Below are 115,537 nucleotides of genomic sequence, written 5' to 3'. Positions count from 1 at the left end.
AGGTGAAGTCCCTTTCCCTGCCTCTGCCTGTCTCAGCTGATTGCACTTAGGTGGGAGACACAGCCACATCTGACCAGGATGGAGTATGTGTGTGTGTTTCTAGTTTTGATATCCAGTATAGATTTCAGGATACTGCTGGGAGCCCCAATGACCAGTGTTTGGACACAGCTTGTTCAGGGTCTGCACTCATGTGTGTGTGGGGAGTCGTGGGTCGTGTCAGGCCTGGAGCCCTTGAGGTGCTTTGTCCTGGGCTGTATGCCTCACCACCCCACAACCAAACTTGCCCTTTGAGGAGCATAAGAGACACGTGCAGTCTGACAGTTGAAGCTGGGGCCTGGGATGACAGGAGAGTGGAACCAGCTTGCCTGGCCCAGGCCAGTTTGGGGCCAGCTCAGCTGCTCAGGGCTTCTGGGATGGAAGGTTGGAGCTGGCCACAGACTTGGCTAATCTTGCAGCTTGATTTTGGGCAGCCTGGGGTTGGAGGGTGTCTGCTTTTGCCCTCCCTCCAGATCACAGCTGGGAGAGAAATATAGGCCACATTCCTCTTTCTGACTTGGGCACAGGGGCTCCTGTGGTTGATATCCCCTGTTATCTCCTTGCCTGAAAGAAAGACAGAAGGAGGGTCTCTGACCCACTAATCGGAAGCCCCACACGGGCTCTGTCCTGTCCTGAGGGCTGACCCATCTTCTGGAGGAGCAGGCTGAAGGCAGGGCGCCACGTACTTCCCTGTGCATGGGGAGAAAAGGAAACAAGAACTGTTCTTCCCCTAGGCTGGAGTCTTGGGGAAGGCCCATGTTGAGTGGCTCTGGGACTGTTCCGGCCACATCCAGGAGCAGGAGCAGGAAGCAGGGCGCTGCACTTTGCATGTGAGAAGCACTATTTGCCTATCTATCCAGACAACCAAGTCTGCCCTCGGGCAGTTCCCACACACCCACCCACCACACCACCTACCCACCCACACACTCATGCTCACAGTCCTTGTTCTTTGGGGGCTGTGGATTCAGAAGAAGAGCATTTCGCAGATGAAACACGGAGGCTGCTGGAGGAGGACTGTTGTGCTCAGCTTAAGTGAGCCTGGAGGTCCACAGCACTTTGTTTGACCTTCAAGGAAGAGCTCTGTTGCCATCTGCAGGATCAGAAGGGACAGAGCTCCACCATCCCAGGTCCTGCAGGAGGCAGTAGGAGCTGAGCTCAGGAGGGGCTGGGTGGGAGGTGGCTCCCACTGCACTGTGGTCAGGAAGGGTGCTCATGGTTGGCTCCAGGCCCTCTTCTCCACACTGCAGCACATCCTCGACCATTAACACTGCCCGCAACATGGCTCTGCAAGGCCGGGAAAGAGATGGAACTCAAGTCAGATTACCTCTGGTAATGACCAGCTCTGCCGTTTGGGTTATCTTGGGCAAGTGACCACCCCTTTGGAGCCTTAGTTTGCTCATCTGTAAATGGGGATGGCCAGGTTCCTCTGCAGGCTGTTATAAGGATTTGTGATAATGTGAGTAAAGGCCTGAGAAAGCTAGCAGGACCCCGGTCATCGTTATTAGGTAAGGGGCTTATGCTGAGGGCAACCAGCGGATGTGGCTTCGATATTTTTCTCTCTTCACCCAGATATTGATCCTCCCGAGCCAGGGACCCCGCCCAGAGCACTGAATAGGGTTCAGAGGCAGACGGCAGACGTGGTGCAGCCAGAGGCACATGGAGCTGGGAGCAGGACCAGGGCACCTGGGAGAGTCTGCAGACCCTGGTGTTGCCTCCTGTGCTCTTTGCTGTTGGGGAGCAGTGAGTAGGAGACAAGCAGAGGTCTGGGCCCAAGACTTAGGAAAACCTGATGAGAGGAAAACTTCAATGTAAGGAAGTTCTACCTGCTAAGATTTTAAAAAACCCTTTTCCCTTTAGGACACTTTATTTAATGCCTTAGGCTTCTCAATATTCTCAGAAAACTTCCATGACATCATACATTTTCACACTTGAGTTCTTATTAGAAGCCAAGCTTCTCATTTTTAAGCAAGCAGTTCACACATCCCATCCACTTCCTGCAGATCATTCCATCATCCTTTGTTCTCATAACCCCAAGCAGCAGTGAGGAGGAAGGTGGAGCCAATGACCTTGTTGACCCTGCTGGCTCTGAGTCATATGAGAAGGAAGGCGGGTCCTCCTAAGCATTCCCAGAGAAACATTACCCTTGCTGGAAGGAAAAAAAACACACTGGGAGGAAAAGAGGTGGAGGGAGTTCCAGGCGTGGGAACATGAGGGACAATGGAAATCCCTGAAAGCTTACAGGAGAGAACAGAGCTGGGAAAGCTGAGGGAGGCTTGTTTCCTGGGCAGAAAGGAACTGTGTGGTGGTTTCCAGGTGACATGACTTCCACCATGCCCAGTGGCCTGCCTAGATGTGTGGTTTTATCTGATGGGATCAAGACTCAGCACTGGTCCTGATAAGGGTGCGTGTGCCCACTCCCAGCCTCTCTGAAAGGGGTGCCAGCGCAACTCTGTCCAGAGAGGAGACAGCACAGCTGCCCCTTCTAGAGCTAAGAGAGGGGAGCAAGGCCGAGAGGTTCTCTTTGTCTTGCAGCTGCTTGGTTGTTCTTCAGCTCATCTATTCTTTCTGGTAAAGTAGACTTGGCTATTATCATTGGTCCCTGTTATGGGCTGAATGTTTGTGTCCCCCCAGAATTCATATGTTGAAGCCCTAACCCCAGTGTGGGGGCATTTGGAAGTGCGGCCTTTGGAAGGTAATTAGATTTAGATTAGGTCACAAGTGGCTTTGTAGGAAGAGGAAGGAGGAGATCTCTCTCCACCTGCAGAGGAAAGGTCACGTGAATTTGTAGCAAGAAGTCAGCTGTCCTCAGGCCAGGAAGCGAATCTGCCGGCACCTTGATCTTGGACTTCCCAGCCTTTAGAACTGTGAGAAATCAGTCTGTTGTTTAAGCCACCCCGTCTATGGTGTTTTGTTTTAGCAGCCCAAGCTAAAACAGTCTCCTTTCATTCATTCAACACACATTTATTTGCTTAGTGCCTATGTGTGTTAGGTACTGTGCTGAGCACTGGGGATTCAGAACTGAGGAGAAAGACAGGGCAAGTGATCAACAGGGGAAAAGGCATTGTGGGTGGTGACCAGCTTTTGAAAGGCAGCACAGTAGGAGGTCAAGTGATGGTGAGAACACGAAGGGCTGCCTTGGCCTGGGGGCTCAAGGAGGGTTTCAAGCAGGTCTGCCCTGCATGAGGAGAGGCAGCTCCCCACGCCCCAAGGTAGAAAGCCCCAGGCAGAGAAACAATGGCTAACACCAAGACCTGGATGCCAGTGAGAACCTGGGGTATTTGAGGCCCAGGAGTGCACGCCAACATATGAGAGTGAACAAATGAGGGTCGGATGGGATCCTGATCCCCGAGAATGTCGTCAGCCTGCATGAGGAATCCAGAATTTAATCTGACTGCCAATAGAGGACCCAGGAAAGTTTTCTGCAGGAGAGGGACACAATCTGATTTATATTTTTAAAAGCTCTCTCAGGCTCCTCTGTGGGGTTGAGGCTGGGGCAGATGCTGAAATGATGGTGGCATGATCGGGATGGTAGCAGTGGAGGGGACGGGAACTGGCCTGGCCTGAGATGTATTTTAGAAGTGGAACTTAAAAGACTTAACAGGCTCATGGAGGGAAAGACAGCCTCCTTCCACAGCAAGAGGACAGTGATGGTGTGACAAGGGAAGAGGAGGTAGGGGAGGAGTGGGCAGACCCCAGGTGCCCTCTGGACCTGTGTGGTTCAAGGCAGTTAGTGATGTATAGCGAGAACTGAAAACCCAGGGCTGGGAGAGGTCACGTGGTGGGGAGGGGAAATGGTTAGTGCAATTAGAGATGAACCTGGGGGGCGTTCAATATTCAAAGGACCCTGCCAACTAGACCAAGAAGGACAAGCTCATGAAGTAGGAGGAAAATAATCAGGAAAAGTTACAGGCACGGAAGCTTACAGGAGAAAGCTGTAAAAAGGACCAAGATAACCACCTCAACCCCGCCACTGGGAGATCCAATGAAAGGAAAACAGAACCGGTTACTAGATTTGGCAAGATAGAAGCAAGATACAGCAAGAAAAGAGCAGCCTCCATAGAGAACAGGATGAAGGACCAAGTGGGGAGGGCTAAGCAGAAAAGAGGCAGAAGAGAGGGACTGTGGCAGCAGCTAGAAGGGGGTCTGGACTGAGGCAAAGCTTGTTTGTTTTTAGGATAGATGACAAAGCCTCCTGCAGGCCACTGGGGAGAAATTCATGACATAGAAAAGATGGTTGCAAGGATGTGCAAGCAGCAATGGGACCCAGAATACAAGTGGAAGGAGTCAGGGTGAGGAGCATAAATACCTCCACTGTTACTGGAGGGGACGCAATACAGGTGCAGGGGGCAGACGGCTGGAGGACTTGGTGGGGACAGACAAATCAGTCCGCTCCTGCCTCCTCGACTTTCACAGGGAAGTGAGGTCAAAGCAGTAATTGAAAAGGGAAAGGGTGGGGGTTTGAGGGAACAGCTGTAGCAGGACTGCTGGGTAGGGCTGAGGGCCCATTTAAGATTTGAGGTGAGAAATTTAAAGTGACACCGGCTGCCACTGTGGTAGGACTTCTTTCAGAACTGTGTAGGTGCTGGGGTGTGGCTGGGTCAGCCACTGGATGCAGCAGGCATTAAAGAGGTAGTTGGGTTCAAGCAGAGTGGGAGGTTCTGCCATTCCAGCAGGGTCTGAAGCCACTACCCAAGGACTGGTACACTTTTATACATCTCAACAACACAGACCAAATTTAAACGGATGAAGGAAAAGGATTTTTTGATTCAGTAGCCAATAACAGGAGGATCCATCACTTAAACAAGAATTTATTTTTCAGGACTAACCTTTTACTAGAGATTTAAATTTAATATAATTTAATTCACATATAAAGACAACTCTGGAGACTATCTGGCTATGATACGGCCTGTGGTTAGGTGGACTAACTGAGGTCACAACACACTCAGGCCTGAGCAGAGACCAACTTGCTCATGCCAGAGAAGTAGGATTTCTCTCTTTCACTCATCACTTCAAAATGCAGGGGCCTCCTGCAGAAGTTGCACTCAGCTGAGGAATGTGGCTTGAGTTCCAGCCCAACTCGCTTCCACGTGGCCAGCAGATTCTCTGTAAGGAGAAACAGTTTTACAAAATTAAAGGGAGTATCTACCCAAGAGAAATGAAAATATATGCCCACACAAAAACTTGAACACAAATATTCATAGCAGCATTATTTTCATAATAGTCAAAAAGTGGAAATAACCTAAATGTCCATCAATTGATGGATAAACAAAACGTGGTATATCTGTACCAAGGAAGATTATTTGGTAATAAAAAGAAATAAAGTGCTAATTCATGCGACAACAGGGATGAACTTTGAAAACACTGTGCTGTGAAAGAAGCCAGGCATAAATGACCAGATATTGTATGATTCCACTTACATGAAATGTTAGGTATAAGCAAATCCACAGAGACAGAAAGTGGATTGGTGGTTGAGAGGGACTGGGGAAGGGGTAACGGAGCATGGCTGCTAACAGGTATGGGGTTTCTCTTTGGGGTGATGAAAATGTTCAGGAATCAGATAGTGCTGATGGTTGCACAACATTATGATGTCCCTAAAAACCAGTGAATTATATACTTTAAAAGGGTGAAATTTGTGGTATGTGAATTATATCTCAATAAGGCTGTTATAAAAATAAATAAAAATGGAGAAACAAAACCCAACTCTAGCTTTATTTTACACACCTTCAGGGAAGAAGTTGCTCCAATATCGCTCCACTACGTTGAAACTGAGCATTCCTAGCAGAACAGCCCTAAAGCCTGTAAGGCAGCAGAACCACCTCAGGGGGCTCAGGAAGGCAATGCACCTTTGAGGCAGAGGCAACCTGTGGTTGAAAGCAGCCCCTCGGTCTCTGCCTTTAGGTTGGACGTGGGGAATGGTGGATTGGGTTGTACAGAACCGTAAGCAGTCTAAAATACTGAACAATTACTCTTATCAGAAGGGGTCAGGTGTGGGGTTGGTTCAGGACCACACAACGTCAGGGAGTAGAGAGAAGTGCAAAGCCAGACTCTGGAGGGCCAGGGCAGAGTCAAGCCTTTGGAGGCCTCTCTTTTCTTCTGCAACAACCATTACTGTGCATCCTTAAGTCACCCCGACAAGGGGGCACTGGAAACAACGGGTGGATTAGCAGCCTTACTCACAGCTTCCAAAATGACTCTGTGCCCTCTTAAAGCGAGTCAAACAACTAAATGTCTGTTACAGTTTTGTAACACCAGAGAGCAATCTTAATTACTTGGAAAAAGAAGAAACAAATCAGAACGCCTCTGAAGGGCTTCAATTATAAACACGGCAAAGACAGCTTTATGCAACTCTCCAGTGGGGCACTGGTAGCTCTCCAGGACTCACCAAGGAAGTAGTTCATCATCTGCGGTGTGTGGTGAGGGGTGGGAGCAATCCGAAGGAGCTCTTCTCCCCGGGGCACTGTGGGGTAATTGATTGCTTGGACGTAGATGTTATGTCTGCTCATGAGTTCATCACAGATTTCCGTGTTTTTAGCAGCATCGGCAACCTGAGTTTGATGATCATAGAAGGTAAGGTCAGAACAAGATGGACTATCTCTTAGTAGAGACTCTAATGAACACAGCGCCCACGAAGCTGGGCCTGAGGCTGAGGGTCAAGCAGCATATGCAAGCCTCGGGGAGAGGTAAAGCACTGCCCACACACCTGCAATTTAAAGGGTCCAGTATTGTTCAGTACAGACCAGAGAAGTGAAACCACATTAGAAGTGAATTTCACATTGATCTCCCTCTCCGGTGGTGGTTGTGTGACCCCAGCTGACATCAGCTGGTTCCCATACCCTGGGGTGCATACACCCTGAGGATGAAGGCAGCTTTGGTTATACAAGCTCTATTAATCATACAATTCAACTGGGACACCAACAAGGCTACTGTTTGTAGTGGGAAGGGCAAGACCTATTTCGAAATTAACTGAGTAGAAAGCCATATTTCAAAGCTAGCCAAGCTTAGGCTTCCAGAGCTTTCCAAATACAAGCTCTGTGTTTACCCTGTTAAGGCCAGTGCTTTGGAGAAGGAACCTCTGCTCCAGCCTGCTGGGTTCAAAGGCTTCATTTCTCATTGTGAAGTCAGCCAAAGGTGGAAATACAGCAGAGGGCCAGTGGCTACAGACCACTTGCCCCAGCAGTCACCCTGTCCCAGCCCAACTTCAGGAAGGCGTGAACAAGAATATCTCACATCACATGTGGAGGCACAGCCCCCAGCAAGTCCAATCACAGACAGGTCATTACCCGGACAGGGATGATGTGACTGGGGCAGTGGACGACTGGGAGGCCGGCATCCATCAGCATCTGTCTCATGAGCTTGACATTGCGCTGGTGCTGGCGGCGAAGCGCCCGCCCCTCGGCACTCTTCAGGATCCGCACAGACTCCAGGGCTCCAGCCAGTAGCATGGGTGGCAGGGAGGTGGTGAAGATGAAGCCAGCCGCATAGGACCGTACAGTGTCGATTAGAGAACTCGTGCTGGCGATGTACCCTCCTACACAGCCAAAGGCTTTGCCTGGGAGGAGAAAGCCTCATTTATTACAGCAATAGCCCCTAAACGTACCCAGCAAGGTGCTGCAGAGTCTGAGAGCTTTTACTTTTCGCTTTATCGTCCTAATTTGCCCTAAGACTGAATGAAGTAAAGGGATGTCCACCCATTTCTGAAAGGGAAAAAGGTGAGGAGGTATGAAAGGGTCTTGCCCAAAGCCACATGGCCAAGCTGGTGTCTGACTAGGATCAAATGCAGGTCTCCAGGACAGGCCCGGCACAGAGTGACTGGTCCCGGGGTGCCTGAACATCTAGCTGCTGCCTCTCTTCTTACCTGCCTCTCCTACCCAGGCTGGCTGCTTTGCCAGCGGGCAAGGCGCCACCTCCCAAGTTCTGCGCTGTGCGTGCTCTCTGGGACAGGATCTGAGCTGTGATGCTGGCATTGTCCTCTCACTGTGAGCATTACCCTCGAAGCTGGAATGTAACCCAGCTAAGACATGACCTGTTTTGGTCTGACTGGTATTATTTCCTATTTAAGTAAACACAAAACTCTGACAAGTAGCATTTGCCAGATAAATATGAAAACTCAGAACCTGTTAGGGTTGATTTAGGGCCAGCCTTGTTTTTCAATTCTCCTTAAGTCCCTTTGTATACTCTGTATCTCAAGTTTCAGGATTAATGACTCCAGGAGAGTCCTCCTAGATCTTAACACTATGTTCTGTAATGACCATTCTTGCTTGAACCCCATGCAGCGCTGGGTTGGTATAAGCTCTTACAGTGGAAAATTCCTGTCCCCAGCTGTTTCCATCTCACAATGACTGTGCCTTCAAAGAGCCCACGTCATAAGCGCTCTTTAAACGAAAAGGGTGGCTGGAATCAGGACACATGGACAAGTGCCTTTCTCCTGGAGGGCTCTGCCCGGTGAACCCCCAGGCTCTCCTGGTCTGCATGAGGCTCTCACGCCCCTCAACAGTGCTGAAGGACACTCTTTTTTGCCTTCCCTTTGCTTACCAAGTGCAGGCTGTAAAGCGGCATTTTTAGCTAACTGCTACTTGGGTCTCCAACTGCCTAACTTTTGAAATCCTAAAATTTGTACAATCTACATTTTCATCTTTAGAGTCCTCATAGGCAAAGAGAATGTCTATAGTAATTGTTTGCATACAATTCATTTATCTTCTCCATAAAAAGTGAGGCAGGTCCTACTGTAATCTCCATTATACTCGTGAGGAAACTGAGATGCAGAGAGGTTAACTACCAGCCCAAGGTCACGCAGCTTATGCAGGTAGGATTTACATCCAGCAGGCAGCATAGCTTCAGAGCTGGGCTCCAGGACACAGTGCCTCTCCCCTAGGAGGAGCAGAGGAAATACAAAGTAGCCGTGGTGAACAGGAACGTGGTAGGCACAGAGCTCAGTGCATCACAATGCCTGGACCTGCACGTCCTAACAACTGCTCTAGGAGAACAGCACTAGAATTCTTTTTTTTACTCTAAGGGAACAATCTGAGGCAGAGAGAGTAAGGGCTGTTGTGATAGCATGGAGATAGAGCCACAACTATGTTTGGAATGAGCTCAGAGGGCAACAAATGGTATTTCTGTCATGTTAGGTTGCGAGATTTACTTTGATCTGGGCCACGCTTCCATAACTGAAGGTATTCTGCTAAGCTGGGCCACCACTCACTGAGAAAACAAAAATGCACCAAAAAAAGTGGCCCAGGCTTTATACGCTACCATACCGTTTTCGCACCTGATCCCAGAAAGACCCATTGGTCCTTGGCCTTGTTAGGATAATGTAATTTTAAGGTAGGTTACAGAATGTGCAGCGTATACATACCAAGGGTTCCAGAAATGATGTCCATTTTCGGCATAACTCCATCCCGATCGCCAATCCCTCCACCTCGAGCCCCGTACAGCCCCACTGCGTGGACCTCATCCACGAAGGTGATTGCTCCAAACTCATGGGCCACGTCACACAGCTCTTCCAGTGGGCACACTGCCCCTGAGGAAAGACCCCCAACTGCTCTGAGGAGCTTGCCATTTCATGTATTTCTGTCTTGTTAAGAGTCAGTCAAAACAAAATAACTTCTTTTCTAAGGTATCATTTTTAATATTAGAAAAACAACGAACTTCTCCCAATTTCTAGTTATCTTGGGGTCTTAGAGCCTACTAAAAGTCAGAGTAGAAAATCTACATTGACCCAAATCTATACAATGTCCACCAATTACAATATCCTGGCAGAGTGTGGAAAGAAAAGAAATTGCAAAAACAAAATAAACACCACACTTTTAAAGAGTTCAGGCCTAGTTTTCATTTAAGGTTTCAGATTGGCCTCTATTTGGACTTACCATCCATCGAGTGGACAGTTTCGAACGCAACAATCTTGGGGACCGAGGGATCGGACCTCCGCAACAGTTCCCGAAGGTGGCTGACATTATTGTGGCGGAAGATGTACTTTGGCACACGGCTATTCCGAATTCCTTGGATCATGGAGGCATGGTTCCCAGAATCAGAGTAAATCTCACAGCCTAACATGACAAAAACGTTGTTTTTTGCCAACTGCACCAAAGACAAATTACCTAGACAGTCGACACAACAGACTTTGCCCTGAAAATGCTGCTTTTGCCCAGTAGGAAGAAGACACTGCGTGGCAGTTTCTTCCTGGTAAAATAACTAACTAGTGCTTCTCCTTTGACAAGACTCATAGGTGTAGAATAACCCTGTGGCAGGCAACTAATCTACTTTTAAATCTGGCTGTCTCACTCCAAACTCAATCAAGACAATTACCAATGATTAAAGATTTCTCCAAAGGATTTTCTTAGAATACAAAGCACATTTGAAGCATTTAGCTCAAGGACAAGCCCTCCATGTCTGATTCTTCATCGGTATCATGTTCTAACGGAAGTTATGTGCAGTTAGCACCTCCTGCTCAGTTCAAGAACAAATGTTCCCAGATATTATCATAACTCTTAATTGAGTGTTTCTGGTGAGCCTTCTTTGTTGCTGATATTCCTGTTATTACCGAGAAACTCAAAAAACTCTAAGACACCCACCATAGGCTTCCTTACCTGGCATCATCTTGGCCAGAGTGAAGAGGGTCGAGTCGTTGGCCACAAAGCATGAGGAAAACAGGAGTGCCGCATCTTTCCCATGGAGGTCAGCCAGCTCTCGCTCCAGGTCCACATGGAACTTACTAGTCCCAGAGATATTTCTAGTGCCACCTGCTCCAGCACCATGTTGTTTCAAAGTGTCCCTTTAAAAAAAAACGGCAGGCAGAAAATAAATCTCATGGTTCAGAACACTGTGAATCATTCCTCTCTCCAGGTTCTAGGAAACTAAAACTTATGTTGATCTAGCAACTCTCTGGGGCCACAAGTTTCAACCAGCTTCATCTTCAGACTAGGGAGGAGAAGGTCTCAACACTAGGGGGATGATACTTCTAGGGATCATCAAAACCAAGCGTTCATTTAAAAGTCAGCAACTACTAAGTATTAGCTGAGTTAATTTACTAAGGCTTCTTTCCTCTGATAAACATCATTCTCTCCAATAACACGACAACCATCTCTAGACGGACATCCTGGATGGTGGTTACCTAAACCTAAACCCTTTGCAAACCAGTCACATAATGTTAGGCTGTATCTATCACTAAACTTCAGATGGGGCTCTTTTGAGCAAGCCTCCTTAGAGTTTGGCAAGCAACTCTCTCAAGTGTCCCAAGCCATGGCAAACCTCCTAAAGGACATGAATGATGGGATATACCATCATTTTTAATGTCTTTTTGAAGTAGCTTTTTCTCCAGTGCTGTTACATTTATATTTTTCTACCTGCAGCCATAAGCAAGGATGTCTCTGTGCAAGACTGCCTGATGTTAAAGGCACACTCACTTGTGACACACATAATCAATAAGCCCATAGACTGAACTCTCACACACAAAACAGCTCACCAACTACTCGCACATAAGAATCTCTTTAAATGTAATGTGTAGATATTTTTAAAAGCTGAGAACAGTATTTTGCTATGGCACACTTTGAGCTGCTGACTACTCCTCCCATAAAAGATCCAATCCCTATAAAGCATCAATGTCTTGCCAAATAACATCACTGATATCTGAAAGCTGAGGGCTACTTACATGACTGCCCCACACACCCGTGGGTGGCGACTCATTCCTAGGTAGTCATTGCTACACCAGACTGACACCTGCTTTTTGGTGATGAGAGAGTCCGAATAGTCATCTGCCATGGGGAAGATGTGTGCCCTCCGGTTCACAGTTTTAAAAACTCGATAGGTATGGTCATTTTTTTTCTCATCAATTTTCTTCTCAAAGAAACGATCATACTGAAAAGTGGAAACAGCTAAAAACGGAAGAAAAGACAGCCCCGTCTGATGGTTAAAAAGCACATCTGGGCTTTGGTGAAAGACCTGGGTGCCAATCCCAGCTTGGTCATTTAGTAGTAGGGAGATTCTGGGCAAATTAATGAAGTGCTCATGTGGGCAAGTTACTTGATGTCCTCATCTTGAGACTGTGTATGTCTCAAATGAGACCATGTATGTCAAGTGTTTAGCACAGCACCCAGTGTGTAGATGGCAGGTATTAAAAGAGAGAAGGCAGGCTACCAATGGGATTGGTATTCACTATGGCTGAGAGCACCTACTTGCATCAAGCAAGAGACGTGGCTTTTAATCCACAACTCACTATGCAATTTTATGTTTCATCTGATAAAGTTTAAGTTCTAAACTCTATAGTGCATCAGGCAAATAACAATGAGACTTACATTTTGGCAAGTTATCTTGAAGAAGATGGGACACTCTTTCTGGTCTTTGCTTTTGCATGATATCCTGAAAGTTCTTTAGCAATCCATTCGGCTCCCCTCCAACAGTCTTCACACTAATCACACTGGGGTTCACTGAGGTTTGAGCAACCTCTGTAACAAAAGTAACAAGAAGCAAAGGGGACCAACATTCTATGCTGAGTTCACAATACCTTCCAGAGATATTGTCAAAAATGGCTTACTGCCTAGTTCACAAAAAGCCGAACATAACCAAAGTAAGCCGTAACTGAGTGTATGAAGCTTCTCTTCTTCGCTCTTAGTTACAGTAACGGCCAATGTCTGGTGCTGTTCTGTTTTCAGAGCTACCAGCCAGCTTTAACAAACATTCAAATCCAAAGCTTTCTAGTTGGTTGGCATGCCTTTCCCCAACTCCTCCCCACTCCACCCACCCCTGGACCCTAATATCAATTTTCTTCACAGAAAACAATTCCAGTCATGTGGGTCATTTCTTTTTTTTTTTTTTTTGCAAGGAAGATCAGCCCTGAGCTAACATCCATGCCAATCCTCCTCTTTTTGCTGAGGAAGACCGGCCCTGAGCTAACATCTATTGCCAATCCTCCTCCTTTTTTTTTCCCTTTTTCTCTCCAAAGCCCCAGTAGACAGTTGTATGTTATAGTTGCACATCCTTCTAGTTGCTGTATGTGAGATGCCACATACAGCATGGCCAGACAAGTGCTGCGTCAGTGCGCGCCAATGATTCAAACCGGGCCGCCAGTAGCGGAGCACGCGCACTCAACCGCTAAGCCACGGGGCCGGCCCCCATGTGGGTCATTTCTGCTGGTGAGGTTTTTGGGGGACTTTGGGGGCTCCATGGACATAGCCACAACTGGAATTAAGGTTGCCACTCACTGGCCATCAGTAAGACACACCGCTTGGGAGTCCTAAGACCATCACTTACTACAGTAATACTTTTACTTTTTATCCCACCAAATGGTGGGAAAGAAACAACGGGCAGCTGGTAACAGCTTATTCCTGCAGGGTATTTTCAGAAATGAAGCAGTTACAATAAAAGCTGGTCACAGCCTACACACGCACCAGAAAGAAAGTCCCACATTTTGCAATACAAAATGACTGTCTGTCTATCTTGATGACTTTCTTCCTTGGCCCTAAAAGAGGAAGGTGTTTACACAAATACTACCCTAATAATAGCTCATACATAAATCTGAGGATCCAAAAGAGCCAAAAGGCCCTCTTCGCTCTTTCTAATGGTTCACATGTCATCTGTTCACCTTTCCTCACAGCATGCATTTCCTGCACATCCTCCTGAAGCTCTAGACTGGCTTTGCAGAAGACGCTGCTGCTGCTCTGGCTCATCTGGGCGGCCAGGAAAGGGCATTTGCTCGCAGTGCCTTGGCTCGTGGTAAGGGAGGGGTGTCCAGACGGAAGCTGTGTGCCATTTCGAGTCTGCTGGGATCCATCAGGAGCCTGCTGAACCTCCGCTTTGGCAGTTTTGTCCTCTGAGGGAGGAATAGAAAAGCTGAAGCATCAGATTTGGTTGCATAGTACACAAGGAAACCACTTGTGTCTTTCTCTTATTGCCTCAAAGACAATCTGTATATACTCACTCTACTCCACAATCCAGACACAAATTTTTTTTTTTGAGGAAGATTAGCCCCGAGCTAATATCTGTTGCCAATCCTCCTCTTTTCTGCTGAGGAAGACTGGCCCTGGGCTAACATCTGTGCCTATCTTCCTCTACTTTATATGGGATGCCGCCACAGCATGGCTTTGATAAGCGGTGCGTAGGTCCGTGCCTGGGATCTGAACCTCCGAACCCTGGGCCACTGAAGTGGAGCGCACGAACTTAACTGCTACGCCACCAGGCCAGCCCTGACACAAATTTATTTTTTATTAGGTACTATTAATTTAACTGTTTCTCATCTGCCTCACTGGAAACGATGTTCCTGTGAAGAGTTAATTGGCACAGTCCAGCTACGTCTCAAATCCATAATATTTCTCATTTATAAATGCAAAAAGTAGTATTTTCTAGTTTCACACAGCACAGAATTCTTGAGCTGGATTATTTCCAGTAAATCTACTCCAAGTACACTCAGCATATTTCATGAGAGGACACACTCTCGAAAGTAACTGGAAGTGTTCATATGATTTTTTTCTCTGCTAATATTTTCTAAACAGATTCTTGACAAAGAAGCTTGCTGTTGCTTAACATATAAACCATTGGTTTTCTTCCTAACAAAAGAAATTAGGCTAAAAGTAAGGTGTTTGGACTGTTGCCTAATAGAGTTCAAATTATCAGTAAGGTAAGAAACAAACCACAGGGAAATCACATTCACACACCTCATATACCTTCTCATCTTTTTTTTTTTTCTTTTCTTTTCTTTTCTTTTTTTTTGTGAGGAAGATCAGCACTGAGCTAACATCCATGCCAATCCTCCTCGTTTTGCTGAGGAAGACTGGCCCTGAGCTAACATCTATTGCCAATCCTCCTCCTTTTTTTTTTTTTCCCTTTTTCTCCCCAAAGCCCCAGTAGATAGTTGTATGTTATAGCTGCACATCCTGCTAGTTGCTGTATGTGGGATGCCGTCTCAGCATGGCCTGACAAGTGGTGCTTCGGCGTGTGCCCGGGATCCGAACCCGGGCCGCCAGTAGCAGAGCTCGCGTACTTAACTGCTAAGTCACTTAACTGTCCAGCCCCTACTTTCTCATCTAAATGCATCAAAGAAGGTCACCAATTTAACACAGCTAGCTGGTAATTATGCTTCTAGTTACAATGACTTCCCTCTCCCCTTGGGCAAATTCGTTCATCTTCCTTCTAGAAAAGTCTTTTATCATCATTGTGGAATGCTCCTACGACTCATAGGCTAGACTTTCCTACAACTTGGGTAAGGTGTTTCAATACAGGTTTTATTAAAATACTCTTCAAAGGAAAGTAAAAAAGAATTGCTTTGAAACACATTTCATTCATTATAAAATATACAGGAAGTCTAGAAAAATAAAAGGAGTTCTATCATGCAAAACACAACCATTGTAGACATTTTGCTATATTATTTCTTCCCTTCATGTACAGGTTTTAAAAAAGTTTTACTTATTCTGTATATGCTTGTTTATTCTGCCCTTTTCATTATAAAAATCTGCCTGAGCTAGTAACTAGTTTGTGACTGTCATCTGCAATGGTTGCATGGTGGCCTATCAAGTGGACAAGCCACATGTACTCAACTATTTCTCTACCGCGAGGGACAGAGTGGTAAAAGAGGTTTTTGAGGGGCCGGCCCCGTGGCTTAGCAGTTGAGTGCGCGCGCTCCGCTACTGGTGACCAGGGTTCGGATCCCGGGCACGCACCAACGCACCGCTTGTCCGGCCATGCTGAGGCGGCATCCCACATACAGCAATTAGAAGGATGTGCAACTATGACATACAACTGGGGCTTTGGGGAAAAAAGGAGGAGGATTGGCAACAGATGTTAGCTCAGGGCTGATCTTCCTCACCAAAAAAAAAAAAAAGGTTTTTGATTGTTCAGTAAAAAAACATAACTAACTCCTGAACAATGGTAAAGAGGAAAAGAAAAGAAATCCTGCAAAGGACTAAATCCTTTCTACTTAAAGAAAAAAACATTCCTTTCTTAGAAATCCATATCCAGAGAACACACCTAACAGAGCCTGTAAGGTAAATTATTCTTTAAGATTAAGTGGAATCTGAAAAGCCTCATCCTCTCCTGGCAGAGCCAGACCAAAACTAAATCCAACTCTGATCTCTTTATTAAAACAAAATTTAAAAGTTCACATACAAAATAAAGATATATGTGTTAAAAAATCGCTACTTTAACAAATTCTATGATTCCACTAGACTACTCTAGGAACATGAGGTTCCTAGAGTAGTCAAATTCACAGAGACAAAAAAGTAGAATGGTATTTGCCAGGGGCTGGGGGAAGGGGATGGAGAGTTACTGTTTAACGGGCACAGAGTTTCCGTTCGGGATGATGAAAAGAGTTCTGGAGATTGGATGGTGTTGATGGTTGCACAACAATATAAATGTACTTAATACCACTGAACTGTACACTTAAAATATGTTGACATAGTAAGTTTTATGTTATATGCATTTTACTACAATAAAAAATAATATAAAAAAAAATCACAACTTTAAAAGCCAAAGGCTTCCACTCAATTTTGCTGTGAACCTAAAAGTGCTCTAAAAATAAAGTCTATTAATTAAAAAACAAACAAGCAAAAAAACAAAGGGCCAAATATTTAATGAAGGAAGGCTGTAATAGAACATTCTAACTTTATGTGAATGAGGCACTGACAAACAGTAAAACTCCAACAGACACTGACATGCAATCCAGAAACCAAGGTGGAACGCTGGCCACTTTCACCATTAAAGATAGGAGAACTAAAAGTACCCACCTTGTGGGGTTAGGATGACAATTACACGAGATAATCCATGCAAAGAGCTGAGCCTGGCACAGAGTAACTCTTTTGTTTAGTGAGACCCTCATCACCATTGGAGACTAGAACCGCTTCTAGTCTAGTAATGAATGCAAACATTGCCATCCCTGACTCCACTGCTAATGACACTTACTCTCATTGGCAGGAGGGGTTTCTTTGACCTGCTGGCAGCACAGTATTGAAGTGGACAGGGCCCGAGGGGCTGGCTTGGCCCCAACTTCCATCATTTTAGGGCAGTTTTGGGCATAGAACAATAGAGATTTGCCCGCCTTCTGCAAAAAGGCCTGAGGCACTCGGGACAAGAATGGGCAGCGGCGAACAACAGTCTCCATGTCCGGGAGGTGCACTGATCCTGTAGATAGATGAGTGACATCAACACTTGTTAACAATAAGGCAAATACCACTGCAAGGTCACTGGGTTCAGGTATCACCTGCAGTTTATAGCCATGGTATCCTGGAACACTAACAAGTCTCACTCAAAAACGTCTAAGGGCAGCACTGATGTGGGACTCAACTAAGGAGTGGTAACTACACTCTACCCAGGTCACCAACTTCTCCTTCATTCCCCAGCTTTATACAAAAGCACCTGCAAAGCAACTTTACCAAATGAAGTAAATACTGATGATTAATAACCAAGGGGGTGGGACAACGCGGGACAAGTCAGGAACAGGTTTGGGAGGTCCCAGGCTCCTTAAGGAAGATACACAGTGCAGATAAGACACCTTGGCACACACCCAGGCGGAGAAGTGAGGCTAGGGAAGAAAGCCACTGTCAACCATCCAGGCAGAGAAGACTCTTAGGGATCCTGACCTTCTCCTAGTCCCCACATCCCCAAACCCGAGGAAGGCATCCAGTCGAGCCCTGGGTCCCTGAGGCAAGGACCCCGAGGTCATGCCCCCACAGGTCAGTGAACTGGGCATAACTGAGAAAGGAGCGGGGCATAAAGAAGAGCAGGCGTACGAGGGGAAGCGCCGCAGGGGCTAACTGGGGAAAGGGCAGGGCTATAAAATCGAGAGCTGTCGGAAGGTGGTGGTCCTGGGCAGGGGGAGGTCAGAGGCTACCCGGGGGTCAAGGGCTAGAGAATAACGGGAGAGATGTGAGAAGGGAATTCTAAAGCGGCTAGTTAAACGGGGAATGTCAGGAGGGGGCCAAGTGGGGGAAACTGAGGGGCCGAATAGACAAAAGGTCTGGGAGATGACCGTTGACCCCAAAGCAGCGGTGCCCGGAGCTGTGGGGGATGGGGTCCCAACGGCCGAGGGAGCGGGGCACGGGCTGGCGGGGCACGCGGGGGCTCCCCCAGCCGGCGCCGCAGCCGGAGCGCGGGCCCTCACCTGCGCGGGGGACTGCGGAGGCGGCGGCAGCAGGGAACCTAAACCGACGAGTCGAACCAAACCGGTGCCCTTGTCGGTGAGAAGCCTCGGGCCGCAAGCGCCGTCGTCCTAATATACAGCAGGAGTGACCGCTACGCATGCGCCCTGGGCGCGGGCTGCCTCCGCGCAAGCGCGCCGCGTCGCGCTCACGGAGTCGGAAGGGCGGGGCGGGGCGGGGCGGGGAGGCTTCCGAAAGTGGGGCTTGGTGCGACCTAGGCTTCCCGGAGTTGCCTGCTGGGAGGAGGAGGGGCAAGGCGGTGGACGGACGACTTAATCCTGCATCCCTTTGCCGCTTGCCTACTAGCTGCCCTATGCTTCAGAACCCTACGCCTCCATTGTGGGGCATAAAAGGGCAGAGTCGAGGGGAAGTGCCACTAGGGCCAACTGGGGGGTTATAAGCCTGTAAAAACGGGTGCCTTGGACATAGAGGAGGCAAGGGAAGCAAGGGGTTCCGGACCAGGTCTTAAGCAGGATCCTCCCTACCCGGAGCTTAGTTTCACAACTGTGATGGGGCTTCCCAGAGGAGGTGGGGCTGGATTGCCCAAGGATGGAGTGGTCCTGGGGTGATGCGCAGGGGGCTGGAAGGGAGGACCTCAGAGAGAGGAGGAGGAGGAGCAGAAGCGGTAGGAGACCCAGCTGTGGCACTTTCTGGTACTGGATCAAGCGACTTAGCCGGATGCAGAGAAAGAAGGGAAGGAACAGGGCTGGATGGAACCCACACCACTGCACAGCTCTGAGGACCTGGGGTGGGGAGTGTGGAAACACAGGGCCTGGCACAGAGTTAGGGTTTGACATATATTAGTTATTATTTTTATTTGTCACTGTGGGCTGTCCAAAGTCCCTTGCTGGCTACCCTGGGCACCAGCTGGGTGGCTCAGGATTCCATCCCAAAGTTCAGAGTTGGGATGTGCCTCCTTTGAGTCTCCCCTAGACCACACCTGCAAAGTAGAGCTTGGCAAACTCCTCTCAGGAACGCCAGCCTGGTCTTGCTCCACACCCTTCCTGGCTTAACTTGGGCTGGGCCTGTGCCAGGCTCAGAGCTGCCCTCCTCCACTGTCAGGGAAAGGGCCATCCAGGTTGCTCCTTCCTCAGCTGGGCATTAAGAGGGACAAAGTCCAGACTGATGGTGACCAAGGTGTGTCCAGGTACTTCCTAATTCTCTCTCTCTGAGTCTCCAGCCAGCTGCAAGGCAGGTGAGGTGAGTCTCCACCCGCAGAGGAGGCACCTGGGTTCAGAGTGGCACTGGGACCAGTCCACAGGCCCAGGATGAGGGTTTTGGAATGGGAGTCCAAGGCCCAGCTCTGCCCCATGCTGCTGAGGTGCCCTGGGCAGTGCCCATCGGCTAGAGAGGAGGCAAGAGAAAAGGTCAACACTTGGACTCATTCCCAAGTGCAGCTAAAAGTAGAAACAGGGTAAAGAAGATGTTGAGTGTTTTGCCACACTCTGGGTCTCGCTTTCCTTATCTGGGCAATGGGATCATAATCCCTGTTCTGCCTGCCTCACAGGGCTGTTTGAGTGATCAGAGGCAAAGCAGGAGTAGAAAGAACTGCACATTGGAGCTGGACATGGGTTCCAACTCCAGCTCTGAATCGTACTTGGCCTTGGGCAGGCCACAGCCTCTCCGAGGCTGGGTTTCCTTGGTGAAGCTCTCCCAGCCCTGCCGCTTGTGGTTGGCAGGAGGGTCAGGCGAAGTCATGGATTTCAGAGGCTTATTGTTTAAACCGACAAGACTCCAGCCATCTGGGAGTTTCCTGTTTAAAAGAGGGAAAGGTTGGGAAACAAAACAGACCCACATGGAAAGTGAAATAGAGTGTTGTAAACAATTCCAGGGGGCTATTGCTCCAACAGGAACTCTAGAAGGGGAGATTCCCAACCACCAGGGAAGCTTCCAGAAGAGAAGTGCTGTCTGGAAGGTGGATCTGCATGGGACTGGGAGACTGGTGGGTGAAGCCTTGAATGGGAAAGGGCCAGGTCTGTCCTGGCGGGCAGTGTGAGTCAGTCTGAATAGCTGCTGGGCTGCAGGGGGGCAGCTAGGAGTGGGGCCAGGAGGTCAGACCAGAAAGTCCATAATAGAGCCACAGAGCTTCCCAGTGTCAGGGCTCAAAGAACCATCCCAGGGCACTGGTCAAAATGCATATTCCAGGGCCACAACCCTTTGATTCTGACCCAGGAATCTGCCTTTTAACCAGGCCTCTCTCCTGGTAATGCAAGGGTGGGGTATCTTGGGGCCACATTTTGGGAAATGCTGCCTGAGTGGTTTCCAGTTTGAGACCTTGAAGGGCAAAGGCTAAAGCCGTGAGTTCTAGTCCTGACTCGGCCACTTTCTGACTCTGGGATCTTGGGCAAATTACCCCAAGCCCTAAGCCTCAGTTTTTGCGTCTATGAAGTGGGACGTCTGCCTCGGTGATGAGTGTGGGTGGGCCCCATTCTGGCAGAGTTGTGATCCCTTTCCTGGGTTCAGCCTTTTTCCTCCCCTCCATCCCTCCCTTCCTTTCATCCCTCCCTCCCTTTTCTCTCCTTTGTTCCTGTCTTGCCTCCCTCCTCAGAGCTGCAGTCCAAACACATCTTATCACCCTGGCCCTGGCAGGGGAGCTCAAGCTGCTGGAGTTCAGGCAAGGCCAGGCCCCATTCTGGGGATGACACTGGGGCCTGGCCTCCCCCACTTCCTCCCTCCCCCCCCAGTCTGCGTCATCATTACCGTCAGGGGCTGCTGCACATAACACCAGCCCAGCGGTCAAGGCAGAAGAAAAATGTCAACCCCAGCCCCAGAATTCATCCTTTCCCACTCTGGGCCCCAGGAGCTATTTTTAGCAGTGCCCCTCTGTGAGGGTCAAGGAGCTGAGGGACCTTGGGCAAGCTTACTGCTTTCCTCTGGGTCTCAGTTTCCACATCTGTCAGTCAGGCAAGAAATCCTGCCAGCCTTCCCTCAAGGAAACTCAGATGGACATGGGAAAGTTTTGAAGATGGACAAAACCTCCAGCCTGTGCTGCTGATGCTCAGTGTGGCCTTGGCCTTGGGCCAGCGGTGCTCATTGGGGTGTCAGTGCCTGTCTATACAGTGGTGACTGGGGGGCCAGCCTCACAGAGTGGGCTAGAAGTTCTGGAAACAGCTCAGTGCTTCCCTGGAGGGTTGGAAACGTGTGCTTCAGGGTTTACAGTGACAGGCCCAGGAGTTATCATAGGAATTTGGGGGTTGGGTGGGGCAGGAGGGTTCTGAGGCCCCCAGTACCTGCCCTGCCTTTGGAACCCTCTCCGGCTCTGGCCCACCTGTGACCCCAGTTGCAAGGCAAAGGTGGGCTCTGATTAGGGAAGAAAGGGGCTGGAGTGGAGCAAAGCCATCAAGTGCTCCAGGAGGCAGGTCTGGGATGAGGTACACAGGGAACAGCAGCCCCTGCCCCCAAAGAGAGCAGGAAATGCCCAAAGAGCAAACACTGTCTTCCCTTCCAGGAGCCCACAGGACCCCCGAACCTAGCCTTCCAGCCTAGCATTCACAAACTGTGGGCCAGACAAGTTCTGTTTGACCCACACGGTGCTTTTTAAAAATGTGAATTAGTTGTCAACATTTAACCATCAGGGATTGCTAAATCGAAACTTAGATTTCCAGCTTCTCTTGAGGAATCAGCAGGCCTGGAGGCCCTGGGCTAGCCTAGGCAGGACTTCTCTACCATCCCTCCCTTCCGTGGGTCCCTGACCCTGAGGACATGTGATATCCAAGCAATGATACCTGAATGGCCTTGTAGGTATCTGAATGTGTGTCTGCAGCCCTAACCCATTCTAGAGCCAGAGTGACTAAGACCCAGAGAGGAGAGAGGACTTGCTCAAGGCCACACAGCAAGTGGGGTTTGGGGCTGCAGTGGGACCCAGGTATCCTACTTTCTAGTCCACACACTGGGCTCTTCTGCCCTTATAGCCTCTGGAGGCGGGTCTGGGGTGAGGGGCTAGGAGAAGGCTCAGGCTGGCTGCAAGGGGCTCTCTGGAAGGGATTGGCCCAGAGGTGGGGTCCCCAGTTCTTGTCTTACCTCCCTCCTGCCCCTGCAAGGGGATCAGGCCAGAGTAGGGCCCCTGAGGCGATGGGTGATGGGGTGATGGGGTGATTGGATGGAGCAGGCTGAGCCCACCTCGTCTGGCCGGTGCTAGAGGCACAGTGTGAAGGAGCCTTGCTCCCTGCCCTGGGCTTCTGGGGAGACAGGCACCCAAGTAGCTGTTACAGGCTGTGACCAGTGTGGGCAAAGGTGCTGGGACAGACAATGGCAGGGAGGGGGACCCACTCAGAGCTGGGACCTGGTGTGAAGGAGATGCCGCCTCAGATGGAGCAGCCAGACTGAGGGGCCCTCAGTGAAGGCTAGAGGAGCCTGGTGTGGAGGATGGACATCAGGAGGCCAGGGAGGCTGGAGCCCAGAGGGAGAAGGAGGTGTATGGCAGAGGTGAGCAAGGGGTCAGAGTCCCAATCAACTGCTGCCAGAATTCCATTGTTATCAACAATGCGATTATCAACCAAGGCAAGGTGTTTATTTCTCTCTGGCCCTGTAGGCCTTTAAAGACTTGCCTACCACACCTTCTGCCCAGATGTGGGGGAGCTGGAACAAAGAAGGGAGGAGAGGGAAGAGAGTGAGTGAGGCTCAGAGAAGTGGTGCTGGGTAGGCAGGGACAATAAGGAGAAGGCCAGGGAGGATAATAATGCAGTGAACAAGTATGGCAACAATGACAGCTCTGTTCGGATGTTTGGCTGACACTGTGATTATATGCTCAACCTCAGAGCCCCTTGAAGCAACCCTACAGGTCAGTGTAATGATTAGCCCCATACATGGGACAGAAGCTCAGAATGGTTAAGTATTTGCTCCAGGTCACACAGCCAGCAAGTGGAGAGCATGGCTGACCACCGGCCTTCTGCCTTCTGGTTGAGTGCTTCACCCCGGGGGGATTCAGGAAGCTGGGAGGAATGAGGCTGGGGCTGTGTCAAGGGTTTCAGGTATCAGTGGAAGCTTTTCTATATTTCTGGGTGATAGGTCCAGTTTGGGTAGGCCGATGGGAGCACCCAGCAAAGGAGCTAGCCAGCCCGACTCAGGGGAAGTTACTTGAGTGGGCTTCCAGACCCCATGCGCTGATGGACACTCTGTTACCTCTCCATCCTCTACACCTGGTTCAGCAGCTCTGGGCTCGGTTGCATAGCACCAGGGATCACAGCCTGGCGAAGCCTCCTTCTGCCCTCCTCTTCTCTCTCCTCGGGGGCCCCTGGAAGGAGGAAAGGGGACCCTGAGGGCTGTAGGTTTTCTGCCCTACACTTCAGAACTCTTCTCCAATGGCGGGGAGCAACACTCTCTCTCCCTCCTCTCCCAGTTCCCACAGCCACTCCATCCTTTTTCAGTGCCAACAGTAATTTCATCATAATAGCTACTGCCTTATTGAATTCTGTCTCTGCCATAGGCACTGTCTCAGACACTTCTGTGTGTTTTCATATCTAATTCTCACACGCGCCCTGTGAAGCAGTTATCCACAGCCTCATTCTCAGAGAGGAGAAGTCGACTCTTGCTTGTGTTCAACTCCCAGCTCCATCCTCTGTGTGCTCTGTGTCCTTAAGCAGTTGGCAGCCTCTCTGAGCTTCAATTTCCTCATGCACAAGAAGGGAGCAATACTTTCTGTGATGGTTAAATGTTATGTGTCAACTTGGCTAGGCGATGGTGCCCATTGTTTGGTTAAATGCTAATCCAGATGTTGCTGTAACGGTATTTTGTACATGTGATTAACATTTAACAATCAGTTGACTTCAAGTAAGGGAGATTATCCTTGATAATGTGGGTGGGCCTCATACAATCAGCTGAAGGCTTTAAGAGCAAAAACCAAGGTTTCCTGGAGAAGGACTTCTGCTGCAAGCTGTAACATAGAAATCTTGCCTCAGTTTCTCGCCTCCCAGCCCACCCTACAAATTTCAGATTTGCCAGCCTCCACAATCATGTGAGCCAATTCCTTAAAATAAATCTGTCTCTCTCCATGTAGACTGGTATGTATAAATATCTTATTGGACCTATTTCTCCAGAGAACCCTGACTGATACACTTTCTATGCCCGCAGTTGACATGAGGACTCACTGAAACACTGCGTCTGGGCTTGAGGGAGGGACCAGCCCGTGGAAATGGCATGCAGTTGGTGTTAACTGGTGGCTATGGATGAGCAGACTGAGGCTTGGAAAAGTGACTTGTCCGAAGTTTCAGAGCTGGAGTCAGGATTCGAGCCAGGCCTGCCTTGCCACCTCTCTCAATGTGTCCTTGCCCTGTACCCATCTCCTTGCCAAGACCTCGGGTCAAGATGACTAAGGGGCCACTGGTGGCTCCCTCTCTTCAGGGGTTCCCTTTGGGTTTAATTAAAGCCCTTGGGCCCTGGTAGGGGAGGTGAAACCAGAGGCACTGTTGGAGCCAGGCTGGTACTGAGTTAATAGGTTCTTGCGCAAGACTGGCAAGCTTGTGACACCAGGCCGATGTTCACCAGCCCTGGAACTGTCGTGACCCTGCTTTGACCTTTAGAGTTGTTGTGAGTGAAATCAGCCGGGAGTGATGGCTAAATAGGTACCCCTTCACCTTGGGGAAGCCTCCTCAGCCCCACTCCTGCCCTGCAGAGCTAGCAAGCTAAACTCTTTGCAGCACAGACCTGGGATCAGCAGCACAGAGGCCACAGGGACCAGATGGCGGAGGGCAGTGGTGCCCCCTGGGCACCTCTCAGCTCTGGCCATTGTCATCTCCAGGCATACAGCCCATTGTAGATAGGATTTCTTCCCATTTTTCAAGAAAAGCCTCCAGATTTTTATGTGAGCACTTTGAATTCTTATTGTTTTTTTAATAACAAAAACTTATTTATTTGAATAGATAATATTTGTATATGGTAAAAATGCAAATAGTACGACAGAGTCAACAGAAATTCCCCTTATCTGGGTCTTTCCCCAGACACAACCACTGCTCCCAAGTTCTCGTGGGTCCTTCCAGAAAGATCCCACTCATTCATTCAACATTTAGCAGTTGATCACCTACTACATGTCCAGCACTGTACTTATAAAACATATTCTTGGGCCGGCCCCGTGGCTTAGTGGTTAAGTGCATGCGCTCCACTACTGGTGGCCCGGGTTCAGATCCCGGGCGCGCACCGACGCACTGCTTCTCTGGCCATGCTGAGGCTACGTCCCACATACAGCAACTAGAAGGATGTGTAACTATGACATACAACTATCTACTGGGGCTTTGGGGAAAAAAAAGGAGGAGGATTGGCAATAGATGTTAGCTCAGAGCTGGTCTTCCTCAGCAAAAAAAGAGGAGGATTAGCATGGATGTTAGCTCAGGGCTGATCTTCTTCACCAAAAAAAAAAAAAAACCACCACAAATATATTCTTCCTTGTATGCTCCTTGTACTTGATACGATAGCTTGGAGAGGGCCCCATAAGCAAACAGAAAGTGCCCATCCTTTTTTACCGCTGTATGGTACTCCACCACACTGGTGCTTATGGTTCATTTGCTGAGCCCCTTACTGGTTGTTGGGTGGTTTCCAATAGGTTGCTCCCACAAACTTCCTTGAGCATACTTCCTCATAAGAGGTGAGTACTTCTGTGGGATATTCAGAAATGAAATCATTAGGTCAAAGGTCAAAAGCTTTGATTCCAACTTTGTTTTCTCTCTCATATTGAATTGCATGGGTTCTTATAAGCAGCCTCAGATCCTTGATGGTGTGAGGTAGCTTTCAGGAAATGGTTAAATAGCTTTATTCATTCAGCAAATACTTATTGTGCACTTACTGTTGACCAGGCATTGAACTAGGTTCTAGAGTGGCAGCTGTGAACAAGGCAGATGTAGTCCCACTCTCATGGAGTGGACAGTCTAGTGGGGCAGACAGATGTACAGTAAATACAAGCCCATCCAAACATGTGATTACGTGAGAGTGAGAGCTCACACGGGTGATCTGAGTGACAAGAACAGGGACTGCTTTATTTCGGGGCTTGAAGAGGCCTCCAGAGGGTGGGACATTCAAGGTGAGACCTGAAGGATGAGAAGGAGCCAACTAGATGATTATCAGGTATGGAGCAGGCCAGGCTGGGGAAAGCCATGCTCTTGGTTGCCTCCAGCTCTGGCTGCTATGCTTTGTAATATGGGAAGTTGGAAATATCTCCCATCGTGCCCAGCACCAAGGAGGCATTGGATATGTCTCATCATATTGCTATTGTTATGACTAAAATATTAGCAAGGAGGCATGGATGAGAAGTTGGGAGAAGGGGGCAGCACTTGGAAGATGGGCTCTGGGCTCTCTAGGCTTTTGAGGACCTTGAAGAGGGAGAGTAGGGAGGAGCTAGAAGGCCTCCAAGTCCCCCAAGCCCTCACTGAAGTTCCAGAGGCTGGTGTAGCTGGTGGGGAAGGGCATGAGGGGCAGCAAAGGCACTCTGGGCCCAACTGAGGGGGCCCCGAGAGCCAGCTGAGAGATGAACCTTATTCTGTGGAGTTTGTGATTGGGCGACAACTCTGAAGCCTTGGGGCTCAACCCCAGCTGAGGCAGACCCTGGGCTTCAGACAGATTGACAGTGCCAGACCCAGGTTTGGGGGTCTGGAGGGAAGGCAGCCGTGACATTTACCCAACCTCCAGAGCCCATCCGGCTTGATGCAGTGGCCTGGTTGTGACACCAGCTCAGAGCTTCCCTCCAGCTAACGGCTACCTTCCCACCCAGCCCCTAGGTTCCTCTTTTCTGAGCCACCCATGTCGAGGTCCGTTGGGACTTTGCCTTCACTGGTCTGACTTGGGGGCGCTGGAGGGTGTCCACAGTGCTGGTGGCTCACAGGAGGTACTCAATGAGCATTTGTTGACTGAATGAATGAATGAAGGAAGGAAGGAAGGAACAAATGCATGCATGCATGAATGAATGAATGGAGTGGGTAAATAAACGAGGATTCTCTGTGGGCTGCGTGTGAACACGTGTGTGGGTGGGTTATCGGGCCCCAGAGATGGGGCAGTTTGTGGCAGGTTGTGTCAGCAAAGAGGCAAGCGTGGAAAATGAGAAGCAGAGGGCTGATCAGCAAATAGCCCAGAGATGGGCAGGGGGATCCAAGTGAGGTCATCTACCAGGTACCCGCTTGCTTGGGCATTTGCAGGAGCCTGCCCTGGGGAGATTTGTGAGTGCTGTGTCCTGAGCACCCTGCCACCGCACCTCCTCTTGTCCATATACAGGTTCACATGGGCCCTCCAGGTGTCCATGTGCAATCCTACTCCATGCCCCACTGTGTGCTCGTTCTGGGCAGGCCGGCTCTGATCCTGGCCTGGTCTATGGGCTGTGTGTGGTCAGGACCCAGCTGAGGCCCCCTGGAGCTGAGCAGGGGTGGGGGCTGCGGGAGAGTCCACAGGGCAGGTGGCAAGTCTTCCCCATCCCACACCCTAACCCCCTCTCCTGGTCCTTCTTCCGCTGCCTCTGTGGCCAGCACATCAGGAGATGACCAGGGCTATGCGGCAGGAGGGCTCTCATTTTGTATCCGGGTAACTACCTACATTTAGAACATAATTTTTCCACAGCCTGCCCACGTCTTAGCAGACAGAAAACTACTGGCAGCTCTGAAGTGACAATTCAGGTTTGGGAGTTCTTAGGGCCAAGTTTCTGCCAGGGCAGCCTGCTGGTCACATTCATATGTGCACACACCGGATATCTCTATCTCTCAAATTCACATGTGGTCCCAGGCCCACAGGTGCCAGAGTCACTAACACTCCCTGTGTGCAGCCACATACCCAGCCACTCTAATCATAGGGACAGGAACACACATACTAACAGCCACATGGAGCTGCAAAGTCACATTGTTACAGGCAGACAGACAAGGACAGCCATAGTGCACCATGGCTGTGACATTGTCATACATGGTGTCCCACACATGTGGGCTGAGCAGTGCAGGGTCACGGGGTTGTGCACACTCTTCACCCCTCGCCCGTACTGCCATCACCCCGCCCTGCAAGTGCTCACTAGCTCCCTGGGATGTGGCATCACCATCCGTTCCCCCACCTGTATCCCCGATGAGGTCAGGGCTATCATGAGTCCTGCCTGTCCCTCCCTCAGCCTGCCTCCCCTGGGGCCATCTGCTCAGGGATGCCCCCATGGCCTTGTACACCTCTGAAAACTACCCACTGACCAGTGTGGACCCAGGGAGCTCCCTGGGGCATTATAGTCAAGCAGTGACTATAACAGTCCTTTCTTATTTCAGGGCCTCAGTCTCTCCACCTGTTTAATGGGGGCATGGACCTGGTGGTTCCAAGTCTCTTCTGCCACTCATGATGGGGACAGCCATGATCCTGTGGTCTCTCTGGCATTTCCAGGACCATGGGCTCCTTGGAGCAGGGGTCATCTGGCTCCTGAGTCTCTACTCAAACCTCATGGCCAGATGCCTCTCGCTAAGGAATGGGCCTCCAGCGAGGTTTCCTTGGGAGCAAAGGAAAGCCCAGCTATGCCTGGGGCCTCAAAGGGGCGCCTGAGGCAGACCTGATGCCTGGCTGTCTGCAAGGGCTGGAAGAGGGGCCACCCAGCTTAGAGACAGGGCGGCCGGGTTGACCTCTGGGGACCCACCCAAGCCTTCCACGAGCAACATGTCAGCAAAAAGAGCCTTCTAAAGCTGCCTCCCAACTCAGTCAAAAGCTCAGGCAAGGTGGGTACTCAGCAACAAAGATGGTCATTGTTCTGGGAAGGCCAAGGAGACAGCCTCTACCTCTTCCCTTTCTTGTTTCCCATCCTCTCAGACCCCTGGGGTCCCAGGACAGCCCAGAAGTCAGTATGTCCCCCCAGAGCTCAGGAAAGATCAGTAGGTTCGTAAATCACTCAGTTCCAATCAGGTCACCGTGGGAAGATTCGTGCCCTTTCCAAAGGGCAGCTGTGAGTGGTCACTGCGTGCGAGGTGCAGTGCAGGAGCCCGAGAAAGTCAACAAAGGGCCCCTGAAGTAGTGTTTGTCAGCAGGCAGAGTGTTTTTAACAGTTGTTCTCTGACAAAAAATGTTCTGGGGTCAAGCAAGTTAGGAAAGCGTATTATATAATTCAGCCGGGCTGAACAAAGGCAAACAGTTTCTTGTTTGTGGGTTTTGGCAGAGCCTTTAACAGGCCATGTGCCGCCAGAGCGTTTAGGGGTGTGGGTAGGGGGCCAATAGCGCAAGTCTCATTTCCCACCCGTGCTTTCTTCTCAGAGCCTCTGGTGGAGTGGGAACACTTCAGCGACGCTGCTTGAGGGGCCCCAGCAACCCCTGGAGGGCTCTGTACCCCACCCCAGTGTTCCAGATTCAGCAGGGCGCCTGAGAGTCTGCATTTCTACAAGTTCTCAGGTGCTGCTGCTGGGACCACACTTGGAAAACTGCTGATCTTATCTCAGAGCAGCCAGAGGGATCTTTTTAAAGCAAAAACTGCACGGAGTTCTTCCTCTGCAAAGCCCTCCGGTGGCTCCCTCTCATTTAGTAGAAGCCACATCCTGGTGGGAGTCTGCAAGGCCCACCCACCTGGATGACACCCCCCCAACACACACTCGATTTTCTGTCCCTTTAAACCCACCAGCAAATCCCCACCTCAGGCCTTTGCTATTGCCATCCCTTCTGCCCTTTAATGCTCCTTCCCCAGACCTTGGTGGGGGCAACTCCTTCCTCTCTATCCCTTCATTCTCACCCCCCAACCCCATCCTTGCAACCCTGCTCTTCCAAGAGGCCCTGTGTGACCACTATAGTTCCCAAGCCCTGCATGTCTGCTTCATGAGGTCAGGGCCATGCCATCTTGTTCACGGCTCCATTCCTAGCACCGAACACAGTGTTTGGCAAAGGGGTGGAGGGAAGGGAGGGTTGGGGTGCTGTTAAATGAATGGAGCCTGGAGCAGCCCAGGGCGCTCTGACAAGGCTGAAGCTTGGGCCTCCTAGGCCAGCCAGGCCTGAGCAGCTGGGAGCCCTCACACAGCAGGACGCTGAATGGGGTCTCTGGTCTCTTTTTTTTTCTTTTTTGTGAGGAAGATCAGCCCTGAGCTAACATCCATGCCAATCCTCCTCTTTTTGCTGAGGAAGACCGGCCCTGGGCTAACATCTGTGCCCATCTTCCTCTACTTTATATGGGACGCTGCCTCAGCATGGCTTGACAAGCAGTGCGTCCGTGCGTGCCCAGGATCCGAACCTGGGCCGCCAGCAGCGGAGCGTGTGCACTTAACCGCTATGCCACGGGGCCGGCCCCTGGGGTCTTTGGTCTGATGCCAGGTCTGGTGCCCTGGGAGGAGGTGAGGAGGAGGGGAGAGGTGCCCAGGCTAGGGCAGCGGGGAGTGGCCCTGTGGACAGCCAGGCTCTGTCACTAGCTCGGTGAACCTTATCAGTGCTGACCTGTGTCCTAACCTTGGAGCACTCGGTGTTCCTGATGCATCTCCCCAGGGGTCATGGCAGTGCAGATGAACTCTGCTCACCCAGCTGCCCACGGTGACCCAGATGAGCTCAGAGGGTGCCCTGTGGCAGAAACCACAGGGAGAAACTGGGGCCAGGCCTGTTCTCCCCACCACACCCTCCATTGGCTCTGGCCTGACCTAGGGGCGACCCCAGTGGGCAGTGGGGGAAGGAGGGTGAGCCCAGGCCTGTCTGACTGCCAGCTGCATAGGAGTTATGGGGAAGGGATGGGGGAGTGGCAGACCCCCCTCTGTGAGGTAGAGGGGCTGCCCAGAATCTTCACTGGGGTTCCTGGGGCCTGTCTGATTCTGTGTCCCGCCTTCCCCCAAAGTGGCTGTGCTGGCTATACCCCACAGCCCTCCTCCATCAAGCTAAGACTGCGGGTTTGAGTAGCCTTGGGTATGGGGACTGTCTGTGAATTTGTGTGTGATGTCAGTGGTGGCCTTGCTCAGGATTCCCGAGGAATTTTCTGATGAGCAAGGCTTTGACTTTGGGGTCCTCCTGCCAGGGGAGCAGACATTAAGCCCAGAGCCTTGCTGTGAATGGCTCTGCCTGGCAGGTGGGGTGCAGGCTGAGGTCCCTGGGTCACCTGTCCTAGTTCTCTTGGGTGTAACTCCATGAGCAGTGTTTTGCTTCCTATGTACTTGTATCTGCCTGGGTACACTCATGTGTGCATGTGTGAGTATGTGGGTACCTGCAGGAAAAGTCTGCTAGTCTGAGCGCCCACAATCTACCCACACCTGCCTTTCTTTTTTAAACTACCATTTATTGAGAGCTTACAGTGTGTCAGGCCTGTAGTTTAATCCTTACAGCAACCCTATGTCCTAGGGTTGTGTCCCCCCAAAAAATATGTTGAAGTTCTAACCCCCAGTATCTGTGAATGTGACTTTATTTGATCATAGAGTCTTTGCAGATGTTATCAAGTTAAAATGAGGTCATACTGGATGAGGGTGGGCCCTAATCCCATGACTGGTGTCCTTGTAAGAAGAGGGAAATTTGGACACAGAGGCATGTGGAGAAGACAGCCATGTGAAGAAGGAGGCAGAGATTGGAGTGATGCTGCCACAAGCCAGGCACACAGGGGCTACCAGAAGCTGGAACAGGCAAGGTAGGATCCTCCCCTTAGAGGCTTCAGAAGGAGAAGGGCCCTGCCAACACCTTGACTTCTGGCCTCCAGAACTGTGAGAATAACTTTCTGTTGTTTTAAGCCACCCAGTCTATGGTACTTTGTTATGGCAGCCCTAGAAACTAATATACCTAGCTTCTGTTGTGATCTCCATTTTATATGAGGAAATAGGCTCAGAGAGGTTAAGCTCTGGCCCACAGTTACACAGCAAGTCAGTGTTGCGCCTGGGATTGGAACCCAGCTCTGCACAACCCCGGCCTCTCCCCTGTGGACCCCCTGACCTGTCATCTCATCACTTGGCTCTATCCCCTGACCCCCTATAGAATACCCCCTGCAGCCTCAGGGGTTACCCCATCCTCTCCCTGCTGGGAGCCTCCCATCTTTCTTCGTAGCTCCTAAAGACTCTTCCAGTGTTCTGGCTTCCACAAGCTCCAGCCCCACCTCCCTCTTCCCTTCCCCAGTAGGCTTCAGAGGCGCCCCTCCCCATCCCCCCCAGACCACACAGTGGCCCCAGTCCTTGATGCTGCTCCCAACTGTCCATGTGGGAATTCTGGTACTCCCACAGCCTGGCACCCCACCAGTCTTCCTGCCACATCTCTGTGCAGTGATGATCTCCCTGTGGCTTGACCCCTTCCACCTGCTGCTCCCCAGGTCTCCATGGCCCAGGCCTCTGTCCCCAGGCCTCTCCCCTTTCTCAAGAGGCTTCTTCGGGCCGTCCCTGCTGGGGCATCCATGCTCACTCTCTTTGCCGGGGACAACTCCCTCGGGCACTCAGACTCCTCCTGTCTCATTCCAGCTCCTCGGCATTGCCCCCTTCTGCTCCTGGACCCCCTTCCCAATTTATACTCATGCTCCCTTCACAGCCCCCTCCCCCTCACCAATGGCCATCAGATCCTGCCAATGAGACTCGGGGGTTCACTGTTCCCCGTTCCCATGGTCCACTGGCCCTAGCCCTGTCCCACAGCTCCTGAATTCCTAAACCTTGCTGAGACAGTCATCAGCCACCATCCCTCCCCAAAGAGAAATAGCCTCCTGGCCAGCATCACCTCAGGCACATCCCCTTTAGCCCTGGGCTGGTCACCTGTCACACTTAGAATTTGCCCAATCTGCCCAACTGAAAACCTCCTCTGAGCGCTCAGGCACCCCACAGCTCGGCCTCCAGCCTGCTCATAGAGTGGTCCCTCTGAAAGAGAGTGTGGGCTGAGCCCCTGGCTGGCGCACCAAGCTTCCAACAGAGGCTAAGTTCCCCTGCGGGGTATTTGAGGCCTCCCCAGCTCTGTCCAGGCTCCTGTGGGCAGCAGGGTTCAGACAGAGGAGGTCAAGGGCAGAAGCTGGCACTGCCCAAAGCAGGTGCAGGTCTGTTTGGCCAAACTTGGCACAGGTCTGCCATGATTTGGCAAATTCTGAGCTGGCCTGTTGTGAGGATGGAGGGAGGGCAAGGCCGGAGCTTGTCTGATGTTGTGCTTACCTTCCCCTGGACCAGCAAAGGTTTGCACAAGGAGAGGTCATTGGAGTCCCTGTGTCTATGTGGCATACCAGGGCCCCAGCACATAAACATAAACACGGACACACAGTGCTTGTCTTGGCACTCTCCCTGGTCCCCTCCCGCTTACCGCTTTTGTGCACAAAAGGCTGACTTCCTACTGCCAGTACCGGAGACCCTGTGCTAAGGGCTTTCTCTGCCCCTAAAGCCCCTGGGCCTGGTGTAGGACAGGCTAGAAGTGTCAGACCTCAACCATGGCTGTCGAGGATGGGGGGATAAACCCCTCAACTCCCTCACTCTCAGGTGGGATGACCCTGAGGTATGTTCTGTATTGTGTCCCAGAGCTCTCCAGTACGACTGGGTCCTGGTCACCCACAGTGGTGACTTGCTTAATAACACACCCTTTGCTAGCTGCTTTCTCTCCTGTCTCACTTTCCTACTCTCTACTGGTGTTTCCTAGGATCACCTCCCAAATAAATGAATTTCCCTTGAATCCTTTCTCAGGGTCAGCTTCTGGAGGAACCCAAACTAAGACACACAGGCACAGGTGCATGCATGGAGTCCACATGGGCATGCACACACGTGCAACAGATACATGCAACCACCCAGAAGCACTCAGAGACACAGCCAGGCACACAGGGACAGCCACCCCAAGACATGCACCATATGCATGCACACACAGACACACTCATACACACAGACATGTGCATGCACCTGCAGCCACGAGGCGGACACATGCACACACAGCTGTGCACACACCTTCATCCATTCCATATGCTCTAGAGAGGGGATCAGAATGAACTACAGGACCCTTCCTCCGGAAGCACATAGATCCTCAGATAGAATAAGGCCTGGCCCCAGTAGACATAGGGGAAGAGGATCTGGCCTGAGGGAGTCTGAGCAGCCTGAACCCTGTGGGGTCCAGAGGAAAGGCATCCATTCCTTATGCGGGTGGAGGATGGAGGCATTTGATCCAAGGTTGGAGAGCAGGCTTTTTCCCAAGGGTCCTGGACACAGGGCCTCCCAGGCAGAGGGAACAGTGCAGACCAGGGACAAGGGTAGCCCATGAAGGTCTGGCCCGTGAAGTGGGGTGGGGTGCAAGGCAAGGCTGAAGAGGGAGCAGGGGCAGAGCAGATGGGCCCTGGGGACTCTGGCCTTATTGGATAGGTTTTGAGTGAGGGAACACATGGCAAGCCACAGGGAATACTGACAAGTGTAATCACCCCACTTCTAAGCCAAACTCCTTTCCTCCTCCTCCAGGACCAGAAGACAAGTCCTGTCCCCTCTGGAACTCAGTCTCTCCCCTGCATAGGGTGGCTGCTCTGGCCCTGAGCACGTGACTGATCTACGGGGGTTGAACCTACCTGGGACCCAAGGGTGACTCACCATAGGAGGTCTTTGTCACCTAGATGAACTTCTCGGCTCCTGGTAGCTGGGCTGGAAGGGGCCAGTTCCCAATGAGGCAGGGGAGCAGATGGGTGGGCAGGAGGCAGTGGAAGAGAGTCTACACCAGGCAGGCCTGTCACTGCCCAGCTCACACTGGACAAGCTGTGTGTCTCCTCTATTCCACACCTTTCCCTGCTGGGGCCTGGGGCGCCATGTCACTGTGGAAGACCTGCTTGTCCTTCAAACCCTCACACATGCCTCCTCTTGGAAGCCCTCCATCCTGCCAACAGAAGGACACATTTAGTGCTGAGCCGGCACCCCTGGGGAGGATACTCACCGGGATCAGCCTGCTTGGTGGCCCTTTCTCTCTCTGGCTCCCCTGGAGCACAGGCTCTGGTGTTCGTCACCAGCTTCCCCCACTGAACCAGGCACAGGGGCTGCTATACTGTGCCATAATGCCTGGTGATCCCAGAATAGGGTGGGGCACACAGCTGGCATTCCACAGAGGCTTATGGAATTGAATTGCCTGCTCCTGACTGCATAGAAATTTCCTCCTTGAGTCTCAGCATCACTGGGGACCTTGGGAGGGATTTCCTGGTGTTCCTCAGGCCCAGTGATTCCAGGGATTGAATTGTCGGACAAGCTTGGGTGACCTTTCCCTATAACCACCAGGGTGTGGTCCCTGCTCTCATGGAGCTCACAGTCCAGAGGGAGATGGATGAGAAGGCAACAGCATATAAGCAGGGAGGAGGATGGAGGCATGAGAGGGTGGAGATGCTGGAGGTAGGGCCAGGGGAGGTGTCACTGAGGAGGCGATGTTCAGGTTGAGGCCTGAAACACCATGGGTGAGCAAAGTGATGATCTGGGGAAGAGCAGGCCAGGCAGAAGGAACAGCCAGGGCAAAGGCCACCAGGAGGGCCTGAGCTTGGCACGTGGGAGGCCACTGTGTCATGATAAGGAAAGGAAGACAAAGGAGGCCTGACTAGTCTTCAGCCTTCAGCCACTTCAGATTAGAAGGGCCCTAGAGGTTACCTATGGATGTTCTTGTTGTACCAATGGGGAAACTGAGCACTGAGATGGGATCACAGAGCAAGTTAGGATCAGAGCTGGGACTTGTCTGGTTTTGAGTCCTAGGCAGGGCATCATAGCTGGGTGAGTCCCTTTGCTTCCTGAGGGCAGGGTAGGGCACCCTCACTGTGCCCAGGGTTTCTTAGTGAGGTCCTAGGACCACCACATCAGAATCACCAGGGGACTTGTTACAAATGTGGGCTCCCAGCCCGACCCAGACCCATGGAGTCAGACTCTATGGCTGCCCTGGGAATCAGCATTTAAACCAGCTGCACCCTGGATTCTGGAAACCCAGTGCCCTAGGCCCCCTGTGGGCCTGGCCTTGGCAGGTTCGCCCCATTTGATGACCAGCTGAGTGATCCTTCTATGGCCCTCCTTCTCAAACTGATGGGTAGTGGAGGGGGGACATGAAACCACAGGGTAAACTGGGGCATCTTCCTGAATACCAGTGTGACTTGGAGTTAACTGGTCCATCATTAAAACATTAATTTTATACTAAAAAGAGGAGTAGATGCTAACCTTACTTGACTGTTTAAGATAAAATTTGAGACAACACAGGACTTTCTAGTGTGGGGTTGGCCACTTTGGGACAGTTTTGGCCCCCATCTCTGCTGTTGGGGTGAAAGTCTTGAGGCCCTCTTAAGTTCTACTGGGGCCTGAACTATTCAGGGGTTCTTAGTTCTTCTTCCTGTATGTGTTAGGATTAAGGATGCAGGCTGTGCAGACAGACAGACTTGGGTTCTAATCCTGACTCCCCACTTACTAACTCTGTGCCTCAGTTTCAGCATCAGTAAAATGGGCATTATACTGCACCACTCCTGGGTTTGGTGGCTGCAACTTCACATGGCATTTGGTGCACAATGACTCTGTGATAAATGAAAGTTGTCAGTTATTTTATTGCTGGCACTATTCCAGGCTGGTTCACTGCACCACAATTCAAGGCTCCCTGGAGGAGGGAAATCCAATTATCCTCTGGCCCGTCGGGCACCTGGCCCCATCTTTCCACCCCAAACACTCTGGGAGCAGCTAGCAAAGTCCTGCTTTGGGGCCCAAGGAGCTGTGGCCTGCATCCTTTTGTCTTGCCCCAGGTCCCTGGGGTTGGGCTGGTGTCTCCAAACACCCCTCGGCTGGGCAGTCGGACTTAGGGACAAAGAGTTGCCCTGGCTACTGTGGACTGGGCTTTATGCTCCCCATGGCCTCACCAGGAGACTGAAGTCCAAGAGGCTCAGTGACTTGCACAAGGCCACAGAGCCAGTCCATAGTCAGGGCTGTGCTGTCCAGTACAGTAGCCGCTAGTCACTTACGGCTGTTTACATGTTAATTAATTAAAATTAAATAAAATTTAAAAATCAGTTCCTTAGGCACAATAGCCACATTCCAAGTGTTTGATAGTCACATGTGACCAGTAGCTGCCATACTGGACAGTGCAGATGCAGAACACTTCCATCACCACAGAGAGTTCTCTTGCTCACACTGATCTAGAGCAGCAGTTCTCAGACTTGGCTGCCCAATGGACTCACCTGGGGAGTTTTTAAGAAACACTGGTGCCAGGCCCCACCTGCAGAGGTTCTGCAAGGCAGCCAGGGCTGAGAACTGCTGCTCTGAAGCCCTGTCTGCATTATTCACCAGGGAAGGTTCTCAGCTTTGAGTTCAGACCTTTTGTGCATGTCTGCACCCCACCCCCAGCCCACGTGTGCAGAGCCATGGCAGGGGGGCCTCAGCTGTGTGGGATTTGCTCTCTTATCACAGCTGGGCTGCCCTGGCCCCTTCCCCTCTCCCTAGACAGTGTGAATTGGAGGTCCAGCATCTCTCATGGGGTTGTTTGGGGCTGTGGGAGGGAGGGTATGGGTCATGCTCATAGGATGTGGGTAGGACTCAGCACACAGAGCCTTCCCCACCTAACTTGAGAGGATGTTGTGGAGTGTGGTTACTGCCAGCTCTGTGTCTTCATACCTCCTGGAAACCAGTCCAGGGACCCCTGAGTCCATTGATATCACAGTCCCAGGAATAGCCATGGCAGCTCTAGTCACACCACCTACGGTTTGCAATGTGGAAGTACAGGCCCAAACTGGATGCTTACCCAGAGGTACTCCCCAGTGTCTCCACCAGTGTGGGTTTCTTACCAGAGTGGCCACTGTTGGATGGAAGAGCAGGGCTAGGTGAGATTGAAGGCCTGTGGCCCCACTGAACCTCTCCCCACTTTGGGGTGTGGCCTGCCTTTAGAGAAGGCACGCCAATTCCACAGTGGGTACTCCTGAGGCCCAGAATTGCAAGGGGACTTCCTTGGGAGGGTCACCGTGTAGGGGTCACTCCCACAACAGGCAGACCTGGTACCATAGCCCCAGCTGGTTCACTTCAGCCCCAGGAGGGGACATGTGGCCCCATGACCCTTTGAGACCCATCTCCATGAGTGTTGTCTACATTTGTGGCCTTACAATCTGGCCTTACTCCTGGGCCCACCTGATTTGTCCCTGCTCCCCAGACACTCCATGTTCAGTTCGGTCACCAGACCTTTGCCAAGCTGTTCCCTGCACTGGAACTGTCCTTCCTTTTCTCTCCCGTCTACCTACACCCCACTTGTGCTCCAAAGCTCAGATCCCACCGCTCCCCCAGAGAAGCTTTTCCAGATTACCCTAATCCCTCCCCCTTCTCTCCAGCTGAGAACAAGTTCTGCCTATCATAGACCCCATTACCCTCTATGAGGAATCTTGTCACAATTCATTTATTTATTGGGCACATATTCACTGTGCCCTCTGTCTGGGCCCTGTATTGGGTGCAGGAGTGCAGTCACGTCTGTTCCCCAGAGCTGACATTCTCAGGGTGTCAGTTGGTGATATTCCTGGAGGGAAATAAAGCAGGGAAAGGGGAGAGTGGATTGGCATTTTAAGTAGAGCGGTCAATGAAGCCTACACGGAGAAGGCGACATTTGAACAAAGTCCTGATGGAAGTGATGGGTTGAGCCAGGTGGATACAGTGACGATAGTCAGTGCAGAAGTCCTGAGATGGGAGTGAGCCTGGCACATTCCTGTTCAAAGAACAGCAAGAAGGCCAATGTGGTTGGAACAGAGAGAGCCAGGGGAGAGAGGTGGGAGCAGAGGCAGAGGCGTTGGCTGGATCATCGGAGCAGAGGAGGTACATGATGAGACTGAGGTCGTGGTAAGAAGTCACATGTATTCTTACTGTATTAAGTGGCAGCTCAACATCAAGCTCTGATGTGAATTAATAGCTCATGGAATCCTCCCTCTCCCCTTGTGGCAGGTATGATTATTTTACAATTGAGGACATGGAGGCTGGGAGAGGAGATGTGACTCCTGCTAGATCACCCAGCTCCGAGGTGGCAGGGCCTGGACTCACTCCTGGATCTGCCAGACCCTGGGACAAGAAACCCTGAGTTGCCCTGCTCAGAGTTTCAGACCCAGGCCTCCAGCCCTCCAGCAGGTGCAGGGCTGACTGATAGCTTTTTTGTGTGTGTGTGTGAGGAACATCAGCCGTGAGCTAATATCCATGCCAATCTTCCTCTTTTTGCTGAGGAAGATTGGCCCTGAGCTAACATCCATGCCGATCTTCCTCCACTTTATGTGGGAGGCTGCCACAGCATGGCCAGACAAGCGGTGCGACAGTGCGCACCTGGGATCCGAACCCGGGCAGTCAGCAGTGGAGTGCGCGCACTTAACTGCTACGCCACGGGGCTGGCCCCTGACTGATAGCTTTGATAGGGCTTTCCAGACACAGGTTGGGCTGGGCTATGTGGGTAGGACCCCTGCCTTTCTTCCTTCTTTCTCTGCCCTGCCCTAGGGTGTCCTTGGCCCTTGGGAAGGGGTCTGGGTGTAATGACAGGATGAGAGGCTCTTGCAGGGGGCCTGCCTGTGGGCTTTGTACCAGGACAAGAGACACCCCTGCCACAGGGGAGCTTGAAAAAGGAGCTCTCTTCCAGCACCCCTCAACATGGAGTTCCCCCCAACATTGAGACTCCTCCAACATTGAGCCCCCCTCCCAATATGGAGGCCCTAGTCAGAAATGGAGTCCAATCTGATGGAGGTGGCTTGGGGTGGGGGCTGCTCGATCAGAAAGTAGAGGCACCAATCTTGGTTAATGGAGGTTGTGCTAGAGGTGGCTCCTGAGTTGTCTATGTGGTGTTGGCAGAGTCAACCTCTTTGCATTTTTTGGAGGATAAACGGGCAAGAGGAGGTGGGGTGTCCCCAGGTCCTCCTCCCTGATGGGTAAGGATAGAAGACAGTAGGATCTGGAAAGACTAGGGATGAGTAAAATCTTCCAGTGCCTCTCACTTTGAGCAATGCTGACACTTGAAAATCATTTTACAGAAGAGTTTCTCTAAATTCAGTTTGGTAGATTATGAGCTCCTGCAGACCAGGGCTGTTCCATAGCTAAAATTGACAAAACAAAACACCATAACAAGACAAAAACAAAAAATACCACTCAACAACAATAAAAGAGCCTTAAGTTTAATGGATAGATTTTTCTGTATTTAATTTTTTTTCTTTCTTAACTTTTTCACCTTACTTGTTTGGTCAGCAGGCAAAAGAACAGCTGAATAAGATGTGAATGTTGGTGGGAAGGCTTGAAAATCATCCTTTGAACAGTGTTGAACAATTTCGAGGGGTGTGTCAGTCATACTAGTTGTTTTAAGGAGAATTTCAGTGTCTAAGTTAAATGAGCCTGAACATTTCTTTTTTTTTTTTTATAATTTTATTCATTTATTTATTTTTCCACCAAAGCCCCAGTAGATAGTTGTATGTCATAGCTGCACATCCTTCTAGTTGCTGTATGTGGGACGCGGCCTCAGCATGGCCGGAGAAGCGGTGTGTCGGTGCGCGCCCAGGATCCGAACCGGGCCGCCAGCAGCTGAGCGCGCGCACTTAACCGCTAAGCCACGGGGCGGCCTATTTTTTTTTTTTTGTGAGGAGATCAGCCCTGTGCTAACATCTGCCAATCCTCCTCTTTTTTTGCTGAGGAAGACGGCCCTAGGCTAACATCCGTGACCATCTTCCTCCACTTTATATGGGATGCCACCACAGCATGGCTTGCCAAGCAGTGCGTCGGTGCGCGCCGGGATCCGAACCGGCGAACCCCGGGCCCCAGCAGCGGAGCAGGCACACTTAACTGCTTCCACCACCGGGCAGGCCCCAAGTCTGAACATTTCTAACGTAAAGGAACCAATTCTATGCCAAATCACAGAGAAGAAGGGATTAAGTGTATCTCTGTTTCTTGTGTCGGCCCAGACCTTCCAGGTCCAAAGGAGAGACCCACTCCTCCACGTACCAGCTACCTGAATGTGCCAGTTTCCGAGTTTACTGAATTGGGCTCTGATTTGCAGGTCTGATTTGCCGTATACACCATCTTAAGTCTCAGGATATAGTGAGAAACTTCAGGACATGGCCAGATCCTAATCAGTGTTGGATTCTGGCCAAACTGGCCTGCATAGGGGTGGTGATGGAAGGTTCCTGAATCTTGCAAAACATCCGGTACAGGTCAGTTCCAGGTTGGGAAGATGCCCAGAGTGAAGCTGAGTAGAAAGGTATAGGGACAGCCTGGGCTTTCTGACAACAAAGTGACGGCCTCTGGTGGCCAGTCCCCTGGATTGTCTCCTTCTCTCTTAAACATGTAATTTATAACAGCTTCTCAGGGCTGATGGGTCCTGAGAGAGCCAGGCTTCATCACACTCCCTCATATTACAAATGGGGAAACTGAGGCCCACAGAGCAGAGATGTTTTTCCCCTGAGGTCACACAGCGAAGCAGGGCGAGAAGTGAGAATGGAACCTACGTTTCTCCACTCCATGGGTGATTCCGAGTGACTAGTATTCTTTTAAATCGACACTTGTTTCAAGCACGTTCGGAGAAGCGAATCATTTACAGAATTCCCAAGGAGCAAATAATGAGCTCTTAATAGGGTATCGAGCGAAAACCCGGCCTCGCGGGCGCTTTAAGAGGACACATACCCAAAGACCCACGCGTCCTCCATTTCCGGGATCCTAAAGCCTTCCTTTCGGGTGGTTAATCCCGGCCCCGCCCTCAGGGCATCTTGGGAAACGTAGTTCCACCTTCCTCCAGACACAAGGTGGCGGCCGTCTTAGAACTGCATTTCCCAGAAGGCTGTGCTCGCTGTCTCCATAGCCGGGCTACGGGCCGGTGGGGCGACCCATTCATCCTGGACTTTTTAATTTCTCCGTGAGAATGAGTGACAGTAGACAGAGGCCTTTGGCGGCGCCGGCCGCAGGCTGCCTGGCCTGGCGGAGCAGGGCGAGGAGACCGCGGACCCTGCCAAACAGCTGTGCTTCCGGTCAGGGAGCAAAAGGCCAACGCGCCGCGTTTCCTTTAATCGCGGTGGGCGGGGCGCGGCGACAGGACCCGCGTTGCTATTGGCGGCGGTTGGGGGCGCGGAAACTGAACGGGCCGCAACGGCAGCTGCTGTCTTCTCGGGCTCCTTTGGCGCCTTGGGCGCCCTTGGTCCCGCCATGGCTGCGCCATTCCCTGTAAGTTCCTGATGGCAGTGGTCGCCCGGTCCTTAGTCTCCCCGCGGAGACAGTGGGCGCCTGGCCGGGGCGATGGCTGAGAGGGGGCGGGTGGGGCGCCGGGTTCCGAGCCCGTTCTCTCCGGCCCCAGTTTACCGTCTGTGCAGGAGGCGCTGGGAGGGGGCACCTAGTGAGCGCCTCCTGCATGCCAGGCCCTGTGCGGGCTACCGGGGCGAACAAACCAGTCTGTGCCCCCAGGATTCCCATCCTAGCGGGGGAGACACTAGTACGGCTCGACTGGAGGTGTGGCCAGCGCCGGGACTCTCTGGCCTCAGTCTCGCCATCCTGAGCAGTGGATGGTTGGATGGGAACTTGTTGAGGGTACACCCTGCTCCAATGGGTGAAGGAAGCACTCCAAAGCCCCTGTTTTTGAGAAGTTGTTTCGAATCTGCCTGGCCTTTGGCTTGGTTGAGAGTCAGGGAGGCTGGCTTGTGGCCTTTTGGCCCCCTTAAGCGTCTGGAGACTTGAGCAGAGTGCTCAGAGTAGGATCCAGGCCTTTTGACCCATCTAGTGCCCTTCCCATAAGGCCTCCCCCAACATAAACCACCTTTGGGGGAGATGAGGAACCACAGAGCCCGTGGGATTGGGGGAGAGGGTGTTGGGAGATTTCAGGGCCCCCTGGGTCAGGGGTGGACCTGAACTTGCCTCTGCCCACTGAGCCTAGAGGTGGGCATTAACTTCCCTTCTTCTTCCAAGAGGCTCAGGTAAGGCAGTTGCTGCTCTGTTGGGGCCCACCCCCAGCTGCTGCTTTTTCTCTTGTTGAAAGGGGGACTCGGGCAGGTATGTTGAGCTTGGAGCTGGGCACAGGGCCATGGGGGCCTTTGTTCTGGTTACAGCTCTGTGGGGTGGCAGTGGCCTTGCTCTGCACCAAGGACATTTTTCCCCCAGAGTAGTCTTTGCTGGGCTCCCTGGTGCACCCAAAATACTTCCTTGAGGTTTCTGATGTGGGTAGGGAGAGATGTTTGCGTGGCTGGGATATAACTCTTGAAGTGCTAAGACACGAGTTGCTGTTGGATAGAGAGAGTCTCTGGAATATTATCTCCATGTTTTCCTAAGCAGTGTCCTGAACTACTTCTCTGATGTTGTGTGGCACAAGGATAGTGGTGATGACACCTGGGTTCCTGTCCAGGCTGACCTTCAGGCTCACTGGCCAGTCTGCTGTGGGCTTGAGGGTATGGAATCTGATTCCTGAGACTGGGGGTGCTGAAAAGCCTGCATTTTCTTTCCTGGAGTCTTTAAAAAAAATAACTTTATTGAGATATTATTCACATACCAGAAAAGTCACCTTTTTAAAGTGCAAAATTGAGTGGTTTTTAGTACATTCACAGTGTTGTGAAATCATCATCGCTAATTCCAGAACATTTTTGTCATCCCCATAGCCATTAAGCAGTAACTCCCCTTCCCATTTCCCCCTCTCCCCGCAGCCCCTGGCAACCACTAATCTATTTTCTGTCTCTATAGATTTGCCTATTCTGGATGTTTCATATGAATGGAATCAGACAAAATGTACCCTTTTGTGTCTGGCTTCTTTCACTTAGTGTAATGTTTTCAAGGTTCATCCATGTTGTAGCATGTGTCAGTACTTCATTCCTTTCTACTGCTGAACAATATTCCGTTGTATGGATATACCACCTTTTGTTTATCCATTTATCTGTTAATGGACATTTAGGTTTGTTGACTTTTTGGTTATTATGAATAATACTGCTGTGAACATTGTGTACAAGTTTTTGTGTGAACATGCTTTCTTTTTTTTTTTTGTGAGAAAGATCAGCCCTGAGCTAACATCCATGCTAATCCTCCTCTTTTTGCTGAGGAAGACCGGCTCTGAGCTAACATCTATTGCCAATCCTCCTCTTTTTTTTTCCCCCCAAAGCCCCAGTAGATAGTTGTATGTCATAGTTGCACATTCTAGTTGCTGTATGTGGGACGCGGCCTCAGCATGGCCGGAGAAGTGGTGCGTTGGTGCGTGCCCCGGATCGGAACCCTGGGCCACCAGTAGCGGAGCACGCGCACTTAACCGCTAAGCCACGGGGCCGGCCCTGTGAACATGCTTTCAGTTCTCTTGGGTATTTACTTAAAATTGCTGGGCCATATGGTAACTCTATGTTTAACTTTTTGAGGAACTGCCAAACTGTTTTCTACAGTGACTCTTTTTTCTTTCTTTTTTTTTTTTTTGGTGAGGAAGATTAGCCCTGAGCTAACATCCGTTGCCAATCCTCCTCTTTTTGCTGAGGAAGATTGGCCCTGGGCTAACATCCGTTCCCATCTTCCTCTACTTTATGTGGGATGTCTGCCACAGTGTGGCTTGATGAGCGATGCATAGGTCTGCGCCGGGGATCCGAACCTGTGAACCCTGGGCTGCCAGAAGCGAGCGTGTTAACTTAACCACTACGCCACTGGTCTGTGTCCCCCCCCTTTTTTTTTTAAAGATTCTTTTGTCTGCTCTAGCTATCTCACATTTTCATATGAATTTTGGGGTTAATTTGCCAATTTCTGTAAAAAAAAAAAGATAGCACCTGAGATTTTGATAGGGACTATGTTGAATCTGTAGATCAATTTGGAGAGTATTGCATCTTAACAATATTGAGTTTTCCAAACTGTGAACATGGATGTCTTTCCATTTATCTAGGTCTTTTTAAATTTCTTTCAATGATATTTTGTGGTTTTCACTGTATAAGTCTTGCACTTCTTTTGTTAAATTATTCCTAAGTGTTTATTTTTTATGTATCATAAATGGAATTATCTGTTTTCAGATCGTTCATTGCTGGTGTACAAAAATACAGTCAATTTTTATATATTGATTTTGTATCCTGCAACCTTACTGAACTCGTTTATTAGTTCTAATAGTTTTTAAGTCAATTCCTTAGGATTTTCTAGATACAAGATTATGTCTTGAGCATTTTTAAACCCTCCTGGCTGTTATAGGAAGAGTCTTGGCCCCGGGGAAGCCCCTTCCTCATCCAGGCTTCACACATTTGACCCTGCCTCTCCCCCAGGAGGACCCCTCGTTGGAGAGGCATTTTAAGGGCCACCGAGATGCAGTTACCTGTGTGGACTTCAGTCTCAACACTAAGCAGCTGGGTAAGAGGAGGCATCTTGTCCAAGGCACTAGGTTATGAGCTGAGAAGGCTGAGTTTCTACCTGGGAGGTGTGGTGTGGGGGGAGCAGGGCACAGTGAGGACATAGGTGCCTTGTCTAGACCTGCATCTTGCTCCAGCTGGTCAGTTCTCTGGGCACTGGGCTTCTTGAGCTCCATTCTACGTGCAGAGTGTGAGGCTCAGAGAGGTTGAGGGCCTTGCCAAGGTCACATAGCTTTTGAGCGTGGGACTGTGTTCTAGGCTTTTCCCAATACACCCCAGCCACCTCTTTCTTTCTTTCTTTGTTTTTTTTTTTGTAAGGAAGATTAGCCCTGAGCTAACATCTGTTGCCAAACTTTCTCTTTTTGCTGAGGAAGATTGGCCCTGGGCTAACATCTGTGCCCATCTTCCTCTACTTTATATGGGACACCACCACAGCATGGCTTGACAGGCGGTGCGTTGGTGTGCGCCTGGGGATCTGTCCCTGCGAACCCTGGGCCACTGAAGTGGAATAGGTGAACTTAACTGCTACGCCACTGGGCCGGCCCCACAGCTACCTCTTTCTTGAGTCTGGCCTGAGGAAAGGGCCCTTAACAATGGCTCTTTTTCCTTGGGTCTTCATCAGTTCTGTTGTCCACAGTAATATAGGCACACCTTCTTCTTGAAGATGCCTACCAGTGAGAAGGATGTGGAGCAGAGCTGGGCACTCCCCTCTGCCCACTGCCCTTGTGCTGCAGCTGAGTACCCCTGCTTCTTAGTCACTTGGGGGTTCATACACAGCTGTCATGGGTGTGGCTTCCTTGTTTCTATGGACAAGACTCCCCCTTCATCCTGTGGTCAAGGTCTCCTGCCAGAGGCTGCTGGCCTTGTCACTGTAGATTAAGAGGAAACTGAAGTTGTTTTTGGTCCATTTTGGAGACCTCTTCTAGGCTTCTGATTGAGTTGAGCCCTCTCAGTGATAAAGGCCCATTGGGTTAGGCTGGCTCCCCAGTTTTGGGAGGACTTGCTCTCTAGTGTCCTCAGAGTGTGTCTGGGGGGAGACCTGGGACCCCATGGGTGGTGAGTTTTCCCGGAGGCCCCCTGGGTTGCAGCCCAGGGCTGGCATGTGAAGGGCATCTCTTGGTCTGGTTCCCATGAGGGCCTGCTGCTTGGAGAGCTGACAGGCCATAGGCTCTCCAAATTCCTTGTCAGCAGCCACTGGAAGTGTGGCCTGTCCCCATGGGGAGGGTGGAGCTGGGCTTTCAGGCCACATTTCCCTGCCGCTCGCCAATGTCCTGGTGGAGGCTCATGGCCCACTAGAGCTGAGGGTCATAGCATCCCCTCTCTCCTCAGCCAGTGGCTCCATGGACTCATGCCTTATGGTGTGGCACATGAAACCCCAGTCACGTGCCTACCGCTTTTCGGGCCACAAGGATGCTGTCACCTGTGTGAACTTCTCCCCTTCGGGACACCTGCTTGCCTCAGGCTCCCGCGACAAGACTGTCCGCATCTGGATACCCAACGTGTGAGTTATAGACTTCAAGGGGCTTGTCTTGAGTATGGGGCCCCGGTGCCAGAGCTGTCCCCATCCTGGCTCTGGACTGGTCACAGTGGGACATTTATTCCTCTTCTAAGGAGGTGCCATCAGAAGCTAGGGCCTCAGTTGGGGCCCTTCCCTCAGGGTGGGGAGAGGGATTTTGGGCTGACCCCAGCCATCCTGGAAGGAATTCTACCTGATGCTGCTAGCACGTTGGCAGAGGGGAGAGGAGGCAGTGCTTTGCTCCTCTGGAGGAGGCCCTGGCTCCCTTGTTGGGAACTGAGGCACTCAGGCCTGGACTGACTTTGGGAGGGGTACCTGAGGGGTGGGGAGAGCTTTGATATGCCCTCATGTTGCTGTTATGGATTTCCTGACTCTGGATGCCTGTCCCCGCAGCAAAGGTGAGTCAACCGTGTTTCGGGCACATACGGCCACAGTGAGGAGCGTCCACTTCTGCAGTGACGGCCAGTCCATTGTGACAGCCTCTGATGACAAAACAGTCAAGGTGTGGTCGACTCATCGCCAGAAATTCCTGTTCTCCCTGAGCCAGCACATCAACTGGGTCCGCTGTGCCAAGTGAGTGTCATCCTGCCTGGAGATCCTTGGAGGGACCCAGAGGTTGGGGGACACAGAGGGGCTGCCAGGTTCCAGCAGCATGACCTTGGGCAAGTTACTTAGCTGCTCTTTTGTCTTCCTGAGCCTCAGCTTCCTTATCTGGGAAACGGGAACAATGATAGTTTCTGTGTTGTAAGTTATCGAGAAGCTTCACTGAGCTGACACATGACAAGTAAGTTAGTTCATTGCCAGCCACGATGACCCCCTGATGTCTGTGCTGTCTCAGCCCAAGGCAAGTCATCAGGGGCCACTTGTTAGCAATAGCAACAATAACAATAAGATAATGTCAGTACTACCACTATGCATTTTCTTCTAATTCCTCATGGTAGTCCTGCAAGCTAGGTGATACCACTCCCATTTTATAGATGAGGAAACTGAGGCTCAGAACGGTGCAGTATCTTGCCCCAGGGCACATGGTGGGTAAAGTGGCAGAGCTGAGGTTTGAACCCGAGTCTCTGGCGCTAAGACTTGCCTACTTTCCTGTGGGGGTGTTCTGCTCCTCAGAGGTTGATTTTGCTCCAGAGCTGCCAGATGAGGGCCCAGGCTTCTGAGAGGATTGGTCTGGAGGCTGGCCCTCTCTTTGGTGTGGGAGGGAATGCTATGGGGATGGGAGCCAGGTGACCCAGAGCACCTTTCAAGGGCCAAGAATTGCAGACACAGGTGTGCCTACTTCCAGCTTATTCTGTTCCTTTCAGCAGAGATCTCTCGTGTCAAATCTCAATGCTCCGGAGGTGGAGGTTGGGGGTGTCTGGTGACATTGGGAAATCATGGGAGTCAGGGGTTAGGGACTGTTACCGTGTTCTGGGGACCCCAGGCAAGTTACTTATTCTCCAGGGCATTCATTCCTTTGTCCTGGGAGGTCCCTGATTGCTCTGAGAGGCCTTACCATCAGGCTCCTGAGAGCAGGAGGGGCCAGGCCAGCAAATGAGTGTTGAGCCCACCCTGGGCCTTTGATGGTGGGTCCCCAGGACCTCCACACCTTTTTGTTGGCAGGTTGTGTTTTGCTGACACATTCTCAGAGTCGAATGTAGACTCAGGGGACCTGGGAACAGGATAATAATGCTGATGGTGAGCTTTGGGCCACCTTAATGCTAACAGCACCAGCAGTCAGTACTCACACTGCCATGCACCATGTGCACTGCTGGGGGCCTCCTGTGCATGGTGCTACCCTCTGCTTACCATGAGGTAGGCGCCGTTCTTACCCGTCTCACAGGGGAGGCCACTTGCCCAGGATCACTCAGGGTCAGAGCAGGGCATGTAGCCCAGCTGGTTCCTGGGGTCAGGTAGTGGGCAGAGCAGGAAGGATGGCTGCGGAGGACTGTGTGCGGTGCCTGTGACGGTGGTGTGACTCGTGCCCTGCCTGGTTCAGGTTCTCCCCCGACGGGCGGCTCATCGTGTCTGCCAGTGATGACAAGACTGTCAAGCTGTGGGACAAGACCAGCCGGGAGTGTGTCCACTCGTACTGCGAGCATGGCAGGTGAGTCCCCAGACCCTGTCTTCCACTTGCTGTCACTCAAGAAAAGCACAGATCTGAGCATGAGGAGGCGCCAGTGGCCTTCTGTGGGGCCGGCAGCTACGTCTCTGCTGTTCCTTGCCTCTACTTCTTTTCCTGTGTGAGTGGAAGGTTCAGCCTCATCACCATCCCTGCAAATAATAGGAGCACTTAATCTCAATGCATGTAATCCTTGGGGCCTCTCTTTTCTCTTCACTTTCTAGTTCTCAGAATTGACATGTCTGTCTGAAAACAGATGAACCCAGACCCCCAAAAGCATGTTAGTATGTTATCTGGTGATGGCTTTATGAATGAAAGGCTCTTCAGGTTCTTGTAGTGGGCGGCAGCTGTTGTATTGTGCCGCATCATCGAGAGAGGGAGGAGCCTGCATTTGTGCAGGGAATCGCCTAGTCTGGGTTCCTAAATGAACCCCAGCTCTGCCCCCTCAGGCAGGGAGCCCCAGGTAAGGCTCCTCTTGAGAGCTGGCCATGATACCAGCCTGGCTGTCACGTATGGGTGTATTGAGGGGCCCTAGGCCTATCTCCTGGAGATAGGTGAGCCAGTGGCTCTGGGGCCCTGCTGGCCCTTCGTGTCTGGGCCTCAGCGGGCAAGGCCTGCCCTGCCTCCTGCTCTGGTGAGGGCACCAGCTCTAACTCTGAGAACCCCGAGCAGCTGCTGACCTTTGGTCTGAAGAATGCTTTCTCTGCTTGTATTTAGAAGTTGATGCTGGGACTTGCTTCCTGGTAAGTCCACCTCAGGTCACTGCTAGCCACTGTTCTCACCCTCTCCCTCTTGCTCTCCGTTGGCCACCTGGTAAAGAAACAAGGCAGAAGGAAGGTATTCTGGACTAAGGGAACAGCATGAGCAGATGTACAGGGATGGGAAGGTGCTGGATGTTTTTGGGTCTTTTCTGAGCCAGGGTAGACCTCCTATAGCACCTGGTGGCCCCTGTCTTTCCAGCTTTGTTACCTACGTGGACTTCCACCCCAGCGGCACATGCATCGCCGCCGCCGGCATGGACAACACCGTGAAGGTGTGGGACGTGCGGACTCACCGGCTCTTGCAGCACTATCAGCGTGAGTGTCCACGAGCAGCCACAGTGGGACTGTGTGTTGCCAGGCGTCTGGCTCATTGCTGAGGTGCCTAAATGGGCCTGAGGTTAGCCCTGGCCGGTGGGGCAGAGTCTCAGGTCTGTTGGGATCTCCAGGGGCAGGTAGTCTGTAGCGTGGCTGTCCTGGCTTGGAACCTTGGCCAGGAGATGGAGTGTGGCACTACCTGGCATACACCAAGCCTTTTGGTGCCCACTTATGAGATGGGAGAGTCTCATACACACTGCAGGTCTTGATGGGGAGCCCTTGATCTCTATGGGGAGCCCTTCTGGCCAGGGCTTCTCTTAAGGGGAACTTCTCAGGGGTTGCTGATGCCACTTGCCTCCCCTTGTAATGGACGCTCTGCCCTTCAGGGCCAAGGTGACAATCCTTGGCCTGTGGTGAAGGGGGCAGGTCTGTCAAAAGAGGTCAGTGTTGGTGGGACCTTGGCCACTTCTGGTTCCATGATGGCCTCCACAGATGAGGAGCCATAAGGCATATGGAGGGTCAAATTGGCTAGGGGCCAGGCTCAGGAGCCAGCCCCAGGGCTGTGTCCCCTGATTTAATTGTAGCACTTGAAAGGCAGGGCAGTGGGCGGTTGACATGGGCTGGTGTCAGGCTCCAGGTGGGAGGTGAGGGTGGGGCAGACTCGGGTGTGATTAGGACAAGATAGCTGAAGGTAGTGGGTTAGGGAACTGGCCTGAGAGCACGTGTGACTGGGCAGAGCCGTCAGTCACCCCAGTTGTGGGATTGGGGCCCAGGGAAGGGAGCTGGTGAGGGACCACGGGAGGAACTGGGAGTTGTGCAGAAGGCAAAACAGGTGGGCAGGCCTGTGGGCTCAGGACTGAGACCAGGGAGGGACAGAGCTGGAGTTGTTTGAAGAACAGTGGTCATTGACTTGGAACTAAGTTTAAAGTCCATGGGCTCACTTCCAAAATTCACACCTGAAAATGGAAAGGACATATCTGGATAAAGGTGTGGGGCTTGGGGTTCAGAGCTCTCCCCGACACCCCCCATAAGCCTTTCCTAGCTAATTCTCAGACGTTTGAGGACAACACTTTCTTGGGGTAACTGAGGTGACTGACCTCCCAAGAAGGGGGATCCTGGTCTTGAAAAGCACATGTGGAGGGTGGGCTCTGCAGCCAGCTTCAGCATTCCTGGCTGTGTGACATTGGGCAAGTCGCTTTACTCCTCTGGGCCCCCTGGGACAAATGATAGTGTGTGTTTCACAGGTGGTATTGGGAGGGTAATGAGTTGATCCATGTCAAGAACTTAGAGAGTGCCTGGAACAAAATGGGAACCAGGTACAGTGTTAGTGACAATGACAATGGTACTGATGAGGCTGAATCTCAGTCCTGGAGTCAGGGATCTGGACTCCTGGTCAGGCCAGCCCAGTTAGTGAAGGCCTGCAGTACCCTACAGCACCACCAGGCGGCAGGGGGCAGCCGCTAGAACTAGTTCTTTCCTCAATAGCAAGCCCTGGGGTTTGTCACTGATGCTGTTTCAGAGGCTTCTAGAACAGAGCAGCAGTGGGGTCTGCCCTTTATTGGAGACCACGCCTCTCCCTTCCCTCCTTCAGACTTAGAGGACTTTCTTCTCCTGTTCTGGGCCAGGCCTGAGTTGGAGATTGGGCACATCAGCACAGTTGACTGGGACAGTGGGAGCATGGGGTCAGGAGGGAGAGCTTGGACAGGGAGAGATGGGAAGGGAAGGTGATGAGGCGGAGCAGTGGTTAGGAGTACAGGCTGTTTCCTGTCTGTGAAGGGGATGGTAATAGTGCCTTCCTTACGGAGTTTGTGAGGATTATAATACAGTGCCGGGGATGTGGTTTGTACCACATAAGTCTTGACACTGGAGGAGAGGATCTCTGGGTGACCCTGGGAGAGTCCAGGTCCACCTTTGAGGAGTCGTGAGCCCGGACCTGGTGTTGGAGTTGTGCAGTAGCAGGTACCCACTGGGGAGGGCCTTGAATGCCGTGCTCTGGCCTAGGGCAGCCTCCAAAGAGGCAGCCTGGCTGGAAGTGCTGGGACTGGCACTGTCACTCGGGGAGTGAGGGGATGAGGGGCATCTGAGAGAACAGCAGTGCCAAGAGCCCACTTTAGGAAGCTAGTGTGCCGGTTGGGTGGGCTTTCTGTGCCCAGTGTCTGAGTGAGGGCCGGGCATCAGAGTGGGGCAGTGGTCAGGCCCAGGGGATGGGTTTTGGAGACTGAATAGAGACAAAAGCTGAAGCCGTAGGGTGGAGGGGCCAGCTGGGCGCAGGGATCTGGGACGTGAGAATGGCTGAGGCCACATCCTGGGTCCCTGTGACTGAGGGGCCATGGGAGTAAAAGGTCCATACAGCAGCCAGAGTGAGGGATGGGAGCCCCTTCTCCCAGCATGCAAGGGCTAAGGAGGGCAGAGCCAGGGCAATGAAGGAAAGCGGGGTCTCATGAAGAGGGTGGTCAGGAGGTGGAGTGATGCAGAGTAGTCAGGGAGAGTGGAGTGTGCTGCGAGAGGTCCCTGGGGTTCTTGAGGGAGCAGGCTTGGCAGTGGGTGGGGTGGCTGGTCAATGACTGGCAGGGCTAGGGAGGTGGTAGGTGGACTCAGATGGCATCAGGGGCTGAGTCCTGAAGGGATCTGGGGTACATGAGGCTGACAGGCTCCATGAGAGATTTCAGTCTGTTTTTTCTGCTTTCTTTTCCTCCTGTGACAGAGCCACTCTGAGCCTGCAGTGTCTTATTCCTAAGCCACCCCTAATATGGATCAGAGGTCTGGGGAGCTTGGAGCACCCCATAAACAACTGAGTTCCCTCTGAGCTCCCTGCCCAGTGGTGGCACACGGTGGATATTCACAGGGCAGCAAACTCATCCCACCACCTCTATGCCGATCCTCTGGGGCTCAAGGAGAGCCGGGTGGATCATTGGTTGAGGAGGACACACCCCTCATTCTCTTTGCTGCTGGAGGGACCTGGCCATGTCTGCTTGGGTCTAGTGGCTCCCCTAGAGAGGTCTGTGTCTGAACCCTCTACCTGAGAGACTCGCCCTAGCCCCTTAATGGCAGCTGCTACCTGACCCCCAGAGGTGCAGGAGCATCTGTTTGGAGGCTGAATTCCCAAGAAGGGCTCCCAGCCCTCTGGCAGCAGACTCCTGAGCTGTTTTCTGTCCCTGATCCCTAGGAAATCCAGGGGAAAGTTTTTAAGGACATGGTGACATCCAGTGTCTCCCCTGGTGACTCTGGATGAGCGCCAGGCACTCCTGAGTGGCCTTTGGACGCATGTGGCTGTTGGGCTCTTCTGAGAGAATTAGGTTTATGATACCACAGCGTGTGGCCCGGGAGCCCAGCCTGCCTGTGGCCAGCTGCCCCATGGTCGTACTCCGTGGAGGGCACTTCCTGTCCTGTGTCGGGTTGTTGGAGTCACTTTGGGCTACAGCAGGCGGCTGGCGCCATTTGTCTTAGGCAAGGAGTTTCTTGGCTCTGGCCTATCACTGCGGGAGCAGTTCTGATTTCCCAATTCAGCATGGAGTTGGCGGGGCTGCTGGAGCCCTGGGAGTGCCGGTCCCCACAGAGGTGGGTCAGGCTCCATATGCTGCGAGCCCACATAAGAGTGTTCAAACATCTGAGCAGCAGCCCCCGTCCTGCAACCCATAATGTGCTTTGTGGTTTATAGGCATGTACAGGTCCATTATCTAGTGACAGGCCTTGGTGGTCAGGGCAGGGCTACTCCCTGTTTCACAGATGGGGGGTTTGAGGCTTGCCCACAGCCATGCAGCTATGAAGCTGTGAATCTGGGTCTCCAGCTCAGGGCCTCCAAGTCTGGCGTTCTGTCCACCATCCCACACTGGGTTCCTTATACCATGTTGATTGTAGTCATTTACTTGCCTGAGGCCTGTGAGAGGGTTTGGTCTGGCCCTCTCCAGAAACTCCAGTTAGAGCTCAGAATCCCAGGTTCTCTGTCCACTTTCTTAGCACACCTTTGGACCCCTGCCCTACCCCAGCTATGGTCACAGAGGGTTTTAAAACAGCTATGCAGCCAGCAGGGCAGGGCCTGTATCCCTTGCTTGGCATTTTGAAACTGAAAGGGTTGATCAGGAGGTGGTGCACTGTCCCACCTGATCTGGCCAACTCACTGGCTCTTTCCTGCCATCCCTAAGTGGGCATTTATGCGACATTTGCAAAGAGGAGTGTTTAAAGTGTGATTTGCTGCTGGTATTAGAGCACCTTCATTGTACAGATCCATAGTCCTTTGTAAACCCAAAGCTACGATGTCACTGGTAATGCCAGTTGTGCATCGTGAGAAGCCACCCTGGGTGAAGGGAGCCGAGTTCTTTGTGGTGGGCTGTGGGGGTGGGGCTTGGCCCTGGCGTGGCCTGCCCTAGAAAGGGACGTCCTACTTGTGCACCTGGGGTTTCTCTGGGCCCCATGGCCAGTTTGAAGCCCATCAGGCAGTGAGCCAGGTTTGCTGAGGGCTTCTACATGCAGAGCTGTGTGGGCAGAGTGGATTGTGGGTACCCAGGTCTCTCCTTAGGCCACCTGCTGCCCACAAGCTGTGGCCAGTTCCTGATGGTTGGGAACAGGCTCTGCAACGGCCTCAGTCCCACCCTCCCTGGGCTTCTGGTGACCTGTAGAATCTTGACATTGGTATATCTCTGATTCTGAGTTGGAGTCCCTGCTTTGGGTTAGAGGTAGGGGTGGGGAGATGATAGCCGGGAACCCACAACTATGCCCAAATGGCAGTCTGCCATCAGTTATCAGTGATATCTGCCGTGGAGCCAAGAAGAGTGCCTGCCGCTTTGGGCTGGATGACAAGTGGATTGCTTGTGAACAGCCACTGCTCAGGGCTTTGTGACAGGAGGCTCACCACCTCATGGGGCAGATGAGCCTCTGTGGAAGACTGTCATGCAGGGATGATTCTTATGATGAGGCCTCCCTGGAATGGCTCTTCCACCTCTACAGAGCCAGAGAGGCTGCCTCAGGCTGGCAGGGCCAGTGGGCGAGGCAGGAGAGCAAGTGGGGAAAGGCGCGTAGGTGTCTTGATACATCCCCAAAAGCCTGGAATGGCAGGCTGAGCCCTCTTCTAGTAAATGGTTCCAGATGTTTCTACCCCAGCCAGGAGGCCTTTGATATTCCTGCCATTTACAGTGGAGCAGGGCTTCTGGTGTCTTTCTTCTGGGGGAGATTTTTTTCCCTTGGGTGGGCTTGGTATCCACACTCTGATGTGGTATCCACACTCTGACCTGCCACTCTGGTGGTGCTGGGGAAGCCCTGAGCTCGCCCTCCCTGATCCACCCTCCTGCTCCAGCTGCTCCTCTGCTAGCTTCATCTTAGGTGGGGCAGGGGTGGTGGTCATCCCAGGGCAGGCTGCCAAAGGCTGCAGGAACAAGAGTGGTGCACCTTTCTCTAGGGCTCAGGGAGGCAGATGTGCCAGGAGCAGCATTTGAAGAGGCCCAAGGGGAGACTGGGCCATGCTGAGGTAGATGCAGGAGGGCTGCCTCCCAAGGCTATCCTGCTGTGGGCCTGAGGGGTCAAGGGTGGGTAGGACTCCCCTGGGGGGATCTCATAGTGCCTCTGCCCCCCTCCCACCACACTTCATTGCTGGTGTGAACTAGCATACTGGTGACCATAGCCGGTCCCTCAGGAGTGCAGGGCACTGGCTCTCAGCCTACAGACACAACCTGAAGTGCCTGCAGGACTGTGCCGAGCTAGACCTGATCTTCTGCCTCCCTGAACGTGCCACACTCTTTTGAGGGGAGGGAAGGATTCACTTTTTATCATTCACTCAGTTGTATAATCATAATGACCATATTCTGAAGGTTAAAAAAAAATTCTGTACGTATGCAGAGTAAAAATTAGAAGTCCCCTATTCCTGTCCTCCGCAGAGTTAACCCCTGCTTTCTCTCTGGAGCTTCTGTCTGCAGCCCTCCTCTGGGGCTGCACACGTGGGTGCGCCCCTCCATGCCTGGGTGGCGATGGTCAGTCACACTCTGTGCGTTACTAATGTTCTTTCTGCTACCGCTTGTGGCTGGCGCCTGTTCAATTCCTGCTGGGGCCGGCTACAGCTGTATTCCTCTGCTCTCGGCGCCCCCAATTTGGTAAACATTGAGGGTGCTGGTCCCCCTTCTCCATGGCCTCGAGGGTGGGGAGTGTGCTGGGCTGTAGGGGGTCTGTACTCTGCCTCTAGGAGCTGGCTGTGGCAACCCCGTCAGCCTCTCTGCAGGCCATCTCTTGGAGTTCTTGGTGCTTAGAGAGTGTTCAGATATAAATATCCTGTTACATAAAGCCATGGCTGTCTCCCCTAAGTGTGCTTGGGAACATGTATCCACACTACCTAGGCACATCAGCACATCAGCTGGACTGGTGTGTGATGGGCTCCGTGGACCCCCATAGGCTCTGCTGAGGACCGTTTTGTGGTGAGAGTGTTTACTGGTCCAGAAATGGTTCCTGCAGCCTCACAGGGCCGGAATGAGGGGTTGGTTCTAGAATTTGCCTTTACGTCTGTGGCAGTTCTGACTTGGTGGGGTCATGGTTATCTTAGCCCCACTGGTTTCCCTCACCAGGACTGTGGTTATGAGTACGAAGGCACCGGGGTCTTCCTTGGCAGCTACTCTAAGAAGCTGTGATGTAGCTGGTCAACACATTGCTATCCCCATGTGGCCTGCCTGGATCCAACTCACTTGCTCACCAACCGCTTTCTGAGTCCCACTCAGTGTTGGGCTCTGAGCGGGGAGCCAAGGACCTAGCACGGCCCCTACCTGATGGAGCATGTGGTCTCATGGAGGACCCAGCCATGAATCAGATAGCTGCACCAAAATATAAAGCCCCTGCTGTGAAGAGTCCACTGACCGGAGACTCATGGTGCTTCAGGAGGACAAATCAAGGAGGTGGCCCCGATGGGGAGGTCGGGGGGGGCTTCCCTGAGGAGGTGACTCTGAGCAGTGAGCTTCAAGGCTAGGGAAGAGGTGGGCAAGTGTCTCCCAGGCCCACAGGGAACAAAGGGTGGAAAGGTCCCACAGCTGGGGAGCCGACAGGTGGCTGGATCTTGGAGAGCGAGGGACACCAAGGTGGATAGTGGGGCTTGGGCTGGGGCAGTGGGGAAAAGAGAGTCATGGGTGGGGTTGAGCTGTTGAGTGGGTAAAATGGTAGGACCTGGAGTTGCATGGGACACCAGGGGCGGCGGAAACGGACATCCCAGAGCTCACTCTGTACAGAGGCCTTACAGGCTTAGCATCCCCACAAGCCCCCCTAACATGTGGGGGCTGTGATGCAGAAGGAGGAACAGGCTCAGAGTGTCAGGGTGCTTGCTCAAGGTCACACAGTGGGCCAGTGGGGAGGCCGGGATTGGAACCCAGGCCTGACTGGCTCCTGCGAGTGTGTCTTAGCCGTCTACTCACCTGCCCTCACACATGTCCTCTCCCGTAGAACTGGGGCATCGTCCTGACATTTCAAGGGTTTAATTTTCCACTCAGTTTCCCTAAAGTAGCAGTAGGTAAGGCAGATTGAGCATTACATTTGAGCCCTCTGCCCTGCTCCAGTTCGACTACTTGGTGTGGTGGGAGAGGTGGAGGAATCGCTTGATCCCTCTGGCCTTGCTACATGGCTCCTGCCTGTCCTGCGTCTCCTGCTGCCTGCCCTCAGCTCTGGATGAGTCTCTTCCTGTCTGTTGATCATGCTGCTCTCCTGGGAAATCCTTGAGGGGTTCCTCTCAGCCCCTCTGAGTGATGGCCGCCCCAGCCCAGCCTTGTGCCGAGCCTCAGTTGTCCCCGATTACCCATCTTGAGGCTTCCACTGTGCTCCCTGGGCCTCCCAGCCAGCACCTGACTGATGTCCTTCCCCCAGTGCACAGCGCGGCGGTGAACGCCCTCTCCTTCCACCCGTCGGGAAACTACCTGGTCACGGCCTCCAGCGACTCGACCCTGAAGATCCTGGACCTCATGGAGGGCCGGCTGCTCTACACGCTCCATGGGCATCAGGTGAGGGTGTTGGCTTGGCATGGCGTGGGGCAGAGTCACTGCCTCGAGGCCTGTGCAAGGCTGGGTTTGTCTGAGGTGGCCCTTCCCTTGGAGCCCACTGGGGGTGGTTTCTGTGGTCCCCTCATAGCCTGGGCAGTGGAGTGAGATGCAGAAACAGGTTTGCCACCTGCAAGACCTGTGATCTCTGGCAGAAGTGCTGGGCCTGGGCCGGCCCCATGGCTTAGCGGTTAAGTGCGCGTGCTCCGCTACTGGCGGCCTGGGTTCGGATCCCGGGCGCACACCGACACACCGCTTCTCTGGCCATGCTGAGGCTGCATCCCACATACAGCAACTAGAAGGATGTGCAGCTATGACATACGACTATCTACTGGGACCTTGGCGGGGGGGGAAGAGGAGGATTGGCAATGGATGTTAGCTCAGAGCCGGTCTTCCTCAGCAAAAAAAAAAAAAAAAAAAGAGGAGGATTAGCGTGGATGTTAGCTCAGGGCTGATCTTCCTCACACACACACAAAAAAAGGAGTGCTGGGCCTGGTACTGCACTGAGAAGGGAGTAGAGGAGTTAAATTGAGTGTGGGCGGGAAGTGAGGAGGCATCTAAACATGGTTGGCAAGCTTCCCCCAGGGGTTTGAGTGGAATCTGTCCCCTAATAACCCCAGGCATTCCTTGGTCCAGCAATTGAGTAGATCCCTGGAACCCAAGCCCTGATTGCCATTGGGGTATCCTGGGGTTCTGCAGACATTGAAGCCTTTGGAGACAGAGGCAACAGGTGTCTCACAGAGGCAGGTGCGAAGGAGGGAAGTCTTCCTGCGTGTTTGTTTGGGAATTCCTGGAATTCTATCAAGGGAGCAGAGGCCTTCTCTCTGAGCATCTTTCACCAACGCATCTGGTACCCTGGACTCCTTGGGTGGGCAGTGGTGAGGAGGGCTACTTGCGCCTCTCCCTAGCAGCTGGCCGGGTGCGGGCCTCTCATATCCCACCAGAAGGTTGTGGCTGAGCTGTTTCCCGCTGAGCAGAGTGGTCATCAGAATGTCTCCTATTGGGACATAGTCACCACACCCAAGTGGGGCAGGCGCGGCAGAGACCAGAGCTTTTCAGTTCGTCCCCTTCTCCACGTGTGAGCAGGAGGCAGGCAGGATGGAGAGTGGGGATGAGCCTTCAGGGCTGAAGGTGGCCCTGGGGTGTTCACATATCTTGGGTTGGAAACTAGGTATCTAGCTCGAGGCTGTCTAGCTCGGGCTCTCTGGATCCCACTGTCATCTCAGTCGGGGCACATGGGGGCCATTGGCCATGGCTTGAGGTGAGGGCATGGGCCTTTTCTTCTGCTTCCTTGGGACCTGGAGGCCACTTGCTGCCCTCAGCTCATGGTGACCCCTTGTCCTCCCTGTCAGAGACACATCTGGTGTACAAGACCAGCAGGCCTGTTCTCCCAGGCCAGCACATCTGGGTGTAATGTACGGCACTGGGCTGGGGTGACTGCTGCTCCTGTTGTAAGCTTGTTAGGAAGCCACCTTTGTTAGCTCTTTGGCAAGTCAATTATTTAGATTCACGTGTAACCAGTTTTGAATCTTATAACCAGGAGGGCATTTAAAAACCACGTGAATACTGTTGCCTCTCCTGCTCCCCACAAAAAGAAAGAAAAGGCAGTACACAGAAACACCATGTGACAGATGCATACCAAGTGATCACCCAGGGCTTTTTCTTTTTTTCTGAGTGTTCTTTAAGCAGCTGACTCACCTCTTAGCCTGAGAACCCTTGAACACGGTGTCTGAAATGCCAGCCCTGTGTTTGGGCGCAGCTTCCAGCACAGAAATGAACCCTGGTGATATTGTTCTTCTGGAAAAGTGAAATGGGCCAAGTGGAACCACATGGTTGCTTGTCTGCTGTTGAACCTGGACACGTGGGATCTAGGCTGAGGGACAGCTGGTGGTTTGGGGGTATGGAGAATGGGAAATGGCTCCACGGAATCATTTCTTCCTCAAGGCACCAAGCTTACAGTGCCCAGAGGAAAAGAGAAGAAGGAGAAGTGAGCTGTCTTTGTTTTGCCATCTGTTTGTTCATCATCTGCTCACTGGGCTGGGCATCAGGGGTATGAAATGGATGTCATGGTCCCATCCCCTGGGGCTCACAGCCTGGAAAGCGGGGGCCTCCCTAGGGAGGTCAATAGAGCCGAGATGGCATGAGATGAGTTAGGAGACCAGGAGAGGCAGGCTGAGTCTATACGGTACTTGGAGGGTTGGGTGAAGGTGGATTGGTTTCTCCCCCAGGGTGCAGCTCAGGTAAAGTGGGAATTGGAGTGAGAGGCTCAAATTTGTTTCTCTTCCCAACCCTAGAAAGTTCCTGTCAAATACAGAAACTTAAGATTGGTGTGCCAGGGGTCTTAGGGGCTCTTCCTCCTGGGGTACCCATGACACTGGCGCCATTGTGGGCTGCCAGGGGATGGGAACCCCGGGGCCTGGCTTGCTCAGGGTTTTGCAGACTGATTCAGGGAGGAAGGAGCTAGCCAGGATTGCCCTGACTCTGCTCCATCCCTGCGCTTGCTTTAGCTCCTCCTCTTCCTAGAGAGCTGATTCTTTCCCACCCTCCACCTCCTCCTCCTCCTCTTCCTCAAGACCTGTGGTGAGACCACCATGCACTCCCGATGGTGATGGCAGCTTGGTGCTGAGTTCTGCAGCTGGCCACGTGGGCAGATCTGGCCTGCTTCCTTTGCCCCTCTGCCTCGAGAAGACTTTTGGGCTGCTTTCTGATGAAGTGGAAGCAGCACTGTGATTGAAGAGTCTGGTCTCAGGGCTGAGGTCAGGGTGCGAGTGCGTGGGTGTGTGGGGCAGGGCTGCCCAAGGAGAGCCTATTTGCCCTGAGCAAAGCCTTGCTCACCCTTTGTGCCCCAGGGTCTGCCAGGGTTTGCTGTGGCTCCTTGTTGGGCCTGGCTCTGCCCCTGGGTTTGGGGCAATTCAAAGTCTGCTAATGATACCTTTCTAAGGGAGGATAATGTGGCTGAACAGCCTTAATTTGGGCGGTTGGTTAAAAATGGAGCCTGCTAGCTGGAGCTACCTAGGGCTTGTGGAGATCTGTGGCCAGGAGCAGGGGCTGCTTTGCTCAGCCCCAAGGGGAGAAATCTGTGGAGGCTGGGCCTGTTTTGTCACCTGGGAGCCAGTGTGCTCCAAGGATGTTCCTGACTTGTGAGATGCTGTCAGGTCGGAGTGGCTCAGCTCTGGGAAGAAGTTGCCACTCGTGTTGACCTCTTTGGGGCATGTATTGCCTTTGCTGATTCCCAGGGAGAGGGCCTGGCAGGGGAGTTGCATCACAGGGCTGCTGAGGAGTGGGCTGAAGCTCTGCCCCAGCGCACTGTGAGGGTGTACAGCCCTCTTAGACTTCCCACTCGTGAAGTCCGTTCCCTCCTTCCAGGAGGATACACACCTGGGCTCCTGGGTGACTTGAGCTTCCGCATTCTGTTCCAGGAGGTGGCTAAGTGCCTCGTCAAGCACAGCTGCCACCAGCCACTTCCTGAAGTGTGTGGCTGAGAGGCCCCAGGGCTTCTGTGTGGGTCCCGTGTGCCCAGGGGTTCTGTACCACAGGTGGGAATGGCAGATATGAAAGCACTTTTGAGTCCAGGTGGGGAAACTGAGGTCCAGAGAGTGGTTTGGACTTGTAGGGGTCTCAGGCAGCTTAGGGTGGCAGAGCCGGGACGAGTATCCAAGTCTCTGCAGTCTCCACCACACTCATGTACGTCTTTTAGAAGTTGAGTCGTGATTACACGCTTGTTTTTAGGTCACTGGTCTGCGTAGGAGGCCTGCAGGCCTTGTGGCTGCTTGTATCCTAGCCTTACTGCCATATGACCCCATTCTGGTCCAACAGGAGGGAACCCCATGAAACTTTGGTTTGGACTTGGAGGGCTTCCTGTGACAGTCCCCAGGCATAGCCCTGAGAGAGCTGTGAGAGGGAGGGCTATTGAGTTTTTCTGCCAAATAGAGCAACAACACCCTCGTGCTTCCAGTTTCATACCTGTGAGAAGGGACAGTGCAGGCTGGGGGTCAGGCCAGCTGAGAGAAGCCAGCCAAAGGGAGCTGGTGCTGGGGTGAGACAGACCTTGACCAGGAGGGGGGCTCTGTGTGTGCGAGGGAAGTGTCCCCATGTCCTGTGTGAGGGCAGGGCCTGAGTGAGCCCCTCTGGGAGCACAGGGAGGGAGGGTCAGCTGAGGTAGTGCTGTTGGGCTGGTGCTCTCTTGTCTAGGTTGAGGCCAGAAGTCTCCTGATATGCCATTCAATTTCTCATAATGTCACAGGGGTACCAGGATGGAGGCACTTGCTGAGTGCCAAGCTAAAATCAGGATCACCCAGTGCAGCCTGGGTCTCCTGGGCTGGGCACACGTGCTGGCATTGGGGGCAGCTCATCAGCCCAGGAGTCTGACCATGCTGGCAGTTTGATTGTTCTCTGGCACACGATTGGCACACTTCCCATCAGCCCATGTGAGGCTGGCTCACTTTGTGAGGCTGGGGGTGCGTATCAGTTACAAGTTTATTGTGAGCCTGAAGGATTCTGGTGCTTCTCTCCTCAAGTCCTAGCTTTGGGACTCTGAGCTACAAAGGGCCATTCAGGGGGTGTGGCTGGGGACTGAGAGAGGCTCCTGCCCCGTGGGAGCTCGATGCCACCTGTGCTGTACTGCAGGAATGGCTTATTGGCTGCAGCTGGGGCCTATGTAACTCTTCAGAGGCTTCCACAGGGTGAGTGTCACTGAATGATTTGGGTGGTGGGCCAGAGAGCTAGGCAGGCCCTTTGCTGGCTCCAGCCTGCATGGGCTCTGGCCCCTAAACAGCCCTGCTGCTCCAGCTGTGCGAGGGCTCAGTGATGACGAGGCAGCAGGTGGTGGCAGGTTTCCAAATGCAACCCAAGCAGACACTGACACCTTTGCCAGGGCAGAGGGGTTGGGACAGGCTGGGGTCTTTTGGGGCTGAGAGGTAGGGTACCCCCCTACCTCCAGCCAGATCTGCCCACCTAGGTGGCAAGTGGACAGAGAAGGGAGGCGCTGCCAACCTGGATATGGCACATTGCCTTCCTTCCTCCGCCTTCGCCCCTGGGAACACGGGTAATTTCTCTCTCAGGGCTTGGGAGCCCTGCAGCAGTCACCTTTGCCAGCTTCTTTGACTGAAGCCAAGTGCAGGGATGCATTCAGTTGGGGAGGGGTCACACAGCCTTGTCTGGTGGGTGACGATGCCCAGCTTTCTAAGGAAACAGCCCCAATATTTCTAGGAACAAATAGCTTTTACCCACCCGTTTCTAGTTTGGAAAAACCATGGGCATTCTCCCATCTTGTTCAGCTGAAAAAGCCTGAGCTATGGGAGGCTGCAGACAGGAGGAAATGGCTTGGGCATTGGGGTCAGACCATTCCAGCTTTGCCTCTTACTCTGTAACACTGGGCAAGACCTTGACTTTGCTGAACCTTTCCTCATCTGCAAGAATGACTCCCCTATCTGCCTCGTAATAGGAGAGGATGTGTCTGCATTGCCCGGTACCAGACATAATAGGTCCTCACAGATGTTAGTCCCTTACACTTCAGCTCTTGGAAAGTGATCCCATACTGTTCTAGGTGAGAGCTCTTTAAAAGGCCATTTAAGTTTCTGTTATGGGCATGGTGCTGGCGCCATGGGTGGGCAGGCAGTGTTTGTTAGGAAAATGAGTCAGTGGTAGCGGTCTCTGATGACTTGGCCCCTGTTGATGGGCACAGGGCCTTAGCAATGAGTCCCTCCCTCTCTGGGGTGGATATTGCTCATTTCCCCTCCTCTCACTCACCCACGGAGTCTCTCCAGGGTTCATGTGGCTTTTTGTTTAGATTGTTCTCATCCCCTCCAGAACATCCTCTTGCTTTGACTTCTCTTTTATCACACAGCTCCTGAAAACTGTCCCCTGGTTGGTGGGCTATGGTGACTACCCCGACCCAAACTCGCTTGTCCGCACCGGCTGCCCTGTGGGTTTGCCCTGCCAGTGCCTTGGTCTGCCGGTCTGTTTGCTGTGCCCTTTAGTCCCGCCCATCAGGTCATTTTTCCCAGGCCTGACTCCCGGAGGACAGGCCAGGTATCTCATGGCACTGGGCTGGCTTGGGTGCCAGTGCCCTCTTTGAGGCTCTGGGAAGTCTTGCTCTGGGGATCTGCCATGGCCGTGACAGTTAAGTGGGAAGGAGGGGAGTCCCTTCTTCTTGCTGGATCCAATACAGACTTAGGGGTATCAGGGCTGCACAGGAGCCTCCTCATCCCATCTCACCCCTCACTTTCCAGCAGAGAAGACTGGCAGGAGAGGGAAGGGCTTCCCCACCAACTACAGCTGTTACTTGAAGCCTTGTGCCCTGAGCAAGGCCCTCATAACTCTGTGTGGCAAGTGTGGGGGCAATGTGCTAGAAATACAGATTTATTTTTCTGTATTTTCTGAAACATAATCTCAAGCCATGCTCATTTGGTTTAAGTCCCCAGAGCTATTTGGGAGAGGATGGTGGGCGGGATGTAGGTGGGGAGTTATATCTGGTGTTTGTGGCTGTGCAGTTGGTGTTCGTGTCGCTGTGGAGTGACTGAACTGCACACAGACTGAGGGGCACATGGTTCCATATGCCCCAGCTGGCGCCCCCGGTGAGCAGCCTCGCCAAGGGCCCATAACTCTGAAGTGGGGCTGCTGTCTGCATGAGGGGCTCTGCTCAGAGGCTTAGTTGTTGTGAAATCACAGACTCAGAGTACAGGATCCCCCAATGTTACTGGGAGCTTGTGCCATACCAGGGCCTAGGCTGGGGAAGTGGCAACAAGGGGGGCTCACCCCCGAAGAGAGGCAGCAGTGTGACAGAGTGTCCTGGGGCACGTGGCTGCCCCTCATGCTGCTCCAGGCGGAAGGAAGCTCTCGGAATGTGCCTCTCTTCCCTGTGTCTTCCAGTACTCTGCGGCTTTTGTGTAGTCATTTCATTTTGGAGAATTACTTCAATGCTTGGGAGTCTCATACCTGGCTTGGATGGTTGGGCACCTCCTGGGAGTTGTGAAGGGACATCAGGAGGGAGAACAGCTCATTTACTGCACCCTAAGTAACCAAGAAGTCAGCCTGGCCCTCTGTCTCCTGCCAGCAGCTGGGGGTTGAAGACTGGGAGTGGGTGTCCTTGGCCAAGGTTAAGAGAGAACCTTGGCTTTCATGGGCAGCAGTTTCTCCCAGATGCCGCTCCTTGTCCATGGGGCCACCAGTTGAACACAAGAGCCAGCCCATAGCAGATGCTGGTAGGCCAGGGCAGATGCCTTCCTGGTGGGGGTTTGTAGAAAAAGTGGGCCAGTAGGCTGGGTTGCAGTTTCCCTGCCTGAGCACGGGGGTCGGAGACCATCACCCATGCCAGAGGCCTCTTGGGCCTCCTTGGTCTAGGTGTTTCTGTTTGTTGGCCACTTTTCTTTTACCTCTGACTTGGGGCATGTGGTGTGACAATCCTTTTTGTTCACTGGCAGTCACAAAAAGCATTTCAAACCCCTTGTGATGTGGTCGTTGATAGGGTACCTGGTTGGACCTTTGCTAGTGTAGCTTTTGTGGGCACAGTGGTCAAAGTTCAGGTGTTCAGGTGCCTCAGTGAGTCAGGTGGGAGGCAGTGAGGAGAGCGGCGAGGTTGGACAGGCTGCAGGGGGCTACAGAGTGCTACCCAGAGAGCTACCAGGAGCTGTGGGATCTCAACACCGTGGGCTCCTTTGTTTTGCCTTTTTTTTTTTTTTAACTTTCTCCATTGATGCTTTGCCCTTTGAGAGTGAAGCAACCAGGCAGTATGGGTCCCTTGGGTGTAGAAGTTGGCAAAGGAGAGGCGGCATGTGGTGAAATGGCTGGGTGTGGGTCCAGCCCAGCTCAAGGGCCAAGTGTAGCTGGGTCAGGAGGGAGAGTGGAGTGGGAGGTTAGGCTGCGTCCAGTGCTCGTGATAATTAGGCAGGATCATCTCACAAAAGATGCTGGCTAGATTTGGAGAGGGAAGGAAGACCTGGTTGAGCCCATGGGGCATCCTTGCCAGAGGATCTGGCCTGGAGCCAGGTTAAGACAAAGGCCTCAGGCAGGTGGGCACCTCCGTTGATCAAGGGCAGGTCAGTGGGGTCGGCCCAGTGGTGCAGCGGTTAAGTGCGTGTGCTCCACTTCGGCGACCCAGGGTTTGCAGGTTCAGGTCTTGGGTGCACACTGATACACTGCTTGTCAAGCCATGCTGTGGCAGCGTCCCATATAAAGTGGAGGAAAATGGGCATGGATGTTAGCCCAAGGCCAATCCTCCTCAGCAAAAAGAGGAGGATTGGCATGGGATGTTAGCTCAGGGCTGATCTTCCTCACAAAAAAAAAAAAAAGGCAAGTCGGACTCCACACTGCTGAAGGCCCAGCCAAAAATTGTTGCTCAGAGTCACACTCAGGAGTCACTGCAGAGACCCTAGGCCTTGCCTGCGGGAAGAAACAACTTGGCAACATCCCTGCGCTGAGCCAGTGAACATAAGCATCAAGAGTGACTAATTAAGTAAAAGGAGTAAGCCACCGTGAAGGCAGAACAGTCTCAAAGAACATGTATCACCGCTGATCACTGTCAGTGATAGAGAGAGACTCCCCCCAAGGCCTCATGGTGTAGAAACTTTAGAATGCGCTCCTAAATAACTGCTGGGCTGAAGAGAAAAATCACGGTGGAAACTAACCATTTAGAAGTGAACGACCGTGAAAATATTGCATATTGGAAACTTCTGGGATCTATCTAAGGTGGTAATCAGAGGCAAATTTGTAGCCTTAAATGAATTTATTTAAAAGCAAGAAAGATTGAAAATAACTAAATGAAGAACTCAGTGCAGGAGGCTACGAGAACACGGAGAGGGAGAAGACCTTTTCACGCTCACAGTGTTTGAGGAACGTGAGTTGTCCAGTGGGGCTGCTGCACTGCTGAGGGCAGAAGGCAGAGCTGGCGAGGTCGGTGGGGGCCTGGGTTGTCTGGGGCCCTGAAGGCTGACCAAGGGGTTGGAACGGTGATTGGCAGCAGTAGAGAGCCCGTCTGGGTTCCAGTCTGTGTTGGCTTTGGCTCACAGTGCAGCCAGGGCCAGCTGTTCTTGGGCTGTGCTCTGAGTGCCCTGGGCTGCTTGCATGATCCCCAGACAGATGGGCAGAAGCCTTTATGGAAGGCTGCCCTTTCCAGGAACCCCGAGGTACCTGGTGCGGGAGCTGAGCAGTCCTCTTGGTCCACGGGCACTGTTAGGAGGGCTGGGGGCCTCATCCCTCGAGATTTCCCTCCCAGCCTGCTTGCTGCTCCCGCCATCCCTGGAGTTTCCTGGGACTTGGACTCTAGGGAAAGCTGTCCCGATTCTTGCCTGGAGGGCTCCCAGCACCTGCTCTCTGGCCCTGATCCTCCTGCTGAGCCATGGGCTGCTTGGCCTCCAGCATCTTGTCTCCACTTTGGCATCTGGTGGTTGATTGACGACAGGGAAGGAGACTGACCCACAAATATTTGTTTGGTTCCTTAGTTGTTGTGACTTCTTGGAAACCTGCCATTCCTCAATGAGCCAGATCTGGGCAGGCAAAGAGCCCGGCTTTTTTGACACTCCATGTACTGGTTTTCTTCCCTTTTCTCTCTTCCCTCTTTGTTTTTCCTCAAAATGAACATAGTTTTGTTTTGTTTTTATAGTAATGTAGCAATGCCATATACTCATTATTAAAAAGTTCAAAATATGAGAAATTATAAAAATTTCCAAGGATCAAGTGAAAGTCACCTGAAATTGCACCCCACTCCCATAAGTCCTGTTAACCTTGTTAACACTTGGTGACTGTCCACCTGGAAGAGTATTTGAGTGATGCCCCACCTGCCCTGGTCCTACACTTGGGTCCTGTGCACACAGCCCATGATGCCTTTGCACCTGGCATTTTATACTTACTGATGTAAGTGGACATTGTTCCCCATCAGTAGGAATGGACCTCCTTTGCCTGTTGGATGGCCGCACAGGACTCCCTGTGATTCCTAGCCCCTTGGAGCCCCACCTGTGAGAGAAGGCAGTGAGAGGCTTTGTCTCTGACCTCTCAGGCCTTGTTCTCCCCTCTTAGACATGTCACCCTTGGGAAGGGTAAACGTACAAACCATTCTCTGAGGATGAAGTGGGTTACTGCAGGTGAAGTGCTCCAAGCCAGCCTGAATGCTCAGTGTTAGCTGGCCTTGTACTTACTTTCTTCTTCATCCCCGCCCATTGTGGGCATCTCAGAGATGAGGAACCATGGGTAGATTCCAGAAGCACGAGTTGACATGTTCCCTCCTGCCCAGTGTGCCTAGGTAGGACCAGGGGGCAGCTCTCAACCTGTCTGTCTTTTCTGGCTGGGGAGAAGCTGGCCTTGCTCCATGACCTCGAGTCTCGTTTCCAGCCCACAACTTGTCTGGTCTTTTTTGGCATCTAGTGGAAGGTGCTTCCTAGTGTTCCTCTTGTCCCTGGTTCCACCACTTAGATCAGCCCCTGAGGCACTTCATATGGGCACTTGGGGGTTCTTCTGCTCCTTGTGCTGGTCTGGAGGAACTGAGGTGGCCTTTGTGACGGTGGCTGTGTTGTCGTTATCCAGGAGAGAACCTCTTTCATCTGGTTTTGCTTGGGAAATGCCAGGTACTGCTAGACTAAAGGTTTGGCTCGGAAGAAGAGATGGTTCATGGTGTCGTGCTGAACAGATTCTTGCTCTGTGCATCTTTCTGCGGTGGATTCCAGGCATGTGGGGAAGAGCCTTCCCTCTTTACTGGGAGATCATACCTTCCCCCCCGGCCCAAGCCTGAATGTGCTCACTGGCCCTCAGAGCGCTGCCTGGCACAGGCCTGGCCTCACCCTTTGGTTGGTCATGCGGACCTTCAGCACGTGGGAAGCCAGAGCAGGTACATCTCCTCCCGAGGTCCGAATATGGAAAGTGACATGCACGTTAGAGGAACACATCCTGTTGCTCCTCTGCCCAGGCACCTTCCGTAACCCCCTCCCTAGCCTCCTTCTTGCCCTGGTTCTGGCCTCTTTTGTCACCTGGGCTCCCCGACTGTGCCCTGCCTCATTGGCTCATTGGCTCATTAGCTCCTCCTTGGGGCTCCATACTTCTCTGGTCAGTTGCAGGGTGGTGTTGGGGAGGAGCATGGCCTGGGGCAGGGGGACTGGGTTCTGGTCCCAGTGCTAGGTCTGGGATAAGTCAGTGCACCTCTTTGACCTCTGGCTTCTCCTTGGGAAGTGGGGACAGTGATGCCAGCCCGGCAGGGCTGCCAGCATGGACTGTCCTGCTCATTCCTCTCTGCCCACTTGTGGCCTCATGGCCTGGCCTTTGTCCTATCAGTGGTGCTTGGGAACAGATGTCTCAGCAGTGGTGCTCGCATCTGGGCACCCGCAGGTTCCTCGGCCAAAGGCTGGGGAGGAGCATGGGCTGAATGAGGCCCTCAGCCCTTTTCCCTCCTGCTGCCACTTTCATTCAGGAGCTTCTGGTTTTCTTCCTGTGCATTTAGAATCTGGAGTGACCTTTGGTGTTTGTTCTTTTCTGTTTGTTCTCTTAGGGTCAAGCCACCACTGTTGCCTTTTCAAGAACAGGGGAGTATTTTGCTTCTGGAGGTTCTGATGAACAAGTAAGTAAAGAATGGTCTGGGGAATCTCTGCTGATACTGATGAGAACAGAACAGGAGGCCAAGGCGTCTTAGGGGTGGGCTGGGTTTTGTCAGCTTCCTTGGTGGCTTTCAGTGACCTCGAAGCCTGGAGCTTGGGGTGAGGTGCTCAGACCCTTGCCTCTCTAGCACAATCTCCTGCAGGAGCTGACCCTGTGGCATCATCTCAAAGCCCTCACTGCTTAAACCAGCGTGGGTTGGAAGGAGTCTGGGCTGTCGTTGCCATGAGAAGGTTAAAACAAAGCTTTTCAGTAACTTCTTTTTCCTGATTGTAAATGAATAATTAGGTAACAGTTATTAGATACTTACTGCAGCTTGGTAATGTGGGCAACATGGCAAGAGCTTTGTACCTTGTTTAATCCTGCCAGCAGTCATGTGGGGCAGCCCTCTCGTCACTTCGTTCTGTAGATGAGGACGCTGAGGCTCAGTGGATGGCAGAGCTGGTGGCTGCCTCGGAGCCTGCACTCGGCGTCTGGCACCCTTTGCTCCCTGGCCTTCTTTGTTATGCTGTTTGAAGGGTCGGCATTTTCACACTCCCTGGCTGCAGGGAGAGGACGTGTGTGAAGAGGTCCTGTCCTACCTTGTCACCCTTTGCACTGAGGCTTTCCACCTGTTAGCTCTGGTGCCCCCTGCTCAGACTGCTAAGCACCGACGACCTGTCTCCTGGGAGGCACCCTGCCCCTGGGTCTAACCCAGAGCCTGGCACCTGGGAGGCTTCAGGGGCATTGAAGAGTCCACCTTTCGGAAATCTTTCTCCAGATTCCCGTGCAGCACTGCTTGTCCAGAGAACTGCACTCACCTCACGCAGGGTGGAAGGAGTGGCTGTTCTGAGCCACTGTTGACCTGGTGGGTTGTCCAGAATGTTCAGACCATTGATACTGGCCTCACAGCTCTGACTGTTCAGCACAGGAAAGTCCTTCTGGCCTCTCAGTGAGCCCCAGCCCCAGCCAAATGTAGTGATTTTGGTTGAGTCTCTGCCAGTGAAGCAGAGGGTGGTTAGAGGCTCTTTTCGCACAGTCTGGATAAGAGACGGCAGGCGTCTTCCCACACCAGCACCAGTTCCTGTGCTAACTGGATGAGGAAGAAGGAAAACCAAGGGGGCCCCTGAGCTGTCCCTGGGCATGGAGGCCTAGCTCATTGCTTAGAAGACTATGGAAACTAGTATAGTAAATTCACACTGTAAATAAAGACACGGTAAAAGATGTTCTCATAGTACAAGAGGTAACCTGGTAGAAAGTAGGGTTTCTGCCCACTCTGGCCTCTCCTCGGGCAGCCACTGCTGCCAGCTCCCTGGCTGCCGCCTTCAAGTCTGCTCTGAGAGCCTTTTTAGAGTGACATTTGACATCATCTCTTCACATTCATGATAGCCACTCCACTCCTAGGAATTTATTTAGCAGTTAGACTTGCAGTTACACAAGGACCCTGCAAACAAGGGTGTATGCGTGTCAATGTTCTGTTTGTAAAGGGAACAAATGAGACCCTAGGTGCCACCAGTTGGGGACAGTAATCAGTGGTGCTGCTCTGGGAGTGGCGAGGAGCCTCCCAAAGAATCAGGCTCGTGGCTGTGTCCTGGCGGGGAAAGCATCCAGGGCATGCTGAGTTTTCATCTAATGTGGATACGGTGGTTTTTCTGTGGCCTTAGTTGACCACTAGCCACGCTCCGCGATTCCTGCCCTCTTGGAAGTGGCCCTGGAAGAGCGCAGCCGCCCAGCTCAACACCCTGCAGCAGGGAGCGCTCTTGCTCCCTGGCAGGGCCACTCCTGCAGCCTTTAGGAGGAGCCTAGGACATGAAGATCTTCAGAGTGGGCTGGGGGATAATGCCAGTGTCTGTGCTGAGCTGTCTCCTGTGAGCCTTACCAGAGTACTTTTCACAGATGAGGAAACTGAGGCACAGAGAGGTTGAATCCCTTGCCTAGAGCCACACTCTGAGGAGTGGAGTCAGGATCTTAACCCCAGTGATCTAATCTGGCATCAGTATCTTAACCAATTCTCGAGTGTGACAGGCCAGGCTGCCATCCTCAGGAGCTTCTATTTTAGTGGGAAGACTGATATGATAAACTAGGAAAAGAGACAAAGAAATTAAAAAAACTACTGACTCTGATGCTATGAAGGAAAGAAATAGAGGACTATGATAAAAGTATGTAGGAGGCCATGGAAGTCCTCTCATATAAGGTGGTATTGAAGGGGACACTTCAGCCTGAGGAGCCAGCTATGCGGAGCTTGGGCCTGGGACAGCCCAGACAGAGGGACCAGCAAGTGCTAAGGCCTAGTGGTGGCACGCAGTGATTCTCCATCCCGATGGTGCGTCCGGGTCCTCTTGAGGCCTGTCCAAAAAGCCTCCTCTCCGGGATCGGGGCAGGTCCTAGAGTTGAGTTGGGCTGTCAGGTGGGGACCGCTATCCCGCCACTGGCACAGAGCTTTGGGGGTGGCTTCTGGGCCCATTTTCTCCATGAAGAAGGACTGGTTAGGGGTTTTTCTTCCCTGATTCTGTGTGTCTGTTTGTCTTGGCAGGTGATGGTTTGGAAGAGTAACTTTGATGTCATCGATTATGGAGAAGTCATAAAAGTACAGAGGCCCCCAACCATGCTGGCCAGTTCCTCTGGGAATCTGGTAAGTGGCTTGGCAGGCATGTTGGAGCCTTGTGACCCTGGTGGGCTGGGTCGTGGTGAACAGCACTGGGCTCAGAGACTGTTGGGGCTGGAGGCTAGGCCCAGTCATGGGAAAGGGACACTAGTAAGATCTCATTATTTACCAAATAATACTTTGGCACTTGTGGTGCTTTGTTTCAAATCTAGAATGACCAAGCAAGATGTGAAGAGGCTGGTAGAGTAGACTGCTGGGTGCCTAGGTCCTGTACCATGTGGTAGGGGGTGTTTCCATGGCACATGCTGCTGGTTGGTTGAGGCCCAAGGAAAGGCAAGACCTGTTGCATGCCGAGCTCTGGGCCACAGGACCCCATGTACGATTCTTCGAGGGTGCGGGGCCTAAAGCCACAGCTGGGACGGATGGGAAAGGCCCCAGCCCTGTTGCTCTCACTTCCTTTTTTTTTTTAACCATGGAAAGGAAGTTCCTCAGCCACAAACCATTTTTAGTACCTTTGTTGGTATAAGGGCATTCAGTGTTCCTGAATGAAAGTAGTTAACAATATTTTTTGACAAATATTTTTGGAAAGAAATTGATAACTGATATAGTCTCATTGAATAAAGTTACATTCAGCTTTGGCTGAAACAACCATTACAGCCAAGGATGGAGCGCCAAGGGTTTTAAACTCTGGTGGCTGTAGGCTGTTTAAATCTCTCCCTCCTGGACCTTAGAGGCAGCGTGGCCTCTCCCCACCCGGAAACTGGCCTAAACAACAGGAAGCGGCTTGCCCAAGGCCCCCAGCGAGTCAAGGTTGGCCCAGAATAGAACCAGGAAGCCTCTGAGTCTATCTCAGGGCTCTCTTTGGCTCCAGTATAGGGAAACACACACGCACACACGCACCCACACGCCCCGTCCTGTGTGTTGGGGCTACCTCTAGGAATAGGCGAGATTGAGATTTAAAGCTTTTCTTCCACAGGTTGCTCTTGGCTCAGAGGTTTTGTTCTCTCTCCACATTTGCTAATGAGTGGCCGGTTCTCAGCTTTTGGGTTTGTTGGGGGATGACTGGGTTGCATGGTGGTCTGCTTGCTGCCATTTCATCTTCCACCTAGAAAGGCATTTTCCAAACCTCAGGGTTGGAATCCTCTGGGGTCCGTGCCCTCTCCCCTAGTGCTCCCCATCTGCTGGGCATTGATGGTGAGCCAGGCCCGGCCAGGGTCTTTGCATGTGCTGCCCTGTTTATTCCTTCCCTCATCAGATGAGGGGGTAAAGTTACTGCTCACATTCACCGATGAGACACCTGCCCTGGTGCCTGGACCTGGGGGCCCACCGTGCTGGCCCCTCTGAGCAAGGCTGACTAAGCTAGAGGCTACAGGTGGAAACTGCAGCGGGCCACCTGGCAGCTCTTCCCCATCCCAGGGGAGGGCACTGCCACCTGTCTCTTGGGAATGGTTAGTAATCATCAGCAAGGGGAGAATCCCATGCTCCTTTTCTTGTGGTTATTAGGAAAGTAACTTGGACAAGCTACCTCTTGTCTCTGCAGTCCTGCTGAGATATGGGGTGTGGGGCACCCTGCTTCCTGGGCTGTGGAGCCTAATAATCTAGGAAGAAGGCATGTCGGGTAGAGAAGCTAGCAGGACAAGGCAAGATAGGGTATAGGTGGGTGAACAGCTCAATGGGGCTCAGGAAAACCATTTGTTCCCATATTACCTTCAGGCCCATAATGAAGCTGTCGTCACAACTCTGCCCAGTGGACATCACCACATGGGGCTCAAATAGGAGGAAGTGTGTGGGCTCTTGGGTCTGAACCCTGGCTGTGTGGTCCCAGGCAAGCACCCACTGTTCTCAAGCCTGCATTCCCACGATGGGACCTAAATACCCCCAGAGGCAGGCTCTGAGGACCTCATGTATGACGTAGGTGAGCTCTGCTAATTCATGAAGTGACTTGACTTGACTTGTTAATCCTAAAATCATTCTTTGTTTAACGCTTTTTCCTTATTTGTCACAAGCCCCTTTGAGACTCTGAGTTGACATATAGGCCCTCCTCCAGACACACACGCACACCAACACATGCATATCATGTGGTGTACACTTTTAGGAGCGTTTCTGATCTCGGGACTCCCAGGCCAAAAGGAGAGCTAGAGGGTTTTTTTGTTTGTTTGTTTTGTTTTATATACATAACGGAATTTACCATTTTACCCATTTTTAAGTGTACAGTTGAGTGGCATTAAGTATATTCACATTGTTGTGCGACTATCACCACCATCATACACAGAATTTTTTCATCTTCCCAAACTGAGGTGAGTTGGTATAACACTGCTCAGTGGTTAGGTTTTCCCCTGTGGTGGGAAGGGAAGCTGATGAGTGTGGTCTCCCGCTTCCTGCCCAAGGGCTTCCCTGGTGCTGAGATAGTACCTGGTGACTGCTTCTGTGGCTGGCCAGGGTGTCTCAGCTCCTCAGGGAGCCCAGGAGCTCTGCGGCCACGTGCCAGGTGCTGGTGAGTCCGATGAGCCCCTGCCCTTCTGTCTACATACCATCCTTGCAGTAACCCAGGGGTTCTCAACTTTAGCACTGTTGATCCTTTGGAACAGATAAATCTTTGTTGTGGGGGCTGTCCTCTGCATTGTAGGATGTTAAGGAGCATCCCTGGCCTCTCTACCCACTAGCTGCCAATAGCATCCCCCAGCCCCTAGTTGTGACAACCAAAAATGTCTTCAGGCATTGCTGTTGTCTCCTGAGGAGCGGAATCGCCCCCATTTGAGAGTCATTGCAATAACTCCTGCCCCAGGAGTGAGCCCAGAAAGGAGGCTGATGTAGCAGGGGGAGGAGTGTGGGCATGTGGGCAGGGCTGTCTTAGGGAAGGGAGGAGCATAGGAGTGGTGCTGAGGAGAGGCTCTATTGCGCCAGACCTGGGCTCCCCCCAGCAGCTGTGGCCTATGTCTCTCAGCCTGAATTTCTAACATGAGTGCATTTTGTAGAAATGTTTGGCTTGTCAAACTTTGGAATCTTCCAGAGTTGCTGGTAAACAACAAAAAAAAGACATTTAGCAACTTGGTTTTCTTCAATTACAATCAGAGTGTGTCCTTGCCCTTCCCGCCTGTCGGCTTCCCTGTCTCTGAGATAGTACCTGATGAGTGGTTTGGGGGCTGGCCCGGGTGGCTTGGCTTCTCAAAGAGCCCATGAGCACCAGCGCTGTGCCCCAGAGCCCTCAAATCGGATGAGCCCTCTCCCTCCAGCTCTGTCTACACACTGGGCCATGGGCCCTAAAGCCACATGAGTCACGGCTGGGCAATTGGGGATTTTAGGAAACCCATCGGGCCAGGTGCTGGGTCTTGATTTCCTGACATGTGCCTGTTAAAGTGTGGCAGTAAAGCCAGAGGGGCACACCATGGCAGGGGCAGCCCTTTGAGCCTGTGACAGCCCCTCTGCCCTGGAAAACCCCCTGCCCAGGACCCCTGCTCTGACTTGGGCATTCAGCTCCTACTCTTGGAGTGAAGGCCGTCCTTGGGCCCACTGTGAACAAAGCTCTGTTCACTGCCGGAGCTATTTTCAACCTCTGGTTGAAATTTACAGCTTATTTATAGGCACATTTCATGTTGAAAAGCAAAAGCCATTTCCCAGCCCTTCAGAATGAGAATAATGGGTTCCATTTTCCCTCTATTCTTGGCTGAGTTGTGATGAGGAGGGATTTTAGGGCTTTGGCTGGGAGCTTTCTCTGCTTGGAAGGCTGCAGAGGAAGGACTCCAGCCCATGTGCTGGGCTGAGGGCCGGCAGGAAGCTCTGCGTTCTGTCCTGTGACACGCAGGGCTGGAGGAAGGTTGGAAATTTCGAGTAGATGAGTGCCTCCCGGAGGGGCTTGTGTGGGGCCCCAGGAGCTGTCTGCAGCAGGTGCGGTGCTGGTGCTTTCAAGGATCTAGCGTTTAGGTCTGTTTCCTGCCGCAGCCCTGGTCACTTCGCCCTCTCTGCGCTCGTCCTTACAGTCTCACTCCCTCCTGCTGTCTGTGCTTTGAGGCCTGACCCTGATGCACAAAGACCACTGTTTCTTGGCCAACCTTGGATTTGGCACCTGCCCTCCAAGTCCCAGCTGCCATAGGACTGACTTCTGCCTCAACCACAGAAGCATTTTTAAACCACTTGTAATAGCAAAGATGCATTTATTCCGATTTACTCTTATTCTTGCCCTCCCTCCAAACATCTGAGAGCCCATTATGCAATTGGGAAGGAAGGTTACGCTGGGTGGAGTGGGAGGGGAAGAATGCAGAATTCTAGGTAATTCAATAAAACTGAAAAACCACTTCCTGAGTTCTCAGGGCTGGCTGCCCTCCAGTTCAGATAGTGACCTTGAGTTCTAGGGCTGAGGCTTTTCTCCACTTACCTCAAAATGGGGAGATGGCAGCTCCTCCTTCGTGAGATTTCACGACGTGGTACATGCTAAGCAGGCACTTGGAACCATGCCTGGCACATGGCAAGTGCTCACCAAGCTTTAGCTATTTTTAAAATGTTCCTTTTCCTTCCTCTGTCCAACTGAGAGCTAGATGAGCCCCCTGCCCAGTCAGGGTGATTGTGTGTTCAAAACCTGCTGGGGTGAGGGAGAGCGGGCAGGAGCGGGGCCATTCTGCCTGGGGTGATTTTTGATGTTGACTCTGCTCTGCAGGCTGTCTTTGGGAGGCCCAGTGAGGGTATTAGATCCTTGCAGGCATCAGTGGTACTTTTTGATGAGAGACCCATGTCCTCTGTGCTCCCAGACGCCAAAGCAAATCCATGAGGTAGGTGGAAACAGGCCTCTTTTCCTCCCCTGCCTCCAATGACTCCTCAGGGCAAGGTGCCCAGGACCCCCAGAGCCTCACTGCTAGAACTGTTGCCAGGAAGAGGAGGCCAAGTTAGCGAGGCTATCTGACTTGAGGCCTCAGCCTTCCCGGAGGATGGCCTGTTTCTTCTTCCTAGTCCCTCTGGTTCTGAGAGTGGAGCTCCAGCTGCCTCCGGAGCCCTTGCTTCACCTCCTACATTTCTGTTTTGGGGCGCTGCACGGGGATGGCCTTGACTTAAAGGTTCTTGGGCCTCGATTTCTGGCCCAGAGAGTCTTGGCACTGGGTCTTGCCCAGTGCTGAGGATCTGAGGGTCCTGGGTGGCGGTTGCTCAAGATTTGGGTTCTTGCCCAGGCATTCAGCCTGAGGAGTCATAGGGTCGAGGTGGAGGAGGGGCCCGTTTCCACCTGCCTCGTAGATTTGCTTTCTTGCTTGGGAACATGGAGGACTTGGGTCTCTTACTGAGAACACGAATTTCTGGCTGGCGTTTGCTTTCTGTAGTGAAGAGAAGTGTGGATTCAAGGGGACACTTGGCAGATGGGGCATTATGGGTGTTTAGAGAGGAGTGAACCCCAGATTTATGTGTCTGAGAAAGGAGCCTCTCCTTTCTCCACTTGACCCCAATTCTGGCTCTGAATTTTCCAAGGCTGTTAAAGGGGGCTCTTGGCAGCAGATCAGTCAGAAGATGCCCAGGCACTTATTCATCTTGGAAAAGTGTTAGTTTCATGAGGCCCAGACTTCCAGCACATTGGCTGCTCCTGCCCGTGGGCTCCAGGCTTCTGTAAGGGGGGCCTCTTGTCTGCTCACACCCTCTGGCTGAATACCTCGCTTTGTCCACAGACTCCTTCATCTGTGTGAACAAGAGCCTGATGCGAAACATGGGAAAGCAGAACCTCTCCCAGGGGGTACCTTCCCGCCTGGTTTGGCCGTTGTGGGGCCTGGCAGGGCCTGGGCTTTGTGGACTGACTTGGGAAAAGTGGGAACTATGTTTTCATGTTTCCTGTGACTTGCCAGGTGGCACATCTCTGTGTGGCTCCTGTGGGATAATTCATTCCTGCCCCGTATGCTGCAGAGAGGAGGGACCTGAGCCCAAAGGTCACCTGCTCGTGAGTGGCCCAGGCCCCGATCAAGCACATGCCCCTGGGGTTGAGGTGCAGGTCTCGGCCCTTGTGCTAGCAAAACTGAGAGACCCTTGACTGGAAAAAGCAAGAGGGATTCTCCCCATTTCTCAGTGGGAAAAAAGAACCCAGCCTCCTCAGCCCCTGGGACAAATACCCAAGCCCAGCATGGGACAGACTCTGGTGACTCAGAAACACAGCTGTTTGTCCCCTTTGTGTTCACACACGTGTGTAGACCCCTGGCAGCGCTGCCTCAGGGCCTCTGCTTTCTGCCTACCCATCCCCTGAAGTTTGCCTCCCCAGTGCTCATCCCTGTTATTCCCCCCACAAGACCCCGAGGTTCCTGTTCTTTGGGGCATCATCTCCAGATCAGCTGGGGTGTCTAGGGCTGGACACGGTACAGGGGAACCATAGGAGACCTAGCTGACCAGGCACCTTCCTGGGATGGGGATGGCAATCTTCCAAGGATGGCTGTCCTGGAAAGGATTCTCCGGCAGGCCTACTAGGGAGGTGGATGATGCTGGAAACTTCTGGCCCTGGGAGCCCCTTTAAGAACTTGGTTGGCAGTAAGAGCTATGTTGCCTCTGTGTGCTGGTCCAAGAGGAAGCTGGGGCCCGGCCTGATGTGGCACATCTCTCCTGTCACCTCAGGCAAGTCATTTTGATTCTCTGTCCCCTGATTTCTCCCCATCAGCCGGCATTACATCCTTTGGGCATTTTCCATTTTACAGCTCACTCTGCAAAAGACCATCCTGTGGGGGCAGGGACAGGGTAGCCGCAGCAGCCTCTGCTGACTCTGGGTGGCAGAGGCCCTCAGATAAGATGCCTCACTTCACACTCAGGTTGCATTTTCCCCACCTGTACCTGAATGGAAGTCATGGAAAGTGCTCTGGGTTTCTTAGTTTCAGTGGGAAGACAGAAGAGACTAGCAATAAAGAAGATTCAACATTTATTACCAAACTACAATTTTTAAAGATTTCCTGCTTGAAACAGCATCCTTGGACAGTGGCTGGTGGGTAAGGTGTCTGTGCATAGTCTAGGGGCACCAAAGACTCTGATGCTCCTGGCAGAGTGGACCCCCAGGCCCAGGGATCAAGGTGGGGAGCCGGCCCCTTCCCTCAGGGTCACACCTGTTGTGTCTGCTACTAGGAAGCAGGCAGGATGCCCTCTTCCTTTTCCTTTCGGAGGCTACAACTGACTATTGGCAGGTGGGTCAGGGCTGGTACCAGGCACATGTTAAATAAGTACTGTGTTTACCAGAAGGAAGGCGTTGCCTTTGACAAGCATGAGGACAGTGTTTGCAGAAATACGTCAGTAGGAGTTAGCTGGGCCTCCAGGCAGTGTAGTGAGGAGAAAAGCCTTTTAACATTTGGCACTTAGTGTGGTAAGCCTCTTGCAGTGGTTCTCAAACTCTAGTGTGCAGCAGAATCACTCTGAGGGCTTGTTAAGACACAGCTTGCCCCATCCCCAGTGCCTGATTCAGTAAGGAATTTGCATTTCTAACAAATTTCTAGGTGATGCTGATGCTGCTGGTCCAGGGACCCACTTTGACAGTCACTGGTCTATTGGAAAGCAGTCTAGTTGATTATGGCCATGGCATCCTGGGCAGGGAGGTGAGGGGAAGGAGGGGGTCTCTGTTCATCTTGGGAAGTTTCTATGGCTCATGGGGGCTCCAGCTTGGGAGAGGCTGAGAGAATTGGTGTCCCTTTCAGCCCAATCTGGAGAATTGTATAGTCTGCCTCTTTCCAGAAGAGGAAAAGTGGTGTGGCCTTGGTTCTAATCTCAGTGCAGTGTTAAAAGAAATCCCAGTGCCGCCCTGTGGGCTCTGTTTACAACTGGCCAGGCAGATATGTGGTTTTGTTACCAGCTAAGGACATCAATTAGAGGGAGGATGGGACCCAGCACAGCCCTCCGTGGGCCTCTGCTGGGCCTGTCATCCTGTCTCAGCTCCTGTCCTGTGTGTTAGTGTTGCTGCATCAGTCCAGTCACCTGTTCTTGAATCCACATTCTCCAGGCTGCCTGCCTCCTGCATTGTCCTGGGAGTCCCTGCCTCCCACCTCTTGCCCCACAGACATGGGTGCCTAGGTCAGCTCTCATCGTCCTGAGCCTGCTGGGCCTTTAGGGAAGCTGGCAGGTGAGAGTCTCTGACACCTGAGTTTGAGATGGCCTGGGTGCTTGCAGCTCAATATTTAAACCCCCAGGTGAAGGTCTTCTTTGCAGAACCTTTTGGGGAAGTGCCTCCAGGTGTCAAGATCAGGAACAAGCCCTGAAAACAGCAATGACAGCAGTGGTGGCAAGTGGTTGGGGCTGTGGGTGGAACAGAAGCTGAACTTCCTTATCTGAGCTGCCCCTTTGAGAGGCTGATGTAGTTTCCTGCCACTGGAAAATTCCCATCCATTCTGCAAGCAGGTAGGTCCCTATCCAGAGGAGAGTGGCTGACTCTTAGGAAGGAAGGAAGGCCTATTTAATGACTTAAACCAACAGGAGGCGAAATCTCAGAAATCCAGGGCAAGGTGTGTTAAGACATTCACAGTATCATAAAAATGGAAGACTCTACTCTGGAATCCAGACGAAGCCTGGAAGCTCTTGTGTCCAGCTCTGCATGCATTGGGACACACCTTGTGCATTTAACCTGGGCACACACACAGCTTTGAGAACTCTGTTATCTCTTTCAAGGGTCTCAAAACTGTTTTGAGTTTTCCTTTCCCCCTGGCAGCCAATGCGTGGGTTCAAGGTTAGTGGAGATTCCACAGTTGCATGTGGGGAAATGAGCCCAAATGACAGGACAGTGAGCAGTGGGGTCCTGACACTGTGATGCTTTACTACAAGGCACACATGGCCCAGGCAGGGGTGGGCTGCGTGCTGCAGAGTGCCTTTCGTTTCAGGGGCCACTGCTGTGACACTGCCATTTTGCTAACAGTGATGACAAGCAGCTACAGCCCTGTCAGGCCACGCTGACAAGTCCCCTCTCCACAGGAGAGCCAACAGGCCAGGTGTATGTGGTGCAAAGCAGAGAGGGTGGGCAAGAACGGAGACCATTGACATCTGAAGGTCTTTCTTTTTTTTGGTTCCATGCTATTTTTTTCAATCTCAGAAACCTGAAAATGGAAAAAATGAGCCACAAGTGGAAATAGACCCAGTTGCTTGAGTCTGACATGATTCTTTGGGCCACATCCTGTTTCCCAGCAGAGCTACAGTCATCCTTTTAGTCTCTTTCCAGGTGGCACCTCCTCCATGCAGCCTTCCCTAGCAGGCCAGCAGGTTGTGAATTCTTCCCACTCCACCTACCCCGGGCACTCTCCTTGCTGGAGCAGCCCCTCTCTCCTGTAGTCAGTTATTTGCAGGCCTAACTTGTCTCCCTGGAGGGCTGGAGCCTTGGTGGTGCCCAGCGTGTCTGGAACACAGACAATCAGAATTCAGTGGACACATGCCTGCAGTCTGTGGGCAGCATGGGTTGAGTGTGTGAGGCTAGAGGTAGGCTCTGGCTCTTTCCTTTTGGCATCTTTGATGGTCCCAGGCTAAGTGAAGGAAGCCACTTTCTAGCCTGGTTCATCAGTTTGGGAGCAAGTGGCATGGGTGGTATGGTCAGTGACTGGGCCATGGAAGGTGGTAGAATCTGCACGTCTGGACTAGAAGTTTCAGTTCTTTTCATTTTCAATGGAAAAAAATCCTTTGCAGCTTCTATTTTCCAGACTGGATGGCAGCATTACCCGTGTGGTGTAAGGGTGTTGGATAATACTTGTGTTTATGTTCTCATTGGTTACCATGGAAAAAATCAGAATAGATGGTTTCCATGGAGATTATCTTAAAATTAGTTTCTTTGAAGGTCTGGACATTGCTGCAGGGTTCACTGAATGCTCCTGGTGCCATCAGGGGCTTTCTCTGTGGCAGTGCGAAAGGCTGGTCTGAACATTCATAGATTCAGACAAATCTGCCTCCTGTGCTTGAAAATGCCAGGACACCGGAGTGGGGGTGATCCTGTGCCTCATCTTCCTCCTGGGGTCCCACCTGCCTGCCCTCAGCTCCACAGCTCATTCCAGTCACCTGGGAGTTTTTTTTTTTTTTGATTAAACAAAACAAAACAAAAAACCTTTGTATTGTGGAAATTTTCAAGCTAGCACAAAAAGTTGAGAGGATAATAGAACGAACCCCATATACCCTTCACCTAGCTTCAGCATTTTGCCAATCTTATTTTGTTCATCTACCCCCACACTTTTTTAGGAAAGTTGGAGTGTTTTTGTTTAATCCCAGATATATTATTTTACCGTAAATAAAGACTTTTCTTGGTTATATAACTGCGATGTTCTTATCACTTCCAACAAAATTAATAATTCCTTAATATCAAATGCCTAGTCCATATTCACATTTTTCCTCATTGTGTCGAGTGTTATTTTGTGCTTTTTGTTCAAATAAGGCCGTGGGAAGCTTTGAGAAAACCCACGTTTCCTCTCCCCACCATGGTTCTGGGACATGGAGAAACTGAGCAGGCTTGGCTTAGAGCCAGCCGCAGTTGGGGTGGGGGCAGGAGGAGCTTTGGGGCTCTCCCCTCCCGCTGTCCTCAGGTATAGTTGTGTACTACGAGCTCCAGGACGAGCTCCAGAACGCCCTTGTTCCAGCCTGAAGATGTGTCAGCACAGGTGGGCCAGCTATTGCCGGCTGTCCTGTGTTAGGCATCCGCTGGGGGGCGCTGTCCCTCTTCGCAGCCTGCTGGGGGAGGGAGAGGGAGAGGTGATGTAACCTTGGTTCACAGCAGCTGTATGCAAGTTCATTTTCCAGGAAACGGAGGCTGAAACCCCATGGGATGCAGCCTCCCTCTACTCCTCTCTGGGCAGCATGGGGCTGAGGGCTCTGGCCCGCTTGAGGCCTGCTGCCTCTGTGGGGGTAGGCAGAGCCAGTCCTGGTCATCTATCTTGGCAGGCTTTGTTCATGTCCTGAGATGCTGCACAAAATATGAATTGCAGAGCTTGGGAGTGATGCCCGGGTGTGGTTGGTGCCTCTAACACTCTCCATTGAACTGAGTGCAAGGAGAGTTTAAAATAGCCAGCCTTTGTTCCTGAGGTTTTAAAAATTCAACTCCAGTAGTTACAATGAGCTGTCTTCAAGTGGATCTATAAATAAAATGCTACTGTTCCTCTTTGTCACCAAGAGCTTCGGCGTCTTCCAGAGACGTCGGCTCTGCCACTCGTCTTTATTAGATGCTTCTCATCTGTGGGGCAGCTGCAACCATCAGCAACACATTCCCTTTTGAAAATCCACAGTCCCCCAAGATTAACTACACAGTTACAAATGTAACTTTGCATTGGAGAAACCTGGCAGAGAAGTCCACATCACTATTGATCAAGGTCAACGCCACTAATAGTAAGTCCTGTCTGCATGAGCCCCATGATGTCATGCACATGGCTTTTGTGGTATTCTTGTCCAAAAGCATAACCTCAATCCAATTATGAGAAAACATCAGACAGACCCAGACTGAGGGACGTTGACAACATAACTGATCAAGTACTCTTCAAAAGCGTCAGGGTCCTGAAAGACCAGGGAAAACTGAGGGACTGACACAGATTGCAGGAGACTAAGGAGAAATAACTAAATGCAACATGAGATCCTGGATAGGATTCTGGAATATCAGGATCCAAGGCCATTACTAGAAAAACTGGTGAAGCTCAAATAGGGTCCTTAGTTTGGTTGGTGGAGTTGTCCTAATGTTAATTTCCTGGTCTGCTCATGGTGCTAATGGTTATATAAGATGTTAACATGGGGGGGGGCCCGGGGGAGGGATACATGGAAATTTTTTTGTGTGTGTGTGAGGAAGATCAGCCCTGAGCTAACATCCATGCTAATCCTCCTCTTTTTTTTTTTTTAAAGATTTTATTTATTTATTTTTTCCCCCCAAAGCCCCAGTAGATAGTTGGATGTCATAGCTGCACATCCTTCTAGTTGCTGTATGTGGGACACGGCCTCAGCATGGCCGGAGAAGCGGTGCGTCGGTGCACGCCCGAGGATCCGAACCCGGGCCGCCAGCAGCGGAGCGCGCACACTTAACCACTAAGCCACGGGGCCGGCCCTTAATCCTCCTCTTTTTGCTGAGGAAGACCGGCTCTGAGCTAACATCTATTGCCAATCCTCCTCCTTTTTTCTCCCCAAAGCCCCAGTAGATAGTTGTATGTCATAGTTGCACATCCTTCTAGTTGCTGTTTGTGGGACGGGCTTCAACATGGCCGGAGAAGCGGTGCGTCGGTGCACGCCCAGGATCCGAACCCGGGCCGCCAGTAGCGGCGCGCATGCACTTAACCGCTAAGCCATGGGGCCGGCCCTATGGAAATTCTTTGTACTGTTTTTTGCAACTTTTTTCTAGGTCTAAAATTAGTTCAAAGCAGTTTAATTAAAAAAATAAAATAAAACTACAGTCAACACGAGCTTTATCAGAAGCCTTGATCTCCCTCCCAGGGTGCCTTGGTTCAGGTGTGGGCAAGGTTGGTGTTTCTGTCTCAAGGTAGGGAGTAGTTAACGCTAGGGTACTCAGTGCCCAGCCTGAATTGATCACTTGGTAACGTTTGTGGAACTGAACTGAGCAAGAGCCAGCCCTAAAAGAAGAAGGTCGTGTTCAGAGGGCATGCTCTTACAAGGGCGTTGATCACCAGCATGGGGACAGCAGGCCAGTGTTGTCTGCTTGTCAATGTTGTCGTTTCTGAGAATGCTGTAGAGGTGCATCTGCTCCAGGAACTCCAGGGCAGACTCTCCGCGGACACTGAGAGTCTGTGTCCCAGCCCGAGTGTGGGCCTGCTCCTCCTGAGGCTTCCATGGGCTGTGTGGAAGACTCCACTGCCCTGCTCTGCCCTGTTCCTTCTCATCCATGTCCCTGACTCCCCGGCTCTGCCTTGCTGCCTACCAGTGTGTGTTTCTGGCTGTACCAGGTGTGATGACCTCGAGGGCTTCACCCCGTAAAGGCTTGGGTTGTTTTCCTGCTCCCTCAGAACCCCTCCAGGGAAGAGGACCAGGGCCTCTTCTGTGCTAAGGAAAGTTCTCACCACGTGATGGTCCATTTGCTTTCTCACGCCTCCACCAGTTTGCAATTGCTTAGCCTTCCTCTCCCCATTTCATCCTTGTTCCTTTCTCCCCACAGCTTCCCTCACGTGGGTATGTCATTTCAGTAAGAGAGACCTCCCAGCTCCACTTCTTTCTCCTGGGGGCATATTTGGACATTGGAGTGACTTTCCATTTCCTGCTTACCAAGGCAATCTTTTTACTCCTTTGAAAAATTTGACTTTATAAATCAACCCTCTTATTTGAGGGGAAATACTTAGAAACCCTCAAAGAGTGTGGCTGGGGAGTCAGCAGGAGATTGCTGGGGGTTGAGCTCAGGAGTTGCTGACATAGCCCAGCCCTGGGTGTGGGGCCTTGGTTTTGCTTTGGGCCTGTGTGAGGAGCTGGGGGTTCCTTGGTTTGTGCATTTAGCATCTCCCACATGCCTGGCAGGCCTGTGGCCAACACAGGTGGAATAGAATGATAGAGGCACCTATGGTCCCTGCCTCAAAGGGACTACTTTCTGAGGAGAGGACTGTGAGATGAGAAAATGGGCCAAGCTGCCTGTGGTCCGGGGTCTGGATGGCACTAGGTCTGTGTGAGAAGGCCTGGAATCCAGGGACAGGTCAGGCACATGGATCCTTCATCCTCCGTTTTAGATCCATCCTTCGACCCCTTCACAATTCTTGGTTCAAGGGGCACCTTGTCTGCTTCCCATTGTTGGGGGCCTGGGGTCAAGGGGTGGCTCTGAGACCTAACTGTGATCCATCATCATGGAGTAGCTGATTCAGTTCAGAGGCTGCTCCGCTGCCCCAGGCCCCATGCCCCATGCCCCTGAGCCTCTTGGCTCACGCACTCTGTGCACCCAGATGACTGGCACTCCTTGGGAGCCTGGGATGGGGAATGCCAAAGGCACTCTGCACATTCATGCTCTAGACAAATGCCAACAGCAGTAACCAAACCCCATACTCACACTCAGGCTGGCTTGGAAGAACATTGGCAAGATTGCTGAACAATTAGATGATTTGAAGAAACCAGAATTCCTCTTGAGTTCAGGGCTATGTTTAGAACCAGAAGTTTCCTCTCTTGTTGACTTCAGGCCGGAACCCTAAATTATAGGGCAAACAAGGCTGTAGTATATCTAGTCCACAAATATGTGTAGGGAATTCAGTACCAGGTTTCTTCTGAGCTTTGATTTGAGAAAACAGCCATGCCTTTTTCCACTTGAGTAGCCAAAGATGAGATGAGGGTGAGCCCAAGTGAGCTCTGTCCTGTTCCCTGCTCTCCTCACCAGGACCAGATTTAGCAAGCAGGGAGGCAGGCACACATGGATACCTGTTAACTTTCCATGAGGGCAAATTGTCCAAGAAAAGGCCTGAGGTGAAGACTAAGAAACGTCTGTGTCCATGAATCTCTGCATCCTCACTTAGCAGACTATGCAGTGAACAGTTCAATGAAAGATTAAATTGGAAAGATTTAATCATGGTGTGTGTGTCTGTGTGTGTGTGTCTATCTATTTCTTCCAGTTTTGCACTCAGCCCTGCTTTGGAAACAGTGACGTGCTTTGGTGTTTTAAGTGGGCAGTGGCCAGACGAGCTGCCCACTGTATGCCCACTTAGGTCACCTTCCTCTTCCCTCTCTGGCCCAGACTTAAGCCATGGACCAGTTCATGGATGCTTTTGTCTGTTACAGAGTTTCGATTTCTGGAGCAGGCCGGGCAGGGAGCAAAGTCCAGTGTTAGAGATTAAAAGAAAAGGAGAAATTTCCACCTTGTGCAGGTGTTAATAATTGACCACCCCACCCACTAGAAGGGGGCGTTCTGTCAAGTCAGCTCACAACATCTTTATGGTAAAATTCCAGCCACTCCTGGCTGATGGCCAGGTATGTGCAGACCCAGCTCACTCACGACTATCAAGCTGTGTATGGACCCCTAAGTGAATGAGGCTTGATGTTCCATAGACTGGGCCACCACTGTTTAGGAAGCCCTTCCTGGGGACATCTGCTAACAACTGGGTAGGTTGAGGCTTTGGGAATTAAACTGCACTGAAATGTAACTCTGGCTTTCTACATTTGGAAACTGTAGTCCCCAGACCAATGGTGGACCTCATGGGCCTTACCTGGGGTCTTCAGCACTGGGTTGTGCCCATTGGTAATGTCCCATGGGGTGGTGGTGATTTTCACCTTGAGTGCAGAGTGGTCTGGTTTCTTTCACTAAGCCTAATTATTTTGAGATTCCCTCAGGTTCTTACATGTATCAATAGTTCATTCCTTTTTATTGCTGAGTAGTACTCCATTGAATGGATATACCACAATTTGTTTATCTGCCTGTTGGTGAACATTTGGGTTATTTTCAATTTTTGGCTAATACAAATGAAGCTGCTGTTAACTTTTATGTACATATCTTTCTATGAACATATATTTCCATTTTTCTTGGGTAAATACATAGAAGTGGAATGGCTGGGACACATAATAGGTGTATGTTTAACCTTTAAGTAATTGTCAAACTGTTTTCCAATGTGGCTGTACCATCTTACATGCTCTCTAGCAGTGTATGAGAGTTTGAGTTTCTCCACGTCTTTGCCAGCACTTGGTATGGTGAGTCTTTTTAACTTTAGATCATTCTAATAGGTGTATAGTGGTATCTCTTTGTAATTTTAACTTGGATTTTTCTAACAACTAATGATGTAGAGCTTTTTATGTGTTTGTTTGCCATCTTTATATGTTCTTTGGTGAAGTGTCTATTCATATCTTTTGCCTGTTTGTTGTTGTTAGGTTTTTTTTGTCTTCTTATTGAGTTTTGAAAGTTCTTATATATTCTGGATACAAGTCCTTTGCCAGATATGTGACTTGCAAATTGTTTTGTGCTGGTCTCAGCCTATCAATAACCAGTGTTGTGATTGGACCGGCCCTGTGGTTCTTATTATAATTGCAAGACACCCTTCTTCAATAACCATCAGGAAATTTTGAAAAAATAAAGGTTTATTACTCACGGGACCTGGAAATTACACAGCACACCTGGGGCCACACAGTAAAGTTGTGGGGGGTGAGGGAGGAGGTGGGGAGCGCCTGAGCCTGGGGTTCTGCTTTTATTGGGGTCAAGGGTGGGGGCCTGGAGTTTTGCAGGAGGCTCACTCTTTACTGGTGAATTTAAAACATAAAAGCAGGAATTTATTTATTTATTTTTAATAATTTTATTTATTTATTTTTTCCCCCAAAGCCCCAGTAGATAGTTGTATGTCATGGTTGCACATCCTTCTAGTTGCTGTATGTGGGACGCGGCCTCAGCATGGCCGGAGAAGCGGTGCTTCAGTGTGCGCCTGGGATCCGAACCCAGGCCGCCAGCAGTAGAGCGCGCGCACCTAACCGCTAAGCCACGGGGCTGGCCCAAAAGCAGGAATTTAAAGTGCAGGAAGAGAAAAAAACAAGTGGCCAAAATGATCAGTTAATCAAAATCAACCAAGATCTCTAAAACAAAGGAGCCTCAGTCGGGGGAGATGGCCTGGCTCTTTATCTAGTCATGTGGCTGGCAGTGTGTTTATTCAAGATAGCCCTCTTGAAGTGGATGCCTCTTTGAAATGAATGCATCTGCAATCAAAGCTTAAGTCAGGCACTGGCGTTTACAAAAAAGAAAAAAACAAAGCTGTCAGCGCTTACACTACACGAGTATTTTCACTCAGTCTGTGGTTTGGGTATTCATTTTCTTAACAGTATCTTTTAAAGAAATTTTGAATTTTTTTTTTTTTTAATTTTTTAAATTTATTTTTCCCCCCAAAGCCCCAGTAGATAGTTGTATGTCATAGTTGCACATCCTTCTAGTTGCTGTATGTGGGACACAGCCTCAGCATGGCCGGAGAAGCGGTGCGTCGGTGCGCGCCTGGGATCTGAACCCGGGCCGCCAGCAGTGGAGCGTGCGCACTTAACCGCTAAGCCACGGGGCCGGCCCAGAAATTTTGAATTTTGATGCTGTTCATTTTATCAACATTTTCTTTTATGGATCATGCTTTGAGTGTCATATCTAAGAAATCTTTACCTAACCCAAGGTCACAAAGAGTTTATCCTATGTTTTAGAAGAAAAATTTATGCCAATATTATAGTTTAAGGTTTTACATTTAGGTCTTTGATTCATTTTGATTTGCTTTTTGTATATGGTGCGAGATATGTACCAAAATTCTTTTTTTTTGCATATGGATATCCAATTGTTCAGCAATTGTTGAAAATACTATCTTTTCTCTACTAAGTTGTTTATGTGCCTTTGTTAAAAATTAATTGATCAGATATCTGTGGTTCTATTTCTGGACTCTGTTCCGTTAATCTATGTGTCTCTCCTTTCACCAATACCACACTGTCTTCATTGCTATAGCTTTGGACTGAGTCTTTAAATCAGGTAATGTGAGTCCTCTGATTTTGTTCTTTTTTTAGAAATGGTTTTGGCTTTTCTAGTTCCTTTGCCTTTCCATATAAATTTTAGAATCAGCTTTTTTATTCCTATACGTGATTTTGGGGAGAATTGACATCTGTAACAACATTGAATCTTCACTACATGAACATGGTATAGCCCTTTATTGATATTGGTCGTCTTTGATTTTTCTCATCAGTTTATTGTAGTTTTCAGCATACAGATTTTGTACATATGTTGTTAGATTTATATCTAAGCATTTTGTAGTGGGTTCATGGTGGCCCCCCAGAAGACATGTTCATGTCCTAACCCCCAGAACCTGTGAATGTGACCTTACCTGGGAAAAGGGTCTTTGCCAATGTAATTAAGTTAAGGATCTCAAGATGAGATCATCTTGGATTAATGGGTTGGCCCTAAATCCAGTGACAAGTGTCCTTATAACAGACACACAGAGGAGAGACACACAAAGAGAAGAGAAGGCCATGTAAAGGAGGAAGCAGAGAGTGGAGTTATGCAGCCATAAGCCAAGGAATCCTGGAGCCACCAGAAGCTAGAAGAGGCAAGACGGGATTCTCCCTTAGTGCCTCCAGAGGAAGTGTGGCCTGTTGACACCTTAACTTCAGATTTCTGACCTCCAGGATTCTGAGAGAATAAATTTCTGTTGTTTTAAGCCACCAAAGTGTGACAATTTTTTAGAGCAGCTCTAGGAAACTGAAAACACATATTATGTTTTCGGTGCTATTGAAAAGATAATTGCCAAGAATTTTTGAAAAATAATGAAAAGCATCAAACCACAAATACATAAAACTCAGAGAAATGACAAGCAGACTCATGAAAAAACAAAAACAAAACAAAACCCCATGCAAATTATATTCAACCTTCTGAAAACCAAAGATTAAGAGAAAATCTTGAAGGTAGACAGAGAAAGGAAACATTATATACAGAGGATCAGAGGTAAGAATTACAGAATTATTCTCACATGAAGCTACACAAGCCAGAAGACATGAAGTAACATCTTTAAAGTATTCAAAGAAAAAACTGTCAACCCAGAATTCTGCACTCAGCAAAAATACCTTTTAGAAATGGAAAAATAAAGACTATTTTTCAGACAAACAAAAGCTGAGAGAATTCATTACCAGCAAACTTGTCTATTTTCTCTCTCTTCTCCCTCTGGGATTCCAGTCACACGTGTGTTAGACAATTTGATATTGTCCCACAGCTTATGAATGCTCGATTCTGGTTTTTTCCCCATTATGTTTCAGTTTGAGGAATTGATCTATCTTTAAAGTCATTCATTTATTTTCCTCAGCCGAGTTGCACCTAATAATAGCCCATCAAAGCCATTCTTCGTATCTGTTACTGGGTTTCTTATTTCTAGCATTTCCATTGACTCATAATTTCTACCTCTCTGCCGAAATTCCTCACCTGTTCATGTGTGTTGTCCACATTTTCTAGTAGAACCTTTAACGTTAATCATAGTTATTTTAAATTCTCTGTCTGATAGTGCCAACATCTAAGTCATCTGAATCTGATTCTGCTGATTGCTTTGTCTCTTGACAGTGGGGTTTTTCTCTCTTGCCTTTTTGTGTGTCTCAGACATCGTGTTTAGGATGGTAGAGACTGAGGTAAATAGTTGATCCTATCAGGAATTGAGCTAAGTTGAGCATTATCTTGCGCTTAGGGTGAGGTCTGGGTGTTCAAGGGTGTTTCTCAATGTTCCTACTCCACCCCCAGCTTTCAGCCTTCCCTGGGGGCCTGCTCCTTAGAGGGTGTCTGTTTCTATGCTCTGGTCCCTCCTCCAGTAATAAGCTGCTGTTGCTTGTTACATGGTGCTTGCTAGCTTTGTTGGGGGGGAATTCTCTGTTGTCCTGGCCCAGCTTCAGTCTTAGTTAGGCCCTGTGTCCCTGGGTCTCAGAAGTAGGGCATTCTCAGAGGGTAGTGCTGCCCTTCTCTCAGCCGTGGGAAACCTCAGTGATCTCAGCTCAGGATGGTTTCCTGCCTCTCCCCCAAGGGCAGAGGGTTTTTTTATCTTTCTTTGCTCTTCTCCAGTAGCTTAAGGATTTTGCTCTGTAATGGACAAGGGTCCTGGCGGGACTTCATGCCTTTTCCATGTCGACTCCCCTCCTCCAGGTCTGCACCCTCAAGGATGGTTTTCTTCCCTCTACTGCCCTGCCCCCAGTCTTTCTCATGAACCCCCAGAAGTCTGTGGAGAAGAACCTGTGAGCAGGTACAAACTGCTCTTGTATCTGTGGCTCCTAGGGGTTCTCCACTCTCACCCTGTCCACACTCAGCCTCCAGCAATTTGTTAAAACTCATAACTCAATTCCTCTTACCCACTTACACGGCACTCGGTGTCCCTTCTTCCTGTGCTTTGCCAGAGGTGAGCTGATGTTCACTTCCTGTTTTCCTTGGAAGAGTCTGTCTCCTTAGATTTCAGGCTAGTTGTTTGCTCTGTGATCTCAGCTCTCTGATTTAAGAACAGCTATGATTCTTTTAGATTGTCGGTCTTTTTCTTGTTAGGATGGGATTAATGCTTTCCCCAACTTTATATTCCTAGGCGGAAACTCCTTATTCGTACCTGCATCTTGATGATGAAAAAGTGAGACCATAGTCAGTCCAGACACCAGTCCAGACCTTGTCGCAAGGAAGACTTGCAAGCTGTTTTGTTTTTTAATGAAAATTTATGGGTTGGTTACCCATGTGTTTGAGTGGCTGAGATCAACCGTAGATATTTATTCCTACTTTGTGCAAACTGCTGAGCTCCGGGTGGCATATGACAGGCTGGCAGCAACAGAAACTGAGGCAAGCAGAAGGTCAACCTACTGTGAGAGCCTAGGATCCCACACAAGGTGGAGTGAGAGGGGACACCTACAGACCCCAAGTGAGATTTCCACAAAGTTAAAGAGATTCATCTATTCTGAGTTTCACCTTTTTTTTCTTTTGATGTTCAGGTGTTTATCTTTGGCAAAAGTGAAAGTTGTCGACTTGGTGCAGCTCTGTAGGTTTGGGTGTGTGGGTTAATGTTGCTGTGATTTCACTCATGGTACACGAACTAGAACCACCAGGCAGGCCCCTAGTTCCCTTTGATGTTGAACAGACAAAGCACTGATATGATTTTCCCTTCGACGCTGCTCTGGTTATTCCGCCACTGTCATTACTCCCAGCCCTGGTGCCTGCGTCTCTTCCCACTCTTGCCTGTCATCTTCTTAGCTCTGCTTTATTGCTTATTTGCCATGCTCTCAGGGAAATGCCACATCTTCAGGATGCTGGAGTGCAGGTGAGTGGCTGTGATGCTGTGTAGGGCGGAGCTGTTTGCACTTTGCCATGGGAAGGTTTCATTACACAGAAATGTCACCATGGTGGGCTTGGCTCTTGGAGGTGTCAAGTGTTTGTGGAGGGCCTGCTCTGTATTCAGCTGTGTGCTGGGCAGGCATTCCAGGGCAGGCAGGGTGGGGATGACACAAAATGTTAGACCCAGGAGCTGGGGGCATTCATGGGGTTGTAAGAGAGGAGCTGGGCATGTGGAAGCAAAACTGCAGGCGATGTCACCTGTCAGAGGCTGCCTGATGTTGGAACTGCCTGTCCTTGGGTTCAGATCCCAGTCTGTGATTTCCTGGGTGACTTAGAGCAAGTTATTTAACCTCACTGAGCCTGCTTCTCCATCTGAAAAATAAGGTTAATAATGGCTGCTGTGAAGGGCCATTGTAAAGATTAGATGAAGTGACATGTATAAAACACTGGCACATAGTAGGTAGGAAGTAAACAGTGATTGTCATCTTTATATGCTGGGCGGGCTGTGTGCTAAGGGCTGTAATGTCTGCTGATGAGATTGTCAAGGAAGCTGAGAAGGGCCGTGTCCTGATGAAGGTAAGAAGGGGACCAAATGGCGTGGCCAGAGGAATGGCCCGGGGCAGGCAGGATCCTGGACTTGTAAGTGAGGCTGGAGGCTGGGTACCTTCCAACAGTCACTTCCTGTCTGAGCCTCAGTTTCCTTTGTTGTAAAATGGACACAACCCATGAAAGCTTGGCGTAGATGGGAAAACATGGTGGTTCCTGCAGCCCTCTCTTCCAAAGGCTGCCTCCCTGGCTTGGGCACGTGACTCCTGTCCTCAGTACTCCTTTGGAGCTGGCTCGCCTTTGGCTCAAATGGAGAGTTCCTGTTTCTAAAGTCAGTGGTGCTTGGGCCGGCCTGGTGGCTTAGCAGTTAAGTGCGCGCACTCCGCTACTGGCGGCCCGGGTTTGGATCCCAGGCGCACACCGTCGCAGCACTTCTCCAGCCATGCTGAGGCCGCGTCCCACATACAGCAACTAGAAGGATGTGCAGCTATGACATACAACTATCTACTGGGGCTTTGGTGGGGGGACCTTTAAAAAAAGAGAAATAAAATAAAGTCAGTGGTGCTCACCGCCCCTGCACCCACCCCCTGCCAACTCCCCGTCGTCACTGTGTTCCAGAGGCTCAGCTCGGCACTGTCAGTTTCTGGGCCGTTCTGCAGAAACACTCAGAATTTCCATTCCCTCCTTCCTAAGCAGCTGTCCACTCCTTGAGGATGCTGGCTGTCAGGACAGAGGGCTTCCCGGCTCCCACCCGCCTCTGGTGGCCTTTACTGAGAGAGCCAGTGGGACTCAGTGTCCAGAGGAAGAGTGTGCATGTCTGAAAGGGGGGTCCTTTGGAAGCAGTGGGCAGAGGACTGCAAATGCTTCTCAAGAAAGACCTGCTGGTGATTTCAGATAAGAGCCTCTCACAGCCCAGCCCTTTGAAGGACAGGCCCAGTCATCACCCCCATTTTACAGACGAGGAAATGGAGGCCCAGAGAGGTTAAGCCTCTTTCCCGGGGCCACCTAGCTAGTCAGTGATGGAGCTCAGATGTTGGCCAAGGCCTGTCTGAGTCACTGCTCTTCCCCACTGCTCTCTGCTGTGTCTGGGGGCTGCTGCTGTGAAATAAAGGCTGGTCGAGGCTTCCGAAACATTTCCTTTTGGGATGGACTTCTGGCTGGGCATTGGGATTTGATGTTCATTGATTCCTAGAGGACTGAAATTGCCCCCGGCCTCGTGGGCCAGGGTCTTACAAAATGGCCATAGCACCACAGCAGACATGCCCACGATGGGCATGTGGACACGACTGTTCCTGTTTTCAAGAATACCCCTCTGGCTTATGTCTCATTCAAGTTCTCTTTAACCACCAGGGCTTGCATTTTTCCCAAGTTCAAATTGATGTGCACTTGAGAGTTTGTTATCTATGAGATTGGAATACTTTCCTAATAGGGAAAAATAAGCAGGTAGCGTCCACGTGCTAAACTGCTCTCCTTTGAGCATCTTCTCCTGGGTTGATTCTTTTCAAGGACTCTGATGCCCAATCATGTGAGTGTGTTCAGGGCAGAGCATCTTCCCAGGGCTGGGCTGCTGTGGATTCGTCTAAGAGATGCCAGCTGCTGATCGCGTGTGTGCAGGCAGCCTAGTGTTGTCAGGGCCAGGTGGTGGGCAGGTGTGCAGGCATCCTAGGTGAGCCCCAGTCATAGCAAGGATCGTCCACTCTGTGGCATTGGGGGGTGGAGAGGGGTGCTGGGTGGAGTAGCCTTGCTCTGTGGTGCATGGGTAGATGGCAAGCTTTGAGCCCAGTGATGTCCTGGGTGTAGAGGAGGGAGGATTGATGAGTGCAGACAGGAGACAGAGCGGCACACAGACACACTGGTGGGCGGCAGGCCCTGTGGGCAGGCCAGCATTGATTCATTCTACTCACGTGCCCTGGCCTTAGAGATGCAGTAGCTGGAGGAACAGGGCAGGGATGGGGCAGGCCCACGTGTGCAGGAGCACAGAGGAGCTTCTGATGGGGGTTACAGGGTTGCAAGATGAGTGGAGGATGGGATGCTCTGAACAAGAGAAAGTAAGGGTGGATGAGGGCCTTCCTGATGAAGAGGACTGTGGGAGCAGGTGCAAGGCTGCCGAGGCAGGAAGGGAGATGCAGAAGGCAGCACACTGGAGCAGGTTGCCTTGTCAAGGGGCTTGAATTTTCTCCCAAAGGCGACAGAGAGCCCTGGAGGACTGACAGAGCTGGGGAGAGAGTGGTAACATTTGGAGTATCCATTAGTGAGGTCATGGTTGAAAACCCTGAGCCCCAAGTGTGGCTGCATTTGGGGGTTACTGGGGCTTTGGGGCTGGTGGAGAGTGTGAGCCTCACCAAGCACGTCATTCCCACAAGGAGCAAGTCCTCAGAGGAATTGTGGGTTCCAAGACCAGAACCAGGGTATCTGCCAACTATGTCCTTGGGAACCAGGTGGCTCTGGGAATCCTGTCCTGCTGAACACGTGCACCGCGGCTCCTGGGTCAGGAGAAGCTTTCATCTTTGAACAGAGCGGTGCCTGACTTTAGGGACACACATTGGACTGGAATGAGTGCCCTTAGGAAATCACTTGTCCTTGGTGGTGGTGGTCGGGGTGGGTTTTGCATTTGGGAACTGAGGATCTTAGGCAGAAACACCAAGCCCCTCACGTTCCCGGAGTCTTGTCTGAAGCTGCCCAGGGCACCTGTCTTGTGGAGTCTGACTCCCGCCAGCCATCTGGCCAGAATGTTCACATAGAATTCCTGTTTTCCCAGGGTATCTGTGCCAGGGCAGGGTTGGAATATCCCCCCAGTTCTAGGCTATCCCTGTGCTGGGAGTGGGGAACTGGCATTGAGCTAACCAGGAGGAGGGGTGACCTCAGAGTCAGGACAGGCTTCAGGGTCTCTAGACTCTGAGAGGCCTACAGGAGGGTGAGGCCACATGAAGAGTTGGCAGCCAGCCAGGCCTCCCTGAGGGCCTCCAGGAGTCAGCTGAGGGCACTTGCCAGCCCGCCTGCACGTCCCTCTCAGGCCCCTCCAGCCGAACTACCAGGTGCTCTGATTCTGCTCCTCGTTCATGTCCTCTGCTCAGAAAAAAAGGCCTGGAAGGGGGTGTGCGAGCCAGATGTGGGAGTGCCGCCACACTGCCGTTTCTCACCAACACTTGGAACTCATTTTCTCAAGTTTGCTGGTGGTTTTCCACTTAATCCTTTGGAGGGGCTATTCCTCTTTTAGTGTTTCCTCAAGTACTGACTCAAGACTGGGGCCTCTTTCCTTTCATTGTCTTTAACTAGCCAGAAGTGGATTTCCCTGTCCCACCAGGCAGAGGCAGGAGTCAGGAGCCGGTGCAGAGCCAGCCCCAGGAGCCCATCAGCATGCCCCAGACGCTGACCAGCACGCTGGAGCACATTGTGGGCCAGCTGGACGTCCTCACCCAGGTAGGCCATGATGTGAGTTCACCCCATCCTCTGCGCTTGGCCTGGCATTTGGACCATTTGAAGTTGGCCAGCAGGTGCTGGATTTTTAAAAAGCATAATTGTAATGGATCTATTTTCCTGCCCAAATTAATGAAATAGCAGTGCCTGCCCTGGGATCCTGGCTCACAGAGCCATCTGAGAGCTGGCCAAGCCACTGGACCCCAAAATCACCCTGGCTCCTGCCAGGGTGTGCCCACCCAGGACTGGCCCGGGCCACGACAGAGCTTTGAAAGAAACACTGTCTGTTCATTCATTCCACTCTTTGCTGGGTGTGCACTCCAGGGGTGTGCCAGAGAACTGCAAGCCGTGAGTCAAGGCATCTAAGAGCCCAGGCTCTGGCCTCAAGCTGGCTGCTTCTTATCCTCTGAGTGACCTTGGAGAAATCCCTTCAGCTCTCCAAGCCCTGGTGTGTTGATCTGTGATGGGCAGTGGTTGTGGGCTCTGCTTCCCACGTTTGTGGTGAGGATTAAAGGAGATGAATCTGTGGGGAGTGTTTGGCCCATGCATAGAGATATGCCCCTAGGTAGCTGCTCAGAAAATGTTAGCTGTGGCACTGACCCTCATCAGTGAGACAGATGTGGGCCCTGCCCTCTGGAGCATGTGTACATCCGGCAGCTTATCACACAGACTTGCAGTGCAGCAGTTTCAGCAAGAGCAAAATGCCCTGACAAGAGGTGGTGGCCAGCACTGTGGGCATGCCCACTGGGGGCATATCATCCTGGGGTGGGAGAGTGGTTCTGGCAGAGGGAGCAGCCTGCCTGCAGGTCTGGAGGGGGCCATGGGCACATCCAGGCAATGAGCGAAGCCCAGGGTGGCTGGCGTAGGGCATATAGGTGGTGGTGGTGGCAGGGTCAAGGCAGGATTTCAAGATCCACAGGCCCCTTCTCTCTTTGGCTCTGGGTGTAGACCCCACACCCCCTGCTCCTGTGCCAGCTCCTGGGTAGAGTGAGGGTGTGGGAGGAATGCAAAGGACCCTTGAGTCTCTGATGGAAATGGAGCTAAAGTGGCATGGCATCCTTTCCGTACCTCTGGATCTGAGGTTAAGTGAAAAAGTTCTCCACATCGTGTCATGTGGTCCATGGCGTGTCACAGCATCCCCGCTGGTATGCAGACCTTGGATCCACTGAAGGAAGGACATTTGAAGGGAAACATCAGGCATTGGTGACTGGGGGATGGTGGGACTGTGGGCACATCGCACAGACATTTCTGAAAGCCTGTTAACCCTTGAAAAGAAGGCATGTGCTGAGAGAGAGAGATGAGCAATGTGCAAAGACTTAAAAAAATCCCCTACCTCAAACCCGTCAGAAACTGCCGATCCTGCCTCCTGTTCTTCACAGCCACATCAAGTGAGAGATCAGGGGAGGTGGAATCAATTAGAACTTTATAGGATAAAATTGGAAATTAACTCTGAGAAGATGATTAAAAATAGCTTCATTGGATCCAGAGGAATATAACACTAAAAATACTTCCCATCGCTGTGTTTTAGGGGTGCACATGGAAGGTTTCATTATGTGTTAGCAGTTTGGAGTATGATAGTAACATTGTAAGAAACTGGCATCACGGAGAGTAAATGAGGCTCTCTTGTGGCTGTGGCCTATGGCCGGTGGTCTGGATGTCTCTGTGGCACCATTGTCCTACCTCACACTGTTCAGCCCCTTTGCAAATCCATATGGTACTCCACCCCCGACCAGATGCCAAGCCCACCAGCCAAACTGCTTTGCCAAGCAGTGTGTATTCCTGAAAGCCACAAAGTGTGGCATGTTCCTGATGGACTTGACGTGTCCTTAGGAAACTTGGGTTCCACAGATGAAGCCCCACCTTGAGGCCTTGGAGTGCAACCCATTGTCAAAACAGTAGGAAGTACATTTGTGCTAATCCACATGGCCCCCTCATTATTTTCCAGGCCTGCCTCCTCTCCTGGAGTTGGGGTTCTAGCTGAGATGTTCCACATAGCCAGAGCTGTCCTCACTGGGGTTGGAGATGCCCCGCCCCCTCCTCTTGGGACCAGCCTGGTTGAGGGCAGCCCCCTTTCTGGAGGTTCGCCTGAGGCCTAGAGCTGGGCCACCACTGCCATCCTTCTCCCCATGTGGGTAGCTCAGTCAGGTCTGAGCCTCCTTGGTCTGTCGGTATTGCCCTCAGATCCTGCCCCTTCAGCAGGTGCTCCTCACCATCCTGATGTGCTTCTCTGCTCTGGAGAGGTGGATGTGTCTCTGCCACCCCAACACTGACTCCTCCTTCAAAGTTGTCTGTCTGAATCATGCTGTTCTCCTCCATCCCACCCCGCTCACTGCCCCTTCCCTCCCCAAGGAAGTCTTCTTCAAAGCGGCCTCCGAGAAGGAAACTGCCTTCCGGGTCCTTTGGGCCTCCATCCTGCAGGACATCCTTCCGGGGAAGAACCGTGGGGGCTGCAGCGGGTAGTGGCTAGGAATGTTTACTGAGTGAGTCTCAGAGCCTGCCTTCCTGCTCAACAGACGGGGTGCGGCCCAGTGATTGAGTCCTCCTCTCTGAAGGTTTGTGGCCCATTTGGCACTGGTCAGAAGGCCAGGGAGCCAGTCTCAGTCCTCCTCAGTGGCACCTCTGTGCAAAGCAAAGGCCCGGAGGTCAGTCAGCTGAGTGAGCCCGTGGAGAGACGTGGCTCAGAGCTTTTTTGGGTATAAATCCTGGCTTTCCTACTTCCTAGCTTGGTGACTTTGGGTTTCCAGGCTGCTCTGCTCAGCCCATTGAGCCACCTGACCATCAGCCTGGGCACACCTGCCCTTCTAAATTTGAGGGCCAACTCCACCATTCATCACCTTGACCTTGGGTGGGTGACATCGCTCCCCAGAGCCTCAGTTTCCTTCCTTGTAAAGTGGAGACAATCCAGCCTGCTCATGTCCTCTGAGCACTGTTGTGAAGCTCTGGGTTGACTGGATGTGCTAGACTGGTGCTGGCTGTTTTGTGAAGCACAGTGTTAAATATGTTCTCCACGGGGCAGTGTGGGACAGCACCAGGGTGGCCAGGTGACACAGGAATGGCGGGAGTGGACATTCCACAGGCCTCTGTAACTGCTGGGCTTGAGTCCCAGGAATGCTTTTGAGCTGCCAGTGAGACTCTAGTGGTCTGGCTAGGCAATAGGATGAGTGAGAGAGAAAGAAGAAGTCTTTCCTCGGCTCCAGGAAGGAGGAGGGCTCAGAAGGGGGATTGGGGTGCACTGGGTGCTATTGAAAATCAGGGATGAGTCATGGGGCCCATTAGATAGGAGCCTTGAACCTGGACTCAGGCATCAGGGCCCAAAATTAAAGCTCTTCAAAGATGTATACTTCTTGTGACAGCCATTCTTTGAATTGAGTTATCGTAGTGGTTGTTGGGGAAAATGTATTTCCTAACAAAGGAATTTAGGTTTTTCTTTGGGAGACTTTTGCTCCTCAGAACCCCTCATGGGAATTCTCAGGAGCTACTGGTGCTGAAGTCACAGGTATCGGTGCTGTGTACCACATGTGCGCCCCCCTCTTTGTCTGGTAAGCTGTCCTGGGCCCCCTCCACCTCTGCAGAGAACACACACCTGTCCTGTGGCCACCCTGTGTCACTGACCTGCTGGGCCTGCCCCACATCTTCTCTTCTTGAAGAAACTTGGCCCAACCCCAGAGGCCCGCAAGGTTTAGAGAAAAGTGCAGACCAGAAATCAGAAGCCCCAGCTGCTCTGGCCCAGCTTCGTCCCTTTCCGTCTGTGTGGACCTGTGTAAGCCTTGGTTTCCTTCTCTGTAGAAGCACTTTAGACACTGCCCATCTGTCTGTCCCGTGGGGTGGGCAGCAGAGGTCAGTGTCTCAGGGGCCAGACTTCCCTTACAGCCTTCTTTCCATGAGTCGCTTCTCATATCCGCCTGTAGCCAGGCCCCTCCCCTTGTGGCCACACCTAGAGGAAGGACTCCAGGGTGGACTCTGTGGCTGCCAGGCCTGCCTGCTTGGTGACGGGGCTTCAGTGGGTGTTCAGACACAGGCCCACACTTTCCCTCTCGTGTTTTTGTGGGGGTGCCACCAAGTGATTTGCAGTCCCTTTCACAGATGCTGGAAAACTAACTAGCGAGCAGGGAGAGGCTGTTTTCCACAACTAGCGTTCCTGCATGAGCTCACCTCCTGCATGACTCCCTTCGCTTCCTTCGTGGACTCCTGAGTGACAGAAGTTCGCATGGTGTCTGGAAGTTGCAGAGGCCCTGAGTCTTTCTCAAGGGGGAGGGGGTGGGACGCAGAGATGTGGATGGTACCCAGAAGCTGGGGAGGCTGCAGTCAGGGGCCCAGGCCTGACAAGTGGCTTGGTGGTTTTGCCTCAGAAGCCCACAGCAAAGTTATTTTTGACTCCAGTTTCACGTCTTGCTGCTTTTTAAAAATACCAAGCCATGAAATTCCTGCTCCAACTGTGTTTTTTTATGGCACCCGTGCTTCAGGCTGGCCACAGCAATGCTGTGATGTCACGTTCAGGTTCCTGTGACTCACTGGGGCTGCTGGGCTCCGGGACTGGAACACACGTGTGGTGGGAAGCAGGCGGGGGCAGGCCCCCCGAGCCCTGCTGGTTTGGTTGCTGGCATTTGAGTTTGTTAAATGTCCAGGTTGCTGTAACTCTGCTGACCTAACTCAACAAGGCGAAGGGTTTGCCTGTTTGCTTTGGAGAGTTGGATAGAAGGCCTGTTTGCTTTGAGACACCCTGACCCTCCCCTCCGTGGTCCTGGCATGTCCGTATTTGATGGGCTGCTCAGGTGAGGCGACTAGTTCCACACTGGTGGGGACGGTGGGCCTGCCCTGGCGTTGGCTGAGCTCCCTGACCACTCTGAGGGGCTCTCGGTGTCTCTTTTTCCTGGGCAGACTAGCTGTTGTTTGTGAAAACAGACTCCAGATTTTAAAGCAGCTACACCATTTTCCCTGCAGGCTGATCCTCCCAGATGCACCCAGACCAAACTTGTTGGGAAGATATAGAGTGAAAGTCACCCCCACCCCACCCAGTGATCCCTGTCTGCAGGGCGTGTGCAGCCCCCCTGACATCGTCGAACACACAGGCAGTGCCGTAGGGGTAGTGGTGGCTGGTTTCTCTCCACATCGGCACACCTAGCCACTGGCCTACATCGTCCGGAGTGAGTTTAGCCATCCTCCTCCTTATGGACGTTCAAGGGCTGCCCTGGGCCAAAGTCGAATTCAGGACATCCTGAGCTCCCACCACTTGGGGTTTAGAGACAAGAGACTTGTTTTTCCTGGTAAGAGGCTGCTTCCTGGGGACGAGGGACTCAAGACACTCTCTGGTCTGTGTCAGAGTCACACTTGGGGTCTGACTCTAGCCGGTGGCAGAGGGGATGGGCCCTGGCCCTCCCCCAGCCCCATTGCTCTTCTTGGCAGTTTATCCACAGGCTCCTCTGGCTTTGCAAATACAGAGACGCAGGGGAAGCCGCGTCTTCCCAAGTACTGAGACGGGGCCAGTGCTGCTGGCAGCACTGAAAGATGGGGCGAGCTTGTGTTTATAACTGCGTGCGGAGCTGGATGGCAGCTCCATCTTCTAGCCTGTCTGCAGTTGTGGCAAAAAGCACCCCCTCCTCCACAGAAGCTGCATATTGAAGGCCCCCACCCACCAGATGGGCTCAGGATAGCTGGGGTTACCTCTGGGGCCTGGGAATGTTCACGGTCATATGAGATTTCTCCTGTGAGGCCCCGAGCAGGCCTGAAGCCGGGGGTGGGAGAGCAGGGGCTGGAGTGGGAGAGCAAGGCCCATGCAGGGACAGCTCGTTGAGACTGACTCGGGGATTACTCTGAGAGGAGGGAAGAAGGAGACTCACGTGATTTGCTTTCACTTCTCTGGGGGACCGAAGGGCCCTCTAAGGAAGGGTCAAGCACAGGCCACGAGAAGGGGCCTATGAGTATTCTGGTTGTGACAGGCAGCCCCAAATGGGCCTGCATGGCTCTGAGATTAACCAAGCCACAGCCAAGCATGTGGTTACTTGGCGCTCTCCCAAATGAAGCGCCGCTAGAGCAGGGTCGGGGAAGGCTACAGTCATCTCTGCCACTGCCCTCTGCCCACTGTAGAAGGCCCTGTCTAGGCCTGGACTGTTGGTACAGACCCTAACTGGAAGGTAAATTAGCCAAGATTCCTTAATCCCATGGCTAATCCACCAATAGCAAATAGCATTTCATGTACTTCCCGAAGAGAGCTAATCCTCAGTAGAGGTGGGGGCTGGGGGTGCAGAAATGTCAGAGAAATCCTATATCCCTGAGATAATGGGAAACAGGAACACAGACCTGCGGGCTCAAGGGACAGAAGCTCATGTTGTGTTGTTAGCGGCAAACTGTGGGGTGAAGAGGGGTGGTGAAAAGACAGTTGCTGAGCCCAGAGAGATTGGGAGGAATTTCTTTAGAAACCCGTTTTTTTGTGCATCAGCTGTGCGTGATCCTGGGCAAGTTAGCACGTCAGACGTCAGCATGAGAGGGAATCTCCGTTCCTTCCCCTCTGACGTTAAGGCCTTGAAGCTTTTAGTCCTCATCAAATCAAGCCTGAGGTGGGAAGGGGAGGAACCGGGCTGCTTCCTGGCCTCCCACCCCGCTTTGTGCACCCCTACTTCCTGCTGAGGCCAGGAAGCTTCCTCCTCCCAAGTCTAGCTGGTGGGCCCCCTCCGGCCTGCTTGCCCCCCTCTGTCTCCCCTGCCATCCCCTCAAGCCTGCCAGGTCCAAGGCCCGAGCTGGGGGCGGTGGGAGGGGTACCTCACTCTGCTCATCTGCAGAGCAGGGCTGCCCCTGGGCCTCAGGGACCTGGGCTAGCTGGTGCCGGACCTGAATTCTCTGTATCCTTGTGGTGCTCCGGCACTCAGTGTGCTCCTGTTATGTGCCAGGAGCTGTGCCTGGGAGTGGGAAGACAGTAGTGAGACAGAATAGACAAAAACCTCTATCCTTGTGGTGCTGGTGTTCAGATTGATGGACATCAACAGGCCACTCGAGGGCCAGCATTTGCATCTCTTTCTCGAAGGCCCCTGTGCCACAGAGCGTAAGGCGCTGGGCAGAGGCTGGCACTGAGAGGCAGAGCCTGGAGTGGTGGGAAGGGCTAGGCTCAGACCCACAGCCCCTTCTCCAGGGAGCTGAGCTGGCCCCTCTGGCCCCCATTCACCCCTGACATGTGGCACTGGGCTGGCCAGGGCACCATCAGCCAGACAGGGCCCTACATGTACACACATTCACATGTGTGCACGCGCACGCGCGCACACACACAGACACATGAGACAGAGCTGGAGCTGGCAGGAGACAAGGCAGAGCTGGGCAGGCGCTGGCTCAGCAGCCTGCTTTGTTTTGATAGCTCACAAGACCCCACAGCAAAGAGATTCCCCTTTTATTGCATCTGTTTTAGATCTTGAGAATCTGAGTGAAGTCAAAACCATGCTACAGGGGAGATTAATTCCACATTTTTCCATCTTTGCAGTGAAACTAAAGGAAAGTTAGACATTCTGTGCAGCACAGTTGAGACAGGGGCCTTGAGCCAGCGGCCAGCCCCAGGACGTTTCCCACAGCCTGGCATAAGTGCCCCCGGTGGTGTGGCTGAGTGACTGTGCCCTCTCCCTGAGATCCAGGGCACCTGGGACCCTCTACCCCCCAGTAATCTGGTTCCTGTGTTAGGGGGAGGGGGCTGGGGTGCCCCAGCCCCTCTGGGGAGACCGTCTGGAGGAGCCCCAATCAACCACAAGTCTGGAAATGATTAAAAGGAACTTTCTGTCACAGGAGAACTTTAAGAAGCAGCCAGACCACCACGTGCCCTGATGGCTCAGACCTTACCAGGCCTGACCACAGGCTACCTACTTCAGGGCCTCATCAAGCTCCATCTGTGCCCAGGGCCCCCCCCGCCCCAATAGCCCAGAGCTCAGCCATGGCCCCTGTGAGCTGGGGGAGCCATGTTGCCACAGTGTACCCCTGTGCCCAGAGCAAGTGCCACATTAATTTTAGCTCTTAATATAGTATTACAATAGCTCTACAAGAGATGCATTGCACAGACGAGGAATCTGAAACCCTGAGTCAGATAACTTGCCCAAGGCCACTCAGCCAGTTAGTGGTCAAGTTCAGATTTGAACCCAGGCAATACAGCTCTGGAGCCTGTGCTCTTCCCACACAGGACAGAGGTGGGGACCAGGAGTGACTCCGACAGTACTTTCCAAGAGCCCACACCCGGGCTACAGCCATGACATGCCATGAGAGGAGGAGGGCAGGCGTCCGAGTGCTGGGGCTGGGACAAGGAGGACTTCCTAGGGTAAGAGGGCTGGAGTGGGGCTTCAGGTAGATGGCATTCAGGCAGGGAGCGCAGTGGTAACAGGGAACATAGGCCTTGAGTGCCACATGAATGCCATGCCAAGGGGCCTGGCCTTTGTCCCTGAGCTCTTGGACAGGAAAAGCAGGGACACAGCCACAGCAGTGTGGAGGGCAGGGGGGTGAAGGGTGACCCAGAAGTCACCAGGAAGCCAAGGCAAAAGGATGGGAACTGGGCTGGCCCACTGGTGTAGTGGTTAAGTTCATGCGCTCTGCTTTGGTATCCTGGGGTTTGCAGGTTCAGATCCCAGGCACTGACCCACACACCACTTATCAAGCCATGCGGTGGCAGGCGTTCCACATATAGAGGAAGATGGGCACGGATATTAGCCCAGGGCCAATCTTCCTCAGCAAAAAGAAAGAGGAGGATTGGCAACGGATGTTAGCCCAGAGCCAATCTTCCTCACCAAAAAAAAAAAGAAAGAAAGAAAGAAAAACGGATAGGGACTGAGAGGAGCAGTCGCTGAGAGGGAAGGGCCTGGGCCTCCAGCCCTGACTGTATGTTGGGGGTCCTGGGGCAGGGGTAGCCTGCCTGAGTCTGGTGAGGGCACTCCTCGGGCACAGCCCTGGTGTGACTGCCCCACCCAGTCCAACACAGCAGCTGGAGGGGTGTTGGACTGCATGGGTCCTTTAGTCCTTCCTACCCCTCCACCCCACCCCACTCCTGGCTCTAGTGCCCTGCTGCGTTCCCCATGTCCACTGTCCTCTCCCAGCCTTTCCCCTTGTGGGTGCTGCCTCTGCTCCACATACTTCACTTCCTTCCACCTGAGTTTCTCCCCACGCCATAGCCCTGGCAGACTCCTGCTGGTGCAGCACCCCCCGCTGTTTCAGCCCTCCTGCCCTACTCCCTGTCTTGCCCCTTTCAGACACTGATGCCCCAGTCTCCTGGCTTCCTGCTAGATGGCCATCCCAGGGCTGTTTTACTTCCCTTCACCACTGCCCCCAGCCCAGGCAGAGTGCTTGAGGGGGTGTGTGGCTGGATATCAGCTCTCTGCCTCCATCATCTGTCTGTTTCTGGCCCAGGCACCCTGTCCACCTCCGTGCCACCTGTCTTCCATGTTCCAGGGAGGCCTGGGAGGGAATTTTGACCATAGAAACCAATGCCTCTCAACTAAGAGGGGATATGGAGAAGTGCCCTGGCTAGGGTGAGCAGGGCTGCTGGGAAGAAGGGCTGCCCCAGAGCTGGATGGGATTGGGGAGCCTAGAGTGAGGCCTGCACATGTAGAAGCAATTCATAAGGACCTAGCCAAACATCTGAGAAATGCAGATAGAATGGCTGGCTGATCATGCTTGTTCTCTTTCCCTTCTTCCCAAATGTTATTCACTGTCAGTCGTGGTGGAGCAACTTTGCCAAAAGCCAGCCCAGACAGGACTGGTACTGCAGCCACATCAGTGCCTGGAAGCCCTGCAAGCCAGAGTCTCTTGTTTGCTGTGTGTGGCGGGCACCTGACACATCTATGGGAGTGGATGATATTGTCGGGAGGGCCCCATGGGTGTCCTGTGGCCCCTTGGGGCTTTGTAGAAGATATGGCTCCAGTTTTCCCACTACATCTGCATGTGGGGTATATGCAAGAGGCCTTCAGCGAAGGTGGCGGCAGCAGTGGCTCTGGGAGGAGGAACAGCTGCTGGAAGGGACCTGGCTCAGAGGGTGCACCCTTGGTCTGTGTTCTGGACTGCCAGTTCACTCCTTTCTGTTTCACTGCCTCTTGTGGGAGCAGGCAGCCATGGTCAGTTCCCGGGCCAGGCTTCTCTCAGAGCTCACTCTGGAGCCAGCACTCTGAAAACTGGCCACAGGCATGCAGGAGCGCCATCCTCCGTGGCTGTACCTGCTCGGACCTGTGAGTCTGGTGAGGCAGTGCCAGGGAGTGGAGGCTTCCCCGTCCCTGTCCCTTTTTGGGTAACGGCCCTAGGGTCCCTCCTCCACCCTTTTTGTGGCCACTATACTCTCTTCCCTGCTCAACTGCTCCAAACCAACCACAGTGGCCTCCTGACAGTTCCAAGAGTGTGCCATGTTCTTCTCTGCCTCAGGGCCTTTGCATCTGCTGTACCTTGTGCTTGGAATGCACTTCCTTTGGCCCATCTTGTGTTGTCTCCTCACAGAGGTCTCCTGGACCCCCTGTCAGAGTTGGAGCTCTCCTCCAGCCCTGGCATCCTCCCCAGAGCAGGTGAGCCATGTCAGGGGCCCAGATTCCACTTGGAGCTCAGCCTCTGTGGGCCAGACCAACACATCCTGCTCCTTTTTTCCTTTCCTTCTCCCAAAACAGTGAAAAGGGGATGAAAAAGAGGCCTAAAAAGGAAGCAGAAAGAAGTAGGGGGAAAGAGCTGAGAAAAAATGTAGGACAAGCCCACCTCAAGTGGGGCCAGTGGGGCCAGCCCCATTGGCCTAGTGGTTAAGTTTGGCGTGCTCCACTTCGGCGGCCCAGGTTTGGTTCCTGGGCACAGACCTACACCACTCATCAGTGGCCATGCTGAGGCAGAGACCTACATACAAAATAGACGATGATTGGCACAGATGTTAGCTCAGAGCAAGGCTTCCTCAGCAAAAAATAAATAATTAAATTTAAAAAGGGGAGACCAGGCCAGGAGAAAAAGAGGTGAGCGGGGCAAAAGAAGGTGAGGACAGCCATGAGGAAGTGGGGGGCTGGGAAGTAGGTGGCCAAAGGAGAAAGGAGTGACAAGGAAAGGCTCACAGAGCCCAGGGAGAGCACCACAGCGTAACCGGAGGGGAGAGTGTTGGCATGAAGGGACTGTGCAGCGCTCCACGAGGCGTGCAGGGCCCACAGGCAAGTCGCCTGCCCCTGTCCTGCTTTGTTCCACCACTTTCGATGGGGGGAGATCGTTCTCTCAGGGAGCATGGACTCTCACCTCCTCCGTGTGATGCCCGCAGAATTCTTCCTGGACCGGCGCAGAGCCCCCAGCCCATGCCTCCTGGGCCTCTCGCCAGCTGTGGAATCAGGCAGAGGCCCTGCACACCCACTTTGGCCTCTCACAGCACCACAGATGGCCTGGGGCCGCGTCACACATGTCAAAAGTGAAGGCTTCCCCCTCGGCCACCTCAGAGGCCAACGAAGATACACACACCCAGGCTCTGTCCCACGCACGGCACCCAAACTGGGCAGTTGGGCCATTAGTGGCTTGGGGGCCAATGTGGGAGCTGGGCTCAACTGTTCCAGGTCTGGGAGCCCCTTGGGGCCTGTAGCCGGCCTTCGGCAGACACCCGATAACTCGATGCTCATAGAGAAAAGGCATCTGAGGCAGCAAGCTACGGAGTGGGGGCGCCTGACAGAATGTCCCCCGCGCTGTGTTCTCTCCCACTTGGAGTTGGTGGCCCTGGGTGTCAGACGTGTTGCCAAGGACTGGCATTTTGGTGTAACTTCTTTGAGCATCACTACAATTCTTAGGAAACTAAAAATAAAGCCTGTCACTTTAAAATCGGTTAATTTTATGCCACACTCAGAAGGCCCTTCAGGGTGTTACATAAAACGTCTTACACGTCTTGAACTGTGAGTGAGAGAAGTCGTTCGCCCTGTTAACGCTGCCCCCATAGGAGACAGATCACAATGTCTTCCCTCCCCTAAGCAGGAAAATTAGGATTCGAGTAAGATGCCTTTGTTGAGCCTCTCCTGGGAAGGTTTTCCATGGAGAGCTCAGGCAGTGGAGTCGTGCTGGAAACCCCACCCCCCTGGCCTGAGCCGGCCTCTCTCATGCTCTGGGTTTTGGTCCCCAACGCCTCCAGCACCCTCCTCCCTGGGTTGGACAGTCCCTCTCGTTGGCCCCTGAGGGGGCCAGGCTGCTTTCCAGTGGATTCCAGCGTCATCACTGACACAGACCTGAGCCCTGGCCAGGGCCCTCAGCTCACCTACGCCAGGTTCTCTTCAGTAACCAGGGCTTGTGGGTTCACTGCCCTCCCCTTCTCTCCTCTCCTCCCCCCGTCCCCTCAGCAGTGTGGATGATCTCACAAATGCAGAATCACCCCGCTGCTGACCCAGGCCTCTCCAACTGCCTCATGCCTGTCTGACCCTCAGCCTCCTCAGAGGGGCCCGCACTCAAACTGTCCTGTCTGGAGCCTATCCTCTGCCTCTCGCGCAGAGCCCGTCCTCATCCTCGTCCTGTGTTCTTGGCCTCAGGGAACATCTCCTCCTCTCTCTCTTCCCCCATCTGACTCACCCACCTCGGCCTAGGACCCCCAGTACCTTCCTGCCACTCTGAGGCCCCTCTCCTTGCTCCTGCCCACAAGCCTCCTTTGACCTATCCTTCCTGCTTGTTACCTTCGCTCCCACCTAAGGGTCCTCATGCACACGGATCCTTTGGCCTGGCGCTCTTCCTGTCCCTCTTGCCTGGTGAACTCCTCCTCAGCCTTTGCTCACTTCCCAGGGCCATTCTCCTGGCTCTGACCAGACCAGACCCCTCCATTCTTCCCAGCACAGCCCACTGGGCCACAGTGCTCTGCTTAGTACTCGCCTCTTCAAACTGATGTGCACCCTGCAGGCCCAGCTGAGTCTCTCTGTGCCATTGTCACAGGCCAGCACGGGGAGGTGCTCTGAAGATTTGAGTGAGTGAAGAGAGAGTCGAGGGCAAGTGTTGGCAAACCTTTTCTTAACGGGAAATATTCTAGGCTTTGTGGGCCTAGGGTCTCTGTCATAACTACTTGACCTGCCATTGTAGCCAGAAAGCAGCCATAGACGGTACGTAAACAAATGGGCATGGCAATAAGACCTTATTTGTAAAAGTAGGCAGCAGGCCAAGGGTGCCAACCCCTGGTCTAGAGAAACAACAGCAGTGTTTCTGAGGGCACGATTTACATGAGAAGGGCTATGGCTTCCTGGAAATTGCTTGTAACAGCAGGAGAAGGTAGTTCAGAAACAAGCTCCCAGGTGACCCTCTCACAGATGTGACTTTGAAGGTGAAAATTCTGGATCCCCTATGACCTTGCCCCACGAGACTCCTCCACAGCTCGCAGGTGAAGGCTGTGACCATGGGAGGCAGACACTGTCCAGCGTGGGGTCCAAATTCTGCTTCCTGTCGCTCCAATTCAAGGAAGGAGGTGCCTTGTTTAAAGTTGAGCCCAGTCTTATGAGGGGTGGGGCACCCAGCAGTGACCTGAATGAGCTCCACAGCCTGTGTGGGGGCTGACCACTTATGCCATAGTGACACAAGCGCCGCAGTGAAAGAAAGCGTCTAAAATGAAGGTGTTAGGGTAGTTTCTCATTGCATATCTATTAAAAGGTTCTTGTCAGTATGTCCCTTTTGTCTCTATAATATTGCCTTTTCATAGCTCAAAATTGTGACTTTTGTGATAATTCCAAACTTAAATGTTTAGCCAGGTAAGAGACTCTGCTTTATGGGGATTGGGGTATCTGAGCCTGGGAACTGCCTTGGAGAGTGGCCTGATGGTGTGAGGGGGCTGCTGGGTGACCCTGAGGGATGTCCCTTTCCACTGCCTCTGCTTATTTAGTCTGGAGTCACCAGTCCAGGTAGCCTGGACAGGACAGAAGGCAGCTGCCACTGGGTGAGAACAGAGATGCACAAGTTCCTCCCCAGTCTGCTCGAGTATGGGGATGGGATGGGGAGACAAGCAGGTCTCCTGGGGTTTGCATGGCCAGTAGCCCACAGGCGTGGTTGGAGCCAGTCAGGGGAAAGAGTAAGGCGAGGCCTCTCCTTGTATGTGCTCAGTGGGGACAAAGCGAAGGTGCACAGTTCCCAGTGCCCAAGCCCGCATTCTGAAGCTAGGCCACTGAGGTTCACGGCCCAGGTTTGTCATTCATAAGCTGTGTCACTTTAGGCAAGTTGCTTAATATCACTGTGCCACGGTTTCCTCATCTGAAAAATGGGGATGATGAAGGCTCCTACTCTGAACGCTTGTTGAAGCGTGCTTGGCACATCGTGAGCACTCCGTGAACATTGGCTGCTGAGAACAGCCGTGGAGCAGTGTGTCAAGAATCATCAGGATGACCCCCAGAGCCCAGTCCTGGGTCCTTCCACTGGTCCCCTCAAGTCAGGGCTCCACACCCCAATTACAGAGGGGACTTGGGAGTAAGCTGCTTGAGGGCACGAGGGCCAGGGAGAGGGCATAAGCTGCCTGGTTTCTTCAAGGTCAGCAGACAGGAGAGGCCTCTCTGTGGAAGACTTTGGACCCCAGAATGCAGGAGTCCTGGGAGATGGGCCATCTTTCCTGACCACCTTGCCCAGACAGATCTGCCCAGCAGCCAGTACCCTGGACTCCTCCAGTTTCCCTTTGCCCTGCTTAAAACTCAGAGGCCCGCAGACACTGTGTCAGGCAGGGCTATTTGTCTCATTGGCACCTGTCACCAGACCTAGCCTGCACCTCCTTGGGGACTTTCTGAGAGGCTGGACTCAGACCTCTGGCCCCCTGTTCTCTAGACAGAGTAAGGGAGAGGCCGTGTGGGTCATCAGGCTGCTTGGAAGGTCAGTTCTCATTTGCCCTTGAATAAAAGAAAGGCAGGACAATTGGGCTGGGAGTGTGGCCTCAGACCGACTGCAGAGGTGTCTACCTGTGCAGTGCTCCTCCTCGCGCCAGGGTGGCCTTGTCTTCGGCCTGCAGAGGATGGGCACTGTGTGTCAGGAGGAGAATTCCCAGAGCACGAGGTTGGGTGAGCAAAGAGCAGCCAGCTTGTTGTGGCCCTGGGCAGCAGGAGGGAAGGCCGTGGCCTCTGCCCTCTGGACGCTGAGGCAGCACATACTTACTGAGGCCTGCTGTGCGCCTGACACTTGCTGTGGAGATGTTGCTCCCAACCAACAGGTAGAGGTCACACTGTGAACAGAGCCACATGACATGACCAATCCTTGCTAGAGATGCCCCCTCCAGCCCACATGCTGTCCCAGATGCCGTTCCCTCCCCCTGTAGGCCCCAGCAGCCTGCGAGGCATGTTGGTGCCATGGTGCTGCCCTCCTGCTGCACCACCAGCCCTGGGTGTGTCTGACCTCTGCTACTTGGATGCGCAACTGAGAGCGTTTTCATCACTGGGGAAACCCTTTCCCTGGTGGCGGGAAGGCACATCAGCAAAATTAGAGATCGGGATTTCCAGGTTGCACTTTATCATGAAGGATAACTGCTTTCCATGAAAATGAGGTCCCATGCTTTATTGGAGTAGGATTATTAAGAAAAATTTGTGAAGTAGAGGATGCCAGATAGTGTTCTAATGTACAGAAATCCAAAAAGTGTCCTCCTCCCCCCTGGCCCATCCTTCCAGCTCAAAGGGGAGTTGGGTGGGATCAAATGTGACTGGGAAGAGCCTAGTGGACTTATCCCTGGATGGTGGCTGCCACCCAGCATCTTGGCAGAGTAGGCTGGGGGCAGAGGGGGCAGGGGAAGTGGAGACCAAATACAGAGATGACATGACTCTTCCAGAAACTTGGCTAGAAAGAGGAGAAGTTGGAGAGCGGAGGGGAGAGGAGCTGCAGGTTTGAGGGCGGGTGGATTGTTTTTAAGCCGGTTTGTCTATAACGTGCTATGAAGTACCCCCTCAAAGCTCCCAAAGGAAGGGCCACAGCCAGCCTGGCACCCTCCATTCTGGGGGTTGGATGTGAAATAGGTGATGCTTTTCTGTTCAAGGAAATTTATTATCAACAAATTTAAGGACCAGATCTTTACCGAGCTGAAGTATGGGCCCCCCATAGAACTAAGTGGAGGCCTCGTGAAATGCATGGCACTCCTGGTATTGACACTGGCCCAGCATCCACTGCCTCCTGCCTCCACATTTGGAAATTCAGTCCCTGTGAAAAGTTAAAAGAAAAAAAAAAAAAAAAAGGCAGCAGAGGAAAAGCAGGCTGGCTCCCCCACCGTGGCCTGGAGTCCAAGGCCATCGGAAAAAGTCTGGATGAAGAATGGTTTTGGAGCTTGGCTCAGTGTGAGTTTCGCAGCAGCCAGTGGAAACTTCCAGGAATGCTGCTCTGGGCCAGCCGGGGGCTGTTTCCGCCGCCACTTTTACGAGATGCAGACCCCCTCCACAGCTGGCTGGCCAGCATAGGGGCAATGTGACTGTCTCTTTCAGCTCACCTCTGCCTCTCAGGGTGCAGTTCATATTCCACGGGCAGTGGCTTTTCAGGCTCTGTCCTGTGCTGTGGGGTTCAGAGCCTTTGCAGCCCTGGCCAGCTCATTTAGAAGGAGCCAGCCGGCCCCGTGGCTTAGCGGTTAAGTGCACGCGCTCTGCTGCTGGTGGCCCGGGTTCGGATCCCAGGCGCACACCGACACACTGCTTCTCCGGCCGTGCTGAGGCCGCGTCCCACATACAGCAACTAGAAGGATGTGCAACTATGACATACAACTATCTACTGGGGCTTTGGGGGGAAAAAATAAATAAATTATAAAAAAAAAAAAAGAAGGGGCCGCCGCCAAGCGGAGCACCCTCCATGAGCAGCTGACATCCGTGCAGGATGCTGTGAGAATTTATAGCAGCCTTAGAGGGGAAACTCCCTCCCAAAATGTTTCAATGTTTTATTAATTATATGAAAGGAAAATTTCCTTTCCACTGGACCAAGGTCCAGAGCCTCCACGGAGCCTCAGGGAAGGTGGCAAAACCTTTTGGGAAAGCCCACAGACAGATGGGTAAAATTAATAGAAAGTTTTGTTTCTTTATCTGACCCCTTTCTGATGCCTGTAGGCTGCACGGCACAGGAACCAAGACTGCCTCATTCACAGTGGACTCGCCCAGTGCCCGCTGTGGGCCTGGCATGCATAGGCACTCAATCAGCCCCCTATGAGGGGAGCGAATGACGAGCCCAGCCGTAATGGCCAGTGTGGGTCAGGCTGAGCAAGCGCTAGGGTAGATGTGTGACTGGTGGGGCAGGCCCATGGCGAGGAGTACTTAAGGGCAGTGGGCCGGCCCCTCCACACGGGCTCCCAGACACCACTGACCCCCTGCCAACACTCTGTCCAAAGCCAGAGGAGGCGGGCAGGTTTTTGCAGCCTTGTGTGGGAGCCACGTCTGCAAGACTGGCCCTGGCCCACGAAGCACATGCAGCCCCAGTGGCCGGGGGCATTTGGCAGGCCAGACAGACGGCCAGGTCCATAGGCCAGCCATCGTGCTAGGTGTGTGGGAGAGGCCAGGGAGCAAGGGTTCAGCCTCCAGAAGCCAACATGATGACAAGCATTGTCACCGTGGCCAACATAGGTCAAGCTACCAAGTGCTGGACACCATGCTGAGTCACCTCACAGTGTCCAGGATTGCCATGAGCTCAGCGTTATCCTTCTCGTTACAGAGGAGGAAATGGGCTCCGAGATGGGGAGTTAGGGCCTGACCCCCAGGCGGCACATTCCTGCAGTGGTTCTCACTGGACTTGGACAGGCAGAGGCCCTCCTGGGCTCAGGGGACTCACCTCCCAGCCTGGGAAGCCCCTGCAGTGTAGAGGTGAAGGGCCTGAGGCATAGACAGGACCCAGGTGGGGTGCCTTCATTGTGGGTACAGTTTTCTCACCTCTGGAATGGAGCGAGTTGATTGTCTCCAGTTGTTTCTGGACAGAGCCTGGCCCCAGTGAGGAAGTGGTTCTGCTGGGGATTCCTGGCCCTTGGTTGTCTTGGGGAATGGCCAAGGGCTGTGGGACCTGCCGCCTCTCTTCTCTCACTGTGTCCTCCCCCTGCCCCCGAACATCAGAGAACAACCATCCAGAGCCAAGAGGAGTGGACATGACGGTGAGAGCTGTCCCAACAGCCACCAGAGACAAGGGTCCAGGCAGGACCCCTGGGTGGGAAGAGCTGGCATTTGGACAGTGGGCTGAGGCAGCTGAGCAGGACTGGCTGAGGGGTTCCCCAGGGTGTCCTGGGGCCCCCTCCCTCCTCTGAGCCTGACCGCCATTTATTTTGCAGACAGTCTCCATCCTGGAACAGCGGTTGACAATGACGGAAGACAAGCTGAAGCAGTGTCTGGAGAACCAGCAGCTAATCATGCAGAGAACGACATCGTGATCAGGGGAGCAAGAATCAAGAGCTCAATCGATTTGGGGGATAGCAGGCCGGGGATTTGTACTGTGGGACTTGGGTAAATAAATAAAGGGGATTCCGCTCTATGGGAATCGCATCCTTCCCGACTCCAGGGATTACGCACCGCTCCCTCCGCCCTGCTGTCTGCACCTCTCCACCTGACAGTGGGAGGCCCCAGTAGGCGGGGCCACACGTGCAAAGTGGACGACGTTTAGTTTCATGTGAAGGAGCCACCCCGAAAATGTTTGCTACCTAAGAATCCCAAGAGCCCTAAGATCGTAGCTCCCCTGGAGGAGGCAGCCCCAAGCCACCTTGCTTTTCACTCACCTTACTGGGGTTTGTCCACCTTTCTGCCATGACTGGCTTTTCCCACCCGCTGCGGCTTAAAAATGGACTGCTCGTTGCACAGATGAGCCAGGAGTATTCTCTAAATCTGACAAAAGACCCAACGTGGGCCCATCTGAGTTGGCCTTATCCAGGAACCAGCACTCTGGAGGGGGCGGTGGCTTTGCAGTGGCCCTGATTTCTGCTCCACGCATATTCACTGGGGCCTAGTGGCTTCCTCTTCTGCATGTGTGAGGGCAAAGGAATCTGAAATTAAACA

At 52.2% G+C, this 115,537-nt stretch overlaps 2 protein-coding genes across 5 annotated transcripts; one reads left to right on the top strand and one right to left on the bottom strand.

Annotated features, from left to right (window-relative positions):
- Nucleotides 1-4,828: 4,828 nt before the first annotated feature.
- On the bottom strand, nucleotides 4,829-18,254 carry ALAS1 (5'-aminolevulinate synthase 1). Of its 2 annotated transcripts, XM_004419782.3 has the most exons (11): nucleotides 18,116-18,254; nucleotides 16,918-17,136; nucleotides 13,610-13,837; nucleotides 12,324-12,473; nucleotides 11,681-11,903; nucleotides 10,620-10,804; nucleotides 9,900-10,079; nucleotides 9,389-9,553; nucleotides 7,317-7,585; nucleotides 6,419-6,581; nucleotides 4,829-5,139 (listed from the first exon to the last, which is right to left on the bottom strand). In XM_004419782.3, exons 1-11 carry the CDS (start codon nucleotides 18,252-18,254, stop codon nucleotides 4,979-4,981), a joined length of 2,082 nt encoding a protein of 693 aa, XP_004419839.2. In that variant the 3' UTR covers nucleotides 4,829-4,978. The 2 variants fall into 2 exon arrangements, with proteins under 2 accessions (XP_004419839.2, XP_087287255.1); XM_087431129.1 differs by lacking the exons at nucleotides 9,389-9,553; nucleotides 9,900-10,079.
- Nucleotides 18,255-41,952: 23,698 nt separating this feature from the next.
- Nucleotides 41,953-115,019, top strand: POC1A (POC1 centriolar protein A). Of its 3 annotated transcripts, none has more exons than XM_087431128.1 (11): nucleotides 41,953-42,100; nucleotides 45,136-45,220; nucleotides 46,549-46,720; nucleotides 47,129-47,308; nucleotides 48,717-48,824; nucleotides 49,800-49,915; nucleotides 57,740-57,873; nucleotides 69,380-69,448; nucleotides 71,996-72,094; nucleotides 96,520-96,659; nucleotides 114,820-115,019. In XM_087431128.1, exons 1-10 carry the CDS (start codon nucleotides 42,083-42,085, stop codon nucleotides 96,610-96,612), a joined length of 1,074 nt encoding a protein of 357 aa, XP_087287254.1. In that variant the 5' UTR covers nucleotides 41,953-42,082; the 3' UTR covers nucleotides 96,613-96,659; nucleotides 114,820-115,019. The 3 variants fall into 3 exon arrangements, with proteins under 3 accessions (XP_087287254.1, XP_004419838.1, XP_087287252.1); XM_004419781.3 differs by having other exon boundaries at nucleotides 96,516-96,659; XM_087431126.1 differs by lacking the exon at nucleotides 96,520-96,659.
- The last annotated feature ends 518 nt before the right edge of the window (nucleotides 115,020-115,537 follow it).

This window comes from Ceratotherium simum, chromosome 5, assembly GCF_057802395.1.
Source record: "Ceratotherium simum simum isolate JZ-2026a chromosome 5, ASM5780239v1, whole genome shotgun sequence".
NCBI lineage: Eukaryota > Metazoa > Chordata > Mammalia > Perissodactyla > Rhinocerotidae > Ceratotherium > Ceratotherium simum.
This window is presented reverse-complemented; position numbering and strand designations above follow the sequence as displayed.

Excerpts from the sequence above, each read along its gene's own strand:
- ALAS1 (XM_004419782.3), bottom strand. The coding sequence starts at position 18,254 with ATGCGTAGCGGTCACTCCTGCTGTATATTAGGACGACGGCGCTTGCGG. Across the intron at positions 13,838-16,917 it reads AACCCCTCCTGCCAATGAGA|AGGACAAAACTGCCAAAGCG; the intron begins GTAAGTGTCATT and ends TTCCTCCCTCAG. Across the intron at positions 6,582-7,316 it reads GTCACATCATCCCTGTCCGG|GTTGCCGATGCTGCTAAAAA; the intron begins GTAATGACCTGT and ends CATCAAACTCAG.
- POC1A (XM_004419781.3), top strand. Across the intron at positions 46,721-47,128 it reads CGCATCTGGATACCCAACGT|CAAAGGTGAGTCAACCGTGT; the intron begins GTGAGTTATAGA and ends CTGTCCCCGCAG. Across the intron at positions 72,095-96,515 it reads CCAGTTCCTCTGGGAATCTG|CCAGAAGTGGATTTCCCTGT; the intron begins GTAAGTGGCTTG and ends GTCTTTAACTAG.